General features: G+C 40.3%; 2 protein-coding genes across 2 annotated transcripts in view; both read left to right on the top strand.

The window, feature by feature from the left end:
• The first annotated feature begins 36,416 nt into the window (after positions 1–36,416).
• Positions 36,417–99,689, top strand: LOC126095002 (high mobility group protein 20A). The gene is made up of 7 exons (XM_049909658.1): positions 36,417–36,818; positions 52,614–52,775; positions 55,277–55,401; positions 68,251–68,400; positions 77,108–77,183; positions 89,869–90,084; positions 99,242–99,689. The coding sequence occupies exons 1-7, from the start codon at positions 36,590–36,592 to the stop codon at positions 99,385–99,387; spliced, it is 1,104 nt and encodes a 367-aa protein (XP_049765615.1). The 5' UTR covers positions 36,417–36,589; the 3' UTR covers positions 99,388–99,689.
• A 42,467-nt stretch (positions 99,690–142,156) lies between these two features.
• The window catches only part of LOC126095001 (60S ribosomal protein L36), a 6,588-nt gene continuing 4,565 nt past the window's right edge, over positions 142,157–144,179 (top strand). The window contains exons 1-2 of the mRNA XM_049909657.1: positions 142,157–142,302; positions 142,447–142,563. Of these exons, the coding sequence (XP_049765614.1) occupies positions 142,447–142,563 (117 nt within the window). The 5' untranslated portion in view covers positions 142,157–142,302. The remainder of the gene's footprint in view (positions 142,303–142,446; positions 142,564–144,179) is intronic.

Here is a 144,179-nt window from a genome sequence, read left to right as displayed (position 1 = left end):
TACATAAGATAATTTCTCTACAGTTTCTGTCAATTGTTTCTGGGTGTTTAATTTGTCAGAAGAGATGCTTTCTCTATGCCTTCCAAAACACTCACATGAAGCAATGCCGAAGTATAAACGCCACCTCCAGAGCGTGTAGAGACTCTTGACAACATTGTGTCTTGCCACTGTCCTGTGCTCATACTTCTCACATCGGTCTCTGTACAAACTAAAATCAAAGGGCGCATAGTGGAGATCACATACGTTCCAACTAACCAAACAATGTTTTTAAATCAGCATCATTCATCAAATTGCAAGGAAGAGGTGGAGCAATTTGTTACAGCATATAGTATGTGTGGTAATGACAGTCTCCTGGTCTGTTGACCATAGTATTTGGGGTAATGACAGTCACTATATGTCAATAGTCCATAATCGTCACACAACACTATGTGGAGTAAAGGCTGTCATCACGTCAGCTGACCATCACTGCCTCAAAATAGTGTCTGGGGTAATAGTAGTCATCATATGTCTGTCCATCATCACTGCCCCACAAAAGTTGGTGGATTTAAGACAGTTACCATATGTCAGGCGACCAACATTGCCTCAATAGTATCCACAATGCATTAGTGATGCAGTTTGTTACAATTTTATATGTCAGAGGTGATGTATAGAGGTAATTTGAGTAGTTTCGCTGTACAATAGTGATGTATGAACCAATTTGTTATAATTTTGCTATAACATGGCGATGTACAAAGCAGTTTGATGCAATTGCGCTATAGCATGGTGATTTATTGGGCTTTAGTTTGATGCTTATCTGTAACAAACTACACTATTTGCGATCTAGTAGCAGATGCCCACTGTCAAATTATGATACTGTCACCTTCTGGTGCTATGACATAGGTTTAAGATCCAGTAGCTGACGCTCACTGCCATACACACTGTCAGCTACTGTTGTTACAACAGACTGTAGTCTGATTAAAGTACGTTGTTTGATCTGCTTTTTTCGAATCAGGGCACTCAGCATTATGACCCAACTGCCCATCATTGCCAAACTGCCGCAACAGTAAGTCAATTCACTTCCAATTCCTTGTGCAGCTTCCTTTCTTGTTGTGTTTAGAATTTTGGATCCCAGATCGCATTTTATCGGACATGATAAAACACACACACACAAAACGATGCTATTGGAATGACACCCTTCATTCACAGTATTAACCAAACACTACTGCATCCTATCTGATAAAATACCATATAGCGTCACATACACAGTGATTATCATCACAGAGTTCGGTCTACTTAGATAGGCTTCGTAGGTGAGACTGAACTTTTCGAAGGCAGCAAATTATCATTGCGATTTGTTCTAGAAAACTGTAATTATAACAATTTTTTTTAGTTACCAGTCTTCTGACTGGGTTGATACGAACTACCATGAATTGCTCTCCTAAGCCAACCTCTTCATCTCAGGGTAGCACTTGCAACTAATGTCCTCAGTTATTTGCTAGATGTATTCCTCTACAGTTTTTGCCTTCTGCAGTTCCCACTAGTACCATGGAAGTCATTCGCTGATGTCTTAACAGATGTCCAATCATCCTGTCCCTTCTCCTTGTCAGTGTTTTCCACATATTCCTTTCCTCTCTGATTCCTTGCAGAACCTCCTCAATCCTTACCTTATCAGTTCACCCAATTTTCAACATTCGTCTGTAGCACTACATCTTAAATGCTTCGATTCTCCTCTGTTCCGGTTTTCCTTCAGTCCTTGTTCCACTACCACACAATGCTGTGTTCCAAAGTACATTCTCAGAAATTTCCTTCCCAAATTAAGGCCTATGTTACATACTAGTAGACTATTCTTGGCAAGGAATACCTTTTTTGCCAGTGCTAATCTGCTTTTGATATCCTCCTTGCTCTGTCCATCACTGGTTATTTTACTGCCCAGGTGATACAATTCCTTAACTTCATCTACTTCGTGACCATCAATCCTGATTTTAAGTTTCTCGCTTTTCTCATTTCTCCTATTTATCATTACTTTCGTCTCTCTTCGATTTACTCTCAATCCATATTCTGTACTCATTAGACTATTCATTCCATTCAGCAGATCATGTGCCAGTAATTCTTCTTAACTTTCACTCTGGATAGCAATGTCATCAGCAAATCGTGGCATTGATATCCTTCCATCTTGAATTTTAATTCCACTCCTGAACCTTTCTTTTATTTCCATCACTGATTCTTCGATGTACAGATTGAACAGTACAGGCGAAAGAGCACAGCCCTGTCTTACACCCCTTTTAATCTGTGCACTTTGTTCTTAGTTGTCCTTTTGATTCTTGTGTATAATGTATATTACCCATCTCTCCCTCTAACTTACCCTTATTTTTCTCAGAATTTCAAACATCCTGCACCATTTTACATCGTCAAACGCTTTTTCTTGGTTGATAAATCCTATAACTTTTCTTTAGTCTTGCTTCCATTATCAACCGCAGTGTCAGAATTGCTTCTCTGGTGTCCTTACCTTTCCTGAAGCCAAACTGGTCGTCGTCTAACACATCCTCAATTTTTTTTCCATCCTTCTATATATTATTCTTGTCAATAACTTGGATGCATCAGATGTTAAGCTGATTGTGCGATAATTCTTGCACTTGTCGGCTCTTGCAGTCATCGCAATTGTGTGGATAGTATTTTTCCAAAAATCAAATGGTATCTCATTTGACTCATACATTCTACACACCAATGTGAATAGTCGTTATCTTAGAAATTCTTCTGGATTGTTATCTGTCCCTTCTGCCTTATTTGATCTTAATTCCCCCAAAGATCTCTTAAATTCTGTTTCTACAATTGGATACCCTATCTCTTCTAAATCGACTCCTGTTTCTTCTAACAACACATCAGACAAATCTCTCCATCATAGAAGCCTTCAATGTAGTCTTTCCACCTATCCCCTCTCTCCTCTGCATTTAATAGCGGAATTCCCATTGCATTCTTAATGTTACCATCCTTGCTTTTAATTTCACGGAAGGTCGTTTTGACTTTCCTATATGCTGAGTCAGTCCTTCCAACAATCATTTCATTTTCGATTTCTTTATATTTTTCCCTGTAGCCATTTGCTTTTAGCTTCCCTGCATTCCCTATTTATTTCATTCTTCAGCGTCCTGTATTTCTGTATTCCTGAATTTCCCTGAACAGCTTTGTAGTTCCTTCTTTCATCGATCAAATTAAGTATTTCTCCTGTTACCCTTGGTTACTTCACAGTTACCTTCTTTGCACCTATGTATTTCTTTCCAACTTCTGTGTTTGTCCTTCTTTGAGATGTTCATTCCTAGTTAACTGTTCTGCCTACTGAGCTATTCCTCATTGCTGTATCTACAGTATTAGAGAACTTCAAGCATCTCTCGTCATTTCTTAGTACTTCCGTATCACACTTCTTTGCAAATTGATTCTTCCTGACTAATTTCTTAAACTTCAACCTCTTCTTCAGCACTACTAAATTGTGATCTGAGTCTATATCGGCTCCTGGGTAAGCTTTACAATCCAATATCTGATTTCGAAATCTCTGCCTGACTGTGATGTAATCTAACTGAAATCTTCCCATATCACTTGGCCTTTTCCAAGGATACATCCTCCTCTTGTGATTCTTGAACAGAGTATTCGCTACTACTAGATGAAATTTATTACAGAACTCAATTAATCTTTCTCCTCTCTCATTCCTTGTCCCAAGCCCATATTCTCCTGCAACCTTTTCTTCCACTCGTTCCCCTACAACTGCATTCCATTTTGTGTATTTTACTGACACTCGTCTCAATCTGTTTTCATGTGTGTACTGAAGACTTTGCTGTCATACACCCATATAAACGTCTCCAACCAACCAACAACTTGCATTCCAGTCCCCATGACTATTAGATTTTCATCTCATTTTATGTACTGTATTACCTTTTCAGTGTACTCATGTATTTTCTCTATCTCATCTTCAGCTTGTTACCTTGACATATATATACATTTTGCAAAAACAGACATAATGTCTGATGGGATTCCGCAATCGCTGGTTATACAATGTTACTCATAATCCAACTTGATTACAAAAATCTTTATTCACATGACCGGTTTCGCTTCCTCTAGAACCATCTTCAGATCTGAAACGATAATGATATTAATTTACTATTTCACAAACGGAAACCTATTTCATCCTATCCAATCAACATCAAATGTACCAGAATGTACCTGCAATTTCGGTTACAGGAGTAACCCGTCTACATACAGCAACCTTCACATGCTGCGCCACATACAAGTGGTTGGCAGAATGCATGTCATTTATATTAATTATAACACTAATACCGACAAGTTGCGTCTGGTACATTTGTTACATTATGTATGCACATACTGTATTAAGTAGAGTTTAGTAATTTACTTTTATCTCTAAAAATACTTGATTAAAATCTGTAGATGTCAACGTTAAAATCAGTACTTGTCCAAATTAAAAAATACAATAAAATTATCATTTTTGTGCGATCTAAAACAAAGGGCGCTTTCTATATCCATGGCGCTGGTATAGACTTGTTTTGCTCCATGGTCTGTTTCCGTGGTACCCGCTATTTCGGTGTTGTGCCACGAGCCGTTCAGACGTCTGATGTCCATCGTCATAGGTAAGAGGGCTGTGCAGAAGGGGCCCATCAACGACGTTAGGCGCTGCACGCATCTTCCAGTTTTTCCACCATGCATCATCTCTCATCCCTCGCCTTGGACTTCTATACGCAACAGTGATCATCCCAGTAAGTCGTCATAAATACTAAAATAGGCGTATGATTGAACTCGTTTTGCTCATTGATGATTAAATCCAGATCTTTCTTTTTGTGGGTGTATATTTCAACTTCTTCCAAAATGTTAAGAAACAGTCTCTTAAAAGCTGTATGTAGGATGTCTAAATTTTGTTCAGTGTTCGTGACTGAGTGCTTTAAGACAGCCATATACGCCCCAAACGCTGTTTTGTTTTGAGAGTTTCAAAATTCCTACCAGTCTGCCCTATATATTGTTTACAGCAGTTATCACATTTGATCTTATATACACCTGAATCCTGAAATTTATTCGAACTATTACTTATTTTGTCCCAGAGCTTCAATTTTAGCGTGTTATTTGTTTGGAACCCTATTTTAACGTCGGATTTACAAAAACATCTTTCAATCTTATCCTTAATTCTTCCACTGTAAGTGAGAGCCACGTATTTTTTCTTATTGTTCCTCTTAACTGCCACTTGACTTCCTTCTATTTGTTTCATTTGCCTCTTCTTTATCTTATTATAAATATTCATCACCTCCTTACACATTTATCTTTTCGCTACAGCCACTTTTTTAAAATATTTAGTTCTTTTCTATTTCCTGTTGGCTTAGTGGCAATCTTAGTAGCTTGTATACCGTCGAAGTAAACTACATCCATTTGTATTGCAGTGGGTAAGAAGAGCGCTCATTAATAACTAAATCTGTACCTATATGTTTTCCGCATATGCTAAATTCATACTTCCCATCTTTCTTTATTCGTGTTAAATCTATGTAATATACATGGGTCTTCTTCAAAATCCATAGTGAATCTGATTTTCGGGTGTTTGAGAGCTCATTTTTTGAGCTCCTTTGTATAATAAAATAGAGTCATCAACATATCTCCTGTAATATATAGTTTCCTCAGCGATATCAGGATTTTCAAACAAAGAATTCGTTTCTCCAAGTGATTTACAAAAATGTCAGCCAGTGTCCCAACTAAACTGTTCCACATTGCCAACCTGTCTTTCTGTTGATAACTTTTACCATTGAAAGTAAAGTAATTGAATGACAAGACTTGTTGCAACATTTCCACTAGTTCAGTCCCTTCTCCAGTGACACATCCTTAGGTATAACTATGTCTTTAAATTTACTCAGCAAAAAAGTCCGACGATGTGTATATGCCGCCTTCAATCTGTTATTTAATTTATAACTTGGGCTACAGGTATTATCGACGATCGGGCGACTCGATTTTTCAACGTTATGGAGCTTTATTTGTGACTGGGATTCGCGGATTCATTGCTTTCAGTTTAAACTTTTCCTCCACCATGAAGAGAAGCACACTGTTATCTATTTGTTTCCTTATGTCTGTTTGAAATATCCTGGTTGGATCTTTCTTGACCTCTACTATTCTGTTCTCCATAAAGAACCTTACGGTTTTCTCTATATAGTCTGTATCATGTATTAAAACCATAGTGCCGTCTTTATCTACCTTTGTGACGATAGCCTTCTGCGATTCTAACTTCTTCCCATTTCACTTCACTGACATCTATTATATCTAGATTGAGTCTTTGCATTTTCATTTTCACATTTTCTGACTTCCCTACCACGTTCAATCTTCTGACATTCCACGACCCGAATCATAGAACGTTATCCTTTCGTTGATTATTCGTGCTTTTTCTCATGGTCACCGCCCCCTTGGCAGTCCACTCCTGGAAATCCGAATGGCAGACTATTACAGAATGTTTCGTCAATGGAGAGATCATCGTGACACTTTTTTTCAATTACAGACTATATGGCCTGTGTATACACTTTACATGTTTTTAATACAGTGGTTTCCATACCCTTCTGCATCCTCATGCCGTTGATCATTGCTCATTCTTCCGCCTTTAGGGGCAGTTTCCCACCCCAAGGACAACAGTGTGCTCCTCCACCCTCGTTGACAATGCCATTGGCAGAACGAAGGTGACTTTTTATACAGGAAGTCTTCTGCTGGCAATGCTGATTATTAATCAGAATTGATGTGTTGGCGGTTTTCGATCCCAGCCCTGATGACGTTTTGATTAGTAATCATAGGCGACACCCCTAGACCACAGGTTCATCCTATTAAAACAGTGCGTGACTGAAAAATATAGCAAAACGTGGTGGTGTAGCATAGTGATTGAGATACATTCCTGACATGTAGGAGGTCTCGAGTTCACATCTCGTCACATACTTTGAAATTTTTTGTCTCTAAATTTTATCGAAATGATTTTTATTTGATAAATTGCGTTAAATGCAATTTTTATTTCTAATACTTTGTTGCATCATTTTCATCATCATATTGACACCTTATTTTCTCTTATTTTTTCTTCCTATCATTCCTTTTTCGTTTGGAACCTGCCTGTGTCGCCTATAGTCTGTAACTAGGACTGCACACTGGATGGTAACATAGCAGCTCATGTAACCAGTGTGAGCATAGTTTCAGGTAATGATTGAAAGCGAGAAATTATAGTTTGCTTTTAGTGCTCAAACTGAAATTTTCCCATTTTCTGTTTGCTCACAGAGTTTAGGTTTAATCACCATGAATAGAGCGAGTGTTATTAATAGTTCTAATACAGTTTAATAGTTCCACCACTAACTGTTCAAGGATATAATGCACATTGCCAGGCTGTGGTTTGGGTTAGGACATGAGTTTAAATTCAGGGCTACAAAATGTGTCATCTACCACAGTTCAGTCAATGGTCATTACAAATCAGCCATCGACAGAGCATCTTGTGTTCCCATCATACCTCGTGCTGGTCCCTTCCAATATTGTCCTGTGTAGCATGTTAAGTAACAACATTTGTGAAGTGACCTCCTGAGTCGTCACTACCCAAGCAGTACTTGGCATTTGATGTGGCAAAAGTGTAGTGGCAAGTGACAGGTGTCAGTTAACAAGGAAATTTATCAAATTATAACGATACTATACAGATCCATTGACAAACACCGACTCTACATACACACTGTCAGCTCCTAGTGTTAAAACTCAGGTTTAACATCCAGTAGCTGATACCCACTGTCAGCTCATGATGTTACACGATCTTGTCACATTACCTGAACACATTTCAAAAGTCTGAATAACGATCTCTTCCAGCACAGAGCACTGCAAGACATGCAGAGAGTTTATAAGGTTCTGGAAGGTACTGACAGAATATGGAGTCATGCCAACTCCAGTGATGCAGCCAGTTGCACTAGATTTCTCGGTTGGGGATATATAGTGTGAACATCCCTGTTGAGTTAGTCACACAGATTGTCGAATGAGTTTAAATCCAGGGTGTTTGGTGGTGAAGGGAGTAAGGTAAACTCATCATTGTGCTCTTCGAACGCCAGCTGGAGTGGCCAAGCGGTTCTAGGCGCTACAGCCTGGAACCGCGCGACCGCTATGGTCGCAGGTTCTAATCCTGCCTTGGGCATGGATGTGTGTGATGTCCTTAGGTTAGTTAGGTTTAAGTAGTTCTAAGTTCTAGGGGACTGATGACCACAGCAGTTAAGCCCCATAGTGCTCAGATCCATTTGAACCATTTTTGCTCTTCGAACCATGCATGTACACTGCAAAATGTGTGACATATTGCACTGTCCTGTTGAAAGATGCCATCGTGCTCAGGAAAAGCAAACTGTATGTAGGGGCGAACATGATTCCCAAAGGTACATCATACTTGTGTGGATCCATTGTACCTTCCAGAACGATGAGATCAGCCTGGAAACGCCATGACAATATTCCCTGTACCATAACACTACCTTCTCTGGCCAGGACCCTCTTGTCCATTGTTGTCAGATGTTTGCTTTCAGATGTTGCCACATGTTGCTACTCAGTGAACGTCCAGTTGTGGTACTGGCAAACAAATTCCAGCCTTCATCACTGATGAGCAGCTGTCAGTATGAATGCATGAACCAGGCGCTTACCACAGCGACCCACACACAGCAACGTTTGCTGAACAGTCATTGAGGCAGTGTTGGTAGCCTCTTGGGTCATGTGGATGGTCAGTTGCTCAACAGTTGCTCATTCATTCTCCCATATACATCTCTGCAGCTATCATACATCCCTGTCATCTATGAACCATGGTGTGCCACAGTCGCCTCAGCGCCAGTTTTGGATAGCATTCTTCCATGAATGGTATAATTTAACCACAGTGGTGCATGAACAGTTTACAAACTTAGCTGTTTCCACCCTAGGCTCCAAAGGCAATGATCATGCCCCTTAGGCTCTCAGGAAAATCACTCTGTTTTTGCATTATGACAATGACTTCAAAATGTCCACTTCTCTGGGCACTCTTGATATACCCTCCATTGTCAGTGCTACCAACTGCAATTTGTGAGCGGTTATTGCACATTGATGACGGTGGTCAAATTAATGTGACTGGACCATGTAAAATACTATTTCACTTCTGAATGCCTATTTGTTTGCGTGAAATGTCTCTAGCTTGCCTAATTAACATTGTAGTTTATCCTATGTGGTAGTGTAAGTTAGAATTATCTCCAAAATATGACTAACGTTTGGTGTTGAAAGATAAACTTAACACACTAACATTGGGTCACTATAAAGTTTGGTAACTTTGAGAATTAGTTGAAAATATAGCAAACCTCACTTGTTACCGGTACAAACATGTGTTACTACTGTCATGCAGTATCCATTGAGGGACAGCATAGTCACTTAGATACAAAGATCAAACTGTTCTCATGGACAGGTACACTTAAATTTGCACATTAAATGAAAGGTAGTGTCCATGCTTATTTTATTATGCATATCTTTATGGCTTTTGGTTTCTTTAATGTGGGTACTGAGATTAAATTAAGCTCATTGACTAACCTGTAAGCTATATCAGTAATGCCATTAAGAAAGCCACTAGTATTTTTAAATGGAATGCAGACAATTTAACTGTGGACATATTTGATCTGAGGATCAGCTGTGTCTCCAAAGTGTATTACAGATAACGAAATTTAGTCATCAACAAGAGGAGCTTGATCTGTACATTACATCAGTATTTCCAATATATTTTTTTTCTTATTTCAATAGATTATAGAGCAACTGAGTTATGACAGAAGTGCCACGTGTGTTTTGTACTCGAAATATTATGCATTTGATAAATAATTTTATTTTGGAGCAAAGATTGTATTTGATATGTCAAACGTTCTAGAGTGTTGTGTGGCCCTGTTGTGTGTCTGCACTACACTTTTGGCATATTACAAATTTTGCCTTACACAGTACGAAAATATGTAGCTTAAGTGATATAATGCATTAACAATATCATCAAAAAGCACCGTTTTCAGTACAGTTTGTTGTGCTAAAGTGACAGAAATGTAACATCAATGGATAACATAGCAACCACAGGTACATCCAGGGCCAATAAAGTCAGTTGTCTTTTTCTAGTATAGAACGTACTTCATTACCTTCTCACACCCTAAATAGTGCTTACTGAGTTGAAACATTACTGAAAAAACAAGAAGTCATGAAAGTTTGATCTATGTGTCACCAGTAACAGTCTCAGATCGAAATTCCAGCATATTTATATATTTTTATACTTATTACAGACAATTTAGACCCTTACCACCATAGTTCCAATCAGTGAATGCCACAGCCTTCCTCAAAAGTTCGTTTTTATACCACCAGTGGAACAAAACCTGAAAGAAGGCCTAAATCGAGGTAATAAAAAGCAGTATTAGGCAGTCAATATCGACAATTATATTTTTCTAGTGTATAACATGCTGCATTACCTTCTTCAGCCTTAAAGTGAAGTTAGGTGAGATGAGCGACATTACTGGAAAACTTCTATGACTTCAGGATGCTCATAGTTCGATATTTCTACCATGAGCAACATAGCCTCAGGTAAGCCTATGCTCGAAATGCCAAAACTCATTATGTATTTCTACAGATATTTTAGGTGTGGAGATAACACTGAGACACATAAATGTGTGTGTTTGTGTGTGTGTGTGTGTGTGTGTGTGTGTGTGTGTGTGTGTGTGTGCGTGTGTGTGTTGCTGGCATATATTTTTACATACATTTTAGTCTGGAAGTCTGTAAATTCGATGTGAACAGTGTGTGTGTTGCTATATTCTTCACCCCTAAAACCCCGTCTCCTCCTCTCTGTCCATCTCCTCCTCGCCATCTCTCTGCCTATCTACTCCTCTCCCTCTCCATCTACTCCTTCCATTTTCTCCATCCATCTAGTCCTTCCCTTCTTTCTGTCCATCCCCTCCTACCCTTTCTCTGTCCATTCCTTGCTGCCCCCTCTTTTCCTATCGATTCCTATCTGCCCACCTATCCACCTATTCCATGACTTACTACCCCCTCTCTCTGTCTGTGCCCACCTCTATCCATCTCAGCCTTCCCTCAGCTGAGTCCATCTTCACATATAGCCCCTGAAAAACAGGCCAGTAAATGATATGTTGCTTGTGTGGAAGAATGTTCTCAAACCAGCTCTGTGTGCTACATAAGTTATAGCATAAAGCCAACCAAATATTAGCATGATAAAATCTAATACGGTGTCTCCCAAGTTCTTCAGCCAGAATTTATCTTTCAACTAAGTGAGCCACAACACCTGTTGTAATGAACATGTAAAAAAGGGCATGTTTTATTTTGCTCTCCTTGGCACTCCTGCTGGTCCACAGCATAAATGATTGGAGAGAATTTTAATACCCAATTTCACTCTGTCATTTCAACCTATCATACCGTGAACACTGTAGTTTTTTAAATTCAGCCTAAGTAAATATTACTTTACATCCTGCACCTAGAACATTCATATTATCGAAGTCATCTTCATACGAAAGAGTTAATGGCAACTTTCTCCAGTAGCCGATTTTATTAGTCTCATAATTCTGGCATTTAAAAGAACAAGACAGGAAGGAGCTTGGAAAACCGGGATTCACATCCCCCACTTCAGTTTCTGTTTTAGTGCCAGAAACAATAACAACATTTACAAAGCTTAAGCTACTTATTTTTATAAATAAATGATCTGAGGCAATCCAAATACCACCCATGTATAAATCAATTTAAACTAGCTCCAATGATTTGCGTTGTTAAAAGCCAATTCAAAAAGGCATTCATATCACATCAAAACATTCCACACTGAATTTCAAATGGCGGCATTCACACAGACCGTCAACAAACCATAACGTCACGTGAAGTCACATCAGTCTAGGTTTCTCTGGAAGACTGTTTGACGTTGTCGTTATTTGCTAACAACGGAAGTTAATCTATTTTCGCTGCGCTCACTGATGTTATAATAGTGGATTTTGTGCTTCTGTGTCTTTATAAACTTTAATTTATTATTGTGCTTTGTTTTCGTGGCAAATTGTAAGTATTTTCTGGCGACTACCACAAGTGAGGTCAGATATTTGAAAGCAAAAAATTATTTGGGTTTTACAATAACAGAGCCGACACCTACACTGTATACAAATAAGGGCATAAGATGAAGCAATTTTCATTATATATAGCATTTTAAGTGAAAAATTCAGACTTCATGGAGGAGGAAAATAGTTGTTTATGATATTATTAGCTACCTAAGAGAAAATAATGGCTAAGGCGAATAGGCTCCATTTATTCCCTTATAAATAGGTTTTGGTACGTGGATCCCTTTTCATACCACACTTACCCACCATATCTTAGATACCATAAAAGCGGAAGCGGGATGGAATCATGGTTGGTAGTCACAATTTATAATTAAGACAGTTTATTGACATTACACCTTTTAAGGAATTTAACAGTTACAAATTGTGGACGAGCCACTAGATAAAGCTTTGTAAATACAATTAGAAACCCAACATACTCAGTACTCAAATAAACAGTCACTTAAGAGACTTAATGTACCAGGCATTTATAGAAACCTTAAGCGTAGCGATTACCAATTACTTCACATAGCCACTTCATCAAACTCCTTAAAACCAGTTATTAAGACGGCCACACTTATCATTCTTCACTAAAATACCCTTATAAGCTTACTATTTCAACCCGTTAATGAAGCACTTGTTAAAAGGTCAATTACAAACTTAGCACTGCCAGGTACTAATACCCCTCGGTTTATTTTCCCTTATTAAGAAAACAGAATTACTGACAAACTTCAAAAATTCAAACTCCCATATAGGATTTCACTCAAAATACATATAATGAAAACAGTTACCAATAAAGGGTTAGTTAATGGCACTTCGACACTAGTGCCAGGCTAAGATGCAAGTGCATAACATGATAGAACCACTTACATAAAACCTAAACAGAAACACTGATCTTTAAAAATGAATGTTCACATGCTCAGACATGTTAAGAAAAGACTACTCGAAAGAGCTGCACAAGGAACTCATCAGATGCTATGCAATTTAAAATTTAGTCAGTTACCAGTCGCTAATATTTATGGAAACAGGTTTGTATAAGAACAGGCTACACACAATATATATTTATATATCTACCATCTTAAACCACCTTGGCGGAAGGAAGATAAATACTAAACATTGGAAGGTGGTATGTGAACAATTCCTGGTAGTGGCCAGGTACATAAACACTGCAAGGCCTAGACCTTGGATAACATTTCACTCCCTGCCAAGGCGCTGGCACAATCAAAGGTTTTTGCGCGAATCACAAAGACATTCCAATAATTCTGAAACATAGAAACATTCAGCAGAGCCTTTGACTCAATATGTGGGTAAGCGTGTAAAGCAACACATTATACTGCTGACAAACCCGCAACATGGACCTTAAACATTTTACACATGGACAACTGTATTAACAGAGTGTAGGCTTTGAAAACGCCAACATAAATTCATTTTATTACGAGAAACATGGAGCACTAGTGAAACTTCTGAGAAAACTTTCAAATAGCTGCCACCATTTAAGTAGGCCAACTGAACTCTTCCACACCATCTTAAAGTTCGACTATGAAAGCCTCACCATTATAATAAAATTTAAATGCCTCTGAGTTTGTCAGTCAACAAAACACTATTACGACCAGTTACTTCATATCACGTACACAATACGAAGGAACGGGTTCCACAGCTTCAGTGCTTCACTTCAAATGTTGTTCCCAGCGAAGCCACAGAACTTGTATCTCCAACTGCCCATGTCACCAAAACGCTCGACCAATTTCACACTACAACACATAATGGTCATAACGCTCGTTCGGCAGCCGTTGACACTTGTCTCTGTGCTAATATCACGAATCTCGAGGGTTACCCATCGAAGGCTCACAACCCAATCCCTTCGCGCACCAATCCAGAAGATAAGAGATGCGAAAAGCAAAGATAGCTTAGCTCAACCACAACTGATCTCAACGACAGATGAACAAAACAACACTGGCGCCAGCTTGCCACAGCTCAGTTTCGATATATTTTTATGTATATGTTTTCGCTACCAAGTACATGTCGATGCTTTAAAATGTTGTTTCACTTTTCTGCGCTTTACCAAACAAAACTGACGAAGGTTGAAAGTTATGAAGTTTGCTTTGGCCATTAATAAACTTTATAGTTGCGAGTTCCTATGTTTCAGTACTATACTCCAATTCTTTGTATCATGGATTACCATTACTACTCATATTACTTTTATCATTCAGTGCTGGGCTAAGCAAACTGTCGGGATGTGATGTGACATAGACCATGAATACATTTTTATGTGATGGTGACATGATAGTTGTATGGCATGACATGATGTCCAGCTTGAATTGGCCATAATGCATCATCATGTTTGAATACATCTCCATGTTCTTGTACATGAGAAAGAATATTGCACTCAATCATTACAACATTTTCACTACATCGGTAATTGCTACAGAAGCTGGCTGTATAGTCTGACTGACTGAGGCCAATAAATAGATAAAATGATTCGAAATTAATTCGCTGAATGCCAATTCTTGACGTAAGCTGGATTAGGTGCAGATCTACTACTCAATACTGACATACAAAAATTTGTGCTGGATGAGGAATCGAATCCTGTTGCAGGAATCCAAATAATACCATGATCATTAGTTGAATTCAGTGGACTTGAATATAATAATGTAGATAGTGTGACATATAAAAGGTTGGGTTCGTCTAGGAAGAGTGTCTGAATAGGCATAGTGGTTAAGGTGCCCACTCATGAAAAGCTGGAAAACTGGGTTCGAGTCCCAGTCTGGCAAAAATTTTTATATGTCACTATTGTATGGTAGGTCCATACCTAGGTATTCGAGTTCAAGAAATTAATTTAGAATTATTTTGTACACTTGTGGATTGTCAACAGTGTTCACTCTTTCAGATATCCATGCATGTAAAGCCATATTTACAATGAGTTTACGAACATGCTTCGGTTTGCAACACTGTTTGCAACCTTTCCTGCAACATGTTGCAACGTTATCATTGTTCACATCCCCATACACACTAGCAACAAACATATCTACATATGAATTCACATCATATACAACACTTAACCGATAGCAAACTTTCACACTGTGTATTCACATCAAGAGCTATGCTATGACAATTGAAGAGGAAGAACTAATGATATGTGATCCTGCATTAATAATACTCAGCGAAATAAGCAGAGCCGGCCATTGTGGCCGAGCAGCTCTAGGCGCTTCAGTCCAGAACTGTGCTGCTGCTACGGTCGCAGGTTAGAATGCTGCCTCGGGCATGGATGTGTGTGATGTCCTTAGGTTATTTAGGTTTAAGTAGTTCTAAATCTAGGGGACTGATGACCTCAGATGTTAAGTCCCAAAGTGCTCAGAGCCATTTGAACCATTTTTGAAATAAGCAGACAAACAACACAACTTATTTGTCATTGGTGGATAAAAACATATGGTACTATAGAAGATGTGGCAGGAATTACATGCTGTGTGAGTTGAATTTGGAAGACAGTTCTGGTTTTCGTAACTTCACTAGGATGTTGCCATCCGATTTTGAAATTATAATAAATTTTACAGGACCAGTAGTTCCAAAGAAAAGTATATATTACAGAAAAGCTATTCCTGTGAAGCAATCAACTGCTGTTACATCGGTTTTTTTTTTTTTGACAGCAGAAGATTCCTATCAAAGCTTTGCACATTTATTCCACATTTCAAAGCCAGCCATATCTCAAATCAATTGTTACTACAGTTTGTGAAGCTTTGGTTGAAGGTTTGAAGGACTATATAAATGTAATTCCTTCATGTTATTAGCAATGTAGCGTACATTTAATTGGTCATACATTTAATTTTATTTTCATATTGTAACTAACCCAAATTATCACTTTCAATAAAGAAAATTTCTTCAGCCTCAGTTCACTCACACTTCTAGTGAATGTGACAGGGCAATCCCCTGCCATATCGACATTTAATACTGACTGCTGCCTCCTAGATACATTCATTTCTGCCACATAGAAGATGTCATTTTTTTGTCACCTTCCTTTTGTAGGGCGGCATCTCACATTCTTGCTGACAACAAATTTTTCCAAAGTCTGAAAAAGAATCCTGCTGTCATTGTTCTCGCTGTAATATTGAGAAAACAAAGACTTAACCCTCCAACGCCCATGTGGCTTCCTGGCGGACCCAAGTACACTTTTTTTTCCTGACCAATCCCCATCTTACGTGTCAATACTCTCTCCTTTTATAGCTTCCTCCTCAGTAGTGCTTGAGAGGCTGATAAGGCAGCATCGGTCCTGCAGGTCAGTAACCCTATTTTTTCGATTGTTTTGCTGAAAAACGTGGTTGGTGTCTGAGCAGACGCCATGTGGGTGACTGCGTAGAAAAATTTGGCACCTGTGAAAACTTTTTTACTCTTCGATTTTCAATTACTTGAGCTATTGAAGGGTTATTTTCACTGTCTGCGTCATTGATCAAACTGAGAATGACAAACACGTGTTTTTTGTCCATACTGCTATTTTGGAAATGTATTACTTTTCCAATCTGAATATAACGTTTTGCTCTTTCAGATTTTTCTTTGTTGGGAAGATGTCAAATCGTTGGAGAGGTCCTTGGTTTGTCTGTGAGGAGCAAATCATAGCAGAGTGGGAGCGAAAAGAGAGAGAAAAGCCGCTTCAAGAAGATAATATTGAAGAAATAGACTGAAAAGTGGAGGGCGAAATTTTGCTAAACTATGTTACAGTGTCTGATGAGTTCTTCATTGCTCCTGAGAAATCTCAGGATCCCTTGTAAGAGCCAGATTTCAACGCCTGTGAGGATAGAGACTTAGTTTTGTAGAAGGATGGAGAGACAATTTGGACAACTTTGACTCTGAGAAATTCAGCAACGAATACTCCCTTACTCACCTTCCTAATGCAAAATGGGTCGCCAGATCAGCCGAAACTGCTCTCTTCTTCTTTTAATTATTCGTGATTGAAGATATTATTAAGAAAATTATACTTCACATTAATGAAGCAAACAGTAAAAGAGAAGCTTTGCTCCCAAAGTTAGAAAGATACACTAGGCCCACTGATGTTAAGCTGAAAGAACTTACTTGATTTACCTGTGTCTGTGGTACTACCAATATCTCTGATGCGAATCTTGCTGGTCTTTCTTCTGAAAGACTTGGTCTTTCATTTTCATAAACGTGGTGCCCAAAAACTGATTCAAATGCTATCTTTCACATGTGAGATTTGATTCTAAACAAACACATAATGAGAGAAGAAGAAATGAAAAATTAGCTGCCATTCGCAAAGTATAGGACATTTTCAGTGCAAACTGTGGGACATATTACATCGCTTCCAAATATGTCAATATTGATGAAACTCTTCTTAGCTTCAGTGGGAAGTGTCCCTTCAAAATGTATATCCTTAAAAAACGATAATATAAATGTACAGTTGTCATTTTGCAATGCTCACACATTTTATTTTTGTGGTGAGATACCCACGCAGGTAAAAATACCATTCAGATGGATGGCTCCCTTCTTTCAAAAACATGCTACATCCTGCACTTGTGTGAAAACATAAAAAATACCATCACACTGTAATAGCTGAAAACTGTTTTGCATTGTACAAATTGGCTGGAGAGCTTACTAAACATAAACTCACTTTTGTTGGCACCATGCAGAAAAACAAGAGAAATATCTCCTGGAATGCTCAATGTGAAAGAATTAGATCCTATTACATTCATATTTGTTTACCAGCCTGTCATAATGCTCACCCTCTTCTCTGAAAAAAAAGGACAAAAACGTAATACTTTTCTCCACAATACATGATTCAGGAACCAAAAATCGGGGTACTTGGGAACCTGATGACATTCAATTCCATAATTTTACAAAAGGTAGAGTTGATTATTTCAACAGAGTGTGCCTCTATTACACAACAGAGAGGTACGCTTGTCATTGGCCCATGCGATATTTTTATGGCTAATTCGATACAATGGAAGCAAACAGCTGGGTTTTATTCACCTTAGTTGGAAGTAAATTGTCTCGACAAGATTTTTTGAAAAATCTTGCCTATTGCTTGGGAGATACTCAAATAAAGCAGAGGCAAGCTGATGTAAGGATTAGGGAAACCCTATGTCTCAAAATAGGAGTGGTTGCTGGAACCAAATAAGATACAATGGCACAGTCTCTGGTCCGTCACCTCAAGAATGTGAGATGCCACATGAAATAGAAGAAATCCTACAAAACATACGCCAAATCTAACCATCCAATTTCCATGGTACATGAAAAACTGAGTCGGTCATGTCGGATGTGTGATGCAAATGATGATGATGATGATGATTGTGTGGCGCTCAACTGCGTTGTTATCAGCGTCTGTACAAATTCGCAACCTTTACTCAGTCCAATCTCGCCACTTTTATGAATGATGATGAAACGATGAGGACAGCACAAACACCCAGTCACCTTGAGGCAGGTGAAAATCCCTGACCCCACTGGGAATCGAACCCGGGATCCCGTGCTCGGGAAGCGAGAGCGCGATAGCGAGACCATGGGTTGCAGACTGATGCAAATGATACACAAGTGAACCCAGAGAAGAGAAATTCTGTGATGGAAGTTAGCAGTAGTTATTCGTTCCTATTTTTTTCAAGTATACACATTGCCAGTGTGGGTGCAATCTGCAGTATTATGAATATTGAATAAATTTGCAATTGCTAAAATAATTTATTCACATAGATTACTAGTTTTGGCAATTCTTTGTTACAATTTTCAGATCTCCAAAGATGAGACTGAAAACGCTAGGATACAGCAGCTAACGTAACAGTACACGCAATTATATTTAAGATTAACGTCACATGGAATAACAAAATACCTATGTTTACATTTTCACATAATCACAACTTATGTCCTTGTTGGTATTGTGAGCTATACTGGAAACTGGCATGTCAGTTTTAAAATAACAGCTATGCACACACATTATATTGTGTCGATTACAAGTGGTATCATTCATCACCACTTTACAACTGACAAATACCAGTGTAAACATTCTTTGTGATACATAAGTACATCAGATGGTGCAGAGGTAGTAGGAATCGATATTATCGTTTCGCATTAGATTAAGGCATGGATCTACTACACCATCTATTCCATAAAATTACATGTGCCTAAATTATTAACATAGTGCATAAGCTAAATCAGTATTCTACATTTTCTAAAAACTCTCTATAAAATCATCTGCAACATTTATAAAACATAATTTATACATAAACCTTTTTGTAGCACGTCAGAAATTTTTCAAAAAAATTATAAAAAAATCTTAGTAATTCCTTACTAAATTTTCTTTTATACGAAATCACAATCATTGTGACAAGCCATTTAAAAGCTCTCTAAGTACAGCTATTGTTAGAATGTGAATTTATCTTAAGGATCTGTTGTACACATTTTTTAAATTTTTTATATTTTGGACACTGACCATATGCTGTTAGATGATGGTGTATTTGACATTAGTCACCTAGGGTGAATTTCTCATCAACATATTTGTTCTAGCACAGGCATATGTAAGAAAGAGCTGCTAATGCTAGATGATGGTATCAGGTTAAGAGTGATTGCAATCCTACATAGTGTAATAACTATACATTGGTTGTATTAAACGTTGGAAGACTGTTCACTTAGATATCATGTGATGAGATTGCACACAGGCATCAGGTGACAAGATATCACTTAGATTTCAAGCGATGTGATGTCGTGGATAAGGTCACGTAAATATTGTAATTGACAACAAAATCACAAACACCAAATAGCTCCATTGTTGGTAGATGTACATTGAATGTATTCTTGATGAAATATCATATCTGTGCCTGTAGATATCGAGCTATCCCTGGATGTATTAAAATTAATCTATGTATGATATCTTTAGCTGTAGGTTGCCACACTGATTGTGATTTTGTATACCTATGTACATTACTGTTATTTTAAAATTTGACATGCCGACTTCTAGTATAGTTAATGATACCAACATGGACATATATAGTATAATACTATTCACTGTACTGAAAGAGAAGACTGTGTAATGATGTAAACATAGGTGTTTTGTTACTCTATGTGTGGCAAATCTTGGACATAATGACGTGTGTTAGTATGTTAGCTCCTGTATCCTAGCATTTTCAGTCCTACATTTTACAGATCTGAAGATGGAAACAGAGAAGTGACGAAACTGGTAATCTATATGAGTAAATGATCTTGACAGGTGAAAATTTATTCATTATTCCTATTTCCAAAGTTTTAGGACCATTCAAGTTTATAAATTTTTCTAAATCTGGTGTTGGTATAGTCAGTAATATAAGTTGTTTTTGCTTCGTTTCTGAAAAGGCAATTTGCAAAATATTTCCAGGTTCATTCAAAGTTTCGTCGAGTTTGCATAAATTTTTAACTTCAATGCGCCTATAATACTTTGAGTTTGAACATTTTTCTACATCTGATTTGGTAGTGAATGTAATTGGTTGGTTATAATTCCTTTCTGAGAGCAATTTTCAAGAAATTTCTGTGTTTCATGCCTCAAGTCTGAATTAGCGATGAAAAGATGTGAAGTTTGGCAGGTATCTCTTTTGTACAAGAAATAAGGATGTTCTCATATTCAGTGTTCACTCAGGTTTATATCTCTTTCTGGTATCAATAAAATATCTACCATTTTTGTTTTTTTTTCAATTTGGTATTCAACAATGTACCCACATTAGCACCATTTTTTGCATTATTGATTTTCTTTAATGACGAAACACTTTTTTCCATGTATTTTCAGACCTACAAGTCGCAATTTTGCTTCCTGGAGCTTAAAGTTTTGAGATTATACTCGTTAGTGCCCCTGAATTAATTCTATGATGTTTTGAGACCGACCCAATGCGATTACACCAAAAGTGTAAGTGTGATCCAGGCAACCCCACGTGGGAGATGGTGTTCCACGTACCCACGAGGCTGATGAAGGGTTCAGCATTTAGTGGTATTCAGTCACGAACGGTGTTCCCTTGACCGGTACCAACACAGCCATGGAACAGTGATTTTGTGTTGCCAACATGTTGCGAATAACTGTAGTCTAGTACTAGTTGTGAACAAGGTTGAAGAACATGTTTTGAACTCAGTGTAAATGTGTCTTGAGATAAATTGATTCTTTGAGGATCTTTGGTTAACAACAGAGTAAATAGGACTGCAATAGTTCATTGCTCAATTTTTTGGGGAACAAAATCAGGATAAAGGTATTAGCACACACAGACAAGTTGAGAATGTTAGATAGATAAAGAAAGACCAAGACTCTGCACAAGCAGAACTAGTGATACAATAAACGTGGACGCCAGCTCATTTGGGGAGAGAGTATCCCCCCCCTTTATTGTTATTGTGGTCTTCAGTCCAGAGACTAGTTTGATGCAGCTCTCCATGCTACTCTATCCTGTGCAAACTTCTTCATCTCCCAGTACCTACTGCAACCTACATCCGTCTGAATCTGCTTAGTGTATTCATCTCTTGGTCTCCCTCTACGATTTTTACCCTCCACACTGCCCTCCAGTGCTAAATTTGTGATCCCATGATGCCTCAGAACATGTCCTACCCACCGGTCCCTTCTTCATGTCACATTGTGCCACTAACTCCTCTTCTCCCCAATTCTATTCAGTAGCCCCTCATTAGTGATGTGATCTACCCATCTAATCTTCAACATTCTTCTGTAGCACCACATTTCGAAAGCTTCTATTTTCTTCTTGTCCATACTATTTATCGTCCATGTTTCACTTCCATACATGGCTAAACTCCATACAAATAATTTCAGAAACGACTTCCTGTCACTTAAATCTATAGTCGATGTTAACAAATCTCTCTTCTTCAGAAACGCTTTCCTTGCCATTGCCAGTCTACATTTTATATCCTCTCTACTTCGACCATCATCAGTTATTTTGCTCCCCGAATAGCAAAACTCCTTTACTACTTTAAGTGTCTCATTTCCTAATCTAATTCCCTCAGCATCACCCGACTTAATTAGACTACGTTCCATTATCCTCGTTTTGCCTTTGTTGATGTTCATCTAGTATCCTCCTTTCAAGACACTGTCCATTCCGTTCAACTGCTCTTCCAAGTGTTTTGCTGTCTCTGACAGAATTACAATGTCATCGGCGAACCTCAACGTTTTTATTTCTTCTCCATGGATTTTAATACCTACTCCGAATTTTTCTTTTGTTTTCTTTACTGCTTGCTCAATATACAGATTGAATAACATCGGGGAGAGAGTACAATCCTGTCTCACTCCCTTCCCAACCACAGCTTCCCTTTCATGTCCCTTGACTCTTATAACTGCCATCTGGTTTCTGTACAAGTTGTAAATAGCCTTTCACTCCCTGTATTTTACCCCTGCCACCTTTAGAATTTGAAAGAGAGTATTAAACTGATAGTTAAGTAATTCTCACATCTGTCAACACTTGCTTTCTTTGGGATTGGAATTATGATATTCTTCTTGAAGTCTGAGGGTATTTCGCCTGTCTCATACATCTTGCTCACCAGGTGGTAGAGTTTCGTCAGGACTGGCTCTCCCAAGTCCGTCAGTAGTTCTAATGGAATGTTGTCCACTCCCAGGGCCTTGTTTCGACTCAGGTTTTTCAGTGCTCTGTCAAACTCTTCACGCAGTATTGTATCTCCCATTTCACCTTCATCTACAACCTCTTCCATTTCCATAATATTGTCCTCAAGTACATCGCCCTTGTATAGACCTTCTATATACTCCTTCCACCTTTCTGCTTTCCCTTCTTTGCTTAGAACTGGGTTTCCATCTGAGCTCTTGATATTCATACAAGTGGCTCTCTTTTCTCCAAAGGTCTCTTTAATTTTACTGTAAGCAGTATCTATCTTGCCCCTAGTGAGATAAGCCTCTACATCCTAACATTTGTCCTCTAGCCATTCCTGCTTAGCCATTTTGCATTTCCCGTCGATCTCATTTTTGAGACGTTTGTATTCCTTTTTGCCTGTTTCATTTACTGCATTTTTATATTTTCTCCTTTCATCAATTAAATTCAATATTTCTTCTGTTACCTAAGGATTTCTACTAGCCCTCGTCTTTTTACCTACTTGATCCTCTGCTGCCTTCACTACTTCATCCCTCAAAGCTACCCATTCTTCTTCTACTGTATTTCTTTCCCCCTTTCCTGTCAATTGTTCCCTTATGCTCTCCCTGAATCTCTGTACAACCTCTGGTTTAGTCAGTTTATCCAGGTCCCATCTCCTTAAATTCCCACTTTTTTGCAGTTTCTTCAGTTTTGATCTACAGTTCATAACCAATAGATTGTGGTCAGAGTCCACATCTGCCCCTGGAAACTCCCCCCAGTGGAGTTATATCATCAAGAATTGCAGGGAGCCGAAGCTCTCCTGCACATGAGTATGGATGTCGAGCAAATAACGAACTCTGCAACAAACGCACACTGTAGTGCAAGGAAGAATTAGAAGAGAAGAGACAAGCTGTCACCGTCAACAACACCATCAACAAATAACAAAGGAGGTAACGAGTGTGACAACACTCAACACAGGTATGTCTGAATCTTTCAATTTAAATGAAGGATTAAGTTCCCTTCCTTGCAGGGGGACTTTGATGTTGGCACTGGATAGTCTTTGATTTAGCACACAACTTACACAAGAAAAGAGTAGTATACCAAAGGAAAATCCTTTACAAACAAATTTACAGTTAATATATGGTGAAAACAAAGGTAATAGATATCACAGTGATGCCGTAGGTCCGTTTTATGTATTTATTGAGGATCTTAATTGGGATGTGGGTAAATACCGCCCTGTGGCCTTGAGAAATATACTATTTGCCTCTGATTCTGAGTACAAGCAAAAAATTCCAAATCTAACGGTTGTCGGGGAAAAACAGAATTTGTGCTGATTTCTCAACAGATTTGTGGAGGACAACCTGCTACATCATAAACAGATGGTAGCATACATGCCAAACCACAGAACACATTGGCAGCGACTTATTAGAAATGGAGATCTCGAATTAACAGAGTTAGAACTGAAGGACACTATTCAGTCTACAATTACAGACACCTATGTACGCAGAATCATGACCAGTATCAGTAATTTAGAAATGTCAAACGACATACCCTAGAAAACGTGTTTGATTACATTTGCATTGTAGTTCTTACCGGAATATGTGACGATGTATGACATGAAGTCTGATGTTACACTGTACATACCCCTCAAAAAGCGGTCTTTTAGACGCCTTCGATGTGGCCATCTTAGTAACAATTGCAGTCACAGAGTCGATGTAATCAATGTCGAGGGGGCCATGAGACTGCTGAGTGCACAAGTGAAAATACGTGCTGTGTTCATTGTAAAGGGAACCATTCATCAAGATATAAGTCTTGCCCTGCATATCTCAAACAAAAAGAGATTTAGAAAGCTTCAGCTACATATTATATACCCTTTAAGGAAGCTGAAGGACATAAATCAAAGACTTATGTTACTGTGGCAAGGAATCTTGGTAGGAGTAATTTGGAATAGGAGATAGATTCCCCCACCCCCCCCCCCATAAAAAGCATTCAGCACAAATTCATGAAAACTCTTCACCACAGCAGACAAAAAACAAATAAAGACTACCCAACCCCAAGTCCTCTTTTCGCAAATATAAATTTACCAGTATCTCCTATTAAAGAGAATCCATACGCACCATGACCACATACCCCTGCATAAAAGGCAATAGTACCAGGAGGAGAGGACAAGAATACAGCAATAATCTAACCGCTAGTGTCTGGAATAACAATTCTAATAATAGAACTTACCTCATTAAATAAAGATAGCTTGGATCAAACTAATATATACAACATGGTTGCTTCGATAGTGCCAAAAAATAAACATGGATCAGGACAGAAAGAGGCCATACTTACACTCTGCTCATATAAACAGAATAACAGATATTAAAGTTCTCCAACCGAATGCCAGATCCTTTTATGCTTACAGAGAGTGCATTCATGTGCAGACATTATACTTATGTCTATTGTATTCCTGTTATAAGTGAAACCTGTATAAAAACCAAACATATCTATTAGATGTTGAGGATATCAAGGAATAAGATCAGATCGAGAGGATGGGAAAGGTGGGGTAGCCATACTGATTAGTACAAAACTCAGCTATAAACCAATTACCATACGAATACCTAACCTCGGCTTTCAAGATATGGCAGCTGAAGTAAGTACTAACAAATGCTGATTCTCTGTTGCATCTGTATATCGTCCCTCATCCTATAGGTTGGGTTGGGTTGTTTGGGGGAGGAGACCAGACAGCGAGGTCATCGGTCTCATCGGATTAGAGAAAGACAGGGAAGGAAGTTGGCCATGCCCTTTCAAAGGAACCATTCCAGCATTTTCCTGGAGCGATTTAGGTAAATCACGGAAAACCTAAATCAGGACGGCCAGACACAGGGTTGAACTGTCGTCCTGTCGAATGCGAGTCCAGTGTGAACCTAAAGAAATTTCGAACAAAACATGCACACAATGTTGCAACACATACTAAAACCCTTCCTAATCTGTGGGGTCTTCAGTGCCCACCACACAGCATGGGAGAGTCATAAGAATAATAAGGCAGGGAAGTACATAATGACTTCCATTGATGGTTATAACATGAGCATTTACACTGAAGAGCCAAAGAAACTGGTACATCTACCTAATATCGTGTAGGGTCCTTGCAAGCAGACAGAAGTGCCGCAACACGACATGGCATGGACTTGACTAATGTCCCAAGTAGTTCTGGAGGGAATTGACACCATGAATCCTACAGAGCTGTCCATAAACCCGTAAGAGTACGAGGGGTTAGACATCTCTTCTGAACTGCAAGTTGAAAGGCATCCCAGATATGCTCTATAGTGTTCACTCAGAATGCTCCTGGAGCCACTCTGTAGCAATTCTGGACGTGTGGGGTGTCGCATTGTCTGTAATCGCCCAAGTCCGTCGGAATGAACAATGGGCATGAATGGATGGAGGTGATCAGACAGGATGCTTACATACATGTCACCTGTCAGAGTCGTATCTAGACGTATCAGGGATGCCACATCACTCCAACCACACATGCCCCACTCCATTGCAGAGCCTCCATTAGCTTGACAGTCCCTTGCTGACATGCAGGGTCCGTGGATTCAAGAGGTTGTCTCCATACCCGTACACATCCACGCCCATCCCCTCGATACAATTTGAAACGAGACTCATCCAACCACACAACATGTTTCCAGTCATCAACAGTCCAATGTCAGTGTTGGTGAACCCATGCGAGGCATAAAGCATTGCGTAATGCAGTCATGAAGGATACATGAGTGGGCCTTCAGCTCCGAAAGCCCATATTGATGATGTTTCGTTGAATGGGCTGCATGCTAACACTTGTTGATGACCCAACACTGAAATCTACAGCAATTTGCGGAAGGGCTGCACTTCTGTCATGTTGAACGATTCCCTGCAGTCGTCATTGGTCCTGTTCTTGCAGGATCTTTTAACGGTCGCAGCGATGTCAGAGATTTGATGTTTTCCTGGATTCCTGATATTCAAGGTATACTCATGAAATGATTGTACTGGAAAATCCCCACTTCATCGCTACCTCGGAGATGCTGTGTCCCATCACCCATGCGCTAACTGTAACATCATGTTCAAACTCACTAAAATCTTGATAACCTGCCATTGTAGCAGCAGTAAGCGAACTAACAACTGTGTCAGACTCTTGTTGTCTTATATAGACGTTGCAGACCGCGGTGCCTCATTCTACCTGCTTACGTATCTCTGTATTTGGACACCCATTCCTATACCAGTTCCTTTGGCACTTCAGTGTATGATGATGGATCTGTAACATTAAACCAAAGACCATGGACGAGACCAATTGCAGTCGATATAATATTATTTCTCCCAGTATGAACCAAATCATAGCATGATCAGTTCTGCAGGATACCACAGGATCAGATCAATTCCCTATAACTATGAATAAACAGTGCAAGAAAAATAACAGAGCACATATTCCCGACAAATTGGCTTGGACCATGAACAAAGCGGATTCGTATAAATATCGCCAAATTCTTGAAGTAGGGGTAACATCAATAGAAAAAACAACCCTCACACAGGTAATACATGCAACTACATAACAACATATATTATGCACCAAATGAATCCATCCCGAAACGATCTCTAAAAACAAAATCAAGACAACTGGGTAATGCATGGCGCAATTAAAACTCCACTAAAGCATTACAAGACAGAAGAGCAGTGTTATGTCAATATGTTAAACAACCTCACATGAATAACCTTTTTGCTGTATAAACAAATGGCACCTAGAACCAAGAAGATACTGAAATCCATCAGGAAGAGTATTTGGATAACATATTCTAATAGTTCGACCAAGAAAAGTAAATCATCAGAGATAAGGCAGAAGGTCAACAGATTTAGGAATATCGCTCCTACAGTCAATAATATACAATCATAAGCGTGAATGGAAGAATTCTGTGATCTTTTTGACACCCCCAAATGTTCCCAGTAAGTTATTCAGCAGACAAAGGGAAACTTCTGCAACTCAACATGTGCTTGCTACATGGTTCAGTATTGATGAGTTGACATTGGTCTTTAAAGACAGCCCTAACACTGCCCCAGGAGTGGATGAGACCAAATATTCTGTGATACAAAAACACGCCTGACAATGCTGTAGAATTACTTCTTCAAACTGTAATGGAATTTGGATGCCTCAAGAATTAGTCCCAGAATGGAAGACACAAGTCATGGTCCCTGTACACAAAAAAGGGAAACATCCATCCTGAGCCATTTCCTACAGACTGAGTCTTCATCCCTACTAGCTGGGTCACAGTTTGGGTTCCTTAGAGGAAGAAGCTGCATGGAAAACGTTTCAATGTTAGTTTCTCATGTGTTAGCTGGCTTTGGTGAGAGAAAATATACAGGAGCAATATTTTAAAATATTTCAAAAGCATATGATAATATTCAGATAAATATACTATCAGATAAGTTACTACTGTCAGGAGCCCCACCTCAGTTAATAGAATGTTGTTGTTGTAGTCTTCAGTCCTGAGACTGATTTGATGCAGCTCTCCATGCTACTCTATCCTGTGCAAACTTCTTCATCTCCCAGTACTTACTGCAACCTACATCCTTCTGAATCTGCTTAGTGTATTCATCTCTTGGTCTCCCTCTACGAGTATTACCCTCCACGCTGCCCTCCAATGCTAAATTTGTGATTCCTTGATGCCTCAGAACATGTCCTACCAACCGTTCCCTTCTTCTTGTCAAGTTGTGCCACAAACTCCTTTTCTCCTCAATTCTATTCAATACCTCCTCATTAGTTATGTGATCTATCCATCTAATCTTCAGCATTCTTCTGTAGCACCACATTTCGAAAGCTTCTATTCTCTTCTTGTCCAAACTATTTACCGTCCACATTTCACTTCCATACATGGCTACACTCCATACAAATAATTTCAGAAACGACTTCCTGGCATTAAAAACTATACTCGATGTTAACAAATTTCTCTTCTTCAGAAATGCTTTCCTTGCCATTGCCAGTCTACATTTTATATCCTCTCTACTTCGACCATCATTAGATATTTTGCTCCCCAAATAGCAAAACTCCTTTACTACTTTAAGTGTCTCATTTCCTCATATAATTCCCTCAGCATCACCTGACTTAATTCGACTGCATTCCATTATCCTCGTTTTGCTTTTGTTGATGTTCATCTTATACCCTCCTTTCAAGACACTGTCCATCCCGTTCTACTGCTCTTCCAAGTCCTTTGCTGTCTCTGACAGAATTACAATGTCATCGGCGAACCTCAAAGTTTTTATTTCTTCTCCATGGATTTTAATACCTACTTCAAATTTATCTTTTGTTTCCTTTACTGCTTGCTCAATACACAGATTGAATAACACCAGGGACAGGCTACAACCCTGTCTCACTCCCTTCCCAACCACTGCTTCCCTTTCATGTCCCTCGACTCTTATAACTGGCATTTGGTTTCTGTAGAAATTGTAAATAGCCTTTCGCTCCCTGTATTTTACCCCTGCCACCTTCAGAATTTGAAAGAGAGTATTCCAGTCAACATTGTCAAAAGCTTTCTCTAAGTCTACAAATGCTAGAAATGTAGATTTGCCTTTCCTTAATCTATGTTCTAAGATAAGTCGTAGGGTCAGTATTGCCTCACGTGTTCCAACATTTCTGCAGAATCCGAACTGATCTTCCCCGATGTCGGCTTCTACCAGTTTTTCCATTCGTCCGTAAAGAATTCGCGTTATTATTTTGCAGCTGTGACTTATTAAACTGATAGTTCGGTAATTTTCACATCTGTCAACACCTACTTTCTTTGGGATTGGAATTATGACATTCTGCTTAAAGTCTGAGGGTATTTCGCCTGTCTCATACATCTTGCTCACTAGATGGTAGAGTTTTGTCAGGACTGTCTCTCCCAAGGCCGTCAATAGTTCCAATGGAATGTTGTCTACTCCCGGGGCCTTGTTTCGACTCAGGTCTTTAAGTGCTCTGTCAAACTCTTCATGCAGTATCGTATCTCCCATTCCATCTTCATCTACATCCTCTTCCATTCCCATAATATTGTCCTCAAGTACATCGCCCTTGTATAGACCCTCTATATACTCCTTCCACCTTTCTGCTTTCCCTTCTTTGCTTAGAACTGGGTTTCCATCTGAGCTCTTGATATTCATACAAGTGGTTCTCTTTTCTCCAAAGGTCTCTTTAATTTTCCTGTAGGCAGTATCTATCTTACCCCTAGTGAGATAAGCCTCTACATCCTTACACTTGTCCTCTAGCCATCCCTGCTTAGCCATTTTGCATGTCCTGTCGATCTCATTTTTGAGACGTTTGTATTCCCTTTTGCCTGCTTCATTTACTGCGTTTTTATATTTTCGACTTTCATGAATTAAATTCAATCTTTCTTCTGTTACCCAAGGATTTCTACTAGCCCTCGTCTTTTACCTACTTGATGCTCTGCTGCCTTCACTACTTCATCCCTCAGAGCTACCCATTCTTCTTCTACTTTATTTCTTTCCCCCATTCCTTTCAATTGTTCCCTTATGCTCCCCCTGAATCTCTGTACAACCTCTGGTTCTTTCAGTTTATCCAGGTCCCATCTCCTTAAATTCCCACATTTTCGCAGTTTCTTCAGTTTTAATCTACAGTTTATAACCACTAGATTGTGGTCAGAGTCCACATCTGCCCCTGTAAATGTCTTACAATTTAAAACCTGGTTCCTAAATCTCTGTCTTACCATTATATAATCTATCTGATACCTTATAGTATCTCCAGGATTCTTCCATGTATACAACCTTCTTTTATGATTCTTGAACCAAGTGTTAGCTATGATAAAGCTATGCTCTGTGCAAAATTCTACCAGACAGCTTCCTCTTTCACTTCTCTCCCCAAGCCCATATTCACCTACTATGTTTCTTTCTCTCCCTTTTCCTACTCTCGATTTCCAGTCACCCATGACTATTAAATTTTCGTCTCCCTTCACTACCTGAATAATTTCTTTTATCTCATCATACATTTCATCAATGTCTTCATCATCTGCAGAGCTAGTTGGTATATAAACTTGTAGTACTGTAGTAGGTGTGGCCTTCGTGTCTATCTTGGCCACAATAATGCGTTCACTATGCTGTTGGTAGTAGCTTATCCGCACTCCTATTTTTTTATTCATTATTAAACCTACTCCTGCATTACCCCTATTTGATTTTGTATTTATAACCCTGTATTCACCTGACCAAAAGTCTTGTTCCTCCTGCCACCGAACTTCACTAATTCCCACTATATATAACTTCAGCCTATCCATTTCCTTTTTTAAATTTTCTAACCTACCTGCCCGATTAAGGGATCTGACATTCCACGCTCCGATCCGTAGAACGCCAGTTTCCTTTCTCCTGATAACGACTTCCTCTTGAGTAGTCCCCGCCTGGAGATCCGAATGGGGGACTATTTTACCTCCAGAATATTTTACCCAAGAGGACGCCATCATCATTTAACCATACAGTAAAGCTGCATGCCCTCGGGAAAAGTTACGGCTGTAGTTTCCCCTTGCTTTCAGCCATTCGCAGTACCAGCACAGCAAGGCCATTTTGGTTAGTGTTGCAAGGCCAGATCAGTCAATCATCCAGACTGTTGCCCCTGCAACTACTGAAAAGGCTGCTGCCCCTCTTCAGGAACCACATGTTTGTCTGGCCTCTCAACAGATACCCCTCCGTTGTGGTTGCACCTACGGTGCCTGTTTAGCAATATGAATGTTTCATCATCAGGTATCGCTTCCCATTCCAATAATAGAGGGAAAATCTGATCTCTTGGAGTCAGTTACAGCACTGCAAAGACATGTGGAGGAAACAAGGCATTGGGTAATCCTCACAAACACAGAGGGCTCAAAGGCAGCAGGAGAGGACAACAGAGGATGTGACATATTTAGTTCACAATTGCAGATAGCCCAAAAATATAAATTACTAGCAATTACACCTTGGCCAAAACAATCTCAGTATTAATGGCAATACAATGGTGTATGAATGAGAAATACACATACTATGCAATATTATCATACTCGAAAAGTACACTTCAAGCAATATAAAATACAAAAGTCTCAAAAACCACCAGTGTGTACCTACTTAGAGTTATTGTTATTATGAATGTCTCAGAAGGCAGAAACCAATTTCCTTTACATCGGTGAAAGCCCATTGTGGAATTCCAGGCAATGAAAACGCAGGTCAGTTGGCAAAGCAGGCTAGAAGCAATGGGACACCACTAGATACAAAGCTTCCCTATAAGGAATATAGATAACATATTCAGAAAAATGTATTCGAATTTTGGCAGGAAGAATGGACGCAGAGCTTATGACACAAAGGAGGTGACTATGTGCAGATTCAACCATGAATACAGAAATGACCTCAGTTGAGAACATTTATGGACCCTGAAAACCAACATCCACATTAAGTGGAAAAGACTCAATCATGGGACATTTCTAGAGCTTTTATGCTGACTGCGTATATACCAGACCACAACCTGCAACTGTGATGAAACTGCTCATGGAAATTAGTAATGTTTATCTAAGTTATATCAGCTACTTTAAGATCCTCTTTAATCACAGTGATCCATTTAATTGGCTCAGTCGTGGCCTTACTTCTGTTTTCATAGAATTCTACTGTTTGCTTTATCAATCTAGTGGGTGCTATTCTTTTAATGTGCCTCTAAGTCTTCGTTTTCTCATGTAACCATGTATCTTTGTGCATTCTTCTATTTCCCTTTTACTTCTCAGCCTATACGTTTCTCCATCAGTAATTTTGGGGTCTAACATTTTCCTAATAATCTTTCTTTTGAATCTTTTGAGTATCGCTTTTCCTATTTAAAATTAAATTTAATGCTCCATAAAGACATTCAGGTTTGATTACAGTGCTGTAATGCCTAAGTTTACTGAATTTAGAAAGTGATTTTTATGGTAAATATTTTGTGTTAATCTGAATGCAGTTGCCATTTTTTGACAGTGATCTTCGTTTGCAGCTTTTTCAGACAATTTTCTTGCATGATTTTACCCAAGTATTTAAACTGAGAAATTCTTTTAATTTTTCTGTATTTTGTGTTAAAGAACTTTGGTGCTTGTTTGTTGCATGTCGTATATTCCGTTTTTCCGAATGATATTAGTAGTCCTACTTTTTCGCAACTTCTTTAAGAATTGCAATTTGTTTTTGAGCTGTTGTAATATCCCTAGTTAAAAATGCTATATTATCTCAAAGGCTCTAGTATTACTTCTGCCTAACTTGATTGATTGATTGATCTATATTTTTATTTGATTTTTGCTCTTGTCATTCTGTAATCACCTTTCCCAAAACACATTTAAACAGTAATGGAGAGAATCCATCTCCCAGTCTAACACCTGTCTTTATATCGAATGGTTCAGAATTTTTTCCCATGATTTTAACTTTAGAGCTATTGTCAGTTAACGTTTCCTTAATCAGTGTTAGAGTTTTATTATCTAGCCCTAGGTCCTTTAAAAATTGGAAAAGATATTCACGATCGACTGAGCTGTAGGCCTTTTTAAAATCCACAAATGTACATACAATATTATTACCAGAAATCCTTTGGAGCCTAAGGATGATTTTTAAATTAAGAATTTGTTCCAGACAGGATCTGTGTGCCCAACCAAGACTCGAACTCGAAGACACGTGCTTCGGTAGCTCAGTTGGTAGAGCACTTGCCCGCGAAAGGCAAAGGTCCCGAATTCGAGTCTCGGTTGGGCACACAGTTTTAATCTGCCAGGAAGTTCCATATCAGCGCACACTCCGCTGCAGAGTGAAAATCTCATTCTGGAAACATCCCCCAGGCTGTGGCTAAGCCATGTCTCCGCAATATCCTTTCTTTCAGGAGTGCTAGTTCTGCAAGGTTCGCAGGAGAGCTTCTGTAAAGTTTGGAAGGTAGGAGACGAGGTACTGGCAGAAGTGAAGCTGTGAGTACCGGGCGTGAGTCGAGCTTCGGTAGCTCAGTTGGTAGAGCACTTGCCCGCGAAAGGCAAAGGTCCCGAGTTCGAGTCTCGGTCGGGCACACAGTTTTAATCTGCCAGGAAGTTTCATATCAGCGCACACTCCGCTGCAGAGTGAAAATCTCATCTGGAAACTGGCAACTGCCTTACAATTTTCCTGGTTGTTAAGAGCCAAACAGCCATTTTCATTTTTTAAGCAAAGACTTTGAGGTTGGTAACCAGTTAGTTTTGTTGTGAATGTTTTGTAAAAATGTCTTGTACTGATCTTTCGAAAGTCTTTTTCGATTTCTAAATGTTGGACTTTTTTGTAATTTCTTTTAGTCTGCCAGATTACTTTAGATGTTTCTTTTCTTACAGTTTGAAAGGTGTTGTACGTATTTTCAGTTATCTTGCTATTCCAGTTTTTGAATGCCCCATGCCTAAACTTAACTGCTGTTTCACAGTTTGCTTTCCACCAAGGTGGTTTTTGTTTCTTTTGAAGCAGATTTAAATTTTGTGGTGTTGTGATGAACTTTTCCTTTAGGCTTTGCCAGTTGTTGGATTGTTCTTTGTCAAGTTCACTTGTTAGAGATGGGGTTATTTTAGCTCTATCAAATTTTGGGATAATATTTTTTGTTTTGAAGAGTTTTTGAGGTTGAAGTTTTACTTTTATTTGCATTAAATAATGGCTGGAATCTATATAAGCCCCATTCCTAACTTGGAAAATTAAAATTTCTTTGTAGTTAGGGTATGAAATTGCTATGTGATCGATTTGAAATTCCCCAATAAATGTACTGGATGCCCACTAAGTCTTTTGTTAAGATGTGTTCTTTTTAAAATGTATTGACATGATCTTAAGGTTAAAATTTTTGCATGTTTCAACAAGTCGTTGGCCATTTTGGTTTGTCCCTTTATACACAGGTTATCCACACAGCACTTACTTACATTTTTTCTTTACCTGATTGAGCATTAAAATCACTCATTAAAATTTTAATGTGGCTTGAGAGAATTTTCGAGATGATGCTTTCTAATGCTTCCCAAGCTTCATTATTTTCTTCAGGTTTTTTACAGTTATTTTCATTGACTGCCATATGGGCATCAATTAAAGTGTATGCTTTATTTGCACATTTAAGAGAAATTGTCATTAGTCTATTACTAATTACTTTTACCTCTGTTATTGAATTTAAAATATTTTAGAGACTGCAAAATCAACTTCCAGATGTCATGTATTATTAAGTATTCGTTTTTCAGTTTTAGTTTTAAAAAGACGATAGTTACAGAAATCCCTGGTGTTATTGTCTGTCATTCGTGTTTCTTGAAGTGTCAAAATTTGATTCTTCTGTTCTTTTAATGTATCTCCCAAATTATGAAGTTTACCTGGTTACAAAAGTGTTTGTATATTAAGGGTTGCAAAAATGTATTTGTTTTGGTTTTAAGTCGGCCAGAGGACTCTGACTTCCTATGTTGAATCACACTGAATTTTAAACTGGCCACTCCAGAATCCGAAAAACCAGTAATACTGGCAGTGGATTGACCACCTGGGATAAGATTGTGATTATCAAAATGCTTAATAATGATTGTACCTGGAATGAGGTGGGGCTGAGTAGACTCACTGAGTAACCTCAGAGTGTTATGACTGGACGGGTTATTTCAACAATATAAATTTCAACCGCACCACTGGTGAGCAGGCGCTGAACACTTTGCCGCTTGCTATAAGAGAGACGCAAAGTGGATTGGGTTTCATTATGCCTTGGTCCGGGAGCGCTTATTCCGTATTCGCAGCTGTCCACCATATTTAGTGGAACATTCATTATCCACCACCTATGAACTGACCAATATCGTAGGCAAGGAGGTTTCTTAGACTTATAGTTAAAAAGTCTTAAAGCCTGGATATGAACGATGTATTATGTCAATGCAGAAAATATAGTGAGGCGAGGAACAAATTTTTAGCATTTAAATTGTAGGCGACTTGCCTACAACAAATAATTGCATAGCCGTCTTTCGTTAGCTACGTCGAACATTAAATGCAGAAGCAATGACTGACGACGGCAAACGATACGGTTCGATAACGGAAGAAATTCATAGGCTTCATAATGAGATAGAAACTTTACAGTTGCATATGTCGAAAGATATGAACTTAAAGCATATACCGGACCATAGGAATGACGTTGGTTCAACAACCATGGCAGCACAACCACAGCAAGTAACAGCAACGGAAGTACCCTTTGGTTTCAACGCTTCACCAACTCAACGGTTGCAATTACGGACGCCCCCATTCATGCCTTCTCAGCCACACACATGGTTCGCGGTAATGGAAAATATATTTCTACAACAAAGAATATTCAGTGATCACGTCGGGGTCACCAATTATGTAGGCGACTTGCCTACAACAAATAATTGCATAGCCGTCCGGTATAATGAGTTAACGGAGTACTATTTATTCGTGAAAACTCACACTGAGAAGAAAACTAAAAACAACAGAGAAGTAACAAAAACTAGGAGATTCTACAGTCTTACGGCAAAGATAAAAAACAACACATGACCAAAAAAACTCTCGCGCACTTTTGATCTCACTTTGCACTAGACATGAAAAATATCACTGCCACAAAATCCCGCAACGAATATCAGTCAAGCCCTTGCTGTCTGAACCTAAGATTAAAACCTACAAGAAGATAATCGAATTTATGTGTAACGGACAGAGAAAGGTTGAACGTTTAATAGTAAACTATAACAAACAAAAAAAGCGAAGTTACATTAAAAGAAGGGGATATTATGAAAACAGAGATATTATTATTATTCAGCAATGACTGAATGGTGTATAACGCAAGTGAAAAAAAAATAAAAAAATAAAAAATGAAAATGTTTCTTTGGAAAACACAATAAATGTCGGTGTGCATTTCGAGTGGAGCGTCTTGACGTTTTATTAGCTTTGCTAAGAGCAGAATGTTTATGTATGGTGTTGTTTGTAATGTATTGTGATTTGGAAGTGCTTGTGAATTTCTTAATCGCGTATTAGTTTACGTTTCCCAGTATAATTGACTCGTATTTTCAATTTCTGTTAACATTCAAAGGACGATATTTGATTATGGATCCGCTTGTGTCAGATCTTTATGCCATCCACGAGGGTATTAAGGTGGAGCCGGAATCGAAGGAGAATACGGCCCAGGATTCAACGAACACAACACAATCAGATAATTCTGGTCATCCACCAGTCGTTCCATCATCAGTTGCCCAACCAACAACACCTCAACAACCTGCAGCAGCCGTCTCACCAAACCATTCAAGTGCGGACAACCAGAGTTCATCGCAGAACGGTGCGTTGAGGGATTATTTGGTTCGTAGACCCTTTGAGAATTTCGCAAATCTCGACAGCTGTAAACAAGCTTTCACTTAAACTGTTTTCGACAGTAATATTTAGTGAACGTTCATGATAATGCTACGAAGAAGAATAAGAATAACAAGAGCTCCCTCTAGAGCGCGGTAATGAATTCTTTACACATGTCGGTTGGAGAAAACGCTTTCACTGGCGAACTACGTGACTTTAATTTTATTTTTATCTCTATTGGGTTTTGTGTGATGTGGTCGATCACTCTTCTTTAATTACATTTTTTGTTTCGTTTTGCAAACAAAGACCTCCCTCTTTTATTTCAAATCTATCTTTTAATGATAATTAATTGAACCCCTTAGGTGCCGACAGGTGTTATTGATATTCCTCGATGGGGACAGCTGAAAATGTGTGCCCCGATCGGGACTCGAACCTGGGATCTCCTGCTTACATGGTAAACGTTCTATCCATCTGAGCCACCGAGGACACAGATGAATAGTGTGACTGCAGGGACTTATCCTTTGCACGCTTCCCGTGAGACCCACATTCCCAACTGCCCACAATCTACATACGTAATGTTCCTAATAGATATTTGCCCATTCACTCGTTATTCCCACACACTAACGTGACGATTCCCGTAAGAGTTTGAGCAACCTATGTGCATTCACACTGACGAAGGTCAGTGGCTCTGTAGCCTTTAACTATATATGAAGATAGTAACTGTTCTCGAAGCGTGCAAGGGATAAGTCCCTGCAGTCATGCTATTCATCTGTGTCCTCGGTGGCTCAGATGGGTAGAGCGTCTGCCATGTGAGCAGGAGATCCCAGGTTCGAGTCCCAGTCGGGGCACACATTTTCAGCTGTCCCCATCAATGTATATCAACAACACCTGTCGACAACTGAGGGTTTCAATTAATTATCATTTATTTCTAGAGAAGCTGCACGGTCATCAATGGTATCTGTTCTTTCGAGAACAGTTACTATCATCATCAATCTTTTAAGATGAAACCTTCCTGCTCCTTCCAAACTTGCCAGCCATTTAAGTAACAGCGTGTAGGATCATTATTGACTCTTATCAGGACTTGTAAATTTTAAGGAAAAACTTTCCGCAGTGTTCTGTACTACTGAAAACGAGTTTTTAGGATTAGTAAACAACATTATACCGCACCAAGAGATCCAACACAACATTAACACGGTGGAGATACCAGTAACTAGTAACAACAACACTAAAACATTTGCTAAACAAATACCAAGAAACAAACGATATCATCCAAGGATAGCGTTTTTTTTTTTTTTTTTTTTTTGGATGAGAGATATTAAACATTTGAAAACATCATACTGCAGTGGTAAAAAAATTTTTCAACCAGATGTACTACTTGTAACTATATAATGTATTAATTTAAGATTTTTGTGACACACTTACAGGCTTCACAAATTTGCAACTACTTACTCGCCTTCCAGTATAACTGAAGCCAAGGGTTATGCTATATCTTTTGGTCTATCACTACAATCTTTTCTTTTTTCTTTTATATCGCTTCTTATCATGATGTATTCTATAGCCTCTTAACTTGCAACCAATCAACTGCCTTTCAACCTGACTTAGGCATCAGACTACCCTCAGATCAGCCAGTCACAACAACAAGAAGCAAAATCCAGTTCACTAACCATCTTTGTGAGACATGTCTCGATTTAATATACAACGCGATCTATGCCGCAAATCAGAATAACTAAATGACATACTTGTTTCATATTCCATGCATCATTTGTATTATAAATCAAAATGACCTGAAAATAAAACACAGACAATGTACAAACATAACACTGCACGCGGCAATTATGTAACATATGACACTACATTTCTAAGACTACGGCAATGGTTTCTGTTGTTCATGAGATCCACATTTCTTTGCATCAGTATTTTGAGCTAGTTGATCTACTACAGGCCATAATTAACAGTAGCTTAATCATCCTTGAGCAGACCAATCGACAAAATTTACACTATCCTCATTGTAGGGTATCCATGATCCATGTTTTGTAAGAAGGATAATTAATTTGATATACAGAAAGGGGTAAAAGTTACATATTGGACCTCCCTTTCATTTTTCAGTATGTCATTACCAATCAATTTATAACCACAACCATATTTTCTGCTTTCACATTAATTGGTTCCGCCAACTCACAACCAATTTGTAACCTTCCAACCTAACTAGACCACGGGCTATGCTGCAAACCAATCTGTCTGCACAACCAAGTTTTCATTGGGTGGGGGGGGGGGGGGTCCAGTACATAACTTTAACCCAGGACAGGTCTAATCTCAAGCTGTTAACATATTTTGGAAAATCTGCTATTACACGGATGTTTTGTAAACATGTAGGATAATTTTATGATCTATCAAATCAAGAAAAAGAGCCTAAAACCGTTACATCATGTCCACTGAATTTTACTGTCACAGTAATGATTTGGATAAATACCTTTTACCGAATGACGTGATAGGCCAACATACATTCACATTACTGTGTCTTCATGTAAGATGTCTCATACCTTCATTAGACCTGAAACTTCCTGGCAGATTAAAAATGTGTGCTGGATAGAGACTCGAACAGGGGAAGTCTACCTTAAGTGGGCAAGTGCTCTCTACCATCTTGAGCTTCCCAAGCACGACTTGCAGCCCACCCTCACAGCTTTAATTCCGCCAGTAACCCGTCTCTTATCTTCCAGGCTTCACAGAAGCTCTCCTTCAAACCTTGCAGGACTAGTATTCCTGGAAGAAAGAATATTGTGGAGACACGGCTTAGCCACAGAATTAAATTTTCACTCTGCAGTGGAGTGTGCACTGATACAAAGCTTCCTAGCAGATTAAAACTGTGTGCCGCACTGAGACTTGAACTCAGGACCTCCTTCCACTGGTCCTTGGAGCAGGGACACTTATATATGTACCACTTAAATACAGTTACCCATTCATTCTTGTCATTAGTGACTTTTGGACAGTTCCTCAAACATGATAATAAAGTCTTTTACGTCAAATAAAATTATTCTCTCACTGACTTCTCGGAAGACATTCTAAACAACCATTACATGGCCTAAATACTTCAGCACACTATTACTCTTCACCAACACTTCAAAATGTTGACAGTCTTCAGTAACATACCAATAACATACATGCAACTACTAGAATCGCTTATCAAGTGTATCCAAGTAAAATCTAAACCTTTATAGCTACTTACATACATATCCATTACAATGGCTGTGATTACCCACCGCAACTTTTTAGGTATATTTAATACAAATTCTGCTATGACTTGTAGCCTAGCTGTCTCTTCGTGCAGTCTCTTTCCACTTTTTTTTTTTTTTTTTTTTTTTTTTTTTTTTTTTTTTTTTTTTTTTTTTGAGAGAATCATCCTGATGTTGATCCGTTGAGATTTCTCCAAATCTTATTAGGCAACCATGTCACCTATGGTTACCTTGTTGGCCACTTTAGTAGAGCTACAATCTCTCTGGTCAACCAAAAGTTGTGAGTCCGCCCTTCTGTTCACTATGTACAGTTCCTGCTGTAGAAAGTTAAATCTCAGATAGAGTGAGTGAGTATGGGTGTGTATGTTTTCTTTTAATCCAACAAGTTGTTCCTATTCAGAAACAACGGTCAGTCGTATCCTTTGTCTCTTTGACATTCTACGTGCCATTTCCATCTTCCCGAACTTTCTTCTGTACAAACATTCTTGATAGGTCTTCAATAACGTATTGAATTGACATCCAAATTTTATTCATTGTTTGTTCATGTATATGCAAAATTGCCCAGTTTTTACAGAGCCATCAGAGAAGTGGAGGTCAACATCCAGGAAGACAGCATTCAAAGCTATGGAGAAGCAGATGGGAGAGAAGATGTTTAGGCTGTGAGGAATGTTGAAAGTGTTTTGACCTTGGACTAAGATCATGAAGATATGGGCAGTGAACTGGGATCTGATAGGGGCATGGAATCTTGGGTTGCTAAGGAGGTTTCCCAAGGCCCACAAACAGACTGGCACAGTGGGATGCCATAAGGGTGTCTTAGATATGCTTGTTTCTACATCTACATCCATACTCCGCAAGCCACCTGACGGTGTGTGGCGGAGGGTACCTTGAGTACCTCTGTCGGTTCTCCCTTCTATTCCAGTCTCGTATTGTTCGTGGAAAGAAGGATTGTCGGTATGCCTCTGTGTGGGCTCTAATCTCTCTGATTTCATCCTCATGGTCTCTTTGCGAGATATACGTAGGAGGGAGCAATATACTGCTGGACTCTTCGGTGAAGGTATGTTCTCAAAACTTTGACAAAAGCCCGTATCAAGCTACTGAGCGTCTCTCCTGCAGAGTCTTCCACTGGAGTTTATCTATATCTCCGTAACGCTTTCGCGATTACTAAATGATCCTGTAACGAAGCGCGCTGCTCTCCGTTGGATCTTCTCTATATCTTCTATCAACCCTATCTGGTACGGATCCCACACTGCTGAGCAGTATTCAAGCAGTGGGCGAACAAGCGTACTGTAACCTACTTCCTTTGTTTTCGGATTGCATTTCCTTAGGGTTCTTCCAATGAATCTCAGTCTGGCATCTGCTTTACCGACTATCAACATTATATGATCATTCCATTTTAAATCACTCCTAATGCGTACTCCCAGATAATTTATGGTATTAACTGCTTCCAGTTGCTGACCTGCTATTTTGTAGCTAAATGATAAAGGATCTATCTTTCTGTGTATTCGCAGCACATTACACTTGTCTACATTGAGATTCAATTGCCATTCCGTGCACCATGCGTCAATTCGCTGCAGATCCTCCTGCATTTCAGTACAATTTTCCATTGTTACAACCTCTTGATACACCACAGCATCATCTGCAAAAAGCCTCAGTGAGCTTCCGATGTCATCCACCAGGTCATTTATGTATATTGTGAATAGCAACGGTCCTATGACACTCCCCTGTGGCACACCTGAAATCACTCTTACTTCGGAGGACTTCTCTCCATTGAGAATGACATGCTGCGTCCTGTTATCTAGGAACTCCTCAATCCAATCACACAATTGGTCTGATAGTCCATATGCTCTTACTTTGTTCATTAAACGACTGTGGGGAACTGTATCGAACGCCTTGCGGAAGTCAAGAAACACGGCATCTACCTGTGAACCCGTGTCTATGGCCCTCTGAGTCTCGTGGACAAATAGCGCAAGCTGGGTTTCACATGACCGTCTTTTTCTAAACCCATGCTGATTCCTACAGAGTAGATTTCTAGTCTCCAGAAAAGTCATTATACTCGAACACAATACGTATTCGAAAATTCTACAACTGATCGACGTTAGAGATATAGGTCTATAGTTCTGCACATCTGTTCGACGTCCCTTCTTGAAAACAGGGATGACCTGTGCCCTTTTCCAATCCTTTGGAACGCTACGCTCTTCTAGAGACCTACGGTACACCGCTGCAAGAAGGGGGGCAAGTTCCTTCGCGTACTCTGTGTAAAATTGAACTGGTATCCCATCAGGTCCAGAGGCCTTTCCTCTTTTGAGCAATTTTAATTGTTTCTCTATCCCTCTGTCGTCTATTTCGATATCTACCATTTTGTCATCTGTGCGACAATCTAGAGAAGGAACTACAGTGCAATCTTCCTCTGTGAAACAACTTTGGAAAAAGATATTTAGTATTTCGGCCTTTAGTCTGTCATCCTCTGTTTCAGTACCATTTTGGTAACAGAGTGTCTGGACATTTTGTTTTGATCCACCTACCGCTTTGACATAAGACCAAAATTTCTTAGGATTTTCTGCCAAGTCAGTACATAGAACTTTACTTTCGAATTCATTGAACGCCTCTCGCGTAGCCCTCCTCACACTACATTTCGCTTCACGTAATTTTTGTTTGTCTGCAAGGCTTTGGCTATGTTTATGTTTACTGTGAAGTTCCCTTTGCTTCCACAGCAGTTTTCTAACTCGGTTGTTGTACCACGGTGGCTCTTTTCCATCTCTTACGATCTTGCTTGGCACATACTCATCTAACGCATTATGTACGACGGTTTTGAACTTTGTCCACTGATCCTCAACACTATCTGTACTTGAGACAAAACTTTTGTGTTGAGCCAACAGGTACTCTGAAATCTGCTTTTTGTCACTTTTTTCTAAACAGAAAAATCTTCCTACCCTTTTTAATATTCCTATTTACGGCTGAAATCATCGATGCCGTAACCGCTCTATGATCGCTGATTCCCTGTTCTGCGTTAACTTTTTCAAATAGTTCGGGTCTGTTTGTCACCAGAAGGTCTAATATGTTATCGCCACGAGTCGGTTCTCTGTTTAACTGCTCAAGGTAGTTTTCAGATAAAGCACTTTAAAAAATTTCACTGGATTCTTTGTCCCTGCCACCCGTTATGAACGTCTGAGTCTCCCAGTCTATATCCGGCAAATTAAAATTTCCACCCAGAACTATAACATGGTGGGGAAATCTACTCGAAATATTTTCCAAATTATCCTTCAGGTGCTCAGCCACAAAAGCTGCTGAGCCAGGGGGCCTATAGAGACATCCAATTACCATGTCTGAGCCTGCTTTAACCATGACCTTCACCCAAATCATTTCACATTTCGGATCTCCGTCAATTTCCTTCGATACTATTGCACTTCTTATCGCTATAAACACGCCTCCCCCTTCACTGTCCAGCCTGTCTCTGCGGTATACATTCCAATCTGAGTTTAGGATTTCATTACTGTTTACGTCTGGTTGTTCCTTCAAGGAGAAGCAGTTACGGGCAAAGACCTAGTAGTTGGGTCTATAAGCAATGAGTTGGTAACACTGAAGTCTGTAAGACTTTTGGAGAGAGATATTCAACATTATCAAGGTCACAGATATTGGTGAAGGTAGCAGGGGGAGGCTTGTGTAGGCAGGTGGCGTCAATAGTGACAAGTAGGGTCCATATGCATATAAATAAGCAGATAAAAATGTCCATTCCTTCCTAACTGACTACATAAATGTCAACTAGATGTTGCTCAAATTCAAGAAAGAATGTTGATAAGTTTTATACCAGCTAAATTGGTAAGAGACAGCACAAATCTCTGTGGGACACAAACCAGGTTCGAACACATGCAAAAGCAATGAAAAAAGCATGCCAGATTTAAAAGAACACAAGATCTCCAAGACTGGCAAAAACGTGTGGTAGCTCGAAATTTAGCTCTTGTTTTTAGTACTTTCCTCAATGTTTAACAGTTTCCACAACAATACTCTGTCACAAAGTCTGGCAGAGTATCCAAAGAAATTCTGTTCATATTTAAAGTATACTAGCTCAAGTACACAGTCACCACCTGCACTGCATGATAGCAAAAGTAACAATGCCGATGACAACACCTATGAAACAGTGTTACTAAACACAATTTTCTGGAAATCGTTCTCAGTAAATATTCCTGAATTCAAATCAAGAACATCAGCCAACTTGAGTAATTTAGAAGTAGACACCCACAGTATAGCAAAGCAGTGTAACTAATTTAATAAAGGCCAGACTTCCAGCCACGTTTGTATGTCAGTTAGGTTCCTTTCAGAATATGCTGATATAATGGCTCCATTATTAACAGTCATATTCAACTGCTCCCTCGATTAAATATCCTTACCTAAAGACTGGAAAATTGCTCAGGTCACACCAGGCTGCAATAAAGGGAATAGAAGTAATTTACTGAATTATAGAGCCATATCATTTACATAGATTTGCAGTAGAATTTTGGAAGGTATGCTGTGTTTGAACATTTTAAAATACCTGAGAGACAATGATCTGTTACCACACAGCTATCACAGATACACAAAATATCATTCTTGTGAACCATAACTGACTCTTTCTTCATGCAAAGTAATGAATGCTATCAACGAGATATCTCAAGTTGATTCCATGATTCTAGATTTCTGATAGGCTGTTCACATCATTTCTCGCAGGCAGCCTCCTATCATTTTGTGTGCCTGTGAAGTATTGTCTCAGTCGAGTATCGTCTCAGCCGTGTGACTGGATTTGTGATGTCCTGTTGGTTCGTAATCATTGATGTGTAGTCATCTAGTAGAACAGAAGTGATATCTGTGGTACTATAAGGTAGTTTTATAGGCCCTCTGGTGTTCTTAAACTATATAAATGCTTTTGAAGAAAATCTGAACAGCCCTCTCAAATTGCAGATGATGCTGTTGTTTACCACCCAGTGAAGTTATCAGAATATGAAAATGAATTGCAAAATGGTTTAGACAACATATCTGTATAGTGCAAAAAATATGAGGACTTCCACATCAGTACTGAAAACAAAAATTAATAAATTTTGATTGCACAATACATTACACAATATGTCACACACATTGATTACACAATACGTCACACAAATGTAAAGGTTGTCAATTCAGCTGATAACCTTGTGATTTCAGATACAAATAACTTAAATTGGAACCACCATCTAGAAGAGGTTTGTGGGGAAGGAAAACCAACAACTGTGTTTTATTGGCTGAAAACTTGGAGATGCAAACAATCTACTAAAGAGACAGCCTACATTACTCTTCTTGTTCCTCGTCTGGGGTATTTTTTCACAGTATGGGATCAGCACAGGTAGGATTGATGGAGAACATAAAAAATGCTCAGAGAAGGATAGCTCATTTTGTGTTATCATGAAATAGGTGAGAGAGTGTCATGAATATGATATGGATGTTTGAGTGGCAGTCATTAAAATAAAGACTTTTTTGCTGTGGCGAGATCTTTTCGCAGAATTGTAATCATGAGCTTTCATCTCTGGATGTGAAAACATTTTGTTGAGGCTTACCTACCTAGGGAGAAATGACAATCATAATAAAATAAGAGAAAACAGAGCTTGCAAGGTTTAGGTCTTCATTTATCCCACATATTATTCGAGAGTGGAATGGCCGAGAAATAGTCTGAAAGAGGTACTATGAATCCTTTGCTACAACTTTAAGTGTGAATAGCTGATTAGTCATGTAAAACAGTAGTGGAAAATCCTGGATATATCAAAATGTAGACCAGGGGAAAGGCAGCCACTCACCTATTGCAGAGTGAGCACAGAGACACGGTAACAGCAAGCAGTAGTCATGCTACATTTAAAGCTCTTGCTCTTTTCCTAGCAAAAGTACACACATTCACTCATGCAACCACACAGAAATCCAAACATGCACTTCTGTGTCCACAGGAAGATCGATTTAGTGGGAGTGCATGTTTGAGTGTCGGTGTGGTTGTGTGAATGAATGTGTGTACTTTTGCTAGAAAAAGAGCAAGAGCTAGAAAGCCAGTGGGGATACTGTATTCTGTTATGTGTGTCTGTGTTTCACACAGTGGTTCATTATAGGTGAGTGGTTGGCTTTCCCTTGTTTTGAGTTGTCATGTGATTTAGGTGTAGGGATCTAGATAATTATGTTGTGGAGATGGTTGAGAGATGATGAAAGAATTGGATTATGTCTACACTGCAGGCGATGGGTTGGAGGTGTTGGTCAAGGAGATCTCAGATTCTTTCCATGGTAACACAGTAACCAGTTAAAATGTGGCGTCCTGGGTTGCTAGACTTATGGGTTTTGGGAGGAAGGTAGAAGGTGGTATATTAGAAGGGAAATGGATTCAGGGGAGAGGTTTGGAATGGGCCTAAGGATTTGAGTAGGGATTTGGCAGGGCTTGAAGGTGAAAGAACCAGATAGTTGATGGGTACCTTCTGTCAGTTAATTACTCTGGTTTATTGTAACAGTGTTCACAGGTAGGATAATTGAAGTTGTGGATGGCTGTTCTTTCCTTTGCCAGGAGATTTGTGTTATTTGGAAGGAACTTATGGAACTTATGAAATAGGGTAAGCTCAAATTGGAGGTAAGAAAATCCAGGGGGGTAACAAGGAGGTAGTCACATGCGAGTGAGGGAGGGTCACAGTTGGGTAGTATTAAACAGAACAGGTAAGGTTCAGTGTTAGCTTTTGGTCAGAGAGGTCGGTGGCAGGAAATTGTTTCCATTGTGGGAATCTGGAGAAGGAGAGCAGGTATTTGACAAGTCCAGCTTCATTGATTTTGGGTGTGGAGGCTGCAGATGAAGCCTCTGGATAGCACTGAAACTTCTATGGGTCGGTGTAATGAGGAATCAGGTCTACGTGGCATTTCGAACAGTGAATATACATTAGATGGTAAACTGTTTGAGAGGTTTTACATGTTTCCCTGTCTCTGAACTGTTAGGATTTACCAGTTATGGGACTGGAGCAAATAGTAGTAGGTCGATGCATGAGGCAGGTTTTACATTGGTAATGATTAGGGTATGGATAATTTTCTGGATATGTCATATGGTTTTAAAAAGACAGATGTGTGTGCCAAAAGTAATTATAGGTGGTATGAAGAGATCACGGAGAGATGACCTCATTTTAGGATTTGACCTCAGAGTGTCGGCCTTGGAAGAGTAATGTATTGAGATATGGATGGGCTGGCTGTCAGTTGGGGAGGAAGGGAATACTGATACTTTTTGCAAATGCAAGCTATGCTTGTCTTAGTATCAGAGCAGAAACTGCCTTGGAAAGTTGGTTGTTGACAAGAGCTATGTGGTAACTGCAAAGAGAAAACCAACCTTTTATACCAAGTGTAGATGATGAGAGATATGGTCTTGGAGCTGATATATTTACCCAAGATACCTAAGCTGTAGGTATAGAAGCATTTGATGTGGAAGAGTTGGCAGCTGTTGAAGTTGAGGTATTTTTTTTTTTAAAGGTTCATGGTCAGTGTGTGAATGTAAACATCAGTGAGATGCATATCAACATTAAAGGAGGTCACTTTGGGTTTGGAGAAGGGTCAGATGACTTTGAGTTTGGAAAATAAAATAAGCTTTTGCAGAAAGTGGAGGTGTTTCTTGTCACCATGAGTCCAGATCACAAAGATGGAGTCAATAAATATCTACTAAGTCTGGGAGCATATCTCCAGGATAATGTAGAACATTTCTTCCATGTGGCCCATATGTTTATCTGAAATTTAGACAGCCCGATAATTTTGATTTTCTTCCAACTCTATATATCTTCAAAGAAAAATATACTGCATTTATGTTGAAGGTCAACATTACAACAGCACACAGACAATACTGTATGTAGGCCTAATTCAGTGATCCTGAATAATGGTTTGTTAATGCTTGTCAAGAAGTGCCTGTGAAATTGAGTTGTGTAAAGATCAAACAATAATTTTCATGCCTCACAGCACTGTGCTGTGATCATTGCAGCACCCTACTCAGATGCTATGCCTCGTTATTATTGCTGTTGAATCGGTCTTATGGCAATGTGCAACCTGTGGAGACAACATATAGTGCAGACACATTGTTTGTTTATGTTGCACAAAGTGTGAACAAATGAGTGGAGTATGTAGCCAAATATCTAAAGAATACGCTAGTGGTTTCTAGAGATTCCAGTAGCCCAGGACAGAACCACATAGGGCTATAGGGGTGCTGGTGAGCATTATTTGTTTGTCAGTGTCTGACTGTGCTACTGTTGCACCTCCCAATAATTGGCATTTTGCACTCACACCATCTGCTGCCATCTATGTATAAAGACAATTAACACCTTGATGCCAGAATAAATTTCTAAATGAATGATAAAAATAAAAAACCGTGGTGCTTTAGAGGTACCCAAAACACTTAGGAGAATGCGCCACTTGTCAGAAGTGTTGTTGGCTTCATGAAGAATAAGCATCTACTGGCATTGGTATTCAAAAACAGTTAACCTTCCAGATAGCACAGCGTTGGTATGGTGTGAATTCACTACACCTGGCATTGAGGTGCTCATATCCAAAAGTCTTAGGAGGCAGAGACCAGTTATATAAGTGGCTTTGGTATCATTATTCCTTTGATTAAGTTATGAAATACACTGAAGAGCCAAAGAAACTGGTACCGCTGCCTAATATCGTGTAGGGCTCCTACGAGCACACAGATGTGCTGCAACTCAATATGGCATGGACTCAACTAATGCCTAAAGTAGTGTTGGGGGGGAGGGGGGGGGGGGGAACTGATACCATTAATCCTGCAGGGCTGTCCATAAATCCGTAAGAGTACAAGGGGGTGGTGATCGTTTCTGAACAGCACGTTGCAACAGATCCTAGATATGTTCAATAATGTTCATGTCTGGGGAGTTTGGTGGCCAGTGGAAGTGTTTAAACTCAGAGGAGTGTTTCTGGAGCTACTCTGTATCAATTCTGGATGTGTGGGGTGTTGCATTCTCCTGCTGGAATTGGCCAAGTCTGTCGGAATGCAAATGGACATGAATGGAAGCAGGTGATCACACAGATGCTTATGTACATGTCACCTGTCAGAGCCATATCTAGATGTATAAGGGGTTCCACATCACTCCAACTACACACACCCTACACCATTACAGAGCCTCCACCAGCTTGAACAGTCCCCTACTGGGTCCATGGATTCATGAGGTTGTCTCCATACTGAAACACATCCACCCACTTGATACATTTTGAAACGAGACTCGTCTGACAAGGCAACACGTTTCCAATCATCAACAGTTTAATATCAGTGTTGACAGGCCCAGGTGAAGTGTAAAGCTTTGTGTCATGCAGTCATCAAGGGTACATGAGTGGGCCTTTGGCTCCGAAAGCCCATATCAATGATATGTTATTGAATGTTTCACGTGCTGACACTCATTGATGGCCCATCATTGAAATCTGCAGCAATTTTCTGTCACGTTGAACGATTCTCTTCAGTTGTCGTTGGTCTCATTCTTGCGGCATCTTTTTCCAGCCGCAGCAATGTCAGAGATTTAATGTTTTACAAAATTCTTGAAATTGACGGTACACTCATGCAATGGTCATACCAGAAACTCCCCACTTCATCACTACCTCAGAGATGCTGTGACCTATCATTCATCTGCCAACTGTAACACCACCTTCAAACTCATTTAAATCTTGATAATCTGCCACTGTAGCAACAGTAACTGATCTAATAACTGTGCCAGACAATTGTTTTCTTGTATAGGCATTGGCGACTGCAGTGCCATATTCTCCTTTTCCATATCTTTGTATTTGAATACACATGCATATACCAGTTTGTTTTTTTTTGCTTCAGTGTAGAGCACATCTGACCTCCTACTGTCAGCAAGTCAGCTGGCTGATAAACAGTAGGCCAGTATTCTCTTCAAATATGAATATGGATTCAGTCTACAAACTTAAATGCAAAGAATTCACATTTGCAAAGAACTGGAAATAGTTATAATGTAAAATACACAGGAACAAGACCAATATGGATGCATTTTGTTGACAGTGTCAAGAGGGATCATACAGCAGGAAAACCATGTTTGTAAACCCATGAGCAGTAATAGCACCATGTATCAGGACGAGATTTTGAAATGTAGTGTCCAGTTGTGGTACGATTCTGATGACTGTGATTCCCTAATGTTTAGCAATGCTCATTTACATGGTGCATGGCAGGTGGATTAATTCCTCCAAAGTTGACAGTGTTTTTCCTTCTAAATGACTCGACACTTCTCATATACAAATGCTGTAGAGTTTGTTTGCAATAGTGTTTGCCATCAAGCTGCTGCATACCAGCATCCACTACCAACATTCTTATGATGTTTCTTACTCACCCGAAGAAGGGGCTATTAACTGTTCAACACTAGAACTGCTGACTAGATTCATGGTATGCAATAATGTTGTCATACCACTCTTGCTGTTAAAACTTGTCACACAAAATAGTTACAGAAAGAGAATGGTTTCCACATTAGTGACAAAAAGTTTGTGTACACAGTCATTTATTTATGCTAGAAGTTCTTAATTTATAAATCTCTTTTTTTTTACAATTTGATGAACAGCATTCATTAGGTTCAGTAAACTCATTTTTGGTTGTTTGATCAATTTTTTGTATGTTTCTAGTTTGTTTGTTGTTTGCATGTTCCCCAAATCTTAATTGCGATCTCTCATGTCATGAGGAATGTGTCAGTTTGTGGACATCAGTGTGGTTTTTTTTATACTACCTAATTTATTGATGAAACTAATTGATTTCATTTTTATCTCTATATGCTTATATGAGACGGTTGCAGATGTTGGGATCATTTCTGGAAGAAACGAGAGGACACAGTTTGTTTCAGTCCCTCCTGTTCCCCAAATATCAACTCTCCTTCACTTTTGTGTCAGTGATGCCTATAATAACTATAATAACAAAATATGTAAAATATTTTAATATAATAATAATTTGTTTACACCAGTGCTTAGCACACTACTTTAGTACAACTGCCAGAAAATTACAATTAATAAAAATACAGAAATGAAAAACATTCATCCAAAAATTTGAGAAATACATGGATCATGCAAATGATTTAAGACTATGATAGTAACATACTCACAGCTTCAACATTTTCTCAGTATAAAATCAAAGTGTACACACATCATCATCAGTATTTCACTTTGCATTACGATTGTGAACACAGGACTGTGGATTTGGACGTGGACTATGGCTTTGTGAGTTTGAAAGTGAGAATAATTCGCCCCCCCCCCCCCTCTCTCTCTCTCTCTCTCTCTCTCTCTCTCTCTCTCTTTTCCAGTCATCTCTGCCTAAAAAAATTTGAGAATTGAGTCTTCCTGTTATGTTTTTCTTAGTAGGAGCAAGTGTATCTTTCCCCTTCTGTTTTGACTTGTACCCAATTTCCAATGCTTTGGTGATTAATATTTGTGGACTCCTGAACTATGTCTCTCTGTTGTTGGCAGCAGGTACAGTTAGCCTGTGGATGGGTGCCTTTACCAGGCTGAAATGCCGTCCATAAGCGGTTACGATGCAAGCACTTGCACCTGGGCAAGAAACTAAACAAAGCTTTTAATTTTCTGTAATTCCTTGCCACCTTCAAGGCTCTTAATTTTCAAACTGCTTTGATCTTCAAAAGTTACCTGAAAAATTTCATTTGTGAAAAAAGGAGGCTGTTTATGATGTATTAATGCTACTATTGCATTTCTCAGATTCTGTACTGTCCTTTCAAAATATATCTAGGAGTAATCAGGTTTGATTCCATGAGAGTAATTTTCTCCCATGACTGTGATATAATCCAAGACAGAAAAAAGGTCAGCATCACTCATAAAGTCATCTACATTTTCAAGCACATGTAGCTTTCAGCTATCATCAGTGCAGTGTAGGTAGCCTAGTCATGTCGATTCAGTGTGGTTATAACTTTGGTATGTACAGGCGTCAATTAAACAAGAGTTTGACTGATGCTTGTATATGCCAAAGTTATATTGTAATTGTGTCATTATAACTACATACACTGAGTCTACATGACTGCCTATAAGGCAAGCAAGGAGGAAATGAACAGGGACTGCAGATAGGTGGCACTCAATGGGAGAGTGGGTTGGCCATGAGGCGTGCTGAAATAGTCCGCTTAGTTGCATTAACACTGTGTCCTAGATGGCACAGTGATCTACGCACCTGCCTGGCAAGCTGGATATCCTGAGTTTGAATCCTGGTCCACTGCTGATTCCACGTAATGCGCAAATGCAGCTGAAAGTAATCCCTTGCTGTTCCTTTCCTTTCTCCCTCCATCCACCTTCATTTTACATAAAACATATAGTACTCATAAGGTTTCTGTTCAAAAGCTTTTAAATCAAATGCTGTTTATCACTCCTTCTACATAATGACAAAAAGCATTGTAGTGATATTTAAGTTTTTAATACAGTAAATTATGAGGAAGAGTTTGTCAAACAAATTGAACAGCTTATAGTAATATCTAGATTTTTATCTTCAGAATGGTATTACTGCTTAATGCTTGATTTATTGCATGATATAACTAAATTGCACATGAAATTTGCAGCCACACAGCCAGTGACAGCAGTGACAAAAGGAACTGGAAGCTCAGATGAAAAAGCTCCAGATTCATCAGACAATGGTAATAAACCCCGTGCTGGCTGGCCTAAGGGAAAGAAGCGGAAAAAGAGCCAGCGTGATCAAACTGCTCCTCGACAACCACTGACAGGTAAGACTAATGCATGAAAGTTTTCAGTGAAGTTACTTGATAAACGGAAGAGAGGGGCCACTATTTCAATCAGTGATATGTTATAATGACAATTCCGGAATGAAATAATATGTAAAATAAAGGAAAGGCAACCATTCACTCATGGGTGATTGATATGTGGCACACAGAAACACTCGACAGGAAACAGTATTTAAACTAGCTTTCATTCTTTGTCAGGTGAAAGTACACACAGGCACACACACACATTCTCCAAGCGTCTGGAGATGGCGGTCAGTTGTAGGTGATGTGTGCTTTCTCGTATGAATATATGTGTGTGTATTCTTTTTTGAAGAAGGCTTTGACCCAAAGTCAAATGTGTAACTGTCTTTTCATTGTGCCTACCTGCAGCCCTACCGTAAGTGCCACCTTGACAAGTGACAGTCTATTTTTTTTCCATTGTATTATAATCAGTAGTGTTTGTTTCTGTGGTGAAATAATGTAAAATTTGGTTATCTATAAACTGAGATAGCCATTTTAATGTACTCTTGGAATAGTTTCATTATTTGTAAGTTCAGTAATTTTGTTTCGTTGCAAAGATTTCTACAGTGGCACATATCATTGTTTTGCTACAAACTGATATGGTAGATTGGAGATAATGTTATTTATCTGCCTCTGATATTTTTGTCAAGAACATTAATGCTAATAAGACTGCTACAGAATATTAGAAAAAAAAACATTAGATAGTCTAAGGCTGTGGAAAGATGTACCTATAGATATTCGTGTATAAACAGGTCATAGTCATAGTCGTAGCCTCCTTTGTACCCCACAGCTGAGGACCATGGCTGGTCAACTTTTGGGCATCGATATTTGCTAAGTATTGACACTTTTTTCCCTAGTATATTTCCTTTCAGTCTCTCTAAATCAAATAGTTTGGACATTGTACTGTCGACAAAAGGTGAATTGAGATTTTACCACTCAGTTGTGGTATAATCTCATCATGTGATTCCAGTGCTGTTGGGGGTGGGGGCAGGACTCTTGAATTATAGTTTCTGAAGTAATCCCCACTCTCTATTACCATGCATGAGATCTCTATTACAAATACTACATGTATGACTTCGTTTTCCAATGAGCTTACTTCTGTTGAATGAGAGATACTCAACCCATGATGTACATGCCTTTAGGATGGGTGGTTTTTGTTAGTTGTTGGCAGGACCAACAATCAGTTGATGGCCTGGTTCCACGTTTTTAACTATTTTTGTTAAAGCCTATTCTCCTGACAAGTTCAGTTCATATTGTTTGTTTTCTCAGTTTATCTTGTTCTAATGGCATTTCTATCATAGCTCATTTGATGTTAGTGAAGTATTCTGCTTTCTCAGTTCACTCCTAGACTTCCATTTTAGCTGCTTATCTTCTTAGACAGTTAATCTGGATTGTAATTTCCAGAAATTGAGCTGTTAGTGGTATATTGTCTGCACTGATCAACCACTCTGTACCTCAACTGTTGTTTACCTTTACTCCTTCCATTATTTATATTCCACAAAGGACTTGTCATTATCATGTTTAATGCAGACTGAAACTGAAAATTTGCTTAGGACAGTATTGATATTCCAGTAAATCTTCTTGTTATTCACATGCTGGACTGCCCGGTCTCTGCTCTGACATCTTAGATACTTTATGTCAGTAATACCTTCCTTCTTGTGGACAGGGAAAATGGAAGCCTAACTCTAGTCAGAGAGTAACTTTTCCATTGTGTCAGTGGTTATATTAACCTAAGTGGAAATTAATACGTCACGCACAATGATGTCCTCTCCAGCTGTCTTATTATTCTTTTGTAGCATAATAAAGAGACTTAACTTTCCACTACAGGAGCTAGTGAGTGAGTTTTGTAATTAGTGCTTGTTGACAGTTGAAGTTTTCATTAGGTGGACTGTAATTGACCATTTCTTTACATACTCTGGTAGGGTATTACTTGTTATAAGATACAGGCTCTTTGGATCTTTAAAGGAAAAGCTAGGGAGACTATATTTTTTGAGATTCTGATTGATTGTCTAATGTTCACGTTTCAGAAACATACTCCGATTTGGGTTAGTTATTTACGTGTAAATAATTTTAACTGCAAGCTTGTAATTGTGCCATGATAGAACTTCTCAACAAACAATTCACTTGAAAGGGGAAAAGTAGTTTCTGTTTATAAACTTGTGTCCTGAACAGAAAAAAACTACACCTGCATGACAGGCAGATGTTGGCAACAATTCATGTACCAGTTTTAATTGGTATTACATGTCTGCATTTTAGTGTGTTTCTGTGGGAGAAAGGATACATACTGCTCATTCGTTAAAAAAGAACTTTATGTGCCTTCAATTTTTTAGTAAATTTTATATCTTGTTTTGAAACGTACTTTGCAACATTGCATTCTTAAGACTGTAAATTCAGGTTGTTTGATAACTTTGTGTTACTACTTTTTTTTTTACACATCACATCATATGAAACACCAATTCTAGCATCTCAAATTCTGTTGCCAGGTTATGTGCGGTTTTTAAATGATCGCCGTGAGAAGGTGCGAGCAGAAAATCCAAACCTCCCTTTTCCAGAAATAACAAAACTGCTAGCAGTGGAATGGAGCCAGCTCCCACCAGCCCAAAAACAGGTATTCCAAGATAGCAAAGCTGTAGATAGTGACAAATATTATTTATAAAAATGTAGTGGAGATTGCCAGCCAAAGATGTGTATTTATGAGGGTTGCCCTGCAAGTTTTTATGAACAACCATGAACTATAACATTATTATTTATTTTAACAATTGTCATTTGTTATTCTTAAAGCAATGCCAGCTCAGAAACTTAATTTGTGATAAAATGCAAATTTCACATGAAGATATCCATTTTTTACAATTTTATAAAGAACTAACTCATCAATAACACCTTAAATCCCTTTGTTCACATTTAGTTATCAGTTGCCTTCAGAAAAAAGCTGTTTGCAATTGATTTGTAGAATTTCATTGTGTTCATGTTCTCTCCAGTGATAAATTTTTTGTAGCTTAACTTCAATATAGAGGCATCCATAGACATATCAAAGCCTGCAAAATTTTGTAGCTCAACTTCAATATAGAGGCATCCGTAGACATATCGAAGCCTGCAACATGTTTGATTTTTCATGAATGTCCAGCTAGATGGATTCTACACAACTATCTCTGAACCTCAAGAACTGTCTCTCTATTGGTGTAAGAGAACGCTCAAAAATTTCGACTGAGGAAATACAAAATCTTCATACAACACTATAAAAGGAAATAAAAATTGGATATATTCATATGTACTGGAAACTAAGCAATAATCGAGTGTTTGGATGTTCCAGGATGGACTAAAACTAACTAAACCAGTTCATTTGTGAAGTACTTGCAAGAAAATGATCACTTCTTCTAATAATTTCCGGGTATGCAGCCGGATCCCGTCGACATTCTGCCACGATATTTCGGCCCAGAGACGTCCGGCCATCATCAGGTGAGTACACAACTACTGAAGAGCCCAGGTGCACCTGGGCTCTTCAGTAGTTGTGTACTCACCTGATGATGGCCGGACGTCTCTGGGCCGAAATATCGTGGCAGAATGTCGACGGGATCCGGCTGCATACCCGGAAATTATTAGAAGAAGAAATACGCCGGGAAAATTTCAGAAGTCACAAATGATCACTTGTTTTCTTTGTTAATCTGCACTGGTCATGCCCATTGCTTTAGAGGATCAAAGGACAGTTAATACTGGATGGTATAGAACAATTTTTCTGCCACAAGACTTCGATGAAATAACTGTAATAGGTCCAACCATAAGAGTCCAGAGTGACACAACAATGAATTTTAGCAGTCGAGCAAGATTTTCACAGCTATATTGAATGACTTGTATTTTGAAAATTTTTAGGTGCAACTGTAAACAATAGTAGATAAAAAAGAATGTGTGGAATAATGTGTTACAGAGAACTCAAGGCAGTTTGAGGTAGTGATCTCTTGAAGTTTTTTCTATAAATTTAATTTCAGCCTTCTTCTTGTTTGCATTTCCTGTTTGTCTGTGGAATCAGCATTGTTGGGCCACGACAATGTTAGTGATAGTGGGTAACTGAATGTCATTCCTGACGCCACCACTCCTCCCGTGGCAGACTTTGTGTACCATATCGATCTGCGTCTAGAGTAAATCTCATTTTCATGAAGTGAGACTGTTTTCTAAATGTTGCATATCGTGTATCTGAGAAGGGGACGTGGGAGCCAGCTGGGTATTTACCTAGGTGGATGTGGGAAAGTGCACAAAAACCATGTCCTGGCTGGCCAGCACATGAGGCCCTGTCATTAATCCACTGGACAGATTCTGTCCAGGGCCTACCTGCCTCCTTATATCCCAGAAGCTGCCACTTTTACGTGCTCAGCAATCTGCATTCATACTAAATTCATACTGAATGATTGGGAAATAATACCTTTTGTAACATGTCTTATTGTTATACAAGGTGCGTGAGAAATGTAGTGAAACTGATAACACTTCAGTTATCTGTAAATGCTGTGTTGTTCTACTTGTGTAGACTGGTGTGTTCACCCCATCCAGATGCCTAGACCGAGTTTTAGCTCCGTACAGCCATCACATGAGTTTTGAGAGCGCAATCAGTGAACTTGTGTTTTTGTTTTGTGTTGCGAAAATGAAAGAGCGGAATTTAGAGCAACATTATGCCATCAGGTTTTGTGTTAAATCATCATGCATCATGACAATGCCACATGGCAGACTGCCAGTTCTATCAGGGAATTTTTTACCTCAAAAGGCATTCCTTGTTCCACATCCACCCTATTCACCCGATCTGAGTCCTTGTGACTGTTTTCTTTTCCTGAAATTGAAAAATGTCTTAAAGGGACATCATTTTGGGACTCTGGAGAACATTCAAAAGAATGCAGCCAACATATTAAAGCCCCTACCAGTTGAAGCTTTTCAGCACTGCTACCAAGACTGGGAACGACGACTCCGCCCATGTTAGCTACTGAAGGGAACTATCAAATAACTTCCGGGAATTCAGCCAGGTAACACTTTCAGCGACCGCCGATATTTCGGCGGGAGAACACCCCGCCATTTTCAAGGCAAACTGCAACGGACAGGCGCCGTACATGCAAATTTAATACCTCGGTTCTCGGATAGAAGCAGGAAAGATAACACACACACACACTGAACACTAGTGCCACCAAAGATGACCAAAGTCAGAGCTATCGATAGTGATCGCAAATTTGTTTATGGAAGACTTCAAGGAACGTGCATTGGAGTCGGCGCCTTTAAAACCCGCCTGTTTCTTTAGATACGTTGACGATACCTTCGTTGTTTGGCCTCACGGTAGGGAGAATTTGAATGTCTTTCTAGAACATCTGAACTCGATCCACCCGAACATTCGTTTTACGATGGAGGTGGAAGAGGATGGTTGCCTTCCCTTTCTCGACGTGTTGGTTAGGAGGAAGGATGATGGATCATTGGGACATGCAGTCTACAGGAAACGTACTCACACCGACTTGTACTTACAAGCTAATAGTTGTCACCATTCGGCTCAGCGTGAAGGGGTACTTCGTACCTTGGTACACAGGGCACATGTCGTTTCTGACGCTGAGACTTTGCCAGCTTAGCTGTCCCATCTTGAAGTTACATTTCGTCAAAATGGTTATAGTGATAGACAGATTGAACGTGCGTTGCGCTATCGACCAACTGTACATCGGGTGATTGATGATAATTCTGAGTCAACACCTAAGTCTACTGCCTTTTTGCCTTACTTAGGAAACCCGTCCAATAAGATCGGTCGTATTTTACGGAAATACGATGTGAAATGTGTTTTCCGACCTCCATCTAAAATTAGAGCACTTTTGAGTTCCGTTAAGGATGATCTTGGACTGCGTAAGGCGGATGTATATCGTATTCCTTGTAGCTGCGGCATGGCATATATTGGTCAAACTATCAGGACCGTGGAGGACAGATGTACTGAGCATAAATGGCACACACGATTACAGCAGCCAAATAGATCTGCTATTGCCGAACATTGCTTGGATACTGGTCACCCCATGTTATATAATAACACCGAGATATTGGCATGCACGTCCAGCTATTGGGACAGTGTCATTAGGGAGGCAGTTGAGATTAAATTAGTGAGCAACCTCGTTAACAGGGATGGAGGTTTCTGTTTAAACTCTGTTTGGAATCCGGCTCTCTCCCTTGTCAAAAAACAGAGGAACAGAGTCAATGCTGCCTCACCTGCGAATTCATAGTCTCACTATCGATAGCTCTGACTTTGGTCATCTTTGGTGGCACTAGTGTTCAGTGTGTGTGTGTGTTATCTTCCCTGCTTCTATCCGAGAACTGAGGTATTAAATTTGCATGTACGCCGCCTGTCCGTTGCAGTTTGCCTTGAAAATGGCGGGGTGTTCTCCCGCCGAAATATCGGCGGTCGCTGAAAGTGTTACCTGGCTGAATTCCCGGAAGTTATTTGAAAGTTGTATACGCCAGGAGAAACTCAGGTCTCACATTGAAGGGAACTACTTTGAAGAGGATAATATTATTGTTTGAAAAAGTATAAACTTGGTAGATAACAAATCAGTCTCATTACTTTTCTCTCACCCCTTCTATTGTTCGTGATTCAGAGAGGTCCATGAGCAAAATGTTTTTACCATTCTTCTCCAGGGGTCTTACATGTTTTACATTTTCTTGCTGTCTGATTTCTTCTACTGTTGACTGTAATCAATCAGTATTCTACCCATGATTTAAAAGCTGTCAAATGACACACACACACACACACACACACACACACACACACACACACACACACACACACACACACACTCTTAAACTTTTTTGACTGTTAGTTATCATATTCTGTCAAATTTTTATCCCAAGATAATATAATCAGTTTGCCATAACCAAGAGGTGTCATTTTACATTGTATTGTGGTCTCTATCTTTGTTAAGTGCCAGTCCACATTGCAAAAAGAACTGTTATTTACAGGCATTCATTTCTTTTTTTTAGCATCACGTGGATTTTTAAGCTGTTGGTGGTGGTGGTGATGATGATGATGATGATGATGATGATGACGACAATGATAATTATTCAACAACTTTAATTTGAGAAATCATTTTCTGCTAATCATTTAATGTAAGTCAAAAGTAATAGTATGCCCACAAAAAACGGAGATTACTAACCCACATGCAAGTAAACACAAGAGTATCAGAGCATAGTCTGCAGTAGAGCACATCGGAGGACGAGCACCTGCCATACTGTCCTTATATAGGGAAAAGCTATAGTAGATGGTGGGGCAGGTGCTGTGCTGTATGCACAAGTTATAGCAACCTCTGTAGCCAGCCTGTACAGTCCGGTATAGTGGAGGCCTGTCCAGCAAACCCTGCTGAACTAGGTGAACAGCCTAGCGTAAAACCAGATTGGCAGCAACAGCAGTTGTGATCTGGAGCCAGTAATAGAAAACCCTTTGAGAAAAGGTGCTCCTCTGATGTGGGCATCAGGACAACTTGGCGCATCCACGGTGTCTGTGGCAGGCACTGCAGGTGATGACAGCAGCAGCGGAAGGAGAGTCCAGGCCGGAACTGGTGAATAAGAGTAGAAGTGGCACAACCGTGGATGCGTGCAGCAGCCACTAACTGTCGAAGTACCAGAAGAGGTGATGAGTGACAATGGTGCAGAAAGCATCTCAACATCCTGAACCTTGATGTAGTGGAACTGTGCCCTGCTTGCAAATCGGGGGGGGCGGGGAAGGGGGGGGGGTCACAGCCTGCAACGGGGCTTCACAGGGAGGGCCAGCAGCAGGCATCAGGGGAACTCCAGAGGAGAGGCAGGAGGTGGTGACATCTACCAGGAAGGTGGGTCTGCTCTCACAGAAGGGGCGCTCTGCGAGATCTGGACACTTGCTAAGGGAGGACAAGGCGGAGGTGTCAGACGTGCAGCCCTTGCTGTGGCACAAAGAAGTAGCTGATCATGATGACACGCCACCAGCCTGTCACTGGCGTTTATCATGCAGAGGTGGCTGCACCAGTAGCTGTGGAAAAGGAGGGGCTGTCATATGGCAAATGCCTTAACAAGTGCAGAAATCAGGCATTGTCTGAGACACAGACCATTATCCATCCCAAGTGTATGTGGCAATCCTTCAGTCGAAAAAAATTGGGAAGGGTCTGACCCATAGTGATGTTTGATATAGAATAGAAAGACAGCAGACAACTTACAAAAATTTAGAGAAGCCATCAACAACCAATAAGAAGTGAGGAAGGATCCACAAAATCAATGTGGATGTGTTACCACTGGCAGTGTAGTGCAGCCCACAAAGAGAGTAACACTCTTAGCGCCATCTGTTGTATATCGCACACTGAGAGCAAGCCATGACAAGACACATAACGTCACCATTGATGGTGAGCCAAAAAACATGCTACAGGTCAGTGACTTGGTGCATGAGACTTCCCAATGCCCCTGGTGTATGAACTGAAGCACATCCCACTGGAGGACTGGTGGGAGCACCAACCTAGGTTGCAACCTGTCCGTAGCTAAGAAAAAACACCCTCAGACACTGAAAGGCAGCCACGGAGGGCAGTATAGTTATGTAAAGAATCAGAAGCCTTGCCCGGAGACGTGGCTGGTGAACCATGCTGAACAAACCTGGTGCAAAACCGGATCGGCAGCAACAGCAGCTGTGATCTGGGAACCCGTAATAGGAAATCTCCCACTGTATGTTGTGCTTCAACATCTAAGTTTAAATAACGAGTCTGAATCGTGACAGCTGTGACATGGTGACGCAAAGGCTTTTGCACCATCCCAAGAAACCTCAAACCCCAGATTCACAATTGATGGCTGCAAGAAGTCAGACTTGGCAAAGTTGCACTTCAACCCAGTATGTGAGACCAGGTGAACAATGAGCATAAGTGTCGATCCGTGAATTCACCTGTCTTGACAATGTCGTCAAGATAATTGATGCATCCCGGAATGAATATCATTAATTGTTCCAAAAAAAAAAAAAAAAAAAAAAAAAAAAAAAAAAAATCTGAAAAATCCCTGGGGCACTAGCCATACCAAATGGGATGTGCTGATAATGGTACAACCCAAAGGGGGTGTTCGTCAGAAGGAGCCATTTCCAGTCATCCAACAGAATTCGTACATAGGCTTCTGATTTTAGAAAAAACTGACCCCTGCAAATTTGGCCAATAACTCATCCTGACAGGGCATAGGGTAGGTGTCAATGACAGATTGAGCATTAACAGACACATTAAAGTTGTCACAGAGGTGAAGCTGAACATTTGGTTTTTTAACAATCATGTAGGGGGGTAGACCACTCACTTGGCATAAAGGCTGGAAGGCCATTGGAATGGGTCATGCACAGAAGAAATGCGGCCATGCCGTAGGTTTCAGAGTAATGTGGGCCGTAAAATTAGTGGCACAACCCAACCCCTTCGAAAAAAGAGACAAGAATTCAGAACATACAGAATCTAATTGCTGGTAAGGCACCTGGTCAGACATGAGGTGCACTGCATCTGCAAAAAAAAAAAAAAAAAAAAGGGGGGGGGGGCAGTGAAAGCATCCAGACCAACCAGATTGTCAACGTATCATCCATTACCAACAAAGTCCAGGAATGAACCACCAATTTATACACAGTTGGTGTTGTAAATTCCCTCAAAATTGGAATATGCTGCTTGATGTGACTCACCAACTGTTGAGTAACAGGAGATAACACCAGAGATCTGAAGTTGATGTAAGTCTGTGTGTTCAGTAATGTCACCACTGCACCCATGTCCACGTGTTGCCGGAGCACTTTGCTCATCACTCACATTTCAATAAACAATTTTTTAGTTGCATAAGGGCCACAGATACACAATAAGAACCATGTCCACATCTGCAGGAGAAGGATGGGAACGACACACAGATGCTACACACTGATCAGCCAGAACATTATTACCACCTCCCTAATAGCCAGTATGTCCACCTTTGGCACCGATAAAAGTGGCAATGCATCGTGGTATGGAAGCAGTGAGGCCTTGTTAGGTCGCTGGAGGGACTTGGCACCATGAGGGGTTGATGAGCTCTGACACTATGTTCAATCATGTCCCAGGTGGGTTCGATCAGGTTCAGATATGGCGATTTGGAGGACCAGCACATCAATTGGAACTTGCCACAGTGTCCCTTGAACCACTCCTTTACACTCCTGGCCTTCTGACATGACACATTACCTTGTTGAAAAATGCCGTTGCCATTGAGAAACAAGATCATCATGAAGATGTGTATGGTACTCATCGGCCATCACGGTGCCTTCCACAAGCTCCAGTGGACCCATGGATGCCCACGTGAATGCTCCCCAGAGTATGACGGTGCTTCTGCCAGTTTGTCTCCATCCCACAGTACAGTTGTCAAGGAGCTGTTCCCTTGTAAGATGGTGGATTTGCACCCTCCCATTGGCATAATGAAGAAGGTATCGGAATTCATCAGACCATGCAGTGGTCAGCCACTGCACCAATCTCCAGTGCCAATGTTCATGTGCCCATTTCAGTTGTAGTTGCCAATGTCATGGTGTTAACATTGGCACATGCATGAGTCATCAGCGGTGGCTGCCCATTGTTAGAAATGTCCAATGCACTGCATGCACAGACAAATTTTTACTCTGCCCAGCATTGTATGATGTTAGATCCACCTGTCCTGTTTTACCAGTCTGCCCAGCCTATGGTGTCCGACATCCATACTGAGGAGTGACTGCCCAATCCCACAACATCTGCATAGGGTTTCACCTCGGTTTTGTCACATGTTGAAAAACCCACCACAGCACTTTTCAAACACCTGATGAGTTGTACAGTTTCTGAAATGCTGTGCCAAGTGTCCAGGCCACTACAATCTGCCGTCTGTCAAACTTGGATAAATCATGTGTCTACCCTGTTCTACACATGAACAGCACGCGCACTGATACTACCTGCACCACGCATATGCCCTACTAGCAGTCATTCCTCACCAGGAATGTTCTGACTGATCAATGTGTGTCCTTTTATTCTACAGTTGTGGCAGGTCACCCTCCACTTAGGGCACACAGCCCTCTCATGTTTCATGAAGCAGTATGGGCAAGATGGCAGTGCCCACCACTGCCGTTGCTATGGTTGTGGGTGTTGTTGTTTGGTGTTAGGCAAGTTGCTCTCCACCGCAACGCAGAGGGCACGTTTGTACCACTGCCAAACGACCAGGAGCAGGATCCTCAGTGTTAACATCAAACCAAGCCTCAGTCTGATTGCCAGCACCATGAGACACCGCAAAAGATTGGGCAATATTTAACCCTTCAGCCAAAGACAAATTTGTGCAGTGTAGTGCGCATTGATGCACCTCCTTGCCAGGAGCCAACCAAACTATAGGACCATAGAATCAACGTAGGAATCGTGATGGGCATCGGTAACAAACTGACATTTGCGACTGAGGCCATGCAGTTCGGCCGTCCAAGCCCCTAAGGCTGATGTGGCTGTTTATGACAATGCTAGAACTCAACACACGTCGCAATGACTTGCATGCATTTATGGTGATAATTAGACAACAACATACACATTGTGTCAAACGAAAGTGATGGTGGTTCCTGGAGTGGGGCTAACTGGCACAACAACTGACAAATACAATGGGAAACCCAAGAGAGAAACAAAGCCTTGCGCATATTAGCATCAGTGACACCAAAGGCAAGCAAATGTTGCTGAAGCAACTTCTCTTAAGCTTCCTGGTCTTCAGTCGCATCATCATAGGGGAGGAAGGGTGGCAGGTAGGCTGATGGCGTAGAAGCCTATATAGTCAGCATTACCAACAAATTTATAATAGTAACCATTAGAGTCCGTTGCTGCTCAAGGAGAGACTCAAGCATAGCCTCCATATCCCCCAGGGGGCTCACCACTCTTTAGTAGGTTTCTAGTTTGGCTACCACAGGGCACCAGCCTTTGCAGCATCTTTTACCTTCCATGCTGCATGTCTATCTTCTTGCTATTCTTTTTCCCCTCCATTGGAGATTGTCTGGGGTGTTATTGGGAATGTTCTGTATTGCCAATCGCTGACATAGGAATAGCCTCACTACTGATTTTAGTTCCCTTTTCCTTTCTTTGTTTACCTTCTCCTGTCCTTCCTCTGCTTTGGCATTTGAGATTGCTCTTTTTCTTTTTCCTTCCTGTGTTCCTCTGAAGTTCATGCCATGTGTCTGGCACAAAACAGGTGACTGGGTAACAAAATTCCCAACCCCAGGTCGACAGGTAGGATTCGCATTTACCCCTGGTTACGGGCCAGGTCGAGTGAGGGAGGTCTGAGCTCCCCAAATTGCTGATTGATCCCTCTGTCAGGTGTTTGGGAGGTGTGATCTGTGGTGTGAACAATCACTTAAGGCGGTTGCACCCCCTTGTGAAGGGGGCCCCCACTTGGAAGGAACGTGCCATTGGAGACACTGACAAGGTGAATTTTCTCGCAATGAGCCAATCATCTTCACAATCAACATTACAAAACCTAAATGGAATGAAGCTAACAATTTGAAGATCTTTCCAGCTACCCCACAGTTCGTCGAGGTTTCACATACTGAAGATGGTCAGTCCTTTGCAATGGTAAATCCGTTTATTATTCAGAAAGGTGTTGGTGCAATTGCCGGTCCTGTGAAATCCTGCTCTTGTTTACAGAATGGCACTTTGCTTTGGAGACTACTTCTGATTCTCAAGCACTACAACTGCTTGCTGCTTCGCTTCTCCCCAGCTATCCTGTTTGTGTCGAGGCCCATAGAGCTCTGAATTTTTCCAATGGTGTTATTTACATTAGGCTGCTCGACAGTCTGACTGAGGCCGAAATCCATTGATACCTCTCTGATCAAAGTGTCATTGCTGCCCCTCGGGTGATGAAAAAGGTAGATTCCTCCTTAGTTCCCACACGCACTCTTCTTCTCACCTTTGATAGTGATGCTTCTGTCCAAGATCAAAGCAGCTATGAAATAATCACAGTCCAACCGTACATTCCGAACCAGATGCACTGCTACCAGTGTCGTTGTTTCAACTACTCTCTAACGTCTTGTCGACACCCGGCCAAACATGTAACCTGTGATAGGGATGCGCACGAGGTTGATTGTCCACCTCCTTCTCCCCGCTGTATCAACTGCAATGGTGACTGTGGTGACCATGCCACCACCCCAGATTGTCCTCTGTATCTCAATGAATAGGCTGTCCATGAGATCCGGTAAAGAATAAAGTGCCTTACCCTGTCGCCTGCAAGTGATTGGCTAGTCAAAAACACTGTGTTCTACCATCTGGCATTTACAGTACTGTTCTTGCTACATCTCACTCTATGAAGGACATGGCCACATAGGCATGTGATCTCAGATTCAGCACTGCAGTTGTGAAATTGCCCAGTGTCATGGTAGCATCGCCGTCTCCTCATCCAGCTGTACAACAAGCAACCAAACATTTGCCTCCCGGGACAAATTCACCTACTACTTTACCGGCAGGCCAGAAAGGGCAGAAGAAACACTCCCGTGGCAACTTCCTACGCCCCTCCAGCCAACAAACATCTGAATCTGCCTCTGCCAACCAGAAAGACTCCAAGAAGTCAAACAAAGACAAACAGTCTTCTCCTTTGCCAACTCAAAGATCCTCTTCAGCAGTGTCGCCATGTGATACCATGTCCCGGCTGACCTCCATACCGCCAGTGCACACTGCCAACATTTTTCTGCCCTGGACTCTGCAGATCGACAGAGGGAGAATGCTGACGCTTCTGTAGATCTCATGCAGCAGGATCTTCCAGCCTCTGCACCCTGTAGCAGGGAGTCTTTGAAGGCTGGCACTCGGCAGCCGCTGGGGTGACACCCCTTCATTTTTTCCGTCCTTCCCTTTCCTCGTTTTGACTCTCCTTCAATAGAACCTTCGTGGCCTTTGATCAGACAAAGAGGATTTATGGCTGCTCTTAGAATTGCATGTCATCTTGTTTTCCATATCCAGGAAACAAAATTGCATCCTCATGACTGTTTTGAGCTTCCGTATTTCTTCCTGGTCTGTTTTGGCCTACCCTCCAAGGACGACATTCCATGTCATGGGGGAGTCATGCTGCTCATATGGAATGACATTCAAAGTCAACCCATCTCCCTGACTAACTGCATTCCAGCTGTTGCAGTTCGCCTTTTCCTTCCTCATTTGACCTTTTCCCTTTGTGCTGTTTACATCCCTCTGTCATTCGATGTCACCAGGGCAGACTTCCTCCAGCTTACTGGACAGCTACCTCACACCTTTCTGCTGCTCAGTGACATTAAAGTGAACCATCCCCTTTGGGTTCTCCCAAAACATGTTAGAGAGGTACCCTCTTGGCTGACCTTCTTAATCAACTTAACCTCATCTACCTTAACTCAAGGGCACCCACATTCCTTGCAGACTCCTTACACACCTATTCCCATTTGGACTTATCCTTCTGCACTGCCAAGCTTGCCCATCTTCTCAGTCCATTCTCTCTGACACATACTCGAGCAATCATATCCCACTTGCTATCTGTTTTCAGACTCCTACCCCACCAAAGTGCACACCCAAAAGGCAGCTTACTAACACTGACTGGAGGCTTTAGTCCTCCCTGGCAACCTTCAACGAACAACATTTACCCAGTTGTGATGACTAAGTAGAATATCCTACAAACATCATCTTTACTGCCGCAGAACATTCCATTCTTTGCACTTCCTCTTTACCATGCCGTATTCTGGTCCCTTGGTGGGCTGAGGCTTGCTGCCACACAATTTGCGCATGGCGATGTGCCCTCCATGATTTTAACTGTCATCCTTCAGTGGCAAACTGCATTAATCATAAACAATTGTGTGCACAGAGTCATTGCATTCTTTGGGATAGCAAAAGAGTTAGATGGATTTCATTCGCTAGTTATTTTAACAGTTCCACTCCCTCTTCCGTCATGTGGGCCAACCTCCGACGGGTCTCTGGGACCAAAATCCATCCCCCAATTTCTGGCTTGACAGTAGCAGATGATGTGATAGTGGACCCTATTGCTATCTCCAACACCTTGGATAAACTGACTGAACCGTAATTTACACAATCCTTTGATGAGCATGTGCTGAAGTTACCTCTCTGTCTCAAAATAGGAATACTGTTTTAGATCACTGCACTTCATAGACATTGACTATGTATTATCCTATTACAAAAATTAACCTGAAAGTAAGTAATGATATATTTAATAGTAAAATGTAAGCATTTACATTTTCATCTCATGAAAAGAGGAAAAACATATTGAGAAGGGTACAAATAATTCCGTGTAAGATTAGGGAAATTCCAACAGTTGGGTAATTTGCACTATTTAGCAACAGATTATAGGAATTCAGTTCATTCTGTGACATGATTAAAATAATTTTTCGACATTATAGGGCATATAGTCTGCAGGTACCAAATCTGCGTGGTTGTTTATTTGTGAAAACAGCTTTATTAGTTTGAATCCATACATGTATGAACTTCATAATTTATTATCAATTTTATTTCAATTCCAGAGCTATCTAGATGCTGCTGAACAGGATCGTGAACGCTATGTCAGAGAACTAAATGCCTATAAACAAACAGAAGCTTATCGTCTATTTACACAGAAGCAAGTGGAGAAGAAACAGCGTCAAGATAAACAAGTAGAGCAAGTTGTCCAAGAGGTAACTTTAAAAAAATCATTGTTGATTACATCAGCTCTGTGACTTTAGAACATAGCTCTGTCCAGACTGCTCCTGAATCAGAAGTGTGGATCTTCTAACATTCTCACTATGGTATCTGACTAAACATTACATCACTTTAAATGTAAGCTGGAGGCCTTAATTCAGATTCATTCCATGATAAGCTGTACCAAACAGAGATAATTGGACGTTCATGAGGAGACATTCCTTGTTGCATTGCTGGAGTAGCAGTTGGAGAAAGTGTACCTAAGTAAGCTACAACTATGTTACAGTTATAAATTTTATTATTTTTATTTTTCACTTTATTTTATTTTATACATTTTTGGTGTAGAAATTAAGTGAATTATTATAAACCACATATATTTCATAAATATAAGGGGCAGTCAAATGAAAATGAGATAGATGGGAAAAAAGTAAGTAAAACTGTGTGGAGCAATAAGTAAAATAAGAGAAAGGCAACCACTCAACTGTAGCAGATCGAAGTGTGGAACACAGTAACACATTACAGAAAACAGCAATCACACTAGCTTTCGAGCTCTACCTGACTGCTTTGATCTACGGTTTTCAGCATGTCTTAGGAGAAAAGTGTGAATTGGGTTTCATATGACTGATATGTGTTGAATTCTTGCTGGTTGGCACTGAGGATGTCTTTCTGTTTGAGTTACAATGTTATGTTTGAGCTCAAAATATATTCTGAGATTCTACAATAGACAGATGTCGGATGTTGGGTAGTTGTTTTGTGGATCACTTCTGCTATGATTCTTGTAGATGGGTGTGACGTGTTCCTTCTTCCAGCTATTGGGCAAGGTTTTTTGTTCAAGGTATATTTGATGTATTATGCCTAACTCAGCTGCAAATTATGTATAGAATCTAATAGGGATTCCATTGGGACCTGGCATTTTGTTCAGTTTTTGTAATTTCAGCTGTTTCTCCATGCCACTGACACTAATATTTATATCTATTTATATCACTCATCTTTCAGGTGGTGCTAGGATTAAACTGGGGCAGTACACCTCTATTTACCTTTATAAAGGAAAATTTCCAATTGAAGTTCAACTATTCTGTTTTTGCCTTGCTATCAGGATATACTGTTAAAAGAAGACTTGTTAAATTCTTGGGATTAAAACTTCTTAGTAAATTCATATGGGAAGTGCTGAAACTTTTTTCCGCCTCCTTTTTTTCCCCAATGCAGATGTTATCAGCTGCAGATGACATAAAAATAAAAAAGAAGTGACTTGCTTTACTTACCTTCATTCCACATTGGCACTCAGTCTCACTGGTAATTATCAAACCCAGCTGAAGTTTTCTGGGTTCAAAAGCATATAACACAAATATTTGTAGTTTGAATTCAAGAATGTCTTTCAGCAACTTGTTCAGAGAACTGGGTATACTAACTGCACTATGGCTTCTCAGTATATTTATTCATTTGTGAAACTTGGCATAAGCAGTCTCTTTCTTTCAGCCCAAAAGTTCCTTTTACAGAATCCGTTCCAAGAATAAGAGTTCTATTCATAGTCATTCAATCCAAAAAGTCATTGTATATTCAGGTATAGTCATTTTCAGTAGCTTGCCAGCAGCTGCAAAACTTTGGCTAGTGATGATGAAGTACAATTTACAGAGAGCCCAAAGGGTTTATTATTAGCCAACTCCTACTCCACTGCTGAATTTCTTAGTAGAACCAGTTGACAAAATATTATTAACAGTATCATGTGATAAGAAAAGTGTTTTTTAATTATTCCACATTCTTGAGGATCTTCTCAGTTAGTATCTGTAGAAGGGACAAAAGTACATCAGTTCTTTTGTAAGTAAGTATTATGTTTTTCTGGCCTTTTCAACATCCTCTAGGATCTTCCCACTATTGGTCTATGGAATAAACAGTTTATCTGATCTCCTAACTAATCTAGTCTTCTGTGTTGCAGAAGTATGCTTAGGTTTAATCTTTCTTGAGATTGATGAGTTCCTCTTTTCAGTGTGCTATCATTTACATATAAGGAGTAAGACCATAATCTACATTTCCAGCAGGGCACAGTAACCAAGTCCCAGTTGCGTGTTGCGTATCTGATAGCTTCCAGCAGTCAACAAAAATTTAATTTTCAATGTTTCATACAATTAGTGACTGAATTTAAAAGTTTAAAATTCTGTCATAATATAATCATTAAGAATTATAATCAGATGTTACAGATTTAACACAGCAAGACAAGTATTAAAGTTGGAAACTGTGTGCATGTCCTGAGATAGAGCCAGAGCCAGTTCAAGAACATTTTTCGACAAAAGCGAGTTATCTTTACGCCCCTCCCCTGCCAGTCCACTCTGTACTCCCTCTTTTTGCCTTGCTCTCACACATTTTACACACATCAGTTTTTGCTGCTAATTGTGATAGACATTTGTATACAGATCATGCATACAGGTGTCCCCCTCAGCTTGATGCCTCGAGCAGAGGCAGTGTTGCTTGGGTCTTAACTGCATATTCATCCAGCATTTGTGCATGGGAGCAGTTACTGACTTCCAACTAACTTTAAGCATAATTTCAAACCTTTTCTAAACATTTTGTTGGTTGCATATTTAACATATTAACTCATTCGTAAAGTCATCAGAAGTGTGAAGCTTATTTGTACGTTGAAGTTCAGTATTTGAAAGGATTGGGATTTTACTGGTAATGATACAAACAACCATTTCAACATCATTAGTGTTACTCTAGGTCAGGAAGACCAAAGCATGTGCTGCTTTTCCGTCATCATCAGTACTGTGATTCTTTAGTCTCCTGATCTTCATGAAGAGATAATTATTCTGAGGCCTTTAGATGGATGTGTGCGTCCAACAGTCAAAATATTTTGCAAAGTGGCCATGCTACCATCATGATAGCATCGCGATTTTTCCCAAGAATTTTACCCAGTAGACACACAATCTGACTAGGCTCAAGAATTATTCTGTTTATCAATACTAATTAACAACAGGTCTTTTGATTCTTCAGTCTGAGTGTCATAATTTTATGCAGAACTTGCTGTACCTGGCATGCGTTACAGTGCCGTGGAAGGCAAGAAATTGTTTGATTTTATGATCTGTTTATTGAAGTGCTTTTGAATGCACAATATTATTTTATTTTTTCATCTGGTGTGTTTACAAATAAGTCAGCTTGGTTTCCTGATATGTGAGCAAGCCATATAGTGTTGTCCATCTGAGAAGAATGGATTTTTCACATTTAGTCCACACACTTGTACTGATTGTCCCTGCACCTTGTTGATGGTCATTGCAAATGTGAGTCGCATCAGAAACTGCAATTGTTTGATCTCGAAAGGCGTATCTGTTGGAGTCATTGTGATGTGATTAGGAATATTTACTTTTTCTATTCATTTGTTGCTAATAACAAACCTCAAAAAATTGTAGACCAAAAGATATGATTTTGACACAATGTTGCAATGAAATACACATTGGTTTTGTATACTTTTTTTAGAACATTTGTGAAATCTATTGTGGATAACTTTAGTAGTAAATAAGTAATAAAACAAAATGTCATGCCTGATGCGGCAGTTTCTCATGCATCTCAGTGTTTATGAAGTCATATCTCCTGCAATAAGTGTTGCAAAGTGATATAAATTTAGTGATATATGTGGACACTGTATGCTAAATATGTTGTGAATAGAGTTATTAGTAACAAAGTAATATGTTAAAACATCATGCCTGATGCACCAGTTTTATAGCATGTACAGTGAAAATTTAGTAAACAATAACCTTTTTTCGTTTCATCATTTTGTGGGGAATGTCAGCAAGAAAAATTTTCGTAGAGGTTTGAAACTATAAATTATGTTAAGTTTGTTGCCAGTCAGTAAGCGCTCTCATCCTCAGATGGTGGATGCAGAAATCTGGGTATTTTCGTACTATGGTGTGTCATTGCTTATGATGTCATCGTGACCATATGGAGAACAACTCACCAAAGTTTCATCGCACTCTGATAAATGGCTTAGGCCTGTGTAGAGGACAAACATACAAAGAAACATTCATTTTTATTTTTATAGTTATACAGTTTATTTGCCTATTTTTATGGAAGCTGTGATACATTATTGCTGTAACATTCATATCGGACCTTTCCATCAGGTCCTCAGCACTTTTGACATCTAACCACTACAGTCTTTGCTCGAAATTTTAACATGTATCTGAATTAATCAACAGACACTTCTGCAAATTGCTGATACATTATTTTGGCTCCTGTTCATAAATTTCAACACAGGGGAAAGCAGATAACATCTCAGCTAAAGAATAGCAAATAATACGGAGAGGAGGAGGATACTACAAATGAAATCATTTTCCTCTTGTTTTTAAACAATTTGTAGTGTCTGTGGACCTGCATAACAGAAATTAATAAAAGGAAGATAGTCCATGAGTAACTGACATGCCTGTAAATAAAGTTGATTCACTCCCAAAAGGAAGTAAATATTTATTTTGCTTGTGGCTTTATTGCAGTTCCATGCCTTTGGATGTATTTCAGTTACAGAATGCAAAGTAAAGTAGCAAACCCATTTTATTAGAAAATTTGAGAATATACACTCCTGGAAATGGAAAAAAGAACACATTGACACCGGTGTGTCAGACCCACCATACTTGCTCCGGACACTGCGAGAGGGCTGTACAAGCAATGATCACACGCACAGCACAGCGGACACACCAGGAACCGCGGTGTTGGCCGTCGAATGGCGCTAGCTGCGCAGCATTTGTGCACCGCTGCCGTCAGTGTCAGCCAGTTTGCTGTGGCATACGGAGCTCCATCGCAGTCTTTAACACTGGTAGCATGCCGCGACAGCGTGGACGTGAACCGTATGTGCAGTTGACGGACTTTGAGCGAGGGCGTATAGTGGGCATGCGAGAGGCCGGGTGGACGTACCGCCGAATTGCTCAACACGTGGGGCGTGAGGTCTCCACAGTACATCGATGTTGTCGCCAGTGGTCGGCGGAAGGTGCACGTGCCCGTCGACCTGGGACCGGACCGCAGCGACGCACGGATGCACGCCAAGACCGTAGGATCCTACGCAGTGCCGTAGGGGACCGCACCGCCACTTCCCAGCAAATTAGGGACACTGTTGCTCCTGGGGTATCGGCGAGGACCATTCGCAACCGTCTCCATGAAGCTGGGCTACGGTCCCGCACACCGTTAGGCCGTCTTCCGCTCACGCCCCAACATCGTGCAGCCCGCCTCCAGTGGTGTCGCGACAGGCGTGAATGGAGGGACGAATGGAGACGTGTCGTCTTCAGCGATGAGAGTCGCTGCTGCCTTGGTGCCAATGATGGTCGTATGTGTGTTTGGCGCCGTGCAGGTGAGCGCCACAATCAGGACTGCATACGACCGAGGCACACAGGGCCAACACCCGGCATCCTGGTGTGGGGAGCGATCTCCTACACTGGCCGTACACCACTGGTGATCGTCGAGGGGACACTGAATAGTGCACGGTACATCCAAACCGTCATCGAACCCATCGTTCTACCATTCCTAGACCGGCAAGGGAACTTGCTGTTCCAACAGGACAATGCACGTCCGCATGTATCCCGTGCCACCCAACGTGCTCTAGAAGGTGTAAGTCAACTACCCTGGCCAGCAAGATCTCCGGATCTGTCCCCCATTGAGCATGTTTGGGACTGGATGAAGCGTCGTCTCACGCGGTCTGCACGTCCAGCACGAACGCTGGTCCAACTGAGGCGCCAGGTGGAAATGGCATGGCAAGCCGTTCCACAGGACTACATCCAGCATCTCTACGATCGTCTCCATGGGAGAATAGCAGCCTGCATTGCTGCGAAAGGTGGATATACACTGTACTAGTGCCGACATTGTGCATGCTCTGTTGCCTGTGTTTATGTGCCTGTGGTTCTGTCAGTGCGATCATGTGATGTATCTGACCCCAGGAGTGTGTCAATAAAGTTTCCCCTTCGTGGGACAATGAATTCACGGTGTTCTTATTTCAATTTCCAGGAGTGTATTTGTGTGCTTAATTATTTTTTAAGCATTGTGATATCCTTTGACAACTCATAACTAGATTAATAGAACAATTTGTTAATACATGGTGACTGTTACAACTGACTTAAGCAAAAGTAAGGTTTATGTATGATTACCAAGGTGTCATCACTGTGGCATCAAGTGGCATCACTGCTCTGCCATTATCAGTGTTTTGTTTTTTACTTCCTCTCTTTACTACCCTTTTTTACAATATTCTTTGAAATTTTCTTACAGTTTCATTTTTTGAGCTGCATTTGCCATAATATTACTAACTAATATATACAGGGATAGGCAAAATAATGTGAACACTGGTAATAATGGAGTGGTTGTGTTTGACGGTCAACAATGCAGGTAAGGCACATGTCATGCTGGACTGTGCATGTTCAGTACAGACTAGGCATTGGTGCAGGATGTTTACGAGTACTGCACACTTTTCCCTTCAGAGGCCAAGGTCAACATGCAATGAAAGACCTAACAGAGTTTCAAAGAGGGCAGATTGTGGGGGCCTGATTAGCTGGAGCATCAGTAACCAAGGCAGCCAAGTTATTGAATGTTTCAAGAGCAACTGTTTCAACAGTCATGACAGCCTACACAAAACATGGAAAGACATCATCTTGTAACCATAATATTGGGCGCAAATCAAAACTAAATGGCAGAGATCATCTTATACTAATATGAATTGTGTCAAAACAATACAAAACTACAGCGGCTAAAGTGACCGCAGAGCTCGGTATCCATCTTCAAGACCACTTATCTATTGACACTGTCTGCTGAGAACTCCATAAAGTGAATATTCATGGGTGAGCTGCTATACTGAAATCATTAGTGACGACAACCAATGCAAAGAAGCATAAAACATGTTGTCAGGAGCATAAACCCTGGGCGGCTGATCAGTGGAAACACGTCATATGGTCCGCCGAGTCAGTGATTTTGTTATTTCCAACATCAGGCTGGATTTACGTCTGGAGAACCCCAGAAGAAGCCTACAATCCTGATTGCTTGATTCCAGCGGTGAAGCATGAAGATGGTACTGTGATGGTGTGGGCAGCCGTATCATGGTATTCTGCCCATCCCCTCATTACTTTCAAAGGCCGTTTCACAGCCAATGATTATGTGAATATTTTAGGTGATTAGGTGCACTCCATGATTCAAATGTTGTTCCCCAACAATGATGCCATATGTCAGGACAACATTGTACCCATTCACACAGGTAGGACAGTACAATGATTGTAGGAGTAGCATGCAGCTGAACTGCAGCGTCTTCTCTGGCCAGCAGAGTCCCGGACTTGAACATTATCAAACCCTTGTGGACAGTATTGTAATGCAGACACTGGAGCAGATTTCTACCTCAGTCATCACTACAGAAGGGGTTCTGATCGAAGAGTGGCATAACATTCCACTGGAGAGTATGTAATCATTATATGCCAATATTCCAAGAAGAATCACAGGCAAATAGGGGTCCAACCCCATATTAATAAACCTTTCCCAAGTAAGTACAGGTGTTCACATTATTTTGCCTGTACCCTGTATGTATACATCTACAGCAATCATGACCCCATTACTTCTGTGCCTCTGAACAGATTATCGGAAAGTCACATCATATTTTCTGTCAACAGAAACAGAAGTGATAACCAGGAGGACTTTGTTATGATTAATTTGATAGGTCGACAAGGTAGCATATTGACCTGACCTCTTATCACTAAACATATATAATGCCTTACTCAGTTGTACCACATTTGTACATCTGAATCATCATTCGTCTATATCATATTACTTAATTGTGACACAAACTCCGAAAACAAGAGTGATCTGTTGCTTGGTTTTCTTCTATCAGTTCATTGCCATTAACAATGCCATAGTGGTTAGCTCAGATCATGTAGCTGATGTGAATTGTCAGTTCATTATGCTCATGAATCCATTTGCAGTGTCACGAAATACTTATTGTTGGCAAATCTAGTTGGACGTATCTCATTTGATACATTTTTCACACTATTGTAATTTCATTGGCATATTTCATACTTAACATTGAAACTGTGTCTTCAATAGTAAGTATCATTTGTTTACCTATGTAATTTCTGTGTTTGCTTAGTTTGTCCTGGTTATGAAAAAGAAAGTTAAAAAAATATAAGAAAGTTTCTATTAGAATATTGTGTTTTCCTCTTATCACTTTCACTTTAGTGCCTAGCAATATGTGAATGTGTGAAGTCTCATCATGTTAATTTAGAAGTTGGTGGTCTGTGTGCTTAATTTTACAAGTCTTCAATCTTTGTAGTGTATGAATGAAAATGTCTATGTTTTACCATCTTGTTGTATAATTTAGAGCACGGTTAATATGTGTGTTAGTCAGTCTTTTTCTGTGTAATCGTTATGGACTACACTTTATAAACAGAGTGTATAATTATCCACCTTCTTGCCAGCTGATGTATTTAGCAGTTTACATTTGGTATGGAACTAGTAATAGAAAGTATAAATGTGTAGAAGCAAAGAATAGCACATTTCCTGAAAGTGGAGGAAGTAAATCTCATGTTTTAGGCGAGTCGAAAATATAATTTTGTAAATATTATTGAAAACTGTCAAGCAAAGTAGTACTTGTTCTAGTGTCTATTATCACTGTTGTACTGCAAAAATTGTTGGTATCATTTGCATTGTGTTGCACTTTAATGTGCCTTCAAATAACAGAAATTTATAAACATTAAATATTTTCTGCAGGATACAGAGAAGGATGCAGATTTCAATGGACTTGACATCCCCATATTCACAGAGGAGTTCCTTGATCATAATAAAGGTTTGTAAACTAGCTGTGGCATGGCAAGCATTGATCTAAAACCAGTTCACACAAATGAGATCTGACTTTGGTTAGGAAAAAAAAACTTTGTTTCCATAACATATACACAGCACTGTCAAACTCACATCAATATTGTAGAAACAGTTGCATATCGTCAATTCTGTTATTGCTTTAGGCTAGGTTCCTCAAGCTTGACTGCAACTTGACACAAGGTGAGTTGGATCAAATTCTGATAGAGACAATAAACTTTCATTTTCGTGTTTTTAAATAGACCTCATGTACTGTTTGAAACAACATGTATATGACAGTGCTCTATGTTCATTCTTAAACACAGTTGAAGTATTTTCATAGAGAGAAAAGAATACTCCCTTTGAGGATTATGTATTGTATTTTGAGTTCGATTCAGTGGCACGAGTGAGCTGTGTGCTAACATCAGAACGTACATTTCTCTGTATCCCATTTACAAATTAGCGTATAACAACAGATGTAAATAGTGGAAGGAGTATAGGTAATAACTCGTGTAGTTGAGGTGTTAAGTTGTCCTTAGACACGTAAACAAGACTGAAAATATTGCTAAGCTTTCAGAGGCTTTCGTTCTTCACAGCTGCATGACTACATTTTTCTCCTGGCTGCATTGTATAAGCACTGCAGCTCACATGGGGTTGTAGTGGATGGAATGGGCCAGAGGAGAAAGGAGATAGTGGGTAGGAGGTAGGCTTGGAGGGAAGATTAGTCACCAGCTGGATGGGAGAGGCCAGAAGTCATGGGCACCAGTAAACTAGCAGTTGCACAGGCAGAGGGAGTAAAGTTGGCTCACAGTGTCATGGACAAGATGACTGGGTGTGGAAATAGAACAGAGGAAGAATGAGACTGCAGGAAGGAGGTTATACGTGAAATGGGGGACGGGGATATCGATGAAGGGGTGGAGGTGAGTGTGTGAAAGAGGCTAATGGAGACAGGCTTTGAGGATTGTGGGGGAAAAAGGAAGCAGATATTTGTGTAGGATCCAGATAACACAAGCTTGTGAAACAGCTGTTGAAGTCACAACCTGTACAATCTGGCTCATCCCCTCCCCTTCCAAATACTAGCTTCTTTGAACTGTCATACACAATAAGAATTGTTTTTATAACACAAACTTTGATCCTGTAATCCTTTTAACCTTGATCTCTGCTAGCCCCTCCTGCACCCACTTCCACCCCAGTTCCCATGGTCCCCACTGCACTTCTTCTACACTCACTCTGAATAGGAAGTTTATTATATCACAAAAAAGTAATTTTCTCCTATGGTAAAATGGAATGTTCTTGAACAAGAAACAAGAAAATATTATCTGAGGCAAAAGGTCTGGAAATGCCACAGTAAATTGAAAGTTCCGCAATCCAATGTCCCTGCCACAATCAAAGTGTGGAAGGGACATGTCAAAGTCCTGAGAGGACAAGTAATTTTTTAAGTCTGGCATAGTGCCAATGACAATAACAATAACAAATTTTAGAAATCCAGCTGATGGTCATGGTGTCAGAGGCCATGTGTCTTTGTTGTAGAGATCGAGCTGGAAGTTCCTGGATGGGAAGGTTGACAAGGGTGAGATATCATAGTAGCAGTGGCTCCAAGTGTCATTCTGATTATGGGAATGCTTTTGCAATTGGTGCATAGTCCAGAAAGCTGACTCAAAGTGAAGTGGCCCATTGTGCTCCTGGTGCCAGCATAAATATTACCCATGCTCCAGGATATTGCAGTTATTATTTTTGATCATACAGCCTGTGGAGGAGTAATGGTCCATTGGGCTAGCGACCTCTGGCGGCGTACAGTTGGCAAAGCTTAGTGCCACCCACCTGTGTTGTCCCCCAAAAGGGGAGAGAAGGCAGCAGAACATATTATTATGAGCCTGAATGAGGCTGGATCCTCACTGGTGGCTGGGAGGTTAAGGTCCCACCTCCATTGGTTTTGGTGCTGGTGTGGCCTGTGGGGCAGCTTAGAACCCCTCCAGAGAGCCATTTGCAGTCAAAAGCTGAGACAGGCAGGTGGTGTCCAGGATAGGCATTGTTAATGATTCTACCTCTGGAACAAAAGATGATGGTAGAATAACAGGCCCCAGAAAAGGACCACGGCAAGGCTGCAATTGGTTAATGTGCTTAAGGCATACTGTGCTGTCTTGAAGGTTCACATTGGTTATGGCCTGAATCAGAAAATTGAAACAACCACAGGGAACCAATGCTGGTGGCCTTTGGTGAAGACAAGGGCCCTCATAGATCTTGGCGAGAAGTACCTCACTGCCAACTGATAGTTCCACCAAAGGCAGCAAAGGAAAAATACCGTATTTACTCGAATCTAAGCCGCACTCGAATCTACCGTATTTACTCGAATCTAAGCCGCACTTTTTTTCCGGTTTTTGTAATCCAAAAAACCGCCTGCGGCTTAGAATCGAGTGCAAAGTAAGCGGAAGTTCTGAAAAATGTTAGTAGGTGTCGCCACAACTAACTTCTGCCGTCGAACATATGTAGCGATTCACATGCATGCTTTTCAGGCACAAAGATAAATACTGGCGCCAAAACCTCTGCGTCAGTAAATAAATAATAAAAAAAAAAACGGTGGAAGACGAAATTTTTTCTCCGCCTCGAGTTTCGACCACTGCATTTTCATACATTATCCAACGAAGTAAATACAAATTCCGTATTGTTCGTCTTCGAATGTAGCAACATTTCAATGTACTGTACTACGAAAATCCGACTGGCAAGACTGTTTGGGATGTTTGTCAATACGGCCAACTCTACGTTCTCATTTTTTTCTACCTATGAGAAGAGATGGTTGCTAATAGGAACTTTTATGAATCGTGAATCACATGCAGTATTCTCTTCACCATAAGAATAATACATATATAAACATTTTGCCATGTATTCTTTCGTGTTTGCTGCTATCTCATTTAAATCCTGTCAGCTTAATAAACTACGAAACTAGAGTGAGACAACAGCAAACGCCGAAGAATATACATATCATTTCATGTTTATATTCGTATTATTCTTGTGCCTAATAGTGATACAGTCAGAAATGAAGCACGTCAATTGACTAGATTTTTAGATCTAAGATGACTAATTTCTGTGCAGAATGTTATGTACTAAAGAGACTTCTGCAAAGATTTTCAAACAGAGAAAAATTTTCGCTAAACTCTCGTTCAGAACATCTTCTATCATACGCAGTCTATTATTTAGTTCTTGTTGATCATCGCCAAAGAAAGCAGCAGTGTTAGTAACAACAAATAACAGTCTCTTGCCATTGTTTCGCTAATGAGACGATTCCTCTCTTTTTCTTTTTTTAATTGTAAGCGGCGGTAGCGCGCACAAAAGCAAGCCACGCCGCGACCGGCGACAGGCCGTAATTTACTGATTATCAGAATGCGACAAACAGTGCATGACACAGTATAGTAATGCATTTTCAGCTTAGAGTGACGTAAACACCTATAACAAAGAGAACGGCACTTATCAGATCAAAGAAAAATAAGCAATCGATCCAAACCAGACGAAGCACGTGAAAAAGGAAGGGACCCGTATAAATATGGACGGAGCGCCTGACGCATAGCAATGGCTACCTGGTAAAGCCTAACTGCTAAGCTTACTACGCGAACCAAACTACTGTAGCTGTATCGTCATTCATTCGACCTAAATTGTGTCTCATATTACAATGGACCAACTTTGTTTCGATTTGGAGGTGCGGCCTAAAACTTTACTCTCCCCTTGAATTTCGAGTCTCATACTTTAGGTGCGGCTTAGATTCGGGAAAATTTTTTTTCCTTGATTTCGAGTCTCATTTTTCAGGTGTGGCTTAGATTCGAGTGCGGCTTAGATTCGAGTAAATACGGTAAGCCGCACCTGAAAAATGAGACTCGAAATAAAGGGAAAAAAAATTTCCCGAATCTAAGCCGCACCTGAAATTTGAGACTCGAAATTCAAGGGGAGAGGAAAGTTTTAGGCCGCACCTCCAAATCGAAACAAAGTTGGTCCATTGTAATATGAAACACAATTTAGGTCGAATGAATGACTATACAGCCACAGTAGTTTGGTTCGAGTCGTAAGCTTAGCAGTTAAGCTTTACCAGGTAGCCATTGCTATGCGTCAGGCGCTCCGTCCGTATTTATATGGGTACCCTTCCTTTTTCACGCGCTTCGTCTGGTTTGAATCGATTGCTTATATTGCTTTGATCTGATAATTGTCGTTTTCTTTGTTGTAGGTGTTTACGTCACTCTAAGCTGAAAATGCATTACTGTACTGTGTCATGCATTGTTTGTCGCATTCTGATAGTGCGTGTTTACGGCCTGTCGCCGCTCGTGGCATGGCTTGCTTTTGTGCGCGCCACCGCGCTTACAATTAAGAAGAAGAAGAAGAAGTGAGGAATCGTCTCATTAGCGAAACAATGGCAAGAGACTGCTATTTGTTGTTACTTACACTGCTGCTTTCTTTGATAATGATCAACAAGAACCAAAAATAGTAGACTGCGTAAGTTAGAACATGTTCTGAACGAGAGTTAGGCGAAAATTTTTCTGCATTTGAAAATCTTTGTGGCCGCTTCTTTAGTACATCAAATTCTGCACAGAAATTAGTCATCTTAGATTTAAAAATCTAGTCAGTTGCCATGCTTCATTTCTGACTGTATCACTATTAGGCATAAGAATAATATGAATATAAGCATGACACGATACGTATATTCTTCCGCATTTGTTGTTGTCTCACTCTAGTTTCATAGTTTATTAGGCAGACAGGATTTAAATCAGATAGCAGAAAACACGAAAGAATACATGGCAAAATGTTTATATTCATATTATTCTTATGGTGAAGAGAATACTGCATGTGATTCACATTTCATCAGGTTCCTATTAGCAACCATCTCTTCTCACAGGTAGGAAAAAATTCAGAACGTAGAGTTGACCATATTGACAAACATCCCAAACAGTATTGCCAGTCAGATTTTCGTAGTACATTGAAATTCTGCTACATTCGAAGATGAACAATACGGAATTTGTATTTACTTCGTTGGATAATGTATGAAAATGCAGTGGTCGAAACGGGGGTGGAGAAAAAAAAGCTCGTCTTCCACCTTTTTTTTGTTAAAATTTATTAACTGACGCAGAGGTTTTGGCGCCAGTATTTATCTTTGTGCTTACAAAGCATGCCTGTGTAGCGCTACATATATTCGACGGCAGAAGTTAGTTGTGGCGGCACCTACCAACATTTTTCAGAACTTCCGTTTGCTTTGCACTCGATTCTAAGCCGCAGGCGGTTTTTTGGATTACAAAAACCGGAAAAAAAGTGCGGCTTAGATTCGAGTAAATACGGTACCCAGATATTCAATGAAGCCCCCCCATGAACCATGGACCTTGCCGTCGGTGGGGAGGCTTGCGTGCCTCAGCGATACAGATAGCTGTACCGTAGGTGCAACTACAACGGAGGGGTATCTGTTGAGAGAGGCCAGACAAACATGGTTCCTGAAGAGGGGCAGCAGCCTTTTGTTATCGGGAGAAAGAAAACTGGTGTTCTATGGATTGGAGTGTGGGATGTCAGATCTCTTAATCAGGCAGGTAGGTTAGAAAATTTAAAAAGGGAAATGGATAGGTTAAAGTTAGTTATAGTGGTAATTAGTGAAGTTCGGTGGCAGGAGGAACAAGACTCCTGGTCGGGTGAATACAGGGTTATAAATACAAAACTGAATAGGGGTAATGCAGAAGTATGTTTAATAATGAATAAAAAATAGGAGCGCAGGTAAGCTACTACAAACAGCTTAGTGAGCACATTATTGTAGCCAAGATAGATACAAAGCCCACGCCTACCACAGTAGTACAAGTTTATATGCCAATTAACTCCGCAGATGATGAAGAGATAGAATAAATCTATGATGTGATAAAAGAAGTTATTCAGATACTGAAGGGAGATGTAAATTTAATTGTCATGGGGGACTGGAATTAGATAGTAGGAAAAGGAAGAGAAGGAAAAGTAGTAGGTGAATATGGAATGGGGGTAAGGAATGAAAGAGGAAGCCGCCTGGTAGAATTTTGCACAGAGCATAACTTAATCGTAGCTAACACTTGGTTTTAAGAATCATGACAGAAAGTTGTATACGTGGAAGAGACCTGGAGACACTTGAAGATTTCAGATAGATTGTATCATGGTTAGACAGAGATTTAGGAACCAGGTTTTTAATTGTAAGACATATCCAGGGGCAGATCTGGACTCTGACCACAATTTATTGGTTCTGAAATGTAGATTAAAACTTAAGAAACTGCAAAAAGATGGCATTTTAAGGAGATGGGACATGGATAAACTGAAAGAACAAGTGGTTGTAGAGAATTTCAGAGAGAGTGGTAGGGAACAATTGACAAGGACGGAGGAAAGAAATACAGTAGAAGAAGAAAGGGTGGGTAGCTTTGAGAGATGAAATAGTGAAGGCAGCAGAGGATCAAGTAGGTAAAAAGACGAGGGCTAGTAGAAATCCCAGGGTAAAAGAAGAGATATTTAATTTAATTGATGAAAGGAGAAAATAAAAAAATGCAGTAAATGAAGCAGGCACAAAGGAATACAAACGTCTCAAAAATTAGATTGACAGGACATGCAAAATGGCTAAGGAGGGATGGCTAGAGGACAAATATAAGGATGTAGAGGCATATATCATTGCCGATGAGACAGATACAACCTACAGGAAAATTAAGGAGATCTTTGGAGAAAAGAGAACTAATGGCTGGGAATGGCCCAGTAGCAGCACAGAAATGAGTGGGAGTACTTGTGTTGAGGATGCAAAGCTCATGAGACATCATGAAGCTCTCCAAAACCTGACCCTGAGGATGAGGTTGCGGTCCACAAGATATCATGGGCGTTGAAGTCTCCCAGTAGCAGAAATGGTCAGGGGAGTTGTTCCCTAAGATCTGTGAGAGCTTCAGAGTCTATTGCACATTGCTGAGGTAAACAAAGCAAGCAAACAGTGATCCTCTGACACATGAATTTGAACTGTAACTGCTTGCAGGTCAGTAGCCTGGGGGAGAGCAGAGGAGTGGAGCGCATTATTGACAAACACGGCGACCCCTCCCTTGACTCTTTTGCCACTCAGATCATCCTTGTAATGGAGCATATAGGCCCACAGTATGTGATAGAACATATAGCCCCACAGTACAGGAGCATCCCGTGCTTTAAAATGTGTTTCCTGCAAACACAAGCAGAGGGAGTGTTCCTGTGCTCAGAGTTTCAGTTCCTCCACATGTGTCCGAACCCACTAATGTTCCACTGTAGATGGGAGCCATCTATTGTGGGGGTTGGACTTTTAAAGATAACTTTTCCTTTTTTTAAGGGCGAGAAATAACTAGCAATTTGATCTAAATTGTCTACTACTTGTTTTCCTTTGTTGTATTCAGTAACATCTGCTGGTTTATGTTTTCCATGTCCAGATTGATCTTTGATGATGGAACCGTGTCTAAAATGTTTTGTATTTACAGAAAGAACACTTACCTCCTGTCTTTCCATTTCCCAATTGTAGTTCCATCATGTGACTTTACCTGCCATTTCACCCTTTTTATGCCGTTTTTCATATTTATGAAAGTTTCCATCTGTTCTTTTCAGTGTCCTTACCAAATTTATCTTCTTTCCAAGCAGCTGTTTTACAAGAAGAATGGATATATAACAGTTATCTGTAACAACTGTCACCCTATCCAAAATGATAAGCTGCCATTTGATACCTTCTGCCAAGTTTTTAGACACAACATTTGTGCATCCTTTATATGTCACCATGTATAGAGTATATATAGTTCAGTCGTATAATTTGAAAATCTTAATCCCATATTATGGCCTTAAACTGAAATATACAGTAAAAACTAAACTCGTTTTCTAAGTGATCTATGGTGATATTTATTGTTTCTGTGAACTTAAGAGTTTTATCACCTTTAGCTGACTTGTTATCTGTGAAATGTTTTAATGGATGAGTAACTGTAGGCAGTTTCTGCTTATTATTTTAGGCAAAATGTTACACTTGAACAGAGCATTATAGTCAAGTAATTTTTTATTTTTGGGTGCATTATCAGTTATTTGCACTTAACCATGCCAAAAAATCTTTGAATTTCTTCACAGTTCATTTCCTTCCAACACTTATTCAGCACACTGTGACTTAGGTAGTTGCCATCTAAAAACAGTGCAGCATATCTGTTGGGCTCAGTAACAGTGAAATTAATTAGTTCCTCTCTTTTAAATTAAAAATTCTCAGGGCCTCAGCATGCTTTTGCTGAGTACGGGCTTGGTGACTCCGGCTTTCCTGAGCTGGGGACTGGTAAGCACCACCAGTCCTCTGTCACTGTGAGCTGGGCATGCTTCAACAACCACTGTGTGGCACGGCAGGGGAATGTTGTATGTCGCAGGAACAGGGATCTTGGCTTGACCAACCAGATTGTGGGGATGGTAAAACCTCTATAAAAAAACCTTTGTCTCAGGGTGTACTGCACACCAATAAGGTGAATGTCTGCTGAGATGGAACAGTCGTTGGGCGCAACCTCTGGGGAACCTGATGCTTCTCAGTTTATAAGGCTTACCTAGGCAAGTAGAAAGCATCACTAGTGGGATATTCAGCTTTTCCTTTTCTCACATAATATCTTGTGAATGGTGGACAAAGGACAACAGACATATTCCATGTTTCTAGGTTTCCAGAAAGTGTTTGGCACGCTGTCCCACTGTAATTTATTAGCAAAGTACAGTGGCCTGTAGAGCATCATACACCATATTGGGATGTGCTACCATGTCACTTACAAGCTGTTACTGCTATAATGCTTAATTTGTACAACAGGCGCACACCGTTGTATAGTTCTGGAAATTAAAGTAATTATGGCACAGGTTCTGGTTTGATGGTCATCATTAAAAGTAGTTGTATTGTTCAAAATTTGGATTCCCTTATCAGTGTCTTGTTCGTTTGTTGCTGTAAAAAATCACTGATGTACACTTTGTGCAAGCTTGACATAGGGTTTTACTATCTCTGGTCTGTCAATACACAATTTGACATTGTCTAGAACCAACTCTTGAATTATAGGCCCAATCAAACTGGTGTAGTTGATCATAAGAAATGCTTTTAGCTTGAATTATTATTTTATGACCAGTTCCTTCCCAGGTGTGACAGCACTCAGCGTTAATATCACATCTGTTGTAATCTATATCGATCAACAATATTAGCAATATTGCTTGTTTAAGCTTTGCTTTACTTGCAAAGATGATATCTTTACTGTTATTTTGGAACTGACACTCAAATACTTCTTCACAGTTTAATTCATCTTTCATCAGTCCATAATTGAAATAAAGTCAGTCCAGCATTGGAAAAGTACCCTTCACAACATTTCACTCAAATATTGTGAAATAAAATCACCCAAAACTCAGTATCATAACTTCATTAATTATGTTGCTATTCAGTATCAGTTTTTTAGTTTTTGCGAAATACATTTTAAATGGCATTTCAGCTTAACACAACTTTACCTGCTCTGATATACAGGACATAAAATCCCGTGCCTGCGATCATTTTTCTGTTAATAATTGGCAACCAATGCTGTACAATCACAATAAAGTCATGAGATGTTCAATTGACTCTTAATTAGAACATGTTACGCACTTTGGGATTACACCCATCTTCAGTACAAAAAAGTACGAGGCATGTTTATTAAGTAAGTACCGTTTTGAAATTAAAAAAAGACGTGCTAAAATATCTCAGTAATTTTATTTTTACATGAAAGCCTGTACCTTAATCTATCTATAAACAAAGATGATGTAACTTACCAGACGAAAGCGTTGGTATGTTAGAAGTCTGCCACCTGACTTGTTAATCATTGCATCACCACTGTTTCGACTTCGTCATCGTCTTGAAGACGCTGACCGCCCAGTGTTTCTTCAAGTGCAGGAACAGATGGTAGTCACTGGGCGCAAGATCGGGGCTGTACGGAGGATGATCTAGAGATTCCCATCAAAAATGATGCCCTTGCTCAACTTCCATGGACTGTTGCTTTGATTGTGGTATGACGTAGGCCACCCATGTTTCATCGCCCGTAACAATTTGACTTAATAAATCATCATCGTAGTTGTGGTACCGCTCAAGGAAAGTCAATGCACTGTCTAAACATTTGGTTTTGTGCACATCCATCATTTTTGGTACCCAACATGCACACAATTTTCAGTAATTCAAGTGCTCGGTCACAATGCCATATAAAACACTACAAGAAACATAAGAAAAGTCATCCTGCAAGAAGGAAATCGTAAAGCGTCTGTTTTATCTCACCTTATTGTCCACTTCCTGCATCAAACTTTCATTAACGACCGAAGGACCCTCACTCCGTTGTTCATCATACACATTTGTGTGGCCATCTTTAAATGCTCTCACCCACTTTCTTACCATTCGATCACTCATAATGTTTTCTCCATAAACTGCACAGATCTCACGATGAATATCGATCCCTTTTAGGCCTTTAGCACTAAGAAATCTTATAACAGCCTGTACTTCACAGTCGACAGGACTCACGATTATCGGAGGCCTCTTAAACACTCAGTACACAATGTAAACAAGGAAGAATCAGACTGTAATGGCATCAGTGCGTAGATTAAGGTACAGGCTTCATTGTAAAAATAAAACTAATGAGATATCTTAGCACATCTTTTTTTTTTAACTTTAAAATGGCACTTACTTAAAAAACACGCCTCGTACAAAACATAAGTAAACAGCACACTCAACACGTCTCATCATTACAGGGAAAAAAAAAAAAAAAAAAAAAAAAACACGTTGAGACGTGTTGAGTGTGCTGTTCATTTATGTTTTGTACTTTTTTTTTGTAACAGATGTCTGAAGATGGGTGTAATCCCGAAACGTGTAACATGTTCTAATAAAAGATTCAATTGAACATCTCATGACTTTATTGCGATTGTACAGCATTGGTTGCCAATTATTTACTTGCTCTGAAAAAACTTTCACCTAAGCCAGTTATTCATGAAATGTTCTTCATGGAGAATTTAAATCTTCCAAATACTTTTGCTTACTTGTTTAGTCTTTGTTACATAGCTTTTACGTACACTGATAATATCACCTCCTCTCATACATTAATGAAATGCCCCAACTGCTTCCAACTAATTGTGGCCAAAGCTGAACACATTGTTTAATTTTACAATTCAAGGTACATTTTGTCATCATTACTAAACCACGGTTGGACGAGTTCCTTCAAGATGGCTTCTCTACAAAACAGCTGTCAGTTTGACATAAGTGTTGCCCAATGATGATGGCTGTGTCTTGACAGAAAGACTGTTCCTTCTGTGTAACATGAAACATAAGAAACGACACACATTTTTACATCATCATATATTCGCACAAAATATACAAAATCTTTCATTTTTATTAACATTATGAAACTTGCAGCTACATATTGTCCACATATCATGAAGTGGAGAATTATTGATGGTACACACGGTTTACAAGGTACTGTATCGTCTCAGAAGGGTCCAAGCATGTGGAACAGGTTCTCAGATAAGTGAAAGGCTTGAAGACTTCTTGAGTAATAGAACCCAGTATGTTGTCCCGTGTGGTGAATGTTCATCAGAGACAAGGGCGTCTGTCATCAGGAGTGCCCCAGGAAGAACTGTACTTGTTCTTTACATACATAAATGACCTAGCGGATAGAATGATCGGCAATTTGTGCCTGTTTGCTGAAGGCACTTTAGTGTATGGGAAAGTGTTGTTGTTGAGTGATTGTTGGAGGATGCACGATGACTTGGACAGAATTTCTATTTCGTGTGATGAATATGAGCTTACTCTGAGTGTAGAAAAATGTAAGTTAATGTAGATGAACAGGAAAAACAATCCTGTGATGTTCGGCTACAGTATTAGTGGTGTGCTGCTTCACACAGTCTTTTCAGCTAAGTATAACATTGCAAAGTGATATGAAATGGACTGAGCACAATAGGTCACTAGTGGGGAAGGTGAATGGTCAGTATCAGTTTATTAGGAGAATTTTAGGAAAGTGTAGCTCATTTATAAAGGAGGCCACACATAGAACACTAATGCTACCTATCCATACGTACTTTTCAAGTCTTCTGGAATTCCCACCAGTGCAGATGAAAGGAAGACATCAAACTAACTTACAGTCATGCTGATAGGTTTTTTACTGGTATATTTGATCAACACGTAAGTATTATGGAGATGCTTCATGAAATCAGTAGAAATTCCAAAAGAAAGATGACATTCGTTTTGCAAAGCATTGAGAAAAATTTAGAGAACAAGCATTTTTGTCTGACTGCAGAATGACTGTACTGCCACCAGTGTACATTTCACATCAGGATCATGAAGACAAAATAGAGAAATTAGGGCTAGTCTGGAAGCATATAGATAGTCACTTTTCCTTTACTCCAGTTATGGGCGGACTAGGAAAGGGAATGACTAGTATTGGTGAAAGCGGCACTGCCTTGTACCATATGGTGGCTAGTTGAGTATGTATGTAGATACAGACGTAGACGCAACTGTACATGAACTATTGTAGAAAATATTTATATACTTCAGATTTTCAGTAACTTGGATTGTAGAACTTGTCCAAATTAGTGCGGTTTTACTGTAGATTCTTTAATTTGCCATCTTCAAATCTTACTGTTTCACATTTTCAGTCCTTTGAGTATTTATTTGGTTTCACATTATATTTACAAAACCTCTTTTTCAGCTCGTGAGGCTGAACTGCGACAGTTACGAAAGTCTAACACAGATTATGAACAACAGAATGCTATTTTGCAAAAGCATATTGAAAACATGAAAGCAGCTGTCGAGAAGCTGGAGGCTGAGACAGTGCAACAGCAGAGTAGTAATAATGCACTCCAGCAACATCTGGAACATCTGAGGACAAACCTCTCGGCAGCATTTTCATCACTCCCTCTCCCAGGTACTGTTAAGATTTGTTTTATCATACCATAATTTATGCATAATTACTATTCATGGTGGAAATGTTTTAAAGCTGTCACTTTTAAAAGCTACTATAGTATACTAGAAACAGAGGAAAATATGTAAAATAACTGGTATGGATTAGTAAAATACAGGGTGGTCCGTCGGTGCTTAAACAGAAGCTTAAAGTCAGTCAGTATGTGATGGAATGGAGGCTGCCCCGTATTCATCCTCAAGTTAGATTGCGTTATGTGTGGCCAAAATTCTCATTACTCATTATTATTGGTTACTTACTTGTACATTCCATACATCGTAATTGCAGCCTCTCGCTATGATATGGAATGATACGGTGTTACAGTTATAGTAAATCTCCTCAGCAGAAGATATGGCAACATGTTTAGCACCCCATACCCTGAACATACACACTACTACATATTCAGAAATTCTTCTATGGTGGAGGGGGCTGTGTCAAGAAGATATGATTTGATTTTGTGTTCAAAGTTAATTTTATTACCCATTAAATTCTTTATATCACTGGGTAGGTGGTCAGAGAATTTTATGGCTGAATACCTCACTTCTTTCTGTGCATTATTAAGGCTGAGTGATGAATAGTGTAAATCATTTCTCCTTCTAGTGTTTATCAGTGTTGCTTTTGTTCTTTAACTGTGATGAAGTGTCAACAACAATTTCATAAATGAGTAAATGTCTGCAAGGCTGTTGTCAGTATGCCCAAATAAAGATATGTCTGCAATAGGTTCTTATCCTTGTTACACACTTCTATGCAACAAACACTTTTTCCTGAATGACAAGTTACCATAGAATATAATGTTGCAAGACATTTGTGAATGAAAATAGGAAAAGTAAATCAACTTCTTTACATTTTCATCTCCAAAAATGATTTTATGCTTAATATAAAAGTTACAGAGCTAAGATGTTTAAGAAGGTCTGTAACATGTATTGATTTATCCTCATGCTTTATTTCTAGTAATGCAGTCAGAACTTGTGCAATATTGAATTGTGTGTATTTTGTTTTATGTAAATTCGGTGATAGTCCATTTACTGAAATCCAGTTATTAATTTTCAAGAAAATATTATTTACATCTTCAAGTGTTAAGCTTCCTCTGTTAAGTTTGATTATAATACTGGCATAATCAGAAAAGACAAATATTTCTGCTTCTTGGACATCTAATGGAATATTAGTTACATATAAAAACAAGTGCACACTCAATGTCGATCCCTGTGGTACATCTGCAGTAATAATCCCTTATTCTGAAGGTTCTGTTTCATTGTGTACTGATCCTCTTACTGCAACACCCTGCGTCTTTTTAGCTGGAGAAAGTGTTTGTAAGGGTTTCTCTTTTATGGTTAGGCACAGCTAGGATACTAGATAAGTGAGACCTTGTGTTGCAATTATAATGAGGTGACAAATCATGATCTCTAAGTCAGGTATTTGCGTGAGTGCATCATCATTTTGTAATGGGTTTGAGTGTTCTCTCTCTACTGGAGGTTGGTGAATCAGCATGAAGCAAAAACATTCTCATCATTATGAGAAGCCTTTGTTTACTTCCCAACACTGTGTACTGGTGGCTTCTAACCACGTCAGTTAGCACTGGATGGCAGCAGCATACTCTTGAAGTGTAGTCATGATGCAGCTGATTGTTGCTACATCTTGCGCAGCCTGGCAATGACTTTGTGAAGTAGGCATTCTCAGGCAGCTCGTTAATGCTGACTCAGCTGTGTGTGAACTTACACAACCAGGCTTAGCCATAGACAAGGCTGCCTGATGCTTATTGTCTCAGTGGCGAGGAGAGCCTCAGTTCAACTCGCAGTTCATGAATGCTGCAAATGGGCCACCTGGCAGGAAGTCTTATTTGGGTGACGGTGGAATGGTGGAGACCTCACGGCAGTAGCCAACACTTCAGCAAACACTCACTCGTTGATTCACTGGTTCCATGACCAGTCTGGCCAGACAGCCATGTATTTATACTCTCCAAAGAGGCTTTATTGTGATGTGGCTACCTCACATGTTATGCATGACATGCACTTAAGTGTCCCTGATTGTTGGTTGATGACCGAGAGAAGGGCTACAGTGCATAGGCAGAGGCTGTGGCGCACTGCTGCACCTCATATTATGGCAACTGGCTTCATTGTGGTTTTTCCTCATGGGTGCTGACACTGCTGGTTTAAATCTGCACGTGAAAGATTGGTAGGGGTGGGATCTGTGCAACTCAACACTTGAGTCAGCAATACACAGTGCTTATCATTAGCAAAACTACGAGTAGGACTGGCATGAAGGCTCACCACACAGTCTGTGCTGATTTTCATTATGATACTGCCTTATAGGTCCAAATAGTGGCTCCATTGACAACTGACCATTCTGGGAGGCTAGCATTTAGTGCAGAGAGGTGAGAAGGAATGAACCCAGGGTAGCATTCAGGTAGTTCAGATTTTCCCTTTGGAAATATTCGTTTGTACCTGTGATCACATTCCAAGGACACTCTTACACATGTTTCTCCACACAGAACAGGTTGAGCTCTCATGACCCTGACACCATATGCACTAGCTTTGTAGGGTATACTGTGACTTGTTTGGTCTGACACAGCAGCAGTTCTGGAGCTGAGAGTAATGCCTGGGACTCACTATCACAAGCTTTATTACTGTGACATTGTACACACTTCGGAAAATAAACGCAAATTTTCTAGTATCATCACTGCACATACTGTAACGGGCCACCCCACAACCTTGGGCATGCAGTTGGAGTAACTGTAGGAGTAGTTCGTTTAGTCCACCGTGTCTTAACTGTCTTCTCCCGCCAATTCTCTCTCCCTGTGGAGGAAGCAAACAGTAACTAAGTCAGGACTTCCAGGACACCCTTAAAAGGGCAGATATGTCCCGTGTGCACCACAATGGTAAAAATTGGGAGATGTATCTATATGTTGACGCAAGAGATCATTTCAGTTACCTGATAAAACCCCTGTTTTTAGCAGACCTCCCTATTGCTCTAGGGCTTTTGTATTTACTTTTTTAACCTGGCACCATATGCCCCTCAATCTATAGAAAAGTTACATATAGCTGAGACATCTTCCCTAGATGGCACTTTGGACTGTTTGATAGGGGAGGGCATCTTCTGACTATAAAAAACCTCATATGGTGATGTTCCTGTACTTTGATGCACTTTTGAGCAATAGGCTGCTACCACGTATGGTAGTAGAGTGTTATACTAACATAATAATTTAACATTTTTCCCTGTGGTTCTGTGCACCTTTTCTTTCCTCACTTGTAAGTGTAGTGCACTTGTTGGCAACTTCTGAATCTATAAAAGTTGACACACATGTTTCATTAGTTCAGAGATAAAATTAGTATCTTGAACATTTATCAAGGTTTCCCAAACCAGACTTAAAAATCCATGGTTCACCATTTCCAGAGCTACTGTCTGTGCCCACTGATTCGGCACAACAGTCATAGACAAATAGCATGAAAGGTGATTGATTAGTCAAGACAGCGAGTACCTGCCAGTTTCTGTGTGAATGGTCCAAGAATATTCAAACCAATCATCTGGAAAGTCCTTTTGGCATCTGGCAATCCCTATAATGCAATTTGCTGATGGCTGAGCAGAACCCTCTTCACACTGTGTGTGCTGTTTTTCGCATATTGCTCCATGTCCCACTTGCTTGTTTTCCATCAATAATTTTCCACAATACTTTGCTCAGCAGTTTGACAACCTCCATGCCCTGCTAAGCTAAGAGGTGTGGACCTGTCTGAACACTTTGTCTCGTAAACTTTCTGGTACAAAATTTTGTTTGTACGGTACTCCATCATCAGCACAGAACTACACCCACTCCTGCTTGATATGTCCAACATTATAGAATTATGCTCTTTTCCATGAATTATCCATAAATCTATACCTAGCTTCAACAACATATCAGTCATCTTCATCAACATAGTTACACAATTCCCATATTACACATTATCCTAATAGCTTATTACATATTTTCACTACATCATGAAACAAGCACAGAAGTTTGACTAAATGAACTTAACAAAAATTATTTACAAAGAAAGAATCTTTGGTAAAGTCACTGCAGTTGCATTTCTGATCATTACATGTGGAGAACTATCACTTGAATCTTAGATCTTAAAAGTTATCCTCTTGTCCCCAAGAGCCATTAAGTGTATCATACTCAGTAAGCTCTGTGATGTTACTGACTTATCAGTGAATCATACTCTTTAAGCTCTGTGATACTACTGACATATTTATTTAACCACATGTGCTCTACCAGCTGCTACTTGTACCCTCTTAATTCAAGTCCCATTACTCAATAATATTTTACCCTTGTCAATTTCTCAGAAATCTGATATGTCCTCTCATTATGACTCCAGTTATTTCTTATACTGATTCTGACAGTTATCTTATGTAAATTATCTGCTGTCTCACTGTCATGACTTCGAGATGCCAGGAGTGGTACAACAGTGACATCATGGCCAGAGACGAATCTCACATCCATGATATCTCAGTGCCTTGCCACGCTATTTTAAGTCAGTAAAGCATGAGGGAAGGAAAGAAAGAAAACCTGAACCAGAATATACTGTTGCAACAGTAGCCTATTTGGTATTCTGTCAGCTTTGTACCACAGCTTACAACTATGTCACTAGAGAATAGGGTCAGAGATACAAGCAGGAGGAGTACAACACAGAAACAGAAAGGAAGAGAAAAGCTCCACACACAACACAGTTACTCTGTGGACATTAAAGTACATACCTGCTAGTGTATATTACTGGAGGACTCTTAAATTTCATAACTCATGTGACAGCACTATTTACAATAAATTATACCCTCATTCACCTACTATTTACATATTTCTAAGTCTCCCTGATTCCCATGGCCTACCACTTCTCAGCCACAAACTGTTTTCACATTGCCTGGTATAATGACTTGTTTGTCAGCATTTCTAATGTACTACGTAATGTGAACCAGAACATAAGAACCGCATCACCTGGTAGGCTACACTGTGAGCACATAATTGAGTCATCAATTTGTTCCTTGGGTCCTTCCCAGAAACCACGAACACATCTATTCTTGACATAATCAAGACACATCAATAGAAGGGACATGGACACAAACCAAGGAAGCAAGATGCAAGATACCCACAAGCAGTTTAAGAATATACATAGTGCTACTTACTCTCAACTGCATCGATGGTGACTGTATCACCTAACCTATTTTGTCTCTGACACCACTTATAACAGGTGTGAGCATCCTTTTGTGGAGGTCAGTGGTTCGGGGTGAGTCAGAAACAGCTCACCATTTGGTGAAGCTGTTATTTGCTTTCCAACCAAGCGTACTGGTGGTTTGTGCCCATGTTAGGAGGTGGTGTGCTCTTGAAGCATATTGGTGATGCAGCCAGGTGTTGTTACATTTAGCTCAGCATGGTGGCGAGTGGACCTTGCAACTTTGGCATCCTTTGGCAGCCAGCAGTGGTGGCTCAGCTGCGGTTCAGGTTACACAGCTGGATTTACCAGTAGGGGTGGCTGGCTTATGGTCACCCTGGTGTGAGGCGGTAGATGTGCATGGTTACATACCTTAGATCTGCATCTGGCTGGCAGCAACTAATGTTGGCTGACATTCAGTGACTCTATGTCTTCAGTTGGAGACTTGCACAACGGCAATCAAGTGTATGCTCCTATGTCACGCACTCTCTGACTGCCAATTCAGTAGTGTTCTGAGCATTCTGCTATGAATGTTGTAACCAGTGTGAGCATTAAACGATGTTGTAATGAGTTATTTAGTGAATTTTTATTCCATTTGTTGCAAGTTGTCATGTCTGATGATGGTGGTAAGTGACAAATTCTACATGTCATTATTTGCAGAATACAAGCTATCTTTAAGCACAAAGCCCTTCTATGTGTGTACTGCAACTGTCACTTGGAACAGGCAACACTGCGATCTCTGTCCATGCCCCAACTGCATGACCCTCCAACATTATGAAGGAGGAGCCTCAGTTCAATCTTTGGTCCATCAATGGTTTGGTTGGATCTCCTGGCAATCATTCCTGTCGAGGAGACAGTGGACCAGTAGCAGCCTCATGGCAGAATCCAACACCACAGCAGACGCTGCCATTACACATTGCAGTGGTTTGCATATGAAATGTCCTGGATGGGATGCAAATAATGTAACGAGTAAATGCACTGCATACAGCTATCATCAGTATCCTGCAAGATGCAGCAACTACTGTGCTTCATGATGTGTACTGAAAGATGCCTGATCAACAGTTGATGTTGCTTAATTGGTAACCACTTCAGATCATCCAGCTTTTTCTGTGACAGAGCACTGTGGGTGTGAGTAGTTTGCCTGGAGGTGCTGACTGAAATGGTTTGCGACTACACATGTGCTTCACTCTGCTCATATCTGCATGATCTCAATCTGTTTGGCTTGTGTTAATGCCATCAGCTTTATGAAGGAAACATCATGTCATAAGTGAAGAATGAATAAAGGCTCAGTTGTTTTTCTCATGTAATTCGTATTTATGTGAAGTGTCATGTGACCATCTTTCCATTTGAAAATTACGATTTGTGTCAAGAAGCTGCTAACGTCACATCACATCTCATACTATTTAACTTTGAATTTCAGTGTAGATATCTATTTTTGTTTTAGAATGGTGGTTCCACACCTGTGGACCATCATTTACATATCTCATTATTAATTTTGGCAAAAGGAAACCCCGGGAAGTCAAACATACAACACAAAGAGTTTATTGGCAAGCTGTAGAGCTTTGAATGGTCTGAAGCCTGATCAGAAATAGGTTATTTGGTAATTGATGCTCCAGCTTGTAACACTCCCCTATCATAAATTCAAATAAAAATTTACTTTTGCTTTGCATTTTGCTCCTATGAAAATATGAAACGTGACAAAAATGAGATAATTTTGGTAGAAGAATGAAGAAATTTTTAAAAATTTAACTTATCTAATAAATCCAGCTGTTGGCGATAGTGATTATCAGTGTGCTTGCAACAATATGAGTTGTGGGATCTGTATTTGAGTGATCATAACAATATGTATGCAAAATTTATGATATTATTCACTTTTTAAATCATTTTTGATGTTGCTCCACAAAAATCAAGACAGCCAACAAACATGATTTTGTGCTACTCCAAAAGTGAACTTACATCATTCCTGCCTACTCACTGTAAACTGCCCAGAACTGCATTGGTGGATACAGTTGCCGGTTTATAAGGAAAGTTCTCACAATTAAAGGCAGTGTAATTATTGTTGATAATACAATTTTAATGACAAATAAAAAAAATTATATTGATATTGGCACACACCATGGCATACGTTGTAAAACGTAAATACAGATTTTCTGCTAAAAAATAAGAAGTATGCATAATTTTAGATTCACTTTTATAACATTCACATTTCCTGGCAATCAGAATTAATCAGGTTTTAATTAAACCTATAGTAGTTTTTCAGTTCCATTACTAACTTCTGTGATATAACTGTATATTGTACAGATTCTCATAGGGTTCCTACTTTTATTTGTAATTACAAAAATAATTAAATGTGACAAAGTTTACATACCAAATGAATGTACCTTTTAATAATTGAGTAATAGTGGCATCGCATATGCTTATAGTTATTGTAATGAACGGTAATAAACATTAGTGAAAAAATAGAGGTGCAAGATTGACTATTTATGTACGTAATTAATATTGGATCAGTTGATACCCTAAACTTGTGTATCACATACTTCAGTCATTACTTCTCAGTACATTACGTTAAAATCTCGCATGTTTCACTTTGCGTGTGAAGCGAAAGTTTTTATTTCTAGTTTTTTTATGAATTTTCATTAACTTGTGATTTTGAGATATGAGGTGTGATCAAAAAGTAACCAGAATTTTTTAATTTTAAGGGCTGTATAAATCCGATTTTCAATCCCCCCCCCCTGAATGCTTAGCAAATATTTAATAATGAATAAGCTGCATCAAAGAATTTTCACTAAATTTTCCTTGAAAAAGGGAAAAAAGTGCAGCACCACATTTGAAATGTTGCCTTTGACTTTTGGCAAATCCACTATGAGTAAGACGAGAGTTTGCCGGTGATATAAATGTTTCAAGGAGGGTCAGGAAGACATTGAACACAATGATGCTCTAGCACAGCAATTACTGGCGACAGTGTGGAAGGAGTCAAGAAAATGAGTCTGGAAAATTGCCATATCACCATCAGAGAGGTTGCTAATGATGTCGGCATATCCTTTGGCTCATGCCAAGCAGTTTTTTCCAAATGTTTTGGACATGAAACATGTAGCAGCAAAGTCTGTTCCAAAATTGTTGTCATGCAGACATTGGTCAGGAATTGCTGAATGAAGTTGACAACAATCCAGAACTGCTAAATAAGATTATAACAGATGATAAAATGGGTATACAGGTATGACATCGAAACCAACACCCAATCATCCCAATGGAAACTGCTTGCAGAGCCAAGACAAAAAAACTCAACAAGTTCAATCACACCTGAAGGTTCTTCTCATTGTTTTGTTTGTTTATAGTGGAATAGTTCATCGTGAGTTCTTGCCTGGTTGTACAGTCATTAGGAATACCACCTGGAAGTTACGTGCCATTTGCTTGAAGCAGTCCCAAGAAACGACCGGAATAGTGGCAAAATCACTCATGGAAACCGCATCACAAAAATGCTCCCAAAATTGCATCACAATAATGCTCCCACGTGCACCTCAATGCTTGTTCATGATTTTTTTGGAAAAAAAAAAAACAAAGATGTTGCCTCAGTCATCGTATTCACCAGACATGGAACATGTGACTCGCTCTATTCCCAGGGCTGAAGAGAACCATGAAAGGATGTTGTTTTGCTTCCATTGATGAGATTACAAACAGCATCGCTAAAGGATCTGAACACCATTAAAAGAGTTCCAGAGTGCTTCCAAGATTGGAAAAAGCACTTGCATGTCATTTTTGTATCTGAGAGGAATTGCTTTGAAAGGGACAAAGTTGATGATGTTAAATAAATAAAGGTACTTTAGGAAAAACAAAAATTCCCATTACTTTTTGATCACATCCCATTTATTGCATTAGAGTAAACATTGGCCAGGAATCCATTTCATGCAATGCCAGCTGTGTTTGTAATTCAACTAGTAATTTGTCTGCAGGAACTAATGAGCTGCCCACAGTTGCTACTGTTGACGGCTATATAACAAGACTTAATGCAGTTCTTATGGACCAGTCAGCTCCAGACCATGACGGACTTGCAGTCCGTGTGCGAGAGTTGGTCAACAGTTTAGAGTTTCCAGGATGACCTTTCAGAGTGACTGAAAAAATAAGGACATTATAGCCACAAACTCTAACAGACAATTTACTATAAAATATTTCATTTCTCATCTTAATTTTCATTGTACAAGATACTGCAGTTCATCTGTACATTAGCTCTAAAATAAAGTGATGTGGGTATGCTCTCTCAAATAGCAATTTCTTATTGTAATATCCTACAAAGACTGGAAACAATTTTTAAAAAGTGAAAGTACAGTGGTCTAAGTATGAAATTGTATATTTTAATTTGTTTCATATCAGTAATTAAAGTAAAAAATAAATCTCTTCAGAGCTGTGTTTATTGAAAACATGTCCATTAATCTTCAAAAGAACAGTAAGCACACATGTTTTGACTTTCATTAAGATTTCTCAGTTATTTCCATACTTATTATTGCAGGAAAAGAACGTAAATAAGGATGTTTGCTCTTTAGTTTGTGTATCAGATGCTCACTTTACAAGAATTTCATCGCCTATGACACAGTACTTGCTTCCTTCCAGACTTCATTATGATTGTTACAGTGTCTTTTAATATTTTACTTGGCCTTGTCATTGGTATCAGCACAATTTTATTGTATGCTTGTATTGACTCAGATGAAAGAGAAAAGTTTGTTTGCAGAACATTATTTTTCACAAGTGTTTGAATTCCTATTCATTCATATTAATAACATGACCCTTTAGATTCAGAACTTCACTTCAATCAAATAAGACATTAGCTATAAGGAGGGAAATAAACTGGATTATGCATGTTGTTCCAGGAATTGTCATTGACCGCAGTTTGGGTAAATGTCGTTGAATCACTTGTCCAATTGTTAGTAAAAGTTGTTGACAAAATCTTCATACATATGAATCTTGTGACAGTGATGTTGTCGTGGGTTGAAGTACTAGGCCGTTTTTTTAGTATAAATATGACAGTATGCTCCCATCCCTTAAACGTATCTAACCTCTTTATAGATGTCTTCAATGTGTATAAGGAAGATAGAATGCACCAAACCACAGTGCACACACACACACACACACACACAGTATATAATGTATACACACAAGTTATCAGGGAGTGAAAGAAATCATAAGGAAAAACATCACAGAAACTTTTCCAGAATTATCTATTCTTTATCACAATACACATGCTGTTAAAAATAAAGTACGGCATTTGAACAGCCCACTGGTATGCATTACAGAGCACTGAAGAAGAAACACTTAAGTGGACCTATAAGGCTATCGTCAACAGAGTGGTACATATTGTATCCATAAATTGCAGTTGGCTGCCCTGATGAAATATGCTTTGAATGCTGCACAGATATACAGACAGATATTGCAGCTGTGGAAGTGTCTACCTGAACTGGTCCTTTTATGGAAGCTCAGTGGTCACTGCAACGGTCCAGAAAACATAAACATTTGGCTGTCCTGAGAAGAACAGTACTCTCAGGTGGGTGAGGCAATGGAGGGGTACTGGTAGTGTTTTGAATCAGCACTTACTAGGCTGGAGAAGAAGTGTTTGAACATGTGAGAACCTGGAACAACACAGTCGCAGACATTTTACACAGCAACGTGCGCAAACATGACATCTGTCACACTTGGCTGCTTATTGGATTATTTGATTCCCCCCCCCCCCCCATATTAACAGCAGGTGGTTAAAGAGTTGACTGCCTTGACATTCTTGTAATTTTTAACTGAAATCCACTGTTTCTCCAGCAGCTGTTGATGTCCAATGAATCAAATCCTTTCATGACTGGTTATGTTAATAATTTCCGGTATTGGTCTGAAGAAAATCCACAATGCCTACATAAAAAGCCCCAGGTGAGTCCAAAAGTTGTTGTATGGTGCAGTTGGCACATTGAGGTTCTTGGCCTCTGTGTCTTTGAGGGCGACACCAGGTGTGGAGCAAAAGTGAATGCCGACCACTACTGCAAATTGTTGCAGAAATTCTTTATTCTAGAACTGCAGGCAAGAGGGTTCCTGAATAATACTTAGTTTCAATAGGATGGTGGAATAGCTCACACAGCGCTCCAGAGAAAGGCTGTTCTCCAACAAATGATTCCAAACCAGGTGATATCCCACTTCGGCAGTGAGAGATGACCAACCCAATCCCCACATGCGCCATTCCTTTAGATGGTGGTATGAATGCTTTCAGCAATGCATCCAAGCAAATGGGGCATTTGTAGAAAATTATTTTCACGGTGTATTGATGTCTGCCAATGTATTTACAAACTTTCAAAATTTCTAATTTGCGTACTTTTTATTTCCAAATGTGTTAAACTACTATTTCCATTCACCATTTTTCTGTTATCGTGTCCAGTTGGTAAATGTAATATGTGCCACCCTGTATGAACACGCAAGTTGCTATCTTACATTGTGGGGGATCATGTATTTGCATCAGAAATGGCATATGTTTTGAAGTTAAGGAAGATCTAATTATAATGAGTGTAGATAAACATTTTGACTTGGCAGCCATTGAACTAACAAAGCTGAGTAATCACAAGTGGTTAATCATTCTGTGCTTGAGGCAACAATAATGCAAATTTATGGATTGAGCATTACTTAAAATAAGTGAGAGGCAACCATTCACCTATAGTGAATCAATGAGTGGACTACAATAACACATAACAGAAAGCAGCATTCACACTAGCCTTTAAGCATTAATTATTTGTCAAGCAATAGTACACGCATTCACATGCACATCCACATAGACACCCAAACGCACACTCCCGCGAGCATGGAAAGACTATTTATTGATTCTTGATTTTGAAAGCAGTTGCCTGAGCTGATGGGAGGTGGGGAGGGGATAGGTAAGGATACAAGGAGAGGGTAGTGGAAAACAGGCATGTCTTTGGACAGATGACTTCATGGCCACACAACAAGATGAAAAGAACAGAGGGTACAACAAAAGAGATGTAATTAGAGGGAGGGACAGAGGGGGGGGGTAACTGAAGGGGGAAATGGGGAGGGGGGAGGTGAAGACGGAGAGGGGGGAAAAGGAGAGGAAGAGAAGGAAGCGGGAGAGGGGTTGAAAAGGGCTGGTCCAATGGAAATATTTTTTGGAAATACTGGGAAAATTTGATTTTCCGTGTGCAGCCAAATGTAAATGAGAAAGTGCTGCTAATACTTGGCAACCAGGAAAATCATATCACCATGGACAGTTTCATACTAGAGAAGGATAAATCTTTCTTATGTTGCCACCACATAGTAGCCAGAAGCTGCAGCCTCTAGAGAAAACTTTCTATAACGCTGCATGTGCAGAAAGGCTGAGGTCACATCCTGGAAACCCTATAACCATTTACGATGTTGCTGAAGTTGCAGGTCGAGCTTATCCATCAGCATTCACACCGGTGAATATTCAGTCTGCATTTCAAGCAGCGGCCTATAAATGGGAACATTTTCGAAGATGACGAATTTCTCACATTTTATGTGACGAGTAGACTGCAATCTACTTTGAATACAGAGGCTGCATCTAGGAATGATGAATTGGCAGCAAGACAAAGTGGTATTTCTACTCAGCCACCAACGAAATTACAGTTGCCCCCTACACAGTCACTATTACCATTACTGAAAACCCTTCCACAAAACAGTGGGTGTACATAAGGGAAAGGAAGGTGTGGTGAATCAAGAGTGTTGACTGATCCACTTGAAAAGCAGGCAATAGATACACAGTGTACCGCACGAGAAGAAAAAAAAAGGGATCTTCAGCTGGGAGAAGGATACTATTTACCGTATTTACTCGAATCTAAGCCGCACTTTTTTTCCGGTTTTTGTAATCCAAAAAAACCGCCTGCGGCTTACAATCGAGTGCAAAGTAAACGGAAGTTCTGAAAAATGTTGGTAGGTGCCGCCACATCTAACTTCTGCCGTCGAATATATGTAGCGCTACACAGGCATGCTTTGTAAGCACAAAGATAAATACTGGCGCCAAAACCTCTGCGTCAGTTAATACATTTTAACAAAAGAAAAGGTGGAAGACGAGCTTTTTTTTCTCCACCCCGAGTTTCGACAACTGCATTTTCATACATTATCCAACGAAGTAAATACAAATTCCGTATTGTTCATCTTCGAATGTAGCAGAATTTCAATGTACTACGAAAATCTGACTGGCAAGACTGTTTGGGATGTTTGTCAATATGGTCAACTCTACGTTCTGAATTTTTTCCTACCTGTGAGAAGAGATGGTTGCTAATAGGAACCTGATGAAATGTGAATCACATGCAGTATTCTCTTCACCATAAGAATAATATAAATATAAACATTTTGCCACGTATTCTTTCGTGTTTTCTGCTATCTCATTTAAATCCTGTCTGCCTAATAAACCAAGAAACTAGAGTGAGACAACGGCAAATGCGGAAGAATATACATATCATTTCATGTTTATATTCGTATTATTCTAACGCCGAATAGTGATACAGTCAGGAATGAAGCTTGACAACTGACTAGATTTTTAAATCTAAGATGACTCTAGTTTCTGTGCAGAATGTAATGTACTAAAGTGGGTCTGCAAAGATTTTCAAACGGGGAAAAATTTTCGCTAAACTCTCCTTCACAACATCTTCTGTCACATGCAGTCTGTTATTTGGTTTGTTGATCATTATCAAAGAAAGCAGCAGTGTAAGTTACAACAAATAGCAGTCTCTTGCCATTGTTTCGCTAATGAGACGATTCCTCACTTTTTTTAAAATTGGAAGCGGCGGTAGCGCGCGGAAAAGCAAGCCATGCCGCGAGCGGCGACAGGTCGTAAACACTCATTATCAGAATGCGACAAACAATGCATGACACAGTACAATAATGCATTTTCAGCTTAGAGTGACGTAAACATCTATAACAAAGAGAACGGCACTTATCAGATAAAAAAAATAAGCAATCAATTCAGACTAGACGAAGCACGTGAAAAAGGAAGGGTACCCGTATAAATACCGACGGAGCGCCTGACGTGTAGCAATGGCTACCTGGTACAGCTTAACTGCTAAGCTTACGACTCGAACCAAACTACTGTAGCTGTATCGTCATTCATTCGACCTAAATTGTCTCTCATATTACAACGGACCAACTTTGTTTCGATTTGGAGGTGCGGCCTATAACTTTTCTCTCCCCTTGAATTTCGAGTCTCAAATTTCAGGTGCGGCTTAGATTCGGGAAATTTTTTTTTCCTTGATTTCGAGTCTCATTTTTCAGGTGCGGCTTAGATTCGAGTAAATACGGGAAGTCAAATGCAGAAGGAAGCAAAACTAAAAAGAAAATTATAGATGACCCCAGTCCAAGTAGCTTGTGTGAGGACAGTGACATGAGTCTGAATGACTTCTCATTGCAAAGATAGTCGGACAAAAATGAAGCAGATGGTATTTCATTTGAAGTACACAGATGTACAGGAAACACTACATTCTAGGCAATGGGTTTTGGTGAAAAATAAACATTTTATGGAAAGGATTGTTTCTGTAAAATGTGAAGACCCAACTGTGAAATTTCTACAAAAGAGAAGAGAAAGTGGAACATTTGTGTGGCCTTTAGTAGATGATGGTAAAGTTTCACAAGAATATGTTGTCAGAGCATTTCCAGAACCAGCATTAGGAAGGCTTTGGGAATTGAGTTTCCCTCTTCATTTTCATGGCTCCATCATAAATTAATCAGGAATGGATATTAAACCTTCTAATAGACATTAACAATATGCCAGTAAAGATTAACAATATAGAAGTGCTGCAGAGGCTTCAAACAGTAAAAGTAACTTTTGTTTTTTAACTGTTAAATAATGTGCACTTTAAGGCCTAATTGTTTACAACAGATGCAGTACTATTTTCTGTGTTTATTTGGATGTTCCATGTAATAGCCCTGAGTTTATGTTAAACAATTCTATTCATAATAAATGACTTGTGGATTTATTTTCAACTGTGGTTCATAATACATGACCACATTGTACTGTGAGCCAAATACATTTTGTATACATATCTCTATATAACACAGCTGCTTAACAAATTGATTATGTGTTGTGATTCATTTGATGGGAAGTAAGACAAGTAATGCAATATGTAAATAATCACATTGAAAACATTATTGCATCTGCCCAAGGTACAAGCCCTTCCCCTGCAGGAATGAATAGGGATACAGGTATTATTAGGATGGGGATGGCTGGGAGACATTGAAGAAAGTAGTTCACGTCTTTGGTACAAAAAGCTAGGCTGTTGACAATGGATTGGAGTGTATGTCAACAAGAACAATTCTTTCTGTGGCTCCACAGTAAATATGAGACTTCGAGATTTGTTAGATTTATTGATTTTGTGAAGCATGTGGTTGGGTGAGGAAAGAGATGGATTCAGAGGAGATATTATAGAATGGACATAAGAATTTGAGTAAACATGGAGGTTATAATGCACTTCTTTGATGCTTGTAGGCAGAAGAGTCAGACAATAAGTGGATGCCATGGAGACTTTCTCTGCAAAGAGTTGATTGTATTGGGTAATGTCTTAAAGCTGTGGATGGCTGTTCTTTCCTCTGTCGAGATACTAGTGTTCTTGGGAAGGATGCTAGGAATGGAATGTGAGGCCAAGTTGGAGGTAAGGAATTCTTAGAAGGTAACTAGAAGTGGTTATTGATAATGGGGTAGAAGATCATAATTGGACAGTTATGAACTGGGAGGTACAAGCGTCAATGTTTGATTTTAGTTGGTGGTTTGCATGGGAAAACAGTGGAACAGGTAAGTAAGTCTTTAGCAAGTCAAGCAGAACTGAACTTGGGTGTAGGGCTGAAAATAAGACTGAATATGCTCCCAAAGTGCCATTTTTTCATCCACCTAATTTACATAAAATCACAGCCCACACTTCTCACACACTAGCTGCCAACCCCTTGCCACCTGGGTCATATCCATGTGTAAGACCTGTTAGGTGTCTTGTGCACTCGCTCAACACATCCAATTCCTGTTCCAATAATGTCATATAATATGAGAGGCAGAGTCACCCATGAAAGCAGTCATATCTCGTATCAGTTTTGCTGTAACATTTTCAGACCCCTTTAATTTAGCCTGACCACCAAAATCTAATCACAGGCATAGTTGACCACACAGTGGGAGAACACACTGCTGAGAACAATATGCTCAGTTTCAGTGTCACCTTCACAACCCGTGCCATTTGGATACTTGCGCTCGGCAGCAGATTCTCAGAATTACATGCAAGTTGATGGGAATAGCTCTTACAACATATCCATCAATTCCATAAACCTTCTGACCTCAACACCTGACCCACACACACCAACATCCCTACTGCATTGCCCTAACTTCACTCACTCTGCACACACACACACACACACACACACACACACACACACACACACACACACACACCTTGTTCTGTCTCTTCCTCTCAATCCACTCCTCCATGTCACTGCATTGCTATGCACAACTGCTGTCTATGGTTAGAACAAAGTCACTGTCAACACTTTCTTATTCCGTACGCCTACTGTGTCTTCCTCCCAGTTGTCAGCTACCATTCCACAACACTTCCCCTTAATACCCTCACACAATCACTGCTTAATTTCTGCCTGAAGGCACCAAATGATCTTCTGGCACCTCCCACTCAATTTTATTTGCGCTCTCTGGAACAAGTCAGCCCTGGCGATCTAAAACGCTACAAGGTGCATTAAATCGCAACCTACGTATAATTTGCCATTCGAAGCTGTGATCATTAGGCTACATACGAGTAACCTTCCTGTGGGCTGTTTTTTGTTTACAGCTGCCAACAGTCTCAGGGATCTACAGTTAGTACAGTATAACCACAAACCAAGATAAGCCGAGCGTCCTTCTGAAGTTGTGATTGCCTGTTGTTTTCAACTGCCCGCAACCTCAGCGATCAAGTAGCATGGCGATCTCATGCTACTTCTGTTAGTGAGAAATAAATACTGTAAGGAGTGTTTCAACATGAGCGTCTGTGTAATGTGCTTTCACGAAATCTTGTATCTCCTGTGTTGTAACTTACGCCACAGCTGCACATACAGCACACACATGGCTAACAGTTGGCAGCCTTTTGAGTCAATATGTAAACATCCTTTCCCTCAAAAGGAGGGGGCACTTGTTGTCGTCGTCATCGTCGTCGTCGTCCCCCAACCCCCGGAATGTGGAGTACATAGTTTTTATTCATTACAGAATTTTCATACCCTTCTAGAAGTGATTCCACAAACCCTATTATTTAGCAATTTGTAGCGTTATGTGGCTGATTACAGTGAGACAATATTATAGCAGTTACCAACTTCTCTTTAGAAAATGTAACACCAGACACTCGATTATGAAGTACAGACTTCATACATTTGTGAGTCGTTCTCCCATCGCTAATCATGAACACGTCATTGTACTGTGGATCAAAAGAAGGCGAAAAAAAGCTGCTCTTGTGAGCCATGCCGACTTCCTTAATAGTCCATGCATTATAGAGAAGTCACTGCAAAAATTATTACCTGAAAACAAAAAATATGAGCATATAGGAAATTAAATTTTATATAACTTTTTTTTATGAAACTCTGTGCAAGATGGCGAACATGGCAAAAATTCCGCAAAGTTACAGAAAAAAAACTGTTTTTCTTAAATAAGTAAAAAACTATTCCGCCGATCAGGAAATGTCAAACAAGAAAGTGGAAGGTCTTAAGATGTATTAATTGCTTTTTGTTGATTTTCTGTAGATATTTATTGATTTATTTTACGAGAGTGTTTCAGAAAGTTAGTTCCATTTCGATTTTTCTCCGCAGCGGTGCTACGATCACGATTCCGCTCTTGCATAGTATATCTGTGGTTCCTGCAGAACAAACTGGCGCCATTTCGAGTTTGCTCTGTGTTATGTATCGTTCGTAGTGATTCTTTATTATGGCATCGTTGATCGAAAATCCCACTGAGCGTGAACTGAGATCTGTGATTAGTTTTCTGAATGCTAAGAACGTTAAACCAAGTGAAACTTACCGACAAATGCAATTACGGAGAAAATGCAATGAGTGCTTCAGCAGTGAGAAGCTGGTCCGACAATTTAAGGAAGGATGTCATCAAGTACATGCCGAAGAACGAAATGGACATCCATCTGTGATTTCCGACGAACTGGTTAGTGCAGTCGAAGAAATGATGAAGAAAATCCGTGGGTTTACTATTAATGCTGTTGGTCATCAATTATCACAAATTTCACAACAGTAATTTCCGAGATTGTTACTGAAACAGCTGCGTTTTCGTAAACTTTGCGCACATTGGGTGCCTAAACTTCTTGGTGAACAACGCAAAGAACTCCTTCAGAGCTTTGGCTGGGACGTTTTCGGCATCCTCCATTCATACCGACCTAGCTCCTAGCGATTTTCGTCTCTTTCGGTATCTGAAGTCGTTCCCTGGTGGTAAGCTTCAATAAGGATGAAGAGGTAAAAATCATGTTACCACATGGTTGACAATACAGGGAGCAGCATTCTATGACGAAGCAATACTTAACTTACACCACGCTATGAAATATGCCTGGAAAATTACAGGGGCTTTATTGGAAAGTAGTATAAGTGTTATAGATTTTTGTGCAATAAACTGCTTTCTTTATCTGCATTCGATTCCTTTTTTACTATCAAATGGAGTTTACTTTCCGGAGTACCCTCGTCTTTCGAGATCGAGAAACCATTATAAACTTGGTCCTCGAATGCCAATTCACACTGCTCCTCATGACATCATCATGTCATGGCACAGTGCTGTGACGTCAGGGTGTCTTATACTCTCCGTCACATCAAGTACTGTCGAATCGATTCAAGTTGGGTACATTGATTTCGCAGTACTATTTGCAAACATGCCGTTATTTTGATGTTATGCACAGTATCGATGACTGCAGGAATTGCTACCAACTTTGTGAGAAGGAAGAATATGAATGTTATTGCTCCTTGTTTCACTCACAGGAATTTAAGCTGTCCTCTTAGGTTCCAACCTAACCACACACTCGGAAATTGCCACATAAGGCCGTCACAGCACTATCATTTCACAATGCCATCATGTCGGGGTGTAGTCACACTGCCCATCACATCATGGCATGTCAAGTCAAGTCACGTGACCTCAACTTGCATGACTGTCCTCAGCTACTTTTTTCGCGGGAATTGCGATCTTTGCAAGATCATTTTCAATTAGTTTATACATGAAGTGTACATACATCGTGCAGTAGCTTATATACGTAGATGATGGAGTCCACTTTTATACGAAAATTACATTTGTTGGACTCACATGGTTTGCAGCTTGTAGGGATATCTTGTATATTAGAATAAGGAATACAGGAGTGTGAAACAACACAAAAAATCAGTATGAGACCAAAAAACGTCATTACGTGGTACAGAAGGGAATTTCACACTCTGTACTAGGAGCTGAAGAAAGAGTAATCTGCAATTTATAAATATTTTAGAAAGTCGAAACACCAATTTTTTTCAATTGTTATGTCAAATTGTACCCAGAATCACTAAAAGGAACACAGCGCTACGATCTGCCATTACATCCTGTGAAAAACTGGTTCGTTTAAATTTAGTTGCAGTCTAGTTCCAATTTTTATGCAATAGTGATATCTCCCTCAGTAACATCCCCTTCAAGATTTATAAATTTTCTTTACATCTTGTATTTGTCTTTAATAGTTCACATGCCTTATTTGTACTGGGGTTAGCTAGTCAAACCACATAAATATTGACCACTCATACTTGTAAAACTGTTTCACACACAACTTTTTAAAAATGATGGGAGAAGCAAACGGAATATGTGGTGCAGTTTACAGTTAAAACTAACAACAACAGTACTTTAGACATATATTGGAGCTCACTGCTCAAATAATAAAACTTGCAGATTGTGCACAATGGCGTCTTATCCGAACAAGACCAAGTAAGAGAGAGTCTGGCGCTTTTTGTTTCACACTGACACCAAAAATAACGAAAATAATAATAATAATACTTATGTTTCAGATAACAGTTTTTCTTTATAATCACATTATTCCTTGAATTTCAGCAGAGTTTCTTTTACATATGACACATATAATTGCTTAATATCGTGGAAAAATATTTAATAATTTATGGCTCTCCCAATCTGGGCCATGGGACGTCATACACAGCGCATTTCAACTGGCAGCATTCATGTACGCCACAAACGTGCCGTCACATCACGTGAGGGTTTCTCGAGAAAAAAGCTATAAGGGTGTCGTCGTCTGCTAACATCGGAAGTTATCCTATTTTCGCCGCACTCACTCATATAACAGTAGTGTATTTTGTGCTTTTGTATTTTTTTTTTTCATTATGGTCCTTTGTTTTCGTGGGAGATTGCAAATGTTCCATGAGTACTTTGATATTTTTCCCCTGAGCGTTCTTCCACAAGCGAGATCAGATATCTAAAGATGAAAATTTATTTAGGTTTACAACGATGGAATAGAACTGGGACCCACACTGCATACAAATACAACAAAGTTGATGAGCAGTTTTAATTAAAAAAAATTTTAAGTCAAAAAGTCAGCTCTTCTGGAGAGGAAAAATTCAGTGTTTGTGCCCTATTATCTATGTCAGAAAAGAACATAATGGATAAAGTAAACAGGCTCTAAGCATTCCTTTATAAATATTGTATGATATTTTTGCGCACTATGTGATCAAAAATATTCCGACAACTGGCTAAAAATGACTTACAAGTTCGTGATGCCCTCCATCAGTAACGCTGGAATTCAATATGGTGTTGGCCGACACTTAGCTTTGATGACAGCTTCCACAGGCATAATTTCAGTTAGGTGCTGGAAGGTTTCTTGGGGAATGATAGCCCATTCTTCATGGAGTGCTGCACTGAGAAGAGGTATCGATGTCAGTCGGTGAGGCCTGGCACGAAGTCAGCGTTCCAAAACATCCCAAAGGTGTTCAATGGGATTCAGGTCAGTTCTCCATGTAGGCCAGTCCATTACAGGGATGTTACTGTCGTGTAACCGCTCTGACACAGCCCGCGAATTATGAACAGCTGCTCGATCGTGTTGAAAGATGCAATCGTCATCCCCGAATTGCTCTTCAACAGTGGGAAGCAAGAAGGTGCTCAAAACATCAATGTAGGCCTGTGCTGTGATAGTGCCACGCTAAACAACAAGGAGTCTCCATGACAAACACGACCATACCACAACACCATCGCCTCCGAATTTTATTGTTGGTAATACACACGCTGGCAGATGACGTTCAATGTTCATTCGCCCTACCCACACCCTGCCATCAGATCACCACATTGTGTACAGTGATTCGTCACTCCACACAACGTTTTTCCACTGTTCAATCGTCCAGTGTTTACTGGCGTGATTTGTGGCTTATGAGCAGCCGCTCGATCATGAAATCTGTTTTCTCACCTCATGCCTAACTGTTGCATTACTTGCAGTGGATCGTCATACAGTTTGGAGTTCCTGTGTGATGGTCTGGATATTTGTCTATTATACATTACAACCCTCTTCAACTGTCGGCGGTCTCTCTCAGTCAACAGACAAGGTCAGCCTGTACGCTTTTGTGCTGTGCTGAGCGAGGTGGCGCAGTGGTTACCATAGTGGACTCGCATTCAGGAGGACGACGGTTCAATCTCGCGTCCAGCTATCCTGATTTAGGTTTTCCATGATTTCCCTAAATCGCTCCAGGCAAATGCCAGGATTGTTCCTTTGACAGGGCAAGACCGACTTCCTTCCCCATCCTTCCCTAAACCAATGTGACCGATGACCTCACTGTTTGGTCTCTTCCCCCAAATCAATCCAATCCAATCCATGCCCCTTCACGTTTCCACTTCACTATCACACCGGAAACAACGGACCTAGGGATGTTTAGGAGTGTGGAACTTTTGTGTATTGACGTATGAAAATAGGGTTACCCAATCACCTGACCACGTTCAAAGTCCCTGAGTTCCTCGGAGCGCCCCATTCTGCTCTCTCACGATCTCTACTGACTACTGTGGTCAATGATATGAAGTACGTTGCAGTAGGTATTAGCACAATGTACCTAATATGAAACACATATGTTTTTGGGGTGTCCGGATATTTTTGATCACATAGTGTATGTATATGTTTTGCTAACAAATAAATGTCGATGCTTTGAAATTTTGTTTCTCTTCTAGCACATTACCACATAAGAACATACGTTATGAAGTTTGTTTTGGACATTAATACACTTTGTCGTTCTTAGTTCCTCAATTTTGATTTTATAATCCGACATTTTTTATCATGGATAGTTACTCATAGCTTCGCTTTCATTGTTCGGTATTGGATAAGCAAATAGACGTTTTGTGCCATGGTGGGCAGTGTGAATACATCCTGATATGATGGTGCCATGGCGTGATGTTACAGTCTAATGTTAGGCTGTGGTGATGTGATGTTGATGGCCAGTGTGAATTAGCCTTAAAAATGGTTATACAACAAATTTTGTGTATCTTCGAAGAATGAGATTTCTTAAAGAAATAGCAATTTTAAATTAATTATTCGTTTTGTAATCTCAGTTCCAACTCCTCTAAAGTTTTTCACTACTATAGGTCTTTCTATAACTCATTTACATATTTTTATCATTTTTAAGTAGTTTTATCGATATTGACAGGTTATTGTAGCAATAACTGTCCATGTATTTTAGGTCATAAAATCCAGGGTCTGTGGTTGGAGATCTTTTTTATATGTGTACCCCATGAACTGAGGTACATTGTAATGGATGTCACATATTTTCAGTTACTGTGCAACCATAATGAAATGGTCGAGCTCCTTATTACACTTTCTTCGCTATTGGCAGGTGATGTGCATGTATACTGCTGCCTATGAGGGACTTTGAAAGTGTAAGAAACAAATCCATCGTGTTCCACATAGTCTTCTCTTAGTATTCTTTCATGAAGAGTACAACTGCCTATGTTATTACTTTCACCACCAGACTATATTTTTGAGAAAAAAGTCATTGATCACTTGTGTTATCTTTCTCTCACCTCCTGAGTTTTTATAGCTCTTAAAAGATGTCATAGAATGATTCTGTATCTTCATAATATTTATTGGCTGTTGGTGCATAGCTCTGAGTAATGTTCATTATCTGACATATTGTTTGTAATCTCAATGTCAGCAGCTTTACCCATTCACTATAGGTGACAAAATCAAGAACTGATTTTGCAATCGCGGCCTAAACAAGCATGGCTGCTCCATGTCTTTAGTTGTTGTCTAGTCCTACAGAATAGTACGAATGTCCTCCCCTGGCATTCTGACTTCCAGAATAAAATCACAAAATGTCGAATTTCAATCTGCTTTTCTCTGTCTCAACGTTTGCAGGTTTTGTTTTCATTTATAGGTTCTTCTTTTCATAGATTTGATTGGGCGAATAGAAACTCTGAACAATTGTCATTTATCACAACCATACTGTTAATTTTATAGGGATATGTTCCAATATTTTGAGTGCAGTGGTTTCTCATTGCCTTCTGAGTCCTGGTGCCATTAATCAGATCTGATTTCTACACCTTAGTGACATTTTCTTACACCACGAGGAATAGAGTGCCCTTACCTATACCCACTCCTCAGTTTTCAAGGACATAGGAAGCAGCTCGTAGAGCTCACACAGGACTGCTTAGATGGTGTGCAGAAACGCATTCTCGTTCGCAGCACTGGACAAGTCCACCCCTCTGTTCCAGAGGTATGTTCGCATAGTTGTCTATAGCCTGCACAGCTGTGAGCTTCATCCATTACAAATGAAACATTCTCTGCCTGCCCAGCTACACTGCGAGAATGGAGGCATGCGAACGCAAGTTGCACGGAAACCTTTCTCAAACGATTTTAAAGGAAATAATCGGTAAAAAATTGATTCTCACTCATCTCATAGCCTCATTTGTCAACTTTGTGATGAACTGCCTATTATTTCGTTACCAGTCATAGTTACTGTGTTAAATTCGAATACTTTGTATTGAAAAATTGTGGTCGCTATGTGTTTGTGTTTGGTGCACGTTAATCCAAATGTTCTACATACGAAATTGACCTAATTTTTCTTCAAACTTGAGATGAGATCCGTGTATGTAGTGTACTCACTTCTGATCGTCTGCACAATCGAGAGTGGAAGTGAAATATTAATATCATCATTCAGATCTCATGAATGGTTCGAGATACTGAAATGAAATTTGGTAAATGATAGTATGCAAAGTGGAGAGTATTTTGCCACTTAGGTAAGGCGCAGAACTTTCTTTTCTACTGTGATGCTTTTACTACCAATTTTTTCAATGGAATAACGTAATCATCATGCAGCCATACATATACTGAGTGTGTATTTCTTTGAAGATGTACTGATCACTTTCACTATGGCATTGTGGGTTGCATGGGCGTAGAGGACTGAATGTGTTACTCCAATTTTTTAAGAAAGTTTAGCTGGTCCCCAGGAAATTGTTCTGGTGAAGTGTCAATGAAGCCACCTGGCACCTGTAATTGTTCACCAAAGACTAGTTGTGCTTGGGAGCAGGACAGATTCTCTTTTAATGCTGGCCGGAAGCCAAGCAGTGCTCATGACAGAGTATCATTCCCCGACTTTTTGTGACACATAATGATAGCTTTGAGTGATTGATGCAGGTGTTCAACCTTGACACTGCTAGCACACTGATAGCTTGTGGTACAAAAATGATGGGTGTCACACAAATTGAGCAGGTGGTTGAATAACCATGCTTCAAACTGACGGCTATGGTCAGTTGTGATGGTGAGAAGAATGCCTTGGCGAGAAAACCATATGTTAATCAGTGCTAGGGCAACAGATTCAGCGATGAAGAGGTGTGGCCTCGGGCCACCTGGTGTAATGATTAACAATGGTTAGGTGCTAATGTTGACTGTTAATGCATGGTAGTGGGCCAACCTGATGTAAGTGGATGTGTGCAAAGTGTGCCGATAGTAGAGGGAAGTCCTGAGTTGCAGCATGCACATGCCTTGAGATTTTGTTTCGTTGACATGAAAGGCAGGTACGCACCCATAAACAGTTGTCCTTTTCGACCGCAGGCCAGACGACCTGGCTCATCACTAGTTTGAGCATTGCCTCGATATTGGGTGTGGCATGTCGTGGACTGCATTGAAGACCTCTCGACTGTGTGTTTGCAGGATGAGCAGATGTAGCTGGATGCCATTGCTGTCAGACCACATCTCATATGAGGAACCATCAACTGGCACACACGCCAAACGAAGTGAGGCACAGTTTGCACTGTGGATGTACTGTTGAATGAAGGTGTCTGTGCACTGCCTATCTGCAATTTTTGTGTAGTCCACCACAGTTGCGAGAGGCAGTCAGTTACAGAGTTATCTTTGTCTTGTGTGGCGAATGTCAGTTATGAATTGAGCCACAAAATCTGCTTATCTGGCCTGACATGGTGAGGCATGTTCTGTTAGCCACTGGAGAATAGATGTGACAGATAAATGATAGTAGATAGTGAAAAGTGTTTACCTTCCAGTATAGGTTGGAAGCATAAGATGGCAACCAACGTACGTGGCCAGCAGTTCTCTCTCTATGGCACTTCATTTTGTTTGTTCTTCTTTCAGACACTTGGAGAAGAATGTGCAGGGTTGTCATGAACTGTGTACTTGATGTAGTAAGGCTGTACCCACCTCTGCTTGACTGGCATCGACAAAAAACCCGAATGGGGCCCCAGACTTTGGATGTGCGAAAAACATAGCCTCAGATAGCGCTGTTTTTAGATTATCGAATGCTGCAATTGGTTCCACATTCCTTGGGACCTTCCTGTTGCCAGATGTATTTTTGCCCAACAGGAGTTCATCAATAGGCTTTTGTGTCACTGCTACATTCATTAAATAATGACAATAATAATTTATCATTCCGATGAATTATCAGAGTTCTTTGTATGTTGTGAGGTGGACGTATCTTGAACAGCAGAAATGTTTCCCTGCAGTGGAGCTAGGCCAGAATGGGAAACATTGTAGCCCAAAAAGGGAACTTCAGGTTTGGCGAATTGATGACAATACCATAATCTCAAGACCTTGAAAGAGCTGACAAAAATGTTGAAAATGATCTTGTAGGGATTTGAAAACGATCAAAATGTCGTCGACATAGTAGAAGACGAATGAGAGACCACGTAAAGCACCGTCCAAGGCACTTCGTTACATTATGAGGCAGCCGAGGTCCAAGGCCGCTCTCAGAAGCACACTGACACAACAAACACTGTCTTCATGGAGGTAAGTAAACATAGTGTCCGCCTTCTTAGCCTAATCTGCTAGCAGCAGATTAGTTTCAGCAGCTTGCACAGGGTATAACTTTGTGGGAAGCTTGTTGAACCATATAAGGCGTAAAGCAGTCTCAGTCAACGAGTCTTTGCATGCAAATGAACATAATTCCTGTAGAAGTTCTGAAGGCTTCAAATGCATTTATGTTTGGGATGACCGTAAGTTTTTCAAACGTTCTTGGAGCGGTAGAGAATAGTGTTCAATTAGAGGCTGCTTTACAGGAGCGTACGATTGTTCATGTAGCACATGCTCCACATTTTTGACTGGGTCCAGTTGCGCTAACACTGACCCGTATCTGTTAAAGTCACAGTGCATATTGCTTCCACTTGATAAAACCACAATTCACTGTTTATCGTCCAAAATAGCGACAGTTCCGCATTGCCAATGGTTCGGGGAGACGAAGTATGATGCGGCCATAGATTGGCGTGATGACTTATGTATTCAGCTGTGGTCGAAGTAGAAGCTGTTGGCATAAAAACTGGTGTATGTTCCTGCTTGATTGATGTCGGAAATAGTTCGGAGGTTGGATGCAACAGTGATGGATCTGACTCTGTTGTCAGTGGATTATCCATATTCTAGTCAGTGGTCACCAATGTAGGTGTTAGGATTGTACAATCTTGGGATAAATCCGGGGCTAACCGAGGAATAGGCCAACCACTGGTTAACTTGCAGTGTGCATTGTACGTCGCCATTTTATTCCTCGTTTAGTTATTCCCGGAATAGTGTTCATGTCGAGTTAAGTTTGCAATAACTGAAGAGCACTCTGGGCCTTTTTGCGTGTCATTTCTTATTTATGTAGTCATAGTCTGCAGAAATACCATGTCAAACATGAGTAATAAATCTTCCAGATCGCAAAACTTCTCGCTTGATGATACCTTGAGGCTAGTAGATACTGTGAATGAGTTGAAGAGTATAGTAGAAAACACGAAAACTGTAGCAGTCCAATTCAGTGAAAATATTAGTGCAGAAAATTTAACTAAACTGGTAGGGTATATATACGAGTAACTTCCTATCTTGAATTTAGTTGAATGATCAGGTATTTCTTATTTGACCAGTAAGAGATCTTTCTACATTTCCAAATAAAGTATGCCAAACATATGCAACGGTTTCCACTCACAAACAAGTTCATATAAAACTTCCTGGGAGATTAAAACTGTGTGCCGGACTGGGACTCGAACTCGGGACCTTTGCCTTTCGCGGGCAAGTGCTCTACCAACTGATTTACCCAAGCACGACTCACGCCCCGTCCTCAAAGCTTTACTTCTGCCAGTATCTCGTGTCCTACCTTCCAAACTTTACAGAAGCTCTCCTGCGAAGGTAGGAGACGAGATACTGGCAAAAGTAAAGCTATGAGGATGGGGCGTGAGTCGTGCTTGGGTAGCTCAGTTGGTAGAGCACTTGCCCGTGAAAGGCAAAGGTCCCGAGTTTGAGTCTCAGTCTGGCACACAGTTTTAATCTGCCAGGAAGTTTCATATCAGTGCACACTCCGCTGCAGAGTGAAAATCTCATTAAGTTCATATAGATTGACAGAGCAGCTACAATAGACATACGATTATTATTATTATTATTATTATTATTATTACTATTATTATTATTTAAAGAAAGAAACACGTAAATATTAAGCACATAAAAGGTAGAAAAGGCTGTAGATTGGTGGCTCCCATATGTGTAATGCAAGTTCCAAAAATACACGATTTGATAAAGTTGTCACAGCAGGACGCCATCAAATGTAGCTGTAGAGTAGATGGTGAATTGAAGAATTGAATTTTAAGTAGTCACATGAATAGAAGCAACTGTGAAATGCGGTCTGCTTTGTGAAATAGTTGGCTTTTATAGTCTCCCCAGCAAACTGTGACAATGTAGACATCATGAAGATTGATTTGACTGAAAATTCTGAAAGATGTTACTGGCTAGCTTGTTGTTGTATTTACGTCTTAGAATGATACATTCACTACAGCGGCAATGGGCGTTATTCAGATAATACCCTTGCTAAATTATTGAACACAATTTGTGCGTCCACTTTTGCAATTCTTGGGTGTACATAAATCATTTTTCTGTGATGTCATGATTATTAATTATATCGAGGGTATATATAAAGAATAAGATGCCAACATTTACAATGAGCATCCATTATCTTTTCTATAATCTTCGGGTGGAAATGAACCTGTGACACGTGCCAAACTGGAGGCTGATGTTATTGCATCTCAACATAAATGAATGAGAAACTGTTTTGTATATACTTCTGCATTGGGAAATCATCTCTCGCACCTGTATGTAATCTGGAAGGGAAAGGGGAACTAACCAGAGGCCTGGCACCATCACTGTGTTCCACCTTCTCATCTTGTCACCTCAGCTTAACACTGTCAGTTTTGTTTTCAGAATAAAAATACCTGTTCTCAAATGTGAAAGAATTGGCAGAGTTGCAGGTGGTGCTGCTTCAAAAGTACCTTGACCCGAAACAGAGAAGGGCGACAGAACTGTATTGGTTAAAAAGGATGATAAAGCTCAAAATTAGGACCAGAAAATAAAAACTAATACAAATGATTTCAGAGTAAAAGTTAATTAACCCATATACATTTGATTCTTTTCTTTTAATTACATCAGAGAACTGAAATAATTTAAAAAACTGTCTCTTGTGCATGTTGTCCAGTGTCATACACATCCTTTTAATAATCATGCTGGCTGTTCCCTTGCCAATACCAATCAAGTGTATAATGGACAGAAAGAAATCGTCAGAGGCAAAATATTTGAGTGTCTGTAGTAACTGGTTCATTGGTAGAACAAAGTCATTTCTGAATGAAAGAAAACAATGAGACATGAGACAATTCAAGAGAAATTTAAAAACATTATTTGCAGCCTCTCCTTCCATTGTTATGATTATGTAGACCCAATAACTAAGGATTCCTGTTAACTGAATGGAAAGTGAGTATATTCTTGTCACACGAAGAAAACAATTACTTTATGATAAATGTGTATGTGGTTATGTGGATAATACTAATAACTGAGAAATACATCTGTCTGCTATAGCTTTCTCTTTCTTAAAAAAATATTTTCCTATTAATTTTACTGTGTTAAATTTAGCTTGAGTAAACACAAATAATTTATATGTTTATGGGAATAATGCTAGGTGGTGGACTACTTTGTTGCTATGAATCATTCACTGAAAGATGGAAAGTTATTGTCCCAATAGGATATGAGAGTGAACAATATTTTCTGCTATAGATCTGGTTGAATGAACAAGGGACATTAGTGTGCTAGCAAACTTTTTGCTAGATTAATCAATCACAATAAGCCATCGTTTCAGAAAAATGGTTCTTCACGCAAGTACAATATAAGACATTTCAATTTAAATTACCTCCAACTAGCTACAGCTTGAAATAAAGGAGAGCACTGAAAATAACTTGATCTTCAAGGAAATTTTGAAAAAATCAAGAAACATAGTATTCCAGGCGCTTCTTCCGCATGCTACAACTATGCAGATAACTAGATTCCTGTTCTGTTCTTATAATATACAAAGACAGCGATCATTTCATTTTAAATGTGAGTAGCCTTAGGTGGATAATACTAATGACAAAGAAACAACAGCTAGGTCCTACAACTGGGAAAGCATCACTTTTTTAAGAAAAATACCTTACTTTCCTCTTAATGTTACTGTGTTAAACTTAGTCAGAGTAAGAACAAATAGTTCACTGGCTTCAGTGAATGATGGAAGGTGGGAGACAATGTTATTGCTCTGAAGCACTAATGAGCTTGTAATCCTAATATTTTCATTAAAAGGTGGAAAGTTGTTTTGACACTGCTGTTGTGTTTACAAAAAGGGAGTATTCCTGGATAAATTCTAATGTCTGATTCCACTCGTCGGCTTTCAGGAATGACGTGATACCTGTAACATTCATTGTGTTCGAACATTATGAATTACCTCAAATAATGATAATGAGCGTATGGCATTGGTGGCCAGGAGATCTCTCACGGGGCGGTTTGGCTGCAGCTCCACAAGTTCTTTAACGCCAACGCCACTATGGCGACTTGTGAGTGAGTGAGGATGAAATGATGATGAAAGACACACAACACCCAATCATCTCGAGGCAGAGAAAATCCCTGACCCCGCCGGGAATCGAACCTGGGATCCCATGCGCGAAAAGCGAGAACGCTACCGCAAGACCACAAGCCGCAGTCTCACTGAACATGGATTTAGAAAACATCATTCTTGTGAAACACGACTAGCTCTTTATTTCTATGAAGCATTGAGTGTTATTGACAAGGGAGTTCAGATTGATTCCGTATTTCTCGATTTCCAGAAGGCTTTTGACGCTATACCACACACGCAGCTTATAGTGAAATTGCGTGCTTATGGAATATCGTCTTAGTTATGTGACTAGATTTGTGAATTCCTGTCAGAGAAGTTATAGTTGGTGGTAATTGACAGAAAGTCATCGGGTAAAACAGAAGTTATTTCTGGCGTTCCCAAGGTAGTGTTACAGGCCCCTTGCTGTTCCTTATCTATATAAAAGATTTGGGAGACAATCTGTGCAGCCATCCTAGATTTTTTGCAGATGATGCTCTCGTTTATCGACTAAAAACAAAACAAACTGCAAAACGATTTAGAAAAGATGTCTGAAAGGTGCGACAATTGGCAGTTGACGCTAAACAACGAAAAGTGTGAGGTCAACTACATGAGTGCTAAAAGGAATCCGTTAAATCAGTCAAATATAAAGGCCATACATTCGACTAAAGACCTAGGAATTACAATTACGAGCAACTTAAATTGGAAGGAACACATAGAAAATGTTGTGGGTAGGCTAACCAAAGACTGCGTTTTATTGGCAGGACACTTAGGAAATGTAACAGATCTACTAAGGAGGCTGCCTACACTACGCTTGTCCGTCCTCTTTTAGAATACTGCTGTGCAATGTGGGATCCTTACTAGATTGGACTCACGGAGTACATCGAAAAAGTTCAAAGAAGGGCAGCCCTTTTTGTACTATCGTGAAATATGGGAGAAAGTGTCACTAAAATGATACAGGATTTGGGCTGGACATCATTAAAAGAAAGGCATTTTTCGTTGCGACGGAATCTTCTCACGAAATTCCAATCACCAACTTTCTCCTCCGAATGCGAAAATATTTTGTTGACACTGACCTACATAGGGAGAAACGATCTCTGGTACAGGGTTATTACAAATGATTGAAGCGATTTCACAGCTCTACAATAACTTTATTATTTGAGATATCTTCACAATGCTTTGCACACACACACAAGAACTCAAAAAGTTTTTTTAGGCATTCACAAATGTTCGATATGTGCCCCTTTAGTGATTCGGCAGACATCAAGCCGATAATCAAGTTCCTCCCACACTCGGCGCAGCATGTCCCCATCAATTAGTTCAAAAGCATCGTTGATGCGAGCTCGCAGTTCTGGCACGTTTCTTGGTAGAGGAGGTTTAAACACTGAATCTTTCACATAACCCCACAGAAAGAAATCGCATGGGGTTAAGTCGGGAGAGCGTTGAGGCCATGACATGAATTGCTGATCATGATCTCCACCACGACCAATCCATCGGTTTTCCAATCTCCTGTTTAAGAAATGCCGAACATCATGATGGAAGTGTGGTGGAGCACCATCCTGTTGAAAGATGAAATCGGTGCTGCCGGTCTCCAGTTGTGGCATGAGCCAATTTTCCAGCATGTCCAGATACACGTGTCCTGTAACGTTTTTTTTTTTTTTTTTGCAGAAGAAAAAGGGGCCGTAAACTTTAAACCGTGAGATTGCACAAAACATGTTAACTTTTGGTGAATTGCGAATTTGCTGCACGAATGCGTGAGGATTCTCTACCGCCCAGATTCGCACATTGTGTCTGTTCACTCCACCATTAAGAAAAAATGTTGCTTCATCACTAAAAACAAGTTTCCCACTGAACGCATCCTCTTCCATGAGCTGTTGCAACCGCACCGAAAATTCAAAGCGTTTGACTTTGTCATCGGGTGTCAGGGCTTGTAGCAATTGTAAACGGTGAGGCTTCTGCTTTAGCCTTTTCCGTAAGATTTTCCAAACCGTCGGCTGTGGTACGTTTAGCTCCCTGTTTGCTTTATTCGTCGACTTCCGCGGGCTACGCTTGAAACTTGCCCGCACGCGTTCAACCGTTTCTTCGCTCACTGCAGGCCGACCCGTTGATTTCCCCTTACAGAGGCAGCCAGAAGCTTTAAACTGCGCATACCATCGCCGAATGGAGTTAGCAGTTGGTGGATCTTTGTTGAACTTCGTCCTGAAGTGTCGTTGCACTGTTATGACTGATGCGAGTGCATTTCAAGCACGACATACACTTTCTCGGCTCCTGTCGCCATTTTGTCTCACTGCGCTCTCGAGTGCTCTGGCGGCAGAAACCTGAAGTGCGGCTTCCGCCGAACAAAACTTTATGAGTTGTTCTACGTATCTGTAGTGTGTCGTGACCATATGTCAATGAATGGAGCTACAGTGAATTTATGAAATCGCTTCAATCATTTGTAATAGCCGTGTATAAAACAAGGGAAATCAGAGGTCCCACAGAATGATATAGGTGTTCGTTCTTTCTGCGCGCTATACGAGATGGGAATAATAGAGAATTGTGAAGGTATTTCAATGAACCATCTGCCAGGCACTAAAATGTGATTTGCAGAGTCTCCATGTAGATGTAGATGTAAGCCAAAGACGCTACATATAGGCAATCTATGAAAGCAACGGATCATGCTCGTAAAGAGATAAATGTAGCGTACAATAAAATTACAATCAGATTCATGCAGTTATTTACTTAGTCATGAACGGGAAGATTAAATGAATGACAACAAATTCGAAACAGTAGCATCAAATGTGGAGAAACCGACAGACTAAATTCTAAAACAAGAGCCAGTACATGATAAACGAATACCTACGAAAAATAAAGAATACTGGAATCGATCAATAGAATTAGCATATGTGACTAAATTCCAGTTATAGAATCAAATCCGCTCCATGATTCATTTGTTAATTATTTTTGCAGTTGTATGTACTGAAATGTAATACTATTTCTACATTTGTAATTGCTGTCTAAAACTTCTGTGGTGTATAACAAAAATTGGTAACTAGAACTGACCTTCCATATAGATCAATCCCAGTTGCCGATTCCAATATTACTAACTTCTTTGTAGTAGGTCAGAGAGTAATTAAAAATGCAGAAATCATGTTAATCTACATTTTAGTGATCACATGCACTGAAAAATGATTTAATAAATGAAGCATCGAATGGCTGGAATCGGTCACTAGAATGGTCCTATTTAGGAGGTCAATTCTAGTTACCAATTCCAACTTTTGAATAGTTCATAATTTTTGCAGTAAATCTGTGGACTATGTTTTTGTAGGACTTCTAGATTTCTTATTGATCTCAGAACCACTACGAAAAACTAATAAACATTATAGTTACAGCTTTAAAATTTTTCCCTTTTTCATAGTAATGAAGACAGTAATACCATATCCTGCAACACTTTAGTGCACACTCTGGTTGTTAGAACGACCTAAGTAACGAACTATGGAATGGTTGGACTTGGTAAATGGAATTAACCTATGTAGGTCAGTTCCAGTTACTGACTCCAGTATTTGTTAGACCCTACTTTTTGTCAATTTTCATTACTTCTATACTCGTTATGTTAGATTTAACAGTTCGTATTAAAAGTTAACATGACTTCTCCATGTGCTACACTGTACTGGATGTAAAGGTCGTCTGTGTTTTTCTTACTCGCATAAATTACGATAATAATTTATTTCAGACATGTATATTTGTCTTTTCCGTTCTTATATCTTTTCTTTACCTTTAATTCTTCTCCGTATAAATTGTGGCCAACTAATTAATGACATGAACTGTATTCGTAATTTTATCGTATGCTACATGCGGTTATTAACGAATATGATCAGTTGCTTTCAAAGATTGCCTCTATGTAGCGTCTCTGATGTCATTGATCAGACCTGACGAGTGGAACTGGACACTATAATTGACCCGCATTCCCAATAGAAAACAAAGTGGAACAATATTTTCTGCCATTGATGAGATGGTGACACTACTGTTTCGTCAAAACGTCTTGCTGCACGAAAAATCGATGTTTCGTCAAAAACAGAAAAATCTGTTAATGCAAATTGCGCACATAATTGGTGTGGTTTTTCGATTTGGTTAAGTGTATTATGGCACTATTTTCTAAGTAAGACGAAATAGTCCGTTTCGCTACTGCAGCAATTGTAACACATACACTAGATAAACAAGACTATTTTTCTACGAATCGTCATTTTAATGCCCCTGATTTACATAAAAAACATGACGGAATTTACGAAGTACTGAAATCAAATGCATATTACTATAAATAAACAATATAAAGAAAATAAAGAAATAGTCTCACCTGTCAGTCATATGCTCCGGTTTCTCATATACAAGATTGAAAACATGAAGTACAGCTTACTTTGATAAGCGAAATCTGGATATAAATTTGGAATAGGCGTCGTCTCATTTTCTTCTCCATCCTCATTCTCACGAACACTTCAGCCAAAATATCCCCATCGCTGTCTGCATCTGTCACTACTCCTACCATCTTGAAAACTTATTCCCCGGTTAAGCTCGTTAACCCGTCAGAAATTTCCGATTAAGTTATCCCGAGTTTATTCTCCGGTTAGGCGTTATGCCGGTTTCGTACGATGCGTTTCTCGCGCTATTCCGAGAATAGCGCTTCACCGGTTGCTACCTGGAGATTGTACAACCGGCACTCAATGAATCGAATTTCTGGGTTATCTGAACTAGGAACGAACAAATGTGTTGTTGAACACAGCAAATAATTTATTAAACATCAAAATACTTGTAGCCACTACGTAGCTCCATCCTATTAATGACAGACTCGTTCGTATTCTTAATCTTCGACTTTATTGTGAAGCAATGAGCCAGACATTAACATAGAACATCTAAGACAAAAACAAACACAAAGCAAAGAGTAAATGATTATGTGCACACTAGAGTCTTTGCTGCTGCCCCTGTACTGTTCACACGCAACTATTCGTCTGCGTGCTCCCACACAGCCCACTCCCTGAAGAGCGGAGCTCCAGGAATGAGCGAAAACTTGTACCGGACCCTTCGCCCAGCTCTTGTGCGAATTTCCGGCTGTATTCCTCCATCGTCGTATCCTTTTGCGGCTTTATCCGGCTTGCTGTTCTACCATGAGTTGCATCCTGCAGGGGCCCCTCGTCTTGCTGCAGGCCCGCCTCCTCTTCTTGTGTTACTTCTTCTAACTGTAAGTGAGCCGCCTTCACCCGATCTATTGACACAGTAACACTCCTATCACGAACTAGGATAGTCATGGCCTGGTCCGTACGGTGTAGTACTTTATAAGGTCCCGTATATGGTGACTGCAATGGAGTTCTGACTGTGTTGGTTCGCAACATTACATGCGAGCATTTGCTCAATTCTCGATGTACGAACGACGGCCTACCGCCACGCCGTGTCAGTGGTTGTGGCCTAAGCTCGGCCAGTTGAGCCCTTACTCTCCTTAACGAGTACGGTAGGTCCGTCTCGCCTGTATTCTTCTGAAAAAACTCTCCGGGTATGCGTAAGGTTTCCCCGTATACTAATTCCGCTGTAGATGCTTCGAGGTAAGGTTTGAAAACTCCAGGAACGAGGAGGATTCGAACTGACGTCCTTGGTCCGTCGTGACATGTACCGGACATCCGAACCGTGCTATCCACGTCGTCAAGAACGCCCGACTGACTGTCTCTGCTGATGTCTGAAATGGGGATTGCTTCTGCCCATCTCGTAAATCTGTCAATTGCCGTCAATAGATACCGATAGCCTTCGGATATTGGCAATGGTCCAACAATATCTAGATGCACATGTTCGAAACGACCAGTGGGCCCGTCAACTTTACCCACATGGCGTCCCACTTTACATCGCTGACAATCCAGACATGTCTGCGCCCACTTCCGACAGTCTCTCTTAATTCCTGGCCACACGAAACGCTCCGTCATTAATTTTACACTCGCTCAGAGTCCCGGATGAACCAAACCACGTAACCCTTCGAATACTTCCCGGCGCAAATTCTCCGGCACAATTGGTCTAGGCCGTCCCTGTGAGGTATCACACCATAACTGTATTGTCTCACCTTCCGGACACAGTTTTCTTAACTTCAACCCGGTGGGCGTGCTCTGCCGAAAAACTTGCAGTTGTGCATCATCCTTCTGCTCTCTCGCCATTGTAGCATAGTTCACTGAATACTTTATTGCCGCAACTCGTGAGAAGTAATTTGCCATCATATTCTCTGCCCCGTTAATATGTCGTAAATCAGTAGTGAACTGGCTTATATATTCCAGTTGCCTGAATTGTTTAGGTGACGAAGTATCCGCACGCTTGCAGAATGCGAAAGTGAGCGGTTTGTGATCTTTAAACAATGTAAGTGGTCTGGCTTTCACGTAAGGCCGGAAATACCTTATGGCTTCGTAACCAGCCAGCAGCTCTTTATCATACGCACTCCAATTCCACTGTGGGTCTGTGAGTTTCTTGGAGAAGAGTCCTAAAGGCTGCCAGTGACCAGCAGTCCACTGATGCAACGCTGCCCCAATTGCCACCTGACTTGCGACAACAACAATAGCTAGCTTCGCATCTTCCTCTGGGTGAGCTAGTAAAACCGCTTGCTTTAGGCTTTCCTTGATCCGCTCGAACGCGCGCTGCATGCTTAGTGTCCATTGTAGCTTATGATTTTTCCCGGTGTTCATGCACGCCAAAGCCTCTGTGAGTGGCGCTTGTAAAGCCGCAGCTCATGGCAGATGTCTGCGGTAAAAATTTAAAACACCTAGGAACCTCCGCAACTGTTGCCAATCTAACGGGCGAGGCATCTGCTGTATAACCTCGACCTTCTCCTCCAAAGGACGGATGCCAGCTGCTGAGACTGTGTGACCCAGGTAAGTTGGCTGGCTCTGAGCACTATGGGACTCAACTGCTGAGGTCATTAGTCCCCTAGAACTTAGAACTACTTAAACCTAACTAACCTAAGGACATCACAAACATCCATGCCCAGGGCAGGATTCGAACCTGCGACCGTAGCGGTCTTGCGGTTCCAGACTGCAGCGCCTTTAACCGCACGGCCACTTCGGCCGGCGACCCAGGTAAGTCACACGATCTTTACGCAAACTGCATTTGGCGTCATTCACCACTACACCATAAGTACGTAACCTCTCGAAAACTGTCCGGAGGTGCTCTTTGTGGGCTGTCGCTGAGAACATCAGTATATCGTCTAAATAGGCGAAAGTGAAATCTAGCCCTTGGAGCACCTCATCGATGAAAGATTGCCATGTCTGTGCAGCGTTTTTTAAACCAAATGGCATACGAAAAACTCGAAAAGACCGAAAGGTGTAGTGACTGCTGTCTTTGGTATGTCACTGCTAGCCACCGGTATTTGGTGGTATGCTTTTTTACAGTCGACTACACTGAAACATTCAGCTCCAGCCAATTTATTTGTAAAGTCGCGAATGTTGGGAACCGAATACCGATCAGATATCGTACGGGCATTCAACAACCTATAATCACCACAAGGTCTCCAACTTCCATCTTTCTTCAGCACTAAGTGTAAAGGCGAGGCCCATGCACTATCAGATCTTCGTATCACTCCCCTTTCCAACATCTCTTCGAACTCAGTTTTTGTGTCTGCAAATCTGTCTGGGGCCAGCCTTCTCGGTCTGAGGGAGACCAGAGGCCTGGGCATGGTGTTAATGTGGTGAATTGTATGATGGGCCACCATGGCTATCGGCTGCGCTGACGGTTCTCTAAGTCGGCATACTTCTGTCACTCCAACTGAACCATGTACCTTCTCTGTGATTATTCCTACATGACCATGCACCACCTCTTCGCCCCTCCTAATCTGCGATAACCGAATATCCACCACAATACCGAATGCATATAGAAAATCTGCTCCTAATATGCACTCTGCCACATCTGCAATGACAAAAGTTCAATGACAAATAATACTGGGTCCTAAATTCACTTCTTTGACACAACTGTCGTACGTCATTATGGGCTGTTTATTTGCTGCCTTGAGGCAAAACGATGTGCTGTCACTCAGGGAAGTACATTTCCCCTTTGGCCACATGCTGACATCAGACCCCGTGTCTGTCAAATAATAACACGAAGCCGTCACATCCCGAAAATAAAGCCGCCGAGATACCGTTAATAAAGAAACATCTGTACTTACAGTCTCAATGTTTTTTACGCGGCGAGCGTGACTGCACGGTAGAATGCACTTTGATGCTCACTCCCTGAATCGTCGATGATACCAACACAACTGCTCCTTCCCGGCATCTCCGCTGTCCTTGTGTGTCGGCAGGACCTCCGAACCTGTAGCTCTCAACGCCTCCATTTACCTCTGCAGCACGTCTAGCTGCTCCTTGAGTTTTTGAAGTTGTGTACCAGTAACAGCGCGCCGCTGCTTTTTAATCGCCGCCGCTTCGTTCCGTCGTCGCCTCCACCTTTGCTATACTGAGAGAATTTGTTGGTTGAACCGTCGCATGAACCCTGTCGGCGAGTTGGAGTAGTGGTTGTATATCGTATCCGCCATTCGGTTCCACAGCTGCTCTTACTGCAGATGGAAGCTGTGCTGCCCAAACGGAATGAAGTGTAGTGTTCCAAAGTTCATTTTCCGTCACGATTCCACACAAATGCCTACAATAGTCGGAGGGAATTCTGTCACCCCTACGTTCACCTCTCAACGCCTGGCAGATTCTTAGATCTAGCGGTTTAGTGAGCCGGCTTATCAAAAAGCCTTTCAATGTTGTATATTGCTGCGTTTCCGGCGGCCGTCTAATTATCTCTTCAACCAATATCGCTGTCCTGGGATCCAGACTGTTTGCCTCTATCATGAACTTTTCCCGGTCGCCAGTTACCCGATTATGCATGAATGCCAGTTCTAACACGGAGAACCAAAGTTCCAGTTTATCGGCCAGGAACGGCGGCGGGCGCACTTTCATGCATTGTCCCAGCGAATCTTCCTCTCGTATATGTGTTCCGGCCGCAGATTTTTTCCTGGTAATATCACTGTCCCGCTCCGCTGAATTCATTCCGTGGTGTCGAACGTCGTTCCATAATACCCGAACCCGACCGCGCAACTTACCCTGCCGGTGTACTAATCGTGCTGTAGAGCTTCTGCCGTTTGGCGTATGTTGTAGTGTACCTTCGTTGTTCTTCTCCTCTGCCTCTTGCCGTACGTGTTCTTTTGACTTTGGGGTCACCACTTTATAGCCACTACGTAGCTCCATTCTATTAATGATAGACTCGTTCGTATTCTTAATGTTCGACTTTATTGTGAAGCAATGAGCCAGACATTAACATAGAACATCTAAGACAAAAACAAACACAAAGCAAAGAGTAAATGATTATGTGCACACTAGAGTCTTTGCCGCTGCCCCTGTATTGTGCACACGCAACTATTCGTCTGCGTGCTCCCACATACTTGCAAGAAGGACAGATTCAAACACACTCAACACACGTTGAAAAAGTTCATAAATAGTCTTTTCACTGGAATTGATTGATTAGTCGATATTATGGTCACCACAGTAGCACAGTCTAGCATAACAGTTGCGACACTCACTGCTGTAAAACTTGTTACCGTTTGACAACTGGAGCGACACTAGGGCTCCAAGCGGCGAGAAAGAAGAACGTCAGATGCGGCGTAAGCATAATGTTTGTTTCGCATCCCTTTTCTACTTGATTTACGAAATATGTAAATGCTTTTTTGCCTCCAAGATTTGTGTAATATCAGAAGACATAGATGTTTCTAAGAGTGATTCTACAATAAGCGCAAGTAGGGGTAAAATCATGAATCCAATGGCAAGCTACAACACATTTTTGAAGAAACACTTGCGATGTTGGATAGAACTGCAGCTTACCATGTTGACATAAAAGGAATACAAACACACAGATTCACACTTAAGATGCATAGACATGTATCTATATGCACAAAAGGGATGGGTGCCTCATTTGTCGTTCCTTAGGTCTACTATGTTTTAGTCATTGTTTCCTGTTGCCACAAGTACGATCTTCATCTTTATATTATTATAAGAGAGAGAAGCAACTGCCAGAGAGTGGGAGAAATATGCTATGCGTGTAAAACACAAATCCTCAAAGCCAATAACAATGTCAGAAGTGCTGTCATATGTTAAATGTGCCATTAGAGACTGTTTTATTCAATGACATATTCTCTAGCTTGTCAGTATCGGAGAAATGGTGTACCTTCTGCTTTAAAAGTCGAAATACGTTGTTACTCATCCAACATTTAATTCGTTTGGCTTCCACATACCTCTGTAATGTATGCACTGATGGAAACATAAGACATCTCGACAAAACCAGTATGCCTGAGTGCTGTAACATAATAAATTAGAAGCAAACACCTTATGTTCGTCCTTCCATCTTGCAGCACGTCTCTGCTTCAATGGCATGCTAATCTGCTTAAAAACAAGTCAAGGCAACAAAATCGAGGCGAAGTGTCGCGACTGTTACGTTAGACTGTGACAGTAGTATCTGATCAATGTGTAGCCCAAGAGTATAAATATCTCTATTTATGTACTTTTTATGCAGTTGTCATTAAGAAATAGAAAGCTGAAGTTAATCTCGTCCAGTTAGTATTCGAGTTCATTAGGATTGCTTCAGAAAGACAGATACGTAGCTTATTTTTGCTACATAGAGATACAATACAGGCCAATCCATACTGGCTGCCATGGCACCTTCACATAGTGGTACCATCATGTCAAGTTGTATTCACATTGTCCGTCATATCACGGCACTTCAAAGCAATTCAAGATGCATGATCTCAACTCGCTTAGTTGTCCTCAACTATCTTTCTGCGGGAATTGCGATCTTCTCAAGATGATTTTCAGTTATCTTCACATGCGAAGTGCATATATACACTCCTGGAAATTGAAATAAGAACACCGTGAATTCATTGTTCCAGGAAGGGGAAACTTTATTGACACATTCCTAGGGTCAGATACATCACATGATCACACTGACAGAACCACAGGCACATAGACACAGGCAACAGAGCATGCACAATGTCGGCACTAGTACAGTGTATATCCACCTTTCGCAGCAGTGCAGGCTGCTATTCTCCCATGGAGACGATCGTAGAGATGCTGGATGTAATCCTGTGGAACGGCTTGCCATGCCATTTCCACCTGGCGCCTCAGTTGGACCAGCGTTCGTGCTGGACGTGCAGACCGCGTGAGACGACGCTTCATCCAGTCCCAAACATGCTCAATGGGGGACAGATCCGGAGATCTTGCTGGCCAGGGTAGTTGACTTACACCTTCTAGAGCACGTTGGGTGGCATGGGATACATGCGGACGTGCATTGTCCTGTTGGAACAGCAAGTTCCCTTGCCGGTCTAGGAATGGTAGAACGATGGGTTCGATGACGGTTTGGATGTACCGTGCACTATTCAGTGTCCCCTCGACGATCACCAGTGGTGTACGGCCAGTGTAGGAGATCGCTCCCCACACCATGATGCCGGGTGTTGGCCCTGTGTGCCTTGGTCGTATGCAGTCCTGATTGTGGCGCTCACCTGCACGGCGCCAAACACGCATACGACCATCATTGGCACCAAGGCAGAAGCGACTCTCATCGCTGAAGACGACACGTCTCCATTCGTCCCTCCATTCACGCCTGTCGCGACACCACTGGAGGCGGGCTGCACGATGTTGGGGCGTGAGCGGAAGACGGCCTAACGGTGTGCGGGACCGTAGCCCAGCTTCATGGAGACGGTTGCGAATGGTCCTCGCCGATACCCCAGGAGCAACAGTGTCCCTAATTTGCTGGGAAGTGGCGGTGCGGTCCCCTACGGCACTGTGTAGGATCCTACAGTCTTGGCGTGCATCCGTGCGTCGCTGCGGTCCGGTCCCAGGTCGACGGGCACGTGCACCATCCGCCGACCACTGGCGACAACATCGATGTACTGTGGAGACCTCACGCCCCACGTGTTGAGCAATTCGGCGGTACGTCCACCCGGCCTCCCGCATGCCCACTATATGCCCTCGCTCAAAGTCCGTCAACTGCACATACGGTTCACGTCCACGCTGTCGCGGCATGCTACTAGTGTTAAAGACTGCGATGGAGCTCCGTATGCCACAGTAAACTGGCTGACACTGACGGCGGCGGTGCACAAATGCTGCGCAGCTAGCGCCATTCGACGGCCAACACCGCGGTTCCTGGTGTGTCCGCTGTGCCGTGCGTGTGATCATTGCTTGTACAGCCCTCTCGCAGTGTCCGGAGCAAGTATGGTGGGTCTGACACACCGGTGTCAATGTGTTCTTTTTTCCATTTCCAGGAGTGTATAATGCGGTAGGATATATACATGAATGCTGGAGTCCACATTTGTACAAAAAAGGTGTTTATTGGACTTAAATTGTTTGCAGCTAGCAGGGATAGCCTGTCATTAGACAAGGAAGACAGAAGTGCAAAACAACGCAGAAAAGGTGTTGGATACGAAAATTTTCATTATGTGGTACAGAAGTGGAATTTCACACACTATACAAGGAGGTCAAGGAAGAGGAATCTGCATTTTATACTGTACAAAGTTGAAGCACGAGTCTTTTCATTTCTTACACTAAATTGCACCCAGAATTACTAAAAGGAACACTGGGTTACAATCTGCCACCACATCCCTTGAAAAATTGGTTCGATTAAGTTTAGTTGACAGTCCAATGCAAATTTTTGTGCAATAGTCATGTCTCCCTCAATACCTATCCCTTCGAGATTCGTGGGTTTTGATTGTATCCTGTATTTGGCATTTAACAGTTAGAGTGCCTTATTTTTACTGAGGTTAGCTAGTGAAACCACATAAATATTGACCACTTATGCTTACAAAATTGTTTAGCACAAAGAGCTACTGACCAACAAATAAGCCTTCCACAAATACATAATTTAAACTAACGACACCAAATTACTAGATGTAGATTCACAAAAAAAGCATTTTGCAACTTTTGCAGCATCTGAAAGTTTTAGTCCATTTCTTTATAAAACACTACAATTGCCTGACAACACACAAATAAATTCCACATACTGATGAATCTGATTCTACCTACAGGACTTATTTCACTTCAAGTTTGCAGCTGTATTGCCATCCATTTCACTGTAAAATATTAAACATGGTAATGGTGTACATAAAAACCACTTTATTAATGTAGTGGAAGGCAAGTAATTTATTATGCTCATGAACTGTTCACATGACTGTCTCACTACTTCAGTGCTACAGCCCTTGGTGAGCTTTGGCTTCTTCAGTGAGCTTCCTCCACACTTCTCAGTTATTTGCTGCTCTTTTCCACCCCCCCGGTCTCCCATAAGGGTGAGATCCACTATCAAGTCGTCGATCCATATTCTTCTAGGTCTCCCTTTTCACCTAGTGAATGGATAACACCTTTTATCATTTTCTTTGAAATTCTATCCTCAGCCATTCTCTCCAAGTGTCCTATCCATCATATTCGCTATGATTTCACAAATTTTACTGTGTCCTTTCCTTGTATTAACTCTTGTAATTCGGCACTGTAGCATGTTCTCCAGCCAACTTCCTCCCTTATTGGTCCATAGACTTTGCGTAGTATTTTCTGCTGAATGGTTCTTAGTGCATTTTTTTCATGTTCTGTCAATGTCCATACCTCTGACCCATATGTGATAACTGGGCGGACTAAGGAATTATATATTAGCAGTTTTGTTTTTCTTGTAACAAGGCTATTTCTAAAAAGTTACATATTTGCAAAGTAAGTTCTGTTTCCTGCTTGTATTCTTTCTCTTATAGCCTTTCCAATACTGTTATCATTTGTTATTAGGGCTCCCAAGTAGATAAAAGAGGACACTCCTTTGAAGCATTTCCCATTGATGTTTAGGTTTTTAGGGATTCTTCTGGCTTTAGATTTTGACATTACCATATATTTTGTTTTATTTTCATTTACTATGAGGCCAATTTTTAAGGCTTCTGTTTCCATTGCCCGGTATGTTTCTTGGAGTGTGTGATATTTCTTCTTACTGTAGCAATGTCATCAGAGTATGCACATATCTGGTTAGTTTTCATAAATATGGTGCCTCTTTTGTTGATTTTATTTACTACACTATGCAGGGCTATATTGAATAGGACAGTGGATAGACTATCACATTGCTTCACATCTTTATTAAAGTCAAAGCTTTCACTTGTTTGCTAAGGACCTTCACCTTTGCTCTTCTCTCTGTCATTGTCATACTGATTAGTCTGTTTAGTTTAGCACATGCACAACTTCTTCCAGTACTCTGTGTAGTTCTTGCCGACTTATGCTGTCAAGGGCTTGTTTGAAGTCGATGAATGGGAAATGCAGATCTATGTCATATTCATAGAACTTGTCCATCATTTGTCTTATCACAATTGTTCCTCTGTCTGATCGAAAGCCACACTGATATTCCTCTAGTATGCCTTCTGCACACTTCTGTATCCTTTCGTTTAATATACTTATGAATATCTTATAAGCTCTGCTTAGAAGTGTTATACCTCTATAGTTTTCACATGCTGTTCTGTCCCCTTTCTTATAAATGGGGATTATTATTCCAGTTTTCCAATTATCTGGCATGGTTTCTGTTTTCCATATATCTGATATTAATGTCTGCAGTTCATTTATTGCAGCCTCACCACCAGTTTTTATTAATTCAACGATTATGCTGTCTTCCCCAGGGACTTAATTGTTTTTTTGACTTGTGCACAGCCTGGGAGACCTCTTGTAGTGTTGGCTTTCTTGCCTCATTGGTATCATTGTCTACTTCCAGCTCCACTTTTTCTTCCTGTGTGTCTGTTTCTTCATCTTCTAGGCTGATGCACAGTGTATTTCTGAAATACTCTGCCCATCTTCCCACTATCTATTCTTCTTTGCTTATCGTTTCCCCATCTTTACTGTAACAGGAGATTGTTTTTGGTTGGAATCTATTCTTCATTTTGCCTACAGCATGACAGAACTTTCTTATTTCACTCTGTTCCTTTAACTCTTCTAGTTCATGAAATTTCTTTAGTCCACTCTCTTTTCTTTCTGTTGCACAGGCTGTTGGCTTTTCTCCTTAATTCTCTATATTGTTCCACATTATTTCTGGTTTGTCTCTATAGCACTGTTCGTTTCCTATATTGCTGACCTGCAACCTTCATCAAATCATTCCTGGGTTCTTCTATTCCTTCTTATGCCTATTATTTCCTGTGTGGCATCTTTAATGGCTTTTTCAGTCTGTTCCATCTTTCATCTACTCCTACTGTAGTCTCTTCATTGCTCAACTTTCTGCTTAGTGTTACTTGGTATTTTTTTTACTTCATCAGGGATTTACAGTCTCCCATAAGTCCAACCCCTCGTCCAAGTCGTGGGAGATGGGCAACGGCACAAAGTAGGGGACTGCCTATAGGGGCGATGTACAGTGGGGACTTTGTGTGCCCCAGGACCGCTACGGTAGCTGAAAAGGCCCTATGGGAACCCTGAAACGTGACGGCTAACGAGGCTCTGGTGAAGCTGCGATAGGCCTAGCAAGCCAGTAGTGGATAAATCAACTGCTTTCAAAAAGGGAACATGCCTCGGATCCCGGAACGGATCTAAAGGAAACCGACCAAGCAATGGAAAAGGATTATGAGATGGTTTACGACTGGGCACCCTAAACGTAAGGACTCTAACTGGGAAGTTAGAAGAAATTGTAGAAATGATGGAAAGGAGGAAATTGGACATCTTGGGACTTGCTGAGACTAGGTGGAGAGGAGTTGGTGAAAAACCACTAAGTAAAGGATGTAAACTGTACTGGATAGGGAATGAGAGGGGAAGAAATGGAGTGGCAATAGTGGTTAGAGAGGGTCTGCAGGAGGAGGTGGAAGGTATCAATGATCGAATGATAAAAGCCAGAGTACGGGTGAAAGGAAAAAGCATTGAAATCATCCAAGCATATGCCCCACAGGTGGGGTGTACAAAAAAGGAGAAGGGGGAATTTGAAGATGACATGCAAAAGCAGCTAAATGGAGGAAATCAGATTGTAATAGGGGACCTCAATGCACATGTTGGCACAGACAGGAAAGGATTCGAGGAGATAATGGGACCAGAGGGCAGGGGGAACCGAAATAGAGAAGGAAAATTGTTGCTGGAATTCTGCAAGAGGAATGGGCTGGCGATCGCAAATTCCTGGTACAAGAAGAGAAGTAGTCACAAAATAACTTGGTACAGTGGGGACTATATACTAGTGGATAGGCAGATGATGAGCAACCTCACAGATGTTAAGGTCATTCCATCTGAGGCCTTAGACAGTGATCATCGGCTGTTGGTAGCCACCCTGAGAGAGAAAAAAGATAGGAGGGCAACAGATATACAGGAGAAAAGGTTGAGGACATGGATGCTGAAAGAGGATGAACGGAGGACCCAGTACCAGATACTGATCAGGAAGAAGCTGCCAAAGGAAGATCAGAGAACAGTGGAAGAAGAATGGGGAGATTTTAAGAGGGCTCTAGTTGAGGCAGCTGAGACTGTGTGCGGAAGAACTAGCACAAAGAGGAGAAGTAGGGAAACCCCATGGTGGAACAACATATGTAAAGAGGCAGTACTTCAAAAGAACAAAGCCTTCAGAGAATGGTTCCAGACCCGAACAGAGGAAGCTAGGGTAAAATATAAGGAAAGCAAGAAAGCGGCACAAACCATAGTAAGGGCGGAGAAGAAGAAGTGGTTGGAAAAATGGACAAGAATGTTAGAAGAGGACAGTGAAGGGAACAAAAAAGTACTTTACACCATGGTAAGAAATAAGAGGAACGACAGAAGTGAGTGCCTGAGGATCATGGATAATAATGGAAGAGTTGTGGTGGAAATGCATGAGCTCAAAAAGATTTGGAAGGAGTACTTTGAAGATCTGTTGAATGCCGCCAAGCGGGTAACTAACAGCGATGGAGAGCCTAAGGCAGCAGACGATTATAATAGTGGGGAAATTGATGATCTAACTTGGAATGAAGTGGAAGAAGCCATAAAGAGGATGAAAGGGGGCAAGGCACCAGGTTGGGACGAAGTAACAGTGGACATGATACGAGCAGCAGGAGAAGTAGGAACCCAGTGGCTATACAGAGTGCTGAGGGTGGTGTGGAAGGAGAACAGAATTCCTGAGGATTGGAAGAAAGGAATTATAGTCCCGATCTTCAAGAAAGGGAATAAAAGGAGATGTGAGAACTACAGAGGAATCACCCTGCTATGCCACTGTGGAAAAATCTATGAAAAGATCCTGGAGAAGAGAATAAGAAGCAGTATTGAAAGTAGACTGCAAGAGGAGCAGTACGGTTTCAGACCGGGAAGATCAACAATGGACCTCATATTTGCGGTAAGGCAACTGCAGGAGAGGCACTATGAGTACGGGAAGGACTTAATCATGGCCTTTTTGGATATTGAGAAGGCGTATGACAGTATCTGTAGGGACAAGCTCTGGGATGTGCTGAACGCAAAAGGGATAGATGAAGAGATAACACGAAAAGTCAGAAAAATGTATGAGGGAAGTGAGAGTTGTGTGAAAGTGGGGAGGGAACGTAGTGAATGGTTCAAGCTGGAAAATGGGCTGCGACAGGGAAGTGCACTTTCGCCTTTATTGTTTATTATTGTTATGGATGAAATCCTACAGCAAGTATCAGATGCAATTGGAGATCATAAAATGAAAGCAGTGCTTTTTGCCGATGACCTGATGTTATGGGGAAATTGCGAGAAGGAGGTGCAAGAACAGTTAGATGCATGGGAGGCAACGGCAGCACAATATGGAATGCATTTCTCTGCAAAGAAAAGTGAAATAATCGTCACAACAAGGAAGAAGAATAGGCCAAATGTGGATATAACTTGTGGAGGGGAAAAACTACAAGTGGTGGAGAACTTCAAGTACCTGGGAAGTGTGATTGAAAGTAAGGGGGGAAACGCAATGGAAATAAACGAAAGGTGCAGAAAAGCAGGGCAGTTCTACAAATGCATTAGGGGGCTCATTTGGAGCAAGGAGGTGCCACAGAAATCCAAGGGAATTATATACCGAACCTACTTTGTCCCCATATTGGCATACGGAAGTGAGACATGGGTAATGCACAAAAGCGACAAAAGTAGAATACAGGCGAGTGAAATGAAGTTCGAGAGGAGCAGGTTGGGTGTAACAAGACGAGACAGATTGCGAAATGAGTATGTGAGGGAAAGTCTAAAGGAGGAACCAGTACAGGACAGGATAGAAAAATCAAGACTGCAGTGGTATGGACACATGAAGAGAATGGATGAGGGAAGAATTCCAAAGAGGATGTTTGATCTGCAACTGGAGGAGAAGAGGCCCAGAGGAAGACCAAGGGATAGATGGGTGAAGGGAGTGAAGGAATGTGTGATGAGAAGAGGAGAGAACTGGACGAAGGTGGAAGAGGGGAATGGTGGAAAGCCAGAACACGATGGAGAGGCCTGTGTTCCCGACAGACCCAGCCAGTGGCTGGAAACTGTCCAAGATGATGATGATCAGGGATTTAAAGTTTGTCTGTATTCCATTTAATCATCTTTCCTATTCTGTTACCATTTGTTAGCGACAGTTTCTCTCCCAAGACTGATTTTATCACAAAGTGGTCTGAGTCACAATTTGGTCCTTTACAGCTCTGTACATCCGTAACTGACGTGGAGTGGCGTGCAATCACTAAAATATGGTCAAATTGATTGACTACTCCATTAACTGCAGATTTCCAAGTACCCAGATGGATCCACTTGTATGAGAAGCAGATAATTTCAATAATCATGTTATTCGTTTCTGAAAATTGGTATAGTAAGTCTCCATTCTCGTTGTTTTCTTCATGTAGTGAATATTTTCCAGAAACTCTATTTGGATGTTCATTCCTTCCTATTTTTACATTAAAATCTCATATTACTAGCATCAGGTCACATTTAGCTACCGCGCAACATACTTTTTCCAAGTCTTCATAGAACTGTTGTTTAATTATATCCTGTTTTTTTTATCTGTTGGTGCATGTGCATTCACGATTGACATATTCCTATATTTCCCTCATAGTCTGAGTGTGCACATCCTTTCATTTATGGGATCAAATTCTAGAAGGCTTTTCCTAACTTCCCTAGTTATTATAAAGTCTGTTCCATGTTGGCCTGTTCTTTCTTCTGGTTCACTATATATCAATGATTACTCAGGTTTACCTATGTGCCCATTCCCTTGCCTTCTTATTTCCTGAAGCTCTACAACATCATATTTAAATTTTAAAATTTCATCAGCTATTTCTTTCATTTTTCCAAGCTGAAACATTGTCCTCACATTCCATATGCTACTGTCAGATCCTTTATATGTTGCCTTTGCCAGGGTCATGACACATGTTTTCCATCCAGTTTCCGAGGCTTTTGTTGAATTTATATAGTATGGGGTTATTAGCCCCATGCCCAACCCCCAACCTGGAGGACCAGGATTAATTCAATTAAGCCTCCGTAATTTCCTATAAATTTTAACAAAATGAATAGCAAAACGAAACATTTTATAACAAGGAACAAACAACAGACAACTGACATCAACCACAAAACCTACGACGAAACGAAATACGGAGTGCTGTGCATGGCCATATACCGGGAGGAAATGAGCTTGGGGGTCACATGATCAATAATGGATGGATGACATCAGCTGTCTAAATCTTTTTCCTGATAAATCTTAACGTTGCCGTGACGTCACGTGACAGGATGGGACAGTCAGTGCGGAAGCCGCTATTTGAAATGAATTTCAGCATGTTTTGTTGGGATGTACCATGACATGACGTGACGACCAGTGTGAATCGGCCTTAGTTAGATTGGGGCTAATGTATTTTCTTAAATTACTTTAAATGTGCTTTTCATACTGTGTTCTTAGGCTTTCTGATTTGATCAAGTCCAACATGTGTCATGTCTTGTCAGCACTGTGTGTTTCCCTGATCTAATTTTTGAGCATTTTGACTCATTTGTCAGAGTAGAACAATGTATAATTTGCCAGAGACGTACATTGCTGGTGAGGTAAGTTTTTGCCTGCCAAACTCTTGTGCACATCCAAGTATTTACAAGAAGCATACAGCTGTAGAAGAAGGCCATGTCCACGATGTAAACTAGCTATTTAAGTGAATTAAGAAACGAACAGAATTTTAAGTGAATTAAGAAACGAACAGAGCACACTACCGCACCAAATTATTATGAAGGGACTATTTTACCACGATATTATTGCACTTAACCTCCCGTGGCCGGTATCGGAAGCACGCTGTGCCTCTACGGGAAACAAATACAGTGGTGACTAAGGAAAATGCAAGACGCTGTTATCAAGATAGTTCTGCATATTCTATCAAGTGTTTCAGCGTGCCATCGTTAAATGTCATGATAAAAACTTGCAATACGCAAACCGAAGGATCCTCACGCCAAGCTTGACGTTGACTAAAGCCCGGTCCACACGCAACGATCTGTCTGCGCAGAAATTGGCGCAGATGTCTGTACATGCAAAAGACCGCTGCAAATGTTGTGTGTTCCCCATACACAAACCCCAATCTACTACTCGCCCGCCATCTGTCGGTGTAGAAAAGAAATATCAGTGGCAAGCAGTTTTCTCACGTACATTTACTGCGAGAGTTGCAGGGCGAACCTGTTTTGTTTTACATTACCTCGTGTTCCATTTCCTGGCACATTGAAGCTCCAATTTCATCTTCAATTGTACTCCTGCTTGGTCTTGGCGTTTCTTGATCACTAAGAAAGCCAAGCAGATCAAAATACCATAACGTTGGCTGGTATACTTGATCTACTCTTACACCAGATCTTCTAGATTTCTGAACTTTGGATAACTCTTTTCGGTAAACAGTTCGCCGACAGACTTAATTTACGTGACTTGCCTTCATGAACTCATCCATAAGGACAGCATAAATAGCTTCACATATGTTGGGTATTATTTTACTCAACGCTTGTTTCGATATTGCAGTTGAAAATTCCAAATCCTTGTAGATCCTTCCTGTAGGTAGGAATCTTAATGTTACGCCAGGCGTTTATGAGGAGAAATTGCCCTTCTCATACAAGTATTTTTTTCTCATAATATGAGGGGTTACAAGCTTTAAGAGACAATTATAAGTTTAGACATCCATCTGCAAATAATTTCGCCAGTTCGCAACGAATTTTTTTTTATTACCGTTTCTGTGTTTGCCGAGGCGTCAACTGCCCGCAATTTTTCAATTAGAGCATTGTATGCTGCTGTCTTTTTGTCTCGGGTCACTATATTCTTTACTTTTAATCTTCCACATACATGGGTGGTTTCTATATATTTCAATGAATTCACTTACAAACTCTCGAGAACACTGACGAGTATCAGTCATTTTAATGTCCTATGCGCACAAATACAAACACTAGACTTAGCAAACAGCTGTTTCGCGCCAGATTTGCGGCGATCTCCTGTCCACACGCTCCAACTTGTCTGCGCAGATGTGGTTTGGCACACACCTCAGGTTGGTGCAAATCTTCTGTATACACGCAACGATCTGTCTGCGCAGATGTGATGTGCGCAGACATTTGCTCAGACAGATCGTTGCGTGTGGACGGGCCTTAAGAATACCGCATGAGTTTACCTATCGATCTCTTGTGTCTATCAGCATTTTGTCGTCGAGAAGTTGGTAACAACTGAATTATTTGCTATCTGCGGCGAGAATAAGCTCTTTGCTTCCGCCGTGAAAAGTGTTGGATATAGGTTGTTTTAGGTACACGAGGTTGTAGAGAAGGTATCGTTTTAAATCGAGATATTGTATGTTTAATTTTATTAAGCGGTTTCTTTAACATTGCAAACGATTGTTACTAGTAATGATGGAATGACATTGAAATGTATAGTTGTCGTTTACTCTGCTTAAGTAGCCTGATGTTTGCAGATGGCGAGAAGGTACGAGCTATGTGTCGGACTACGCAAGGGACACCGGACGACAAGAATACGCATGGGAAAAACTAAACAAGATAAGAGACCAATACGACCTTCAAGGCTGAAAGGTGTAAGTACAAACTTATATGGTACTTGATCTCTATGTTTCTGCGTTAATCCCTCGATTTGATTATTCTGCTACCACCCAAATTGTGACCAAAAGCTTCGGAAAGACTACGCTCTTTACCTTGCAGATGCTTCAGTTTTTCCGCACGGTGCGATCCATATTGTCAGAATTGCCCACAATGCTTTGGAGTGGGTTCTCAGCGGATGTATGTCGCATTTTTGCTGGAAACTGGTCAAACTACTTAATGCTCAATTTCCTTTAAAGCTCTCTTGGTCTGCCGTGTTTGTTTCCAGGAGTAACCACAAATGGTAGCCACTGTATGTGTGTTGTGATGGTAGACCACTTGTCTTGGGTTTCCTGGAGTAAAATACTTGCTTTTGTAAATATTCTTGTAAGTGGGGTTGTAGGTTGCGTTCAATTAAAAGTCTGAAGGAAACTGATTTATTCTGCTGCTTCAGAAGCTAGTTAAATCATTAAACTTAATTCTCGGTGAGAATTTTTATGGGTTTTGACTTATTTCAGAAGTTTTTCGATTTTTTTTAACCTACATTTGTAAAATTTGTTAGAACTCTCGTATTGTTGTGGCTATGCAATCACGTTTCGGTTTGTAGCTGCCTGTGACTATGGGTCTGACAACATTCAGTGTAGGCTGAATGAAGCCTGCAGGTCTTCGTTGTACTAAAGAGTGTCACACTAAAGGGAAAAAAAAAGCTGGTATTGGTGACATTGATCTGTAGCATGGACCATTCAAAAAATCCGCACTGATATCCCATTAGTCTACAAACGAAAGTTGTTTAGGTTAGTTGCTTTCTTTAGCTAAAGATGGCAGTTAACCAGTTATTTGCAACTGCGGAAGAAAGATGCCTGAAAGCAAAGAAAACGTGTATAGTCATCACATTGTTTACGTTTGTGATACATTTCCTATGTTACCGGTCAGAGTTGATGACTAGTGTTGGATATTCCTTTTTATCTGAGTAATAACATTCAAACTCAGTTGAGCTGCAGTATATTTTTAGAGATGAAATCAAATGTGTATCATGAAGTCTTACATAGTTTTGTGGGCAGTGTAATTAAACAGTTTGTAACTGATTGTGGTGAAAGTTACAGTGGCCTATGCTTATATCTGCGGTAATTTCCCTGTAGTGAAATTTTCTTGCACATTTATATTACAGTAACACTCTTTTCATTGATCTTCTCTATTAGGTCTTTATACAATGTGATATACAGTTTATCCATCCCTGCAATCATTTGGAGTAGTGTCATTTAAATGAGTTATGATCTTTAGTCAGACGTTATGTAAAGTGTATAACGTGAACATGTCAAATTTACAGCATGTCATAAATAGTAGGGTTTACAAAATTTGCATTTTCAATATTAATTGCCTTCTTGAGCTGTGTATGGAGTCAGAAGATTTGAAAATTCCTTTGGTTTACGTGGTAACTTTGAGAGTTGTCGTAGCACAGGTTCATTCTGAGGGAAAAACTAAGACATAGACATAAATTGAGTAAAAAATTTGATCTTATTGCTTAAACTTAAGAATTATTATTCTCTTCTTCTGCTTATATCATTTCTATCTTCACCTTGTTGGTTTATTTTGTATGATACAATTGTTGCTAGCC

This window comes from Schistocerca cancellata, chromosome 8, assembly GCF_023864275.1.
Source record: "Schistocerca cancellata isolate TAMUIC-IGC-003103 chromosome 8, iqSchCanc2.1, whole genome shotgun sequence".
Lineage (NCBI taxonomy): Eukaryota > Metazoa > Arthropoda > Insecta > Orthoptera > Acrididae > Schistocerca > Schistocerca cancellata.
The sequence above is the reverse complement of the archived record's forward strand: the minus strand, read 5'-3'. Positions and strand labels throughout refer to the sequence as shown.

Bases quoted from the DNA above. Each gene is read 5' to 3' on its own strand.
- LOC126095002 (XM_049909658.1), top strand. From the start codon at position 36,590: ATGGATCCGCTTGTGTCAGATCTTTATGCCATCCACGAGGGTATTAAG. The intron at 77,184-89,868 runs GTTTGTAAACTA...CCTCTTTTTCAG, and splicing joins GTTCCTTGATCATAATAAAG to CTCGTGAGGCTGAACTGCGA. The intron at 90,085-99,241 runs GTACTGTTAAGA...ATTTGTCTGCAG, and splicing joins TTCATCACTCCCTCTCCCAG to GAACTAATGAGCTGCCCACA.